The following is a 144,179-nucleotide window of genomic DNA, read 5'->3' as shown; positions in this document are numbered from 1 at the left end:
ATCTTCAATAAACAATGTATTAGGTAACCAGTGTCCTTCTCAGGTCTCCTCATCACAATTTGTTGGGAGGGCATTTAGATCGAAATTCATGGCCATGTTGTTCAATGTCTCTGCAATGTTACCATCAACAAGATGATTGGCACCAATATCGGCAGCGGGCCAATGATCCATATGTCGCGGAGGGTCGTCACGAATATGATGCAACTGATGTTCTAGTTCTATCCTTGCTTTATTGTGTGCCTTCGCTTGTGCGCTCCCAATGACTTTGTTGTAGCAAATATTCGATAGAACATTGGATAAGGGTGTGGAAGCTTTACCTCGGGAATTCTCATTTTGGCCATGATCAGTGGATGATATAACAATTCAACATTTCTTTAATTAAAAAAAAAAAAAGAAAAGGAGAAAAAAAGAATACAACTAATAATAATAATAATAATAATAAGTTAGTATGTATGTATTATAAGAAAGAACAAGAGACTAGTATTATAAAATATTGAGGTGTTCATAGAAATTGATTAAATTCTTTTAACCCATTACACATTATAGTTTAAAAAAACTGAGGACTTGTTTGGATGTATTTGTAAAACTTTATTTCCATTGTATGCTTATTGTTTATAGTAACCTATATTTCATTTCCTCTAATAAGTATGAACTTTATAGTTTGTTTGGTTTTGATTTAAAATTGTGAGTTTTTGGTTCAAATAGTATTTTGATATTATATTTTGTGAGCTCAATAATATATTTTTATTAAAATCGTATAGACTGAACAGTGAAATTTCTGATTTGAAATGAAAATCAAATACACTCATAGATTAAGTTTTCAACACTAATAAGTTGTACGTTGTCTTACTACAATGGATTCCTCCAATCCCACGGAGTCGAGAGCGAAGGAATAAAAAACCGGAGACCCAAATTCATGGGACAAAAGCGAAGAAGAGAGGATTGAGTGTTTAGATGGATAAAGGAGGTGTGTGTCTAGAGAAAGGGAGATTTTAGAACGGTAAATAAGGGTATTTATATTACTTCATCTGTCATTTAAAATTATACTCATTTGATTGGAACAAGTTTTTTAAAAAAGAAGTGAATAAAATAGAATTTTTATTTTTTTTAGTAATGAAAAAAAAGTAGAAAATTTGATATTTTTTTATAAAAAAAAAATGAGAATAATTTTAGATGACAGTAAAAAATATATAACGACGTTGTTGATTCGATCTCACATAGTAATGGGTCGAGTTATATTAATTTTAATTTGGTGTTGGATTTTGGCCTCAAACACGCATTATCACATACACAAATTTGTGTCTAACTAATACATTTACCATATATTATTAATATTTTAAAATATTAACATTGGATTTAATTTATCATCACCAAATATCATTTAAAATCAAACCCTTGTATAGCAATTAAATACAAGACCACTTTGGCACATTGTTTTCATATTGTAAAAAAATTGCTACTATATAAAATGCAATCAAATTTAAGTAGTGGTCACTAAAAAAAAATAAGTACCTCCCCTAATTCTTTCATCATTATAATTAAGGTTATTATATATTGAAATGAAATGTGAAACATAGGTAAAATTAAAGTATTGGTGTAAAGAGGTTGTTTGTGTGTTGAATAAAATTTTTAAGAATAGTTTTGACAAGGTCTTTAATATTAACTGACAATACATACACTACAAAAAAAAAAAAAAAAAAATAGTATATTTGTAATGGACTGGAATTTCATCCTTAAAGTTCACGTAGCTAACGCAATTTCATATCTAATCGCGTCTTTAATATCATTAGTAACGGAAAAAATAGATTTAGGAACGAAAAAATTTCGTTACAAAAATGATATTTTCTTGTAGCGATAGTATATGTATAAATTAATAAAAAAATAGTTTTGTTAATGTAATATAAATACAATATATATATATATAAACTGACAATATGTGATAATAATTCATGCAACACATACTATCATTCTGAAATATATGGCGTATAAAAGCAACACCCATAAAATGTAAACTTCCAATAATTGCATGATTATATTCAAACTTTTAAATTACTCAACTAATTTAAATCCATGTATAAATTAATTTAAATCCATGTATAAATTACTGCCTCCAAATGAGCCCCGTGAGATTTTATATTATATTAAAAAATAATAGTATGTTATTGGTTACTGAAAATGTGTAAGAAGTTATAATATTTTTGTCCTTTTGACTCTATGTATAAAATAATTGTATATGTAACGATATGTTTGTAATTTAAATAAAAAAATTAAAAGTATTTTAGTATCAATATACTATTACTTTTACTAAAATAAAAAAGAGATATTTTGGAGTTAGATCGACAAAAATGATAAAAATATTACGTTGAGGGGGACGAATAAAATATTTAGAGCAACATTAAAATGGGTTACCACATTAAATTTTAAAAATATTAATGCAATATTTAATATATAATAAATTCATGAACTTAAGCATTTATAGAAAGAATTTTAAGTACTAACCAAACAAAGGAATATATACTCTATAAATTTTTATAGTAACTAAATAAGAATATACTAAAAAGATCTTTACAGCACTTCCTGAGTTTTGATTGGCCAAAAGCAAACTATAAATAGGCTCTTATTTAAATTTGTATATGTAATTAATATAAAATTAAATTTTTTTAATTATTTATTTTTTTTAGTTTGTTTGATATTGTTATTAATAAAAATGTAATACTTCCTTCGTCCCAAACAAGATGCAACATTTACTTTCGAGATGGATTTTTAGGTGGGTAGTATTAAGTAGGATAATTTAGAAATTAGGTGATTTAATGGAGAGAGAAATAAATATTTTATTTTTTTATTTGGATGATGTGAGAGGATAAAGTGTGGGGTAGAGATTAAGTATAATTAATTATTTCATATTTTGAAAATGTTGCAGGGTGTTTGGGACATACCAAAAAGAAAATGTTGCAGGGTGTTTGGGACGAAGGGAGTATTACATTTTTCATAAAATATCATTAAAATAATATTAAATATAAAAATTCAAATTTAAATATAACTAAATAAATTTTAAGATATATATAATTTTTATATTATAAATATATTTTAAATTTTATATATAAATATATTTTTTTTAAAAGAAATTGACCTTTAAAGAAACCCAAAATTTTGAACTCTGGCTATGGGCCTAGGGCTAGCACTGAATTTTTATAGTAACCAATCATAAATAACTCGCTAAATTCACTCTTATAGTAACTAAATATAAAAATTAAAAAAAAAATAAAAAAATATATCATAAAAGCTTTTATACCAACAAAGTAAATGAATAACTCTATAAACTTTTATAGTAACTAAATAAAAACAAATACCAAATAAATTCTTATAGTAACTAAATATAAAGAACCTACTATATAAACTTTTATTGTAGCAAAATACAATAATGGTAACCAACAATAGGAACATACCATATAAGCTTTCATTACATGCATTGATATGTTTATAAATATATATGTATCTAAACACAAGATACAAATGTATTTTAAATATATATATATATATATATAAAGGCGAATTGGATTCAATTTTATTAAACGATTATATCACATGCTCGACCCTTGTCGTCCATGGCTGCCTATTGGCACCAACGTTGGTAGCAGGGACATGATCCATCTGCTGCGGAGGGTCTTCATGAATACGATGTTAATAAAGTAAGTTTGTAAAAAAAGTTTATTTTAATATTATTACAATATGATTTTTTCTGGTTAACCATCATCTTCCTCAGGCTTCTTCGTTACTCTCTGATGGGAAAGCATTTAGATCAAAACTCGTGGCCATGTTGTTCGACGTTTGTGCGACGTTGCCATCAATGGCAACAGGCACAGGATCTATCTGCTGTAGAGGGTCTTCATGAACATGATCCGGCTGATTTTCTTGTTCTTTTCTTGCCTGTATTGTGTTTCCTCGCTTATGCGATCCTAATGACTTTTTTGTAGCAAATCTTTGATAGCAAATGTTATGAAAATAGGGGAAAAGAAAATGAAAAGTGTACAGGAATGCACGCCCAAGAAGATGAAAATTTGTTAATCATATTCGATCAGAATAATCTACGTCTAGAGGTGGTTAAACCAAGTATTTTCACTAATGTATTTTTTTTTTGTCGATCACTGAGAATATGTTTCAAATATTTATAGATGTCAAAAGTAAAACTTTAGACAAACCATAGAAAATGCGATCCAAACATTGTACGAACTTACACAAAATATTTCTTTGAGCTCCAGCTTAAATCATGTGCAATGCACAATACCATGCCATGTCATACTAAGAACCCAACAAGAATTTACCTAATTTTTTACTCACATTGTATAACTGAGTTTTATGTTGTTCAATTTTTTTTTATTCCACGTCAATAAAATTATTATTTTATTTAATACAAATTTATATAATATATTTTATAATATCTATTTAATCAAATAATTTAATAATATATTATTTAATTATATATGTTTTATGCTTATTTTATTACCTATGCAATATTTTAATTTATTTCTAATTAATATAGTATTTTATGCATATATTTTTTATTAAATATAATTATTTGATAAAAATCAAATGGATAAATATAAATTTATTATAATTATTATTAAAAAAATTTATATTTTTAATAATACAATATTTAAAATTATAAAAAATTATATTAATTATTTTATAAAATTAAATAAAAATTATATAATTTTATACTTCATTCGTCCGACTGCAAGTGTTACATTTACTTTTCACATATTGATATTTGAATAATAATTATTACATCAAAAATGTAGTACAAAGAATAGAAAATAGCAAAAATACTTATTTAGTGTTTTATAATACTAATATAATAACATTTGTATAAAAAATTAAATAAATATAAAAATTATTTTTAGTGTTGAATATAATAGCACAAAATATAAATATAACTTTTGCAGACAAGCAGAGAAAATAAATTATTTTTAATATTTTATATTTAATTATAAATATAATCATAATTTATATACTATAATACTAATTATATTATAAATATATATACATTATCGCTCTCCTTCTGACTGTTCCAACCATTTCTGTTTTTATATAGTACTTCCTCCGTCCCGGCTATCGTGTCTCATTTACTGTAGGCATAGAAATTTAAGAGGGATATAATTAGTAAATAATTATAAATGTATTAGTAAAACTAACTATCGTATAATAAAAATAATTTTTGATTAAGATTAAAATAACCAATTAGTCTAATTAAAATTTAAAAAAAAAAAATTAAAAATAAAAAATTTAATATGTAATTAAAGTGTATAATTTTTTTAAAAAAATAAAATAATAGAATAAGTGGGACAGACGAAAGTAGAAATGTGGACACAGTAAGTGAGACGGATAGAGTATTTTTTTTGTGGCAATGCCAGTTTGTTTGTTTTGTGAAGTGGTTGGAAATGAAATTTTTTACGTGAAGTATACGAAATTGTGTAGATAATATAAAAATAATAGAGGTACGTAAGAAGAACACAGTCGTAACATTCAATGCTCAAGAACTTTGTGTTCCATTTTGCTCTGAGACTTTACCGCACAATGTGTATATATATATAAACTCTTCGTCCTCGCATCTCTGCGGACACTACAAAAAAAATAAAATAAAATTGCAAATTACTTTAGAAAAATTATATCACAATTTATAAAATTTTTGTAACAATTTTCAATTACAACAAAATTTACGTTCCAGTGAGACTTATAGTAAATCTTATTATAGTAATCCGAAATAACAATTAAAATTTTTCGTTACAGAAAATTGCAAAGAAACTAGTGACCCTCATTTCCATCGCAATGTTTTGAGACAAATATGGAATAATAACTTGCGAAATAATATAACTATTATTAATTTTGTTATAATTTTTGTAGTAGATTGTCTATTCAATTTTTATTTTTGTTTTTTTGCTTGTTTTTTTGCCGATCTATATAACAAATATTAATTCAAATATTCATAATCAATTCAATTTAATGATTCGATTAATATCTCTCGTCAAATATACGAGAATTAATTGAAATCATATAAAATTTTTAAATTTAAATAGTGTCTAATAAATTACAAATACAATATATTTAGAATACTGACGCATAAAGCATAAATATATTAGATTATATAATTGTTTTATAGATATATTTAATTAAAGATATTTATGTATAGATATTTTTTTATGTATTTTACAATTTTAAAAAATCAGATAAAATTAATTAATAATTAAATTTAAATATAATAATTTCGTAAATAGCAGCCGTTTAACGCTAATATTATACTACTATTAAATATAATTATATGTGCCCTGTTTGTTTTAAATTAATTTAAATTAATAATTATGTTAATATTTTTATGTTTTTGTATTATATAGAATTTTTTCAACAAAATGATATAGATGATATTTACAAAATTAAATTAAATTTATTATTTATAAATGTATTAAATTAATATTCTATTTTCACATCATTTATTATATAATACTCCAGAAATATATTTAAACTTTATATCCAAACAAATTTCAAACTTTAATACTATATTTTCAATTAAAAGAAATTCAAATCCAAAATCACCAAACCAAAATATAATTTCCAAAAATCATGTCTAAAGTATTATATATTTTCAAGTATAGATAGGTGTATATATAATGTAAAATTAGTTAATTAATGCTTTAATTTCACTTCAACCAGTATTTTCATAGAATTTTATTAATTTTAACTCGTTTTGACTTTTCTTATTTTTAATAAAATACAGGGTAAACTGTTTTTTAATTTCGTCGCTGGATTCCTTTATTATTTTAGTCTCGTAAATGAAACCTGTCATAAACTAGTCTCATAAGTGAAAATTTTTCTCTGTTTTAGTCCTCCGGTGTCGGTGGCTCGCCGGAGGCCACGTGTCTGCCAGGTCAGCGACATCTGGCGGATACGTGATTTTATTTTTTAAATTTTTTTATTTTTAAATTTTTTTTAAAATTTATTTTTAATTTTTTTATTTGGTCCAATTAAAAAAATAAAAAATAAATAAAATTCACGTGTCCGCCAGGTGTCGCTGACTTAGCGGGACACTTGGCGGACACGTGGCTTCCGGCGAACCACGCAAGCGTCTCCGGCACCGGAGGACTAAAACAACAAAAAATTTTCACTTATGGGACTAGTTTGCAACATATTTCACTTACGGGACTAAAATGATAAGGGGTTCAGCTACGGAACTAAAAGATAGTTTCCCCTAAAATATATACATATATATTATATTTAAATATGATATTTTGTTTGATTTGCTACACTAATGCAGCATATCAAATTAATATTATCCGAATAAAATGATTGTAGTTAGCACAATGTTACAAATTTTTGGAAAAAATAATAAAATAATCTATGGATAAGATCAAATTTAAATATAAATTTTATTAAATTTATAACCGAAGATTTAAAATATCTCAACATCTCTTCAAATTCAAATGGTATTACAGAAACTAGACGTAACGCAAATAAAAATAACAGGTGACTCCCGATCAGGACCAAATAACAGTTGACTCTTCACCGGGACCAAATAATAGTTGACTCTTCACCAGAGCCGAAAACGAGATGACTCTCCACCGGAGTCGAAAACGACATAATTCTCTACCAGAGCCAAAAACGACATGACTCTTCAACGGAGCCGAAAACGACATGCTTCTCCATCGGAGCCAAAAGCAGTTGACTCTTTACCGGAAGTTGACTCTCCACCGGAGTCGAAAACAACATGACTCTCTACCGGAGCCGAAATAAATAGATCGCAAACACCAAACAAATCGCACACAGACAATAGACAACCAGCGGAAAAATGACAGATCGCAGACATATTTCAAGCAACGGACAAGCAAACGGACATATGACATAGCACCTACAAATTTCAGATCGTACCCAGGCAACTGACAGATGGCAAATAGCATATTTCAGATACAGAATTGCAAGAAGAAAAACTTACAAATGCATGATCTCAAAATTACAAGACCTCAGAGTACAATTCAGGTCAAATGTAGCCAAAAAAATACGGGTAATATAACTCTCAAAATTACAAGACCTCCAAATAAAATGATTGTAGTTAGATCATGTGCAGTAATATAACTCTCAGATGGCCATTTATTCTGTTAGGAGGCTTTTTTATGATAAAATATTAAAAAATTATGTGTTACATGAAACAAACAAAATCAAGTAATTTTATGTATATACTATATTCTTAGAAGTGCCAATTTTCAACAAGATTCAAAATTAAAAATTGGGTCTATTTGGTTGATTTGGAACTTATAATATTTCATTTCTACATTTATTTTCTACAAATAAATATATATTACATTTAAAGTTTTTTCATTTTTCATTTTTTTTGTTTTGAAATTGAATTATATTAAATATGTATGACTAAATATATGTTTTTTCTATTTGTATTATATAAATTTTGTTAAAATATATACTCTCTTTCTCCCATAACAAAGTATCCATTTTTTCATTTTGGTCTTTCCCGTAACAAAGTATTTATTTCCTTCTTTTTTATACTATCTGCCTAATATTACAAATACCCTTACAACTTCCAATATATTATATAAATATCATTACCTTTATATCACACAATACTAATAAGGTCATTATAGGCATTTCTACTTTATTTCTACTATATCCTAATATAATACTAATATTTTTAAAACTCCTTGTAGAAAGCAAATGGATACAATAGTTATGGAAAGCATAGAGTATATATTTATATTATTGAAATTTAATTTTTAATATACATATTTAAATTTATTTTTAACTATATATGATATTATATTATAGATAAATATCATCCAACTAAACTTGCAACCACAAATCCAAATAGTTGAAAACTAGGTGTGATTCTTTAGTTTAGATTGATAGAATTTTGATTTTGATTTTATATTTAAATAATTCTTGACGTGATATTATATAAAATTAGAAAATATAATAATTTTTTTGTGTGATTCTTTTAGTTTATATTGAAAAAATTTTGGTTTTGATTTTATATTTAAATAATTCTTGACGTGATATTATATAAAATTAGAAAATATAGTAATTTTTTTGGTGCAACTCTCGTAATGTTAATTTGACTTGATCAATATATATTTTTACATAATACAATATATATATATATTGTATTATAACATATCATATATATTATAAATATGATGTGATATATACCATAAATATTGTTCATCTTTACGACACTCTGGTCAAATCAACATGATGTCATATTAGCATGGATTAGCATGTGATTCATGCCTTGACATTTTCATTTTTTTTCTTTTTTTTTTATAGAAATCCAAAGAGTAAAATTAATGAAAAGAAAAACCGAAAAGAAACACACTCAAGTTGTGGTTTAGATATTTTGCACTTTAGTAAAAGCTAGGCTTTGATTTACCTATATAGTTGAATGAATATATTGTAATATAATATTTTAAATAAAATTAATATCTAAGTAATAAACAATACAAATATAAATAAGCATAGTGGAGGTGGAGGTGAAGTCATGATTTCAAACCCGACGACTATTATCAACTATTCTCATACAAATCAACTCAAAATAAGGAACAAGGGGAAACATATAACAAAACAAGCCTCTCATGTATATCATGTAGTATAAGGAATGTTTTGTTATCAATCAATCAATCAATATACACCACACTATATATGAGCCTTTTGTATATATCATTCCCCAAACTAAACAAATTTGTATCTGCTTGTAATACGTACAATTCACATTTGCGCTCTACTTTTCGACCCTTATAAATCGGATGGAACAAATACACATCTGGATGATAGAAGCCGGCATCACAAATATGGCCGTGCTGTCCTATTATTGACAGTGTTTCTTTCTCTGCATCACAAACTTACAATTTCATGCACATGAGTGTCAGCTGATCTTTGGACGCATCCGATGAAGCTGCCTCCACCACCTGAGTAATAATATATGTACTCGTAAGATAAATCAAACAACGGTTTTTACTTATGTGCACCAAATCAAGAGCACGAGTTTTTCGTCACTCAAAATTACTCTATTAGATCAGAAGGGGTTTTAACATAATAGAAGTTGTATTTAGAAGAGTAAGAAGCGGGAATTCGAGAATTATGAGGTTGTAAAAGCAGAGATCACCAATTAACTGATGATATAAAGCTTAAAGAAAATAACCTGGAAGCCAACTTTTGTGTACAGATCCTCAGCAGGTTTGTTGTTGGGATCTACGTGGACAAAGATCTGATTCATCCCTGTTGCACAGCAGATAGAGAAGAAAGAAATATTCATTTTAGACGTATTTTATGAATTAGAGGATAAAGATGGGGGCATATGGAAAAATTGAAGGATATTCTTCTGAGTAGCTAATCTTGAAATTGGGATGGGATACCTGTAGTCCTGGCTACATCAGTAGCCAAGTATAACATGTTTGAAGCAATACCCTGGCGACGAGCATATTTTGCAACGCATACATTAGCAATGTAGGCGTATTTATGTGTATCAAAGGGTTCTTTGCTAGCCATAACAGCCGATAGTCTCTTTGCTTCCTGCAAGAAAAACAATAATTTGTATAATAAGCATCCTCAGCTTTAGGGGAAAAAGCAGACATGATCTTTTTTCAAGCTGCTCGTATTAAGCTTCAACCAAAATTACATGGCAAAGAAAGAATCCACCAGGCTACACCCAAAATATTTCCAAGAAAAAACTAAATATTGGAAATAACAAAAATTTTGAACATGCAAAAATGCAGACACAATTAGCATCCAAGGATATTTAGTTGCACACATGAAATCTTTAATCATTGGCAACTAAGTAGAATGACAGATCATATTATATCCACAATTAATATAAGTACCCGAGGATGTGTTTCGCCATGGACAAATTGCCTTATGCTCAAGTCCAAAGTTCCCACTATGCTATTCAGTACAGTTCTTTTACCATTTTTATCATCCTTTTTAACCTGCAAAGTGAAGAAAAGTAAATAAATCAATAAATAATAATAATAATAATAATAATGCCGCAAAGAACTGTAACCATCACGGTTCCCGACTGAAATTAAAGGTCAAAAATGTACTAATAAAATGTATGTTCAGCCACACAACCAAATGGAAAAAGCTTGTAAGGATCATCAACAAGAGAGACTTATTGCCCAGAGATGAACAGAATAAAATCTAGCCAATGACATATGGAACATTATAGCAATAAGGAAAAAGGATTGTCAGCTTTAAGGGGGAAGTAGAGAGTGCATATCTCAATTCTTCAGCAGACGTACGTAAGCAAGGCAAGAAGATTAATGAAATTGTTTAAAGGTTAATTGACTTACTGCAACGAAACAGAAGCAGTTCAGTGAATTTCCTTCCTGCCCATGACATCTTCGTCTCAATGCATAAAACTCCTGTAAATATATGCCAATGCCAAATCAAGTTGAGGTAAAAGGACACTTAAGAGCTAAAAAAAGCTGGTCATCAAGTTAAATCACATTAAAGAGCTAAAAACAAAACAAACAAATTCATACTTTCGATAACAATGTGATGACGTATATAGAGCAAGCATATTCAATACGGAGCAATATGATGATAAATCATTAACCAACATTCTCCGGATAAATTATGAGTATGAGAGAGAGTACGAGAGAGAGAGAGGTCATAAAAAATTGGTTGGGTGGCAACTGTGGCATTAAAGAAACAGGAAGGAAAAAGCAAGATGAAAAAACACAACAAATTGGAGGTAGTCTATCTATACAATTTCAAGACAATACGATCTAAAATCTAAAGGTTCTTATTCGAGCTAACTGAACAGATTAGTCAGATTCCATTTATTACTACCAGACAGGATGAGGAATCTGATCTTAGCTAGTTTCCAAGTCAACTGCAATAAATTAAAAGTTGGATCCTGTAAAGATCATCACTTGTAAACCCATAATTCGGTTGCAACTCACCTCTTCAGCATATTTTCTTTTGTAACTGTCAACATGCCTGAAATATGAAGCAAATCAAAATCAAGTATGGCACTTATAGGTTGTTGAATAGAACAAATTTAATAAATACTTGACGCAATAGAAGGTTTCATTACAATGAATGGATATAAGATATCAACTAATGTATGACCTCATATATGAGAAGGATTCCCAATGGGCTTCTGCTCGGAGCCATGCTGCCGTCTGCCATTGTTAGTCAGACATGGAGACAAGAAATCTGAAGTTCTTTCAGAAAATAATATGTGAAATAAAATTTATACAAGGCACACAAAATAAGTTCTTATATGTGCAAGTTCATATGAGGATGCACATGGATTTTGTCAGGTGCTTTTCATGCAATTAATTAGACAGAGACAGGACGATCATATCTAACCCAATACTCTTCATCCAGAATAGCTTCACGAGCAACAAAACGACCAAAGTTCCAGTTTTTCAGTCCAGCACATTCTTCATCAGTAAGTTGCTTTCGGTCAAATGAGAGTTCAGGCAGCTTTGAGCTTTCTTTCTTAGAAAGAGGCAAGCGCTGGATGCTTTGATCATTGTTGCAATGAACCTCTAGATTCTTCCATCTATAGTAATGAGCAGGAAATGTCTCTCTGCGGGATTTTGATGTACAAAAGGTGGGTCAAAAAGAATGTTAAAAATGATCTAGAGGGATGTTAGAAAGTGTATTTTCTAGTTCTTGAAACCGGTGGAAATAACTTATTACCTAGTCCACATCTGGAATGTTTAGTAAAATATTATGCAATTGCAATATAAAGTGGTTATGATCATTCAGTAAAATTTGAAGAAGTAATAACTGAAGGTTCGGATATTAATGAGACGTAATAGCAAACAATATCATGATAGCAGATAACACATCAAAATCAGAAAATGCAAGTTTTATCTTATCTCATGTCATTAACATCATTGAATAAGTCGCTCAAATTTGAAATTCAAATAGTTGAGACTATAGCTTTGTTACAGTTCTTTTCCCGGCCGTCTCAAGAGTAAACTATCTTCACCTCAGATCGGAACATAGTCATTGCAAGGCAAGGCACATAATTTCATAGGTATGTTTGTTAATAGTTGAAACATCTTACAGACAGCACATATATCCCATGTGCTTGGATTGTATCTAATACATGTGCTAAACTGCTAATACATTTAATTTATTTCTCCATAGGCTACGTGCTACCAAATTTAACAAAGCTGAATGTGAAAGACAAGACAGTTTTATTATATTTTTCTACACTCTCGTCTCCCACTAAACACCATACATATATATTACACGCCACAAGAAGACAGAATGTTGATAGTAAACAAGAAGGCAAATACCCAAAGTGCACTCAACATATCAAGAACAACTGCATGTTGTAGAAGTATATGACAGAAAAAAGTGGAAACCGATAAAAGAAGCTAGCTCCTTCACAGCTTCCCCTAAATTTAAAGGTTATCATCCTTAAACTTAAAGTGTTTCATCCTCATGGTCAGCTCTCATATTTGCAAAAATGGTTCACTTGATAACCACAGCTTCATAATTCTACACAATCCAAACAAACATATTCAAATACCTGCAAGTTTAATGATACCCCCACAAAAGGCAATTTCATATACTTAACACCTAGAACACAAACAAGCATACCTAAACAAACAAGAAGATCTGAAAGCAGGAATTTATGCAGCACATTCAAGATAATATTACATGGGAGAACAACATCAAAGAATCAAGGAAATCAAATAAATCAAATGGCAATCATATCAGTATTACCCGTGCTTAATTTTATTTATTCTCTCCATCCATTCTACAAAGAACAATGATACCATACCAGCCTAGTCTTCCCCCTTCCAATTTCCAATTTAGAGCTACAAAAATTCTTGCTGCAAACCGTTACACAAAACAGGAAGAAATACAGAACAACGAATAACCGCTAACTAACAGTAACTTATACCAAGCATCGAAACACCATTATTCTATAAATTAACCATGCAAATCACAAAACACTTATAGCAAAATCAAACACTAGCGAGCTCAGGCAGCATCCAGACTCCAATAATAAACAAAATAATCTTTGGAAAAATGCCAAATTCGTGATTACCTAGTAAACATTCCCACGACGAGTAGCGATTTGCGTTTGTTTGGGAGAATCAACGCCAACTGAGTTTCCCTAACCTTGAATTGCTGCAAGAAATTCCCCTTCAGCTCCATCCGTTTCCACTCTTCCTCCACGCCCAGTTTGCAGCAGCCGGATAACGATCAAATATTCAATGGCCCTAATTCGTAACCGTCGAGCATATATTCAACAAATTTAGAGGCGGGCTTCAAGAAAAGGCAAGTGAAAACCGAAATTGTGAGGCGGAAACACGTTTGGTGAAGAAATTGAATGAAAATCGTGGAAAACCTCCAGCGGATAAAACTGCATAACCGCAAAAGGAAAGAAAGGCACGGTGAACGCCGGTCAACACCGACTTTGTTATATCCGCATTTTGGCAACTCCGTGGGTCCGCAGAATGGAATAGCGACTTTGCCTCAAAAACGGGTTTTGGGATAGCGATTCTTGAACTAAAGTCGCATTTTTTAAAATTGTTATGCCGATGGATTTAATCCTGGCCGTTGATTACTTGATTTTGACTAGAGTTGCATTTATGGCTAAGTACCTGGTAGTTATAAACTGTCGTAACAGTTTTGTTGTCGCTCAAATTAATTTTCGACGGCTATCGAGTCAAGTCAATCGGAAATCGGATGGATTCTCTAGAGAATCCCATTAATTTTTTATCAACTCGGCTTAATAAGTTTTCAAAAAAGAATTCGAACAACAATCGAGAATTTCGCAAAAAATAAATCCGAAAATATTAGTGACAATGTACAAAGATTGAAGTATTTTTGGGTAATTTGATAATTTTATATGAAACAATATGATATTTTAATTTTTTATTATAAGATTCAAATGTTTGTTTATTATTTCTGAGTTTCTTAAATAGTAAAATATATCTGATTTATTAAGAAAATAAGTAATGTTTTCATTTAATACTCTTCGTTAACTTTCAAAATTTACATTTGTTTTTTTTTTTTAATTGATTTTTTAATATTAATAATTATATTAAAATATAGTACAAATAAAATGAAAATGATAAAATATTTCTATTAATATTTTATAATATAAATATAAAAATAATTTTAATGTTAAATATAATAACGCAAAAAAATAAATATCAAATATAAAGCCACTCAAATTGCTATGCATGTGTCCAATTTATATGTCACAAATTTTTGTGATTAGCTATTCGACTTTGGCAATAGATCATGTGTTTATTCACATATTAATTCAACGTGATATGAAATTAATATGATCTCTTAATCAATATCTAACAATTTTATTTAAATTAGATAATATCTAAATAAATAATTAAAATTTAATTCAGCGATACAGAAATTTTAAAATCGGCGTATAATACTTGCGTAAAATTTTATAATCTTGACTTTTACAAATACAATGATTATAAGTTCATTCTTTTCGTAGTTCAATTTAATTTCTTTGTCGAAATAGCAGTTAGATACGATACAATACATTAAAACAACAATTCATAAATAAGATTAGTAAATTATTTGCCCGTTTTGGATACGTATGCAAGAGAAAACGCAGGCAACATCGGTGGCGCCGCAGCCTTGGTAGCACGAGATGGCTCCCGACTCGGCCCCGGCGCAGCCCACCATGCATGTCGCCATCTCGTTGGCACACCCGGCCACGCATTGCCGCAAATCGGACTGTGATTGCAATCCCCGTTGTCCATCGGCGTCGACATGTAGCAACACTACATGCAATACTGTGACGATAACGGCGACGGCGGCGGCTATCGGCACCACAAGCTTGCTTAGGCTCCTACACATTGGAGGATTTTTCATACACCTAGCTTGATGGGTTTTAGAAATTTGTAACCTTTCTAGTATATATATAGAAAAAATAAAATAAAATAAAATAAAAAACCAATATATGCATGAAATTATGGGTATTGTAAATATCTATGGGATCCTCTGAGTGAGATGAGAACTCGTAATCGTTACCAAAAGTATAAATTAAGTCCAAAAAAATAAGTCACATTAGGTGAATATGGACAAAAGTCACGAAAGCATGTAAGGGTAGGGGCAAGTGACCCCAGCCCCCAAAATTTATTTTTTGTTTAGTTTGAAAAATAAAATAAGGATGTATTTATAATAATTTTTCCCGTTCCCCCAAATTTGCTATAATATTTATTTATTTTTAGTAAAAAATAATAAAATTTGCTATATAATTATGTTCATTTTTTTCGATTCCATTATTTTTGTCTGACTTTTTCTTTTTTTTAATTTTTCCTTCTCTTTTACGTAGTTGCACCCCTCAAAATTCAAAGGTCAGTTCGGTCAGTGTAGACGAACTATGTGTGACAGGATATGGAACCTTCAAACAAGTGGATAAAGTTTGTTTTGGGACACATGATCTTAGTATGATGATGATGCGATGGTTTGTTTGATTTGTTAGGGTTGTATGTGCATTTATATTATTTACTTATATGTGCGTATGTATGCACATTGGATACGGTTTCTAGTTTTTTTAAATTTATTATTATTTTAATTTTAATTTAAAATATTTTTTATCATTTAAGTCATTAATATTTCAAAGTATCTATTTTTTATTTAAAAATAATAATTATATACTAATACTAAAATATTTTTAATTTTTATTTATATTACAAATATATATATACAAGCAAAAATATAAAAGCTCTTCGACACTTTCATACTGACTAATAAAATATTATTAATTTCTAATTTACTATAAATTTTGAAAAAGTTTTTTTGAGTTGAAACGAAAAAAATAATTTTATTTATAAAAATAATATTTTAATATTTTTTATCCCGATTTAATTCTGTTATTTTGTTTGAATACAAAAATTAAAATAATAAGAGTATTTTAATATAAAAGTGAAGTAGGTAAAATATAAAATTAAAATATTATAGAAAATTTGTTAAAAAGTTGATGAAAAATATAATACGATAAGTAAAAAAATATAGCGGTTATTATTATTTGTCAAAATAAATGTAATAAAATTATGATTAAATAAAATAATTTATTAATATGCATAAACTGACAATTAAAAAGCTTGATATAATTATAGGGGATAGAGAGAGTCTAATATTTGGTGGAAAATAAAAATCAACCGTTTATTAAAATTGTTATAAATGTATAGTAAAAAAATTAAAAATATTCGTGAAAATTATGCTTACTTTTCTTTTATATTTATTATTATTATTATTATATATTCGTCATCATCCATCCTTATCATTATTATTATTATTATTATTATTATTATTATATTATTATTATATATATTATATTTTATATTTGTATTTATCCGTTTAACAGTTTTTTCAATCATAATCAATATATAAAATAGGAATAAAATTTATTTCAAAGTATTAATTTTTTTATTCCAAAATATTATAAAAATATTTATTTGCTATAATAATATTATTTTATACACTCCAAAATCGGGGTATTACAATATATATCAATAATGTATGACATTAATGAATCATTGATGGTTTTTATACAGAAATTCGAGTAATATACAGTTTTGTCAAACTAAGAATATGCTCCTATTTGGAGTCATCATTGTGCAGTACAAAAAAAAATAAAAATCTCTGCTACACGTTCAAGCTTGGACACCTTGAATCCAGGTCATAAATTAGGTTTTTTTAATAAAGGCCCATTGCACATGCTCTTATACGACCATTTCATCAGTGACCTTAGCATAATTAGCAACGGACCGGCATCGGCGCTTTTCAGTCCCGGCCGCAGCACAAAGGGGATTCCAACAGCACCTTATAGCTACTCGACAGAGCGGCATCTGCGTGTACAGCAGCGATTTCAGCAGCAGCTCACAGCTAGTGACAGAATCAACGTGAAATCTTGGAGATGAGACAAAATATCGATTTATTTTTATTGATTCAATATTTTTTTTTTCATTTCTACCAATGCAGCCAGATAAAGAACAAGAAAAAAGAAAATAAGAAGAATTAAATATTTAGAATAAAATTAAACAAAATTATATAAAATTTAGAGTGTGTTTCTTCGAACAAGATTTGGGATTTTTTACTATTATGGTATTGTAGAATCAGCCTCGGGTACAGACAACATCTGCAACTATGGGTTAGATTTTGTCGTGTTTGACTTTTTCCTTTCTTTTTTTTTTTTTTTTAAATTTTAACCATCATAATTTATTATTAATAAATAATTTTTAATTTTTTTAATAATAATAATTTGATAAAATATATATATTATTTTGTAGACAATAAAATTTTATATAATATAATTAAATAAAAATGTAAATATTTAGTTATAATTAACAAAAATTAATATTCAAATTACACTATTACTATTTTCATAAATTTAATTTATTCATATCTTATATTATTATTCTTTTTATCTACCAAATCTATACAAATCAAAACCTTCAAATTCAAATCAAATCTATAAATCAAAAGAAACATATCATTTCAAACCCAACCTAAAATTCAAATTTAATCCAAATTCAAACATAATTTTCTCAAACTTAACCAAAAGAAACACATCCTGAATATTTTTACTAAAATTAAATAAATATTAAAACCTAGAAGTACAAATTAACAAAAATATAGAATTATTATTAATTTTTATGTAATAAAATAAAAAATTGGAGGTGCAAATGATCATAAAAAATATATAATTTAATTATTTTTTATAATTTAATTATTTTTTTAACACAACCCAAGCTATTACTTAATCTACACTACTCATTTATTTGTCATTTGAAATACTTTCGATGCTTGGAATTGATTATTTCAAATTTAGAACTTTCAGATAAAATGAAGTAACATTTCAATTAAAAGCATACAAGTGTTAGTAATATTATTAAAGGATTAGCCAATAGAAATATTTATTATTTCTACCGCTAACCACTATTTTAATATATTGTATATAATATATATATATAATAGATAAGTAAATATATATATGTAGATGTGTGTAAGTGAGTGTGTATATTATAATATATAATATAGATGTATAGTATATATATATATGCAAAGGTTTATATGTATAATAACGAGAGAGAAATAACGAGAGAGACGGGGAAAGAGACAAGTAATTGAATGTAGTTATTGTCATTCATTTAGGTTACATCAAGCACCTATATTTATAGGTGAAAATTGAACCTCACGCAGAAGGAAAAAGCATACATGGTTACAACGTAGCACCTTCATAGGTGCTACGTATACAACACTCTCCCTTGGATGTTTTTATACAAAAAATGTGTCTCGTTAAAACCTTACTAGGAAAAAAAAAAATTCTCTGGGACAAAAAATCCTAGTGAAGGAAAAAGAGTACATCATTCTTGTATTGATTCTCCCCTTGATCTGAGCATTATTGGAGATCCCTGAACCGACGCATTCCAATTTTCTTTACCAATTTTTCAAATTTTGCCGTCGGCAATGCCTTGGTTAATATATCCGCCAAATTATTATCTGATCGAATTTGTTGCACATCAATTTCACCATTATGCTGAAGGTCATGAGTGAAAAAGAATTTTGGTGAAATATGTTTCGATCTATCTCCTTTAATGTAACCCCCCTTCAATTGGGCTATACAAGCCGTATTATCTTCATACAATGTAGTTGGGGGAATTTTATCGTCAGGTATTAACCCGCAATTTTTCAGAGTATGTTGAGTCATTGACCTCAACCAAACACATTCTCGACTAGCTTCATGTATTGTCAATATTTCAGCATGATTTGAAGAAGTGGCAGTTAAATTTTGTTTCATTGATCTCCAAGAGATCACAGTTTCGCCACAAGTAAATATATAGCCAGTTTGTGACTTGGCTTTATGAGGATCCGATAAATATCCTGCATCGGCAAATCCAATTAATTCATGTCGAGAATCTTTCGAGTAAAATAACCCGAGATCAATTGTTCCTTGGAGATAGCGAAAAATGTGCTTAATTCCATTCTAATGTCGTCGAGTAGGCGATGAGCTGAATCTTGCCAATAAGTTTACAGCAAATGATATATCAGGTCAGGTGCTGTTAGCAAGATACATCAATGCGCCTATAGCACTCATATATGGCACTTCTAGGCCAAGTGTTTCTTCATTTTCCTCTTTTGGTCCAAATGGATCATTTGCTGGATCGAGTGCTCTGACGATCATTGGGGTACTTAGCGGATGTGATTTATCCATCAGGAACTGTTTTAGTACCCTTTTGGTATAATTTGATTAGTGGATAAGGATTCCACTTTCCAAATGCTCAATTTGCAGACCAAGGCAAAACTTAGTTTTTCCAAAATCTTTGATCTCAAACTCCTTTTTCAGATATTCAACAGCTTTTTGGATTTCATTAGGAGTTCCAATTAAATTGAGATCATCGACATATACAGCGATGATTACGAATCCTGACCCATTTTTCTTTATGAAAACACATGGACAGATAGGGTCATTTATGTAACCTTCTTTGGTTAAGCTTTCGCTGAGACGATTGTACCACATTCGGCCTGATTGCTTGAGCCCATACAAAGATTTTTACAATTTGATGGAATATGATTCTTTTGGCTTTGATTTAAATGATTCAGGTATATATTGATCTCTTCTGGGATTTTCATATAGACGTCATTGTCTAAAGAGCCGTAAAGATAGGCAGTAACCACATCCATTAATCGCATATCAAGATTATTGTGTAATGCTAGACTCACTAGATACTTGAATGTTATTCCATCCATGACCGGAGAATATGTTTCTTCAAAATCAATACCCGGTCTCTGGGAAAAACCCTGGGCTACAAGCCTTGCTTTATATCTTGTGATATCATTATTTTCATTTCTTTTTTTCACAAACACCCATCTGTAACCAACAGGTTTCACATTTTCCGGTGTTTGGACTATAGAGCCGAATACTTGCCGTTTTTTCAATGAGTCCAGTTCAGACTTAATTGCGTCTTTCCATTTTGCCCAATCATCTCTTTGCCGACATTCATCAACTGATTTTGGTTCATAATCCTCATCATCTTTCATTATATCGAGTGCTCCAGAATATGCAAATGCATTATCAATATTTTTTTTCTTTCTGTTCCAATTTTTTCCACTAGTGGTATAGTTAACAGAAGTTTCAATAACTTCTTCATCACTTTCATCAGAATTTTTGGTATCAATCTCTTCAGGGGTTGTATTGACCTTTTCGGGTATCTGATCATTGTTGATCTCTTCACCAGTATTTACAATTTTCTTCTTTCATGGATTCTTGTCTTTGGAACCCAACTGTCTGCCACGTTTTACGCGGACAGTATGCTCATTAGCACTCGGCACTTTCCCTTCTAGGATATTTATTTTGGCTGGTGCATTTGCTGTTGCAATATATGATTTCGTAACTCTGGCAGCATCACTAAAAGCATCAGGCAATTGATTTGCAATTTTCTGCAAATGCACAATTCTTTGAACTTTAAGTTCACTATGTTTCGTACGAGGATCAAATTCAAGTGGTATTTTCCACGAAATTTCTTTTTTCAGTTGATTACTGTCTCCCCCTAATGTCGGGAAATGAGATTCATCAAAATGACAGTCTGCAAACCTTGCAGTAAATAAATCACCCGTTGTTGGTTCAAGATATTTTGCGATCGAGGGTGATTCATACCCGACATATATACGCAACCTTCTTTGAGGTCCCATTTTCGTGTGTTGAGGTGGCGCAATTGGAACATAATCAGCACACCGAAATATTCGCAGGTGAGATATATTTGGTATTTTTCCAGAAACCAATTGAGTGGGGGAATAACAGTGATAACTGGTCGGCCTTATTTTCACGAGGGCTGCTGCATGCAATATAGCATGTCCCCAACATGATACAGGAAGTTTAGACCTCATCAATAATGGTCTAGCAATTAATTGCAATCTTTTGATAAGGGATTCAGCCAGGCCATTTTGCGTATGCACATGGGGAACAGGATGTTCCACAGTAATCCCAATTGACATGCAATAATCATCAAATGTATGTGATGAATACTCTCCAGCATTATCTAGACGTATTTTCTTTATCGGGTGATATGGAAATTGTGCTCGCAATTTAATTATTTGTGCAAGTAGTCTAGAAAAAGCTAGATTGCGAGTAGATAACAGACATACGTGTGACCATCGCGTTGACGCGTCAATTAGTACCATAAAATACTTGAAGGGTCCACATGGTGGATCTATTGGTCCACAAATATCACCCTAAATTCTTTCCAGAAAAGCTGGGGATTCAAATCCAACCTTTGTTGGAGATGGCCTAATTATTAACTTCCCTTGAGAACAGGCAGCACAAGCAAATTTATTCGGACTCAAAATATTTTTCTTTTTCAATGAGTGGCCATTTGAATTTTCAACAATTCGCCTCAGCATTACATTGCCAGGATACCCAAGTCGATCGTGTCAAGTTTTAAATTTGCTAGTAGCCATTTGGTCTACTAGGTGATATGTTTCAATGGCACTGATTTTTTAGTAATATAAGCCGGAAGAAAATGATGACAATTTTTATTTCACAATTCTTTTGCCATTCACAACCTGAGTTATCAGAAAATATTCATTTTCTGCCTTATTCAATGTTTCAATGTGATACCCATTTTTCCGAATATCACTAAAGCTCAGTAAATTCCTTCGAGCTTTGCTTGAGAACAAGGCATTTTCAATTGCCATTTTTGTCCCTTTTGGGAGATATACAATAGCTTTTCCTGAGCCTTCAATCATTTTCGATGCACCACTGATAGTAACAATTGTGGTCTTTCCCATATCAAGATGGGAGAAATAACTTTTGTTTTTCAGAATGCTGTGAGTCGTAGCACTGTCGATAAGGCAGATGTTGTCATCGGCTCCAAAATATTTGGCATCCATATCTTTGCAAGAAGGTAAAAATAATAAAAGACATGTATTAGTAACATAATCAAAATAGACTTATATTATAGGGGGTAATACAAAAAAAGGGGGCAGCAAACATCAAAATAACAAAAGAGATACAACATCATTTTATCATTTAACATCATCAGCTATATCAAGCAGATCATCGGCATCCAGGAGCGTGATATTTTCATTTATCACATCGTCAAATGTGTCATCATGGACAGCGTGATTTGTTTCGAGGGCAATTATTCCATGTCTTTCTTTTGAGGCCGATACAGTTCAGCCAAGTGACTGGCTGTGCGACAAACATGGGCCCAATGGCCTTTGATTCCACACCGGGTGCATTCCTCGTCATTATTTATGTTTCTCCCGGTGTTGATCCTCTGTTGAGGCTTGTACGGCCTTCTATCATTGTAACGCCGATTTGGCACATATCGGTGTCTATTTTGATAATTATTGTGACTGTATGCGTTTGCCCGGCCCCGTCCGCGATTCTGATTTCGATCGCGATCAATTCTTTGATTTCTAACCTGCCCACGGCCACGCATCGGATTTGCCGGTTGTATCGCATTTGCCTCTGGAAATGGATTTGCACCTGTCGGCCGAGATTCGTGGTTCTTTAACAGCAATTCATTATTTTGTTCGGCCAGCAAAAGACAGGTGATCAACTCAAAATATTTCTGGAAGCCTCTTTTGCGATACTGCTGCTGCAAAACCATGTTAGAGGCATGAAAAGTGGAGAAAGTTTTCTCCATCATATCATATTCAGATATATTTTCGCCACAGTGGCGTAGCTGTGATGTTATTTTAAACATTGCAGAATTATATTATTGGACTGTTTTAAAGTCCTGAAGCCGTAGGCTTTGCCATTCGCTTCGTGCCCTTGGCAATAATGTCAGCCTCAAATGATCATATCTTTCTTTCAATATCTCCCACAATTCGAGTGGGGATTCCAGCGTGACATACTGCATTTTCAGTGCCTCATCGATATGATGACACAAAAAGATCATAGCCTTTGCACGATCTTGGCTCGGGGAGTTTTTATCCTGGGCAATGGTATTTTCCAAGCCCATTGATGCCAGATGCATTTTAACATCGCGAGCCCATGCCATATAATTTTTGCCAGAAACGAGGAGATGGAGAAATTCCTGTTTGGCAATGCTAGTCATAATAAACAGATAAATTATGAAATATTACCTTGCGGAAATTAAAATATATAATCGTGCTGATAACGTGTTGTAATATTATTATAGGATTAGCCAATAGAAATATTAATTATTTCTGCCGCTAACCACTATTTTAATATATTGTATATAATATATATATAATAGATAAGGAAATATATATATGTAGATGTGTGTGCGTGAGTGTATATATTATAATATATAATATAGATGTATAGTATATATATATGTATATATGCAAAGGTTTATATATATAATAACGAGAGAGATAGGGAAATAGACAAGTAATTGAATGTAATTATTGTCATTCATTTAGGTTGCGTCAAGCACCTATATTTATAGGTGAAAATTAAACCTCACGCAGAAGGAAAAAACATCCATGGTTACAACGTAGCACCTTCGTAGGTGCTACGTGTACAACAACAAGAACGTTTTAATATCAATGTCTTTTTATTATTTGTTTTTAATGTGATTTAATAAATTGTTACTATAATGATGTATTCCTCATTATTTTTTCTTAATAAATAAATATGAATAAAAATAACAATTATAAAATTCAATTAGCAAAATTGTACAAAATTTATATATTGTTTTATGAAATTACGTCAAATTCTTTATATTTTTAAAATTATGTCAAATTGAAATTAATTGAAATTGATTATAGTGAACTAAAATTAATGAGTTTTATTATTATTATTATTATTATTATTGGATCAAATTCATATATTTAGTTATATTGGAACTACTATTAATTTTTTTCCCAAAATATATTAAGTTCTTACATAAAATATCGCATAAAATTATTATTTAAACAAAATACAAATTAACATTTTATTTCAAATTAGATTTAAATTACAATCAAACATTTTTTTAAAAAAAATAATACTCCTTCTATCCCAACTCAAAATATCATTTTTACAATTTTCATTCGTCTCACTTCAAAGTATTCTTTTTCCTATTTTAGTAAAAGTAATCATATACTATACTAAAATACTCGTAACTTTTACCTAAATTACAAATATATCATCATACATACAATTATTTTATACATAAAGTCAAAGGGCAAAAATGTCAAAACCTTTTACACACTTCTATTAACCAATTACATACTATTATTTTTTAATCTACAACAAAATTCCAAAAGATCCATTTGAAGTGGGACGGAGGAATTAGTTTGAATGTGAGTTTTGTGATAAAAATATATATATATATATTAATACTGTCATAGAAAATAAGTAGTTATATAATAAATAATATTTTTTCTATCTTGTAACGATGTATTCATTTATTTTTTGGACATTAAACTTTAAATATTAATATTATATTCATATGTAATACAAATTAAAAGAAAAAAATAATAAAATATCTTTATTAGAAGTATAAAATAGTATATAATTATAAAAAATATTTTAATATAAAAATATAATGACGTAAAAGACAAGAATATCTATATATATATATATAATTATAGATATATATATATTTTGTGCTTGTTGTTTTAATAATATATGTATGACATGTTATATTATATATATAAATATTGGATAAGTGTGAAGCAATTGCAATTCATTATTCATATTTACAAATATATAGGCATTATCGGTCATCTAAAATCATTCACCTCTCGCCTACACAACATCTAAGAATATAAGTGTGTTTACTTGTAAGATTTTAATTTTGGAACTTGATTTTAAATAGTAAAATTTTGAAATAAAATAGTTATTTGATGTGATATAAATATGTATTGATGTGATGTTTTGAATGTAAAATAAACTTTTTGTATAATATAATAAATAAATAAAAGTGTTTAATTTAATGTTTTTTTGAGAAAAAAATAGTTGAAATAGTAAAATTACGGTATAAAAACCCTACAAGTAAACAGACCAATGTGTATCATTACAAGTAGTTGCGTAGTGCATATGTGTATAACACTACCCTTATAACACTACCCTTTGAATATTTATATAGAAAAAATGTGTCTCGATAAAACCTTATTAGAAAAAAAAAATCATTCGTGGAAAAAAATCATAGTGAATGAAAAATAGTACAACATTCTTGTATTAATGTGCTCTCCTATTTTGGACTTTATTTGATGTCTTTCATCCGACGCATTCCAATTCTTTATACGAATTTGTTGAATGTTGCAGTCGGTAGCGTATTCGCAAATAAATCTGCAAAATCTTTAGACAATCGAATTTGTTTCATATCAGTTTCGCCACTCTTTTGAAGATCATGAGTGAAAAACAATTTTGGAGATATATGTTTTGTTTGATCGCCTTTAATATACCCTTCATTTAATTGAGCCATACAAGTTGCATATCTTCAAATAATATTGTAAGAAATAACACATCATCAGAAATTAAGTTCCAATTTTTCTGAATATAGTAAGTCATAGACTTCAACCAAAGGCATTCATGACTGGCTTCGTGAATTGCTAAAACTCAAAATGGTTTGAATAAGTTGTTGTTATCATATGTTTATGAGATCACCAAGAGATTGTTGTTCCACCATAAATAAATAAATAGTCAATTTGATATTTTGTTTTATGTGGATCAGACAAATAACTAGCCGAGATTCATTTGAATAAAATAGACTGAAGTCATGAGTTCCCTAACATAACAAAAAATATGTTTGATACCATTTCAATGGCGCTTTGTCGGGGATGCGCTAAACATGTCCAGTAAATTTACTCAAAAAGATATGTTTGGTCTGATACAATTGGCAAGGTACATTAATGCGCAAATAACATTGAGATATGATACATCGAGGTCAAGTATTTTCTCTTTTTTTTTTTCTATTGGCCTAAATGGAGTTTTGTTGAGATCAAGGGATTTGACCACCATTGGTGTACTCAGAGAGTGAGATTTATCCATATAAATTTGTTTTAATACCTTTTGAGTATATGTGGAGTAATGGATAAACATTCCATTATTAATATGATCCACTTGTAATCCCAGATAATATTTTATCTTTTCAAAATTCTTGATCTCAAATTCTTTCTTTAGATATTCAATTCCAATTTGAATTTCATCATGAGTTTCAATTAAATTGAGATAATTGACATATATTGCAATAATGACAAAACTTTAATCAATTTTTCTGTATAATAACGCATTACTGGATCATTATTATAACCTTCTTGTATTAAATATTCACTGAAACAGTTATACCACATTCGCCATAATTGTTTAATTCCGTATAATAACTTTTTCAATTTGATGAAATATGATTCATTTGAGTTTAAAGTTTATGCTTCAAGCATATTGAATTCCTCATAAACTTTCATATAAATATTAGTATCTAATAAGCCATAAAAATATACAGTAACTACGTCTAAAAGACGCATGTCGAGCTTCTATCGCACTGCCAGGTTCACAAGATATCTAAATGTTATTCCATCAACAATCGAATAGTATGTTTTTATTGAAATCTACTCAAAGTCTTTGTGAGAATTCCAGAGCTACAAGACGAGGTTTATATCTCATGATGTCATTAAGCTCATTTATTTTTTGTACAAACACTCATTTGTATCCCACTAGTTTTATATTATCTAGTGTTTGAGCAACTGATCTGAAGATCTCTCTTTTGTTTAATGAGTCAAACTCTGATTGAATCGTATTTTTCCATTTTGGTCAGTTATTCTTTAGCCAACATCCATAAACTGATTTTGGCTCTAAATCTTCATTTTCTTCCATTATATCAAGTGTTAAACTGTATGAGAGTGTATTATCCATAATTGTCTCTTTACGGTTCCACATTTCCTTGAAGTAGCATAGTTAATTGAGTTTTAAATAATCTCATCATATTCTTCAAGATTGTACTCTTCCGAGGCAATTATTTCATGGTTGACTTCCTTATTAGATTGAGGTTTATCAATGTCAATCTTGATATTTTCATAATTATCATCGTTCATTCCTTTTTTCTTTTGAGAATATTTGTCTTTGGAATCGAGTGGTCTAATACATTTTAAGTGTATTGTTGATTCATTAACACTTGCAATTTGTCCATCGGGACAGTTATTTTAACCTAAGCATTGGCAGCTTGAATATATAATTGTGTGACTTTACTCGAGTCATTGAATGCATCCGGTAATTTGATTTGCAATATTTTGCAAATGTATAATGTGTTGAACTTCTAGTTCACATTGTTTTGTACGATGATCACAAAAATTCAATGGAATTTTCCAACTAATATCTATTTTCGGTTCATTTTTATCTTTCCCTAATGTTGGAAAATATGATTCGTCAAATGAAAAGCTGCAAATCTTGCACTTAATAAATCACCCATAGGTTCAAGATATTTTATAATTGACGGCGATTCATATCCAGCGTAAATGCTTAATTTACGTTGATGAGCCGTTTTTTACGTTTGGGAGGGGGGTTGAAATAGGAACATAAGAAGCACACTTAAAGCTACGTAGATAAGATATTATAATTTTCATCACCGCGAGGAGAAATATAATGGTTTCTCCAGAGTTTTCAATTAATTTTGCACTGCCACTTATTATATTGACATTTATCTTTTTCTTTTTCAAATGGAAAAAATATTTTATGTGTTTTAATATAGTATGTGTCGTTGCACTGTTGATAACTCTTGATTTTTTCATATTTTATATCTTATTTTTATTTAATTAATTATTATATATGTCGAGTTTTGTATAATTTATGTTAATTTATTCCAATAATTATATTTATTTCATTTTGTGGTTATTTTTGTTGCTGTGCGGAATTCAAAAGACGGTTGGGCGGCTGCTGTGCGGAATTCAAGCAACGGCTGGGAGGCTGTTGTCCGAAATTCAAACGACGGCTGGGCGGCTGCTGTACGGAATTCAAGTGACAGCTGGGCGGCTGCTGTGCGGAATTCAAGCGATGGCTGGGCGGCTGCGTTAAATCCGCCAAAAATAAGTAGTTATTAGTAAGTTATTAAGTAGTTATTAGTAGCTATTTTTATAAGTAGTTATTTATGGTTATTTTTAGATGTTATTTGTAGTTATGCTTATAGATAGTTATTTATGGGCGGTTGTAACCGCCAAACTTCTAGAAGCTTCCTTCCCCTATATATATCTCTTCTCATTGTATTTTAGAAACAACCATATACATAACCATACACTATTCATCGTTTCATACACTCTATTTTCCTCATTTCTTCTCCTCCATATTTTTATCTAGTTTAATAATATGAGATTTTCGATTTTGTGTCGCGAGAAAACTAATTTTCTCCTCATTTTTCTTTTAATTCCAGCATATTATTTTAGCTAATGAAATTCCTATCATATTTCTCAACCCACTTTCACCTAAAAATTCTATGTTCGATTTGAGTTGTTCAAACTAGATTTCAACAAGGTTGCGGAAAGGCGGCAGAAGGGTTAACTATCCATGCCTTTGATCGCGTCGTATTCATTAATAGAGATTATGCGGTTCGTAGAAACTAAGTACGCCGAAGCCTTTTCGACCTGCGTAGTTTTTGTTCGGAATTTAACTCCGATTAAATAGAGGTATCAGAGGGTTAGAGCCACTAGCAGAACGGTTGGAAAAATAATTTATAGAGCATAAGTGTTGGTCTATTGGGTCACAGATATGTCCGGTGACAGCAGCTTTTCTAGTAAATAATGTTCTTTGTCGGGTGTCGCTGAAGCCTCGTTGTAAATCCCTTAAGTCAAGTATCAACCAAGTCGAGAAATCGGCTTAAGTGAGCAAATGCAATCACGCTCCTTCCTCCGAGCCGTCCTGCAATTTTACATATATTTTTCGCTATCACACCTTCGTCATCTTGCTCATTTCATCCATGAAAACTTAATCATTAAGAAATGCAAAAGTCACACACAAACGTCTCGCTCCATCCTCTTCGAGATACGTATATTTTATTGTTGTTTTTTTAGTTAGATTTAATTTCTTCAATTTATTTTTTCAGTTCTTCGATTACATAAACTTATTGCACTTTTTCTAATTAAATATAGGATACTCACATATTATTTGAGTTCAACCCGGATACTCAAGGTTAAATAGATTTTTTTATTTTTGACGAAGTTTTTTTTTAGAGGTATTACACGAACACGCACATCACTATTTTTATTTTATACATATATTGTTTTTTGTATCTTAAAAGATATTTTTAAATATCTCAAAACCCTTCGATCAAATTTTGGCATTGTTGCCGGCGAATACACCTTGTATCTTCGTTTTGATTGAAAAATTGAATATAATGCTAATTTATTTTTATTTCAGCATTTTTTTAATTTTATTTTGAATATCTAATTCATCGGTGGTATGCTTCGTAAGTTTCAGGAGTGTAATATCCACCAAGGATCAATCCTGCGCGGCAATTTATCGTTTGACAGAAAATCAGAAAATTTATAATTCGGATCCGCTGCCTCTGTTCTGTTCCATTTCCTATTCAGTTATATATAATAATAATAATAATAATAATAATAATAATAACCGTAATAATAATTATTATTATGTTACAAATAAATATATATAATAATACGTAAATAAGTAAATAAATAAATAATAGTAATAATTAATTTTCCTTGTTCATTCAGAACTTTCAGCGGCCGGTTTGTTCGTGGATGAATTTTGAAGCCCAATAAAGCCGACGTATGTTATTGTGAACCGAATTGTGCCCGCTTGCTCGTTGATCAAAATTACGCCCGCTGCAGTAATGATTGTCAAGGTCAGTCTCTCAGCGGAGCCTTTCTGACAAACAGTGTCGATATGCCCGAACGGGAGGAAAGGTCTACCCTGTCTACTCAATCTAACAAATAAAATTATGACATGTCTATGTATGTATTATTATTATTATTTTAAATCACAAATTACAATTTAAATTGTAATTCCTCCTCGAGCCAATACATATCTCCCAGCAATTAGATCATCGCCCTAACCTGTGACAGTCGACGCCGCCACCACCGATCGACGCCGACACTAAAATCAGCAGGTTTATTTTATTCAATTTATATCAACCAAATCTTCGCCAGAATTTTTGTCCGCTCTAGCCAAATTCATCCCCCGACCCCGAAGAAATCACCGCCGTTGTCGCCGCCGAAATCAGCGTGTGTTTTGTATTTTTTACTTCATAATTTTTAATTATCTCTTTTAAATCATAATTTACACTCAAATTCAGATCTGATTCATTCCATCCCGTCGGGTGAATGCACATCGTAGCTCTTCCCAAATTTGCCCTCTCTCTAGTTGCTCGTTGCCGACGCTACAGCCACCAATGCTGCCAACGCGCTTCAACAATATTTCTCCTCTCTGTAAAATTCATCGCAATCAATAATTTTCCCCAAAGTTTGACCCGACCGAGAGTCCGGTCCTTCCTATCGATGTCGCCGAAGAAGAAAGTGAACTAACTGAAAGAGAAAATGGAGATGGAAGTGAACGAAAAGAAAGTGAAGCCACAAAGAAAATTGTTCGTATTATGGGTGGTTATTTTTGTTGTTGGTGGACGTGGTTTTAATGGTATGTAGATTATGTGTATTTAGGCACGACTGCGATAATTTTTTCTCATGAAAATTCAATCCAATTTGGTTTTCAATGCTCTCTAGTTATAGAATGTGTTAGCATATGGATTTTGGGATGTTTGATTTGAAATGAGTTTTATTTGCTTTGGTGTTTGTAAATTATATTGATCAGATGGTGTCACTGCTACCTTTATAATATTTTTTAAGATTATCAAGTTGATTTCATTCGAATGGTTTCATGTGCAGTTTAAGCCATTACTTAATTGAATTACATGTTTGTTTCATTCAAATAATTATTGATATTGTTTTCTTATTAGAAGCTTTCTGCTGAAAATTTAAAGTGATTATGAATTATTTAAATTATCTTTGTTTTCTAAAATAATTTTGCTAGTTCTATTTTACTTTAACACTAATATATAAATATGAGACTAATAACAAATTATTAGATGGTATATTGATGTTGATTCTTGCCTATTTATAAAATAATTAAATAATTTAATTAAAATTATAAAATTTAAAATATTATTCAAATATATAATTACTCGATATATAAAAAAATGAATAAATTACATGAAAAGCCAAAAATGAAAAATAGACATAAGAAGTATATATTTATCGATATCATAATTATTTTTATTAATATATTTTTAAATTATTTACTCTCATGTCCCAGTTAAAATGTTTATGTTACTGTAACACTTAGATAAAATATAATTAGCAAATAATTAAAATTATATAATAAAAATAATTATAAATTCAAATAATTTAATTAAATTTAAAAAATTATAAATTATAAAAATTAAAATATATAATTATATTTTTTTAAAAATAAATAAATTATATGATATCGATGAAAAAAATAAATATTTTATATAGGACCAATGAAATATTAATTATATAGTTCTTATAATTTTATACTCCCCTCCGTCCCATAAAGAAATATCAATTTGCTTTTTGAACATAGTTTTATATAGTAGGAATAAAGTAGAAATAATTAAAATAACCTTATTAGTATGTGTGATATAAATATAATGGTATTTATGTAATATATTGTAAGTTGTAAGGATATTTATAATGTTATGTAAATAGTACAATTATTTTAAAAAAAAATATTTTATTACAGAACAAACTAAAATTAAAAAAAATGAATATTTTGTTATAACATAGTATATAATCCTAACATACCATCCATCATACATGACACGTGACGACAACTATCTTTTTAACAAAATATTTAATTCAAACAAGAAAACAAAACTTATCTTAAAAAAAAAACACGTGTTAAAAATATCCAAACCTGTCAATAGAGTATATCTTCATAGAATAATTCACATAATAATTACTTCTGCCATTCCACGCTTTTTTATTCATTTTAAAAAATAATTATATATTGTTTATCCCTTAATAATTTATTTATTTTTATATTTTAATCTATTACATAATAAGTATTTTTCTTAATAATTATATTATTTATTTAACATTACAAATATCTTTCTAATTTATCATATATTATACAAATATCATTACTTTTATATTATATGATTAATTTAATCTTTTTATTTTTATTTCTAATTTATCCTAATATAATATTAATATTTCTAAAACTTTATATAAAAAATAAATGAATATATAGATAGAGCAGTATTTTATTACTTTTTCAGCATAAGCTACAAGTCCTAGACATAAATTTAAAAAAAAATAATTAATAAATAATTAAAAATATATTATTAAAAATAATTATCTTATAATAAAAATAATTTTAAATTAACTAATTAGTAAAATTAAAATTGAAAAATTATAATTTTTAATTTTAATAAAAATGAATAATAATTATTAATTTTTCCTATTATAGTAAAAAATAGTACAAAAAAAAATAATTTTGTATTTAAACATAATAAAATATTTTTCGATGATAAACCAAAAAAACAAATGAGCCTCCGAATAATAATTTTTAAAATTTAAACAACTAAAATTGAAAGAAAGATACTCATTTGTCCCACTTAAGGTGTCCTTTTTTTTTAAAATATAATTATAAATTTTAAAATATTTTAAAATTTACAATTTATATATTTTTTAATTTTAATTAAATTATTTAACTATTTTAATATTAATTTATAATTATTTTTATTATATAATAATTATATTTATTAATATATAACTACACTGTACACGGATGGAGTAATATAAATATAGAGGAGAGACGACAGTGACGACGAGACACAGTGGACAGAAGAGGTCGCCATCAGTAGTAACGCCTTCACTGTTCTGTACAGACTGACGTTAACAGAAGCAGCAGTTGCTTTTGATTCTGCTTCTTTTTCTTTTTCTGCACTCAAATTATTTTGCTCGACACCGCGTACGCCCCGTGTCCTGTGGTGTACATCCATCCCATCTCCTCACTCATTATTGCATTTGCGCTCAGAAATCGTGTGGCTGATTGTCCATGGCGGATAGGGGAATTACTGCCATCCAGGAATTATTAATACCAGGATTCATTTGCCCTACCCTAGCCTAGCCTAGCCTAGCGTTCTTATCCGCGACGCAACCTTCTTGGCAGTTTCCCCCAATTGAGTCACCACTCCATCCACCATCCTATTTATTCCCTCCGCCATTGAAAACCAATTATTGTTGATACTTTTTTCCATTTGACTGCGCCTTATGGCCTCTACTGACTTCGGCCTGCAGAGAGAGGTTTGTTCGGCTCTTCTCTGTCTTGTTTCAATTTGTTTCGAATCGTTGCCCAGTTACTTGCTTTAGGATGGAATTTGATGAATTTGGTAGGGAAATTGAGTGTTTATAGCTAGCTGTTTCTATGCTTCAATTTATAAAATGATTCATGATGTCTATGTCCATGGAAACTTTCGAACTGCCTTTGAAAATTCATTGCACCTATTACGTTCGCTCGTATGGTTGAGGTATAATTCATTTTTCGGTTTTGGACTAAGTTTAATTTGTCTGGATGATAATCACTTAGAATGTCTAGTCCTTCAAAGGTCTAACAATGGCGGCCAAACTTGTTGTGCAGAAAGTTCTTATGAAAACCGCTGCTAATCAGTCGCGAATGAATCAAGCCAGCATTAAGCGCAGAGTCGGGAAGTATGAGATTGGTCGGACCCTCGGCGAAGGAGCATTTGCCAAAGTTAAATTTGCAAGAAATTTAGAGACTGGTGAGCCCGTTGCTCTCAAAATTCTTGACAAGGAAAAGGTCGTGAAACACAAGATGGCCGAGCAGGTATCCTCAGAGTTCTGATATCATATTCGATTCGATGTTAAATTCTTGCAGTAACATTCGGATGTTTTGTTTAGATTAAACGGGAGATTGCGACAATGAAGCTGATCAAGCATCCCAACGTAGTTCGCTTATATGAGGTCTCAGATTCTCCCAAGCAGATGAACACATTCTTCGTTTTAGTTTACATTAGAGATAATATTTTCCTGGAATTCTGCAGGTGATGGCGAGCAAGACGAAGATATTTATTGCAATGGAGTATGTCACCGGCGGCGAACTCTTCGACAAAATAGTGAGGAGACAACTTCAATTCCCATTCCGAACGATACTAACATTAATTCTATTGTCCCTATGAACTCATAATGGAATGTTTGTTCTGTAAAGGTAAAGAATGGAAGGATGCGCGAAGATGAAGCTAGAAAATATTTCCAGCAACTCATTAACGCTGTCGATTATTGCCATAGTCGGGGGGTTTTCCATCGCGATTTGAAGGTAATCCCGGATTCGAAAGCATGCCATTAGAAAGGATTGGGGAGATTGTAGTTAGTTAAATTGGATGAAAATTTGAGCTTACGATGTAGCTTTGTTTCCTTAATGATGCAGCCGGAAAACTTACTGCTCGACGCTGCTGGAAACCTTAAAGTATCCGACTTTGGACTAAGCGCCCTGTCCCAGCAAGTCAGGGTACGAGATCTATGATTTCACTGCTTTAAATTTTGTACCAGATTCGAATCATAACGTAAATGTAAAAGATATCAATGTGTGTGTTCAGGATGATGGTTTGCTTCATACTACATGTGGAACTCCAAATTACGTCGCTCCTGAGGTGCGCTCATTAGCTAAATACAGATCCCTTTTTCGGTGTTCATGAGTTTATAGCTTCCCCCCGATATGTTGTCCGGTTGATGAGTTTAGAATCTGGACAGGCCCTCCACGATCGAGGCTATAATGGAGCAACTGCAGACCTGTGGTCGTGTGGAGTCATACTCTTTGTCCTGCTCGCCGGTTACTTGCCTTTTGATGATTCGAATCTTCTGAATCTATACAAAAAAGTGAGCATCGAATGAGTTTCTGTTGTTATATATGCCGGTGATCTTTTCCATTTCGATGAGTCTGATGGCTCTTATTGTTAACTTGTCCAGATATCGTGTGCGGCGTTTACTTGCCCACGTTGGTTCTCATTCGGCGCCGTAAAATTGATTACTCGAATCCTGTATCCGAATCCTAACAAAGTAAGAATGCTATGTGATGTATGCACATATATATAAGCGTTTACTTTTGTGATATAATTTTTTGAGTACATTCTCTTTTGTTGCAGCGTATTACCGTTGCTGAATTGCTGGAAAACGAATGGTTTAAAAAGGATTATGAACCTCCAATATTCGACGAGAGAGAAGATACAAATCTCGACGATGTGGAAGCTGCATTCAGAGATTCCGAGGTGTGTTTCAATGGCATATGCTTATGTATTTTTATGGTTTATCGTTTTTGCGCCACAAAAATTCACTCGGCTATTTTCTATGAGCAGGAACATCTTGTGAGGGAGAGAACTGAGCAGCCGACTGCAATGAACGCCTTTGAGCTAATTTCAATGTCGAAAGGTCTCAATCTCGGGAATCTATTCGATGTCGAACAGGTCTGAGCAATAAATGATTCGATAGAACAACAAGACAACTCGAACCATTTGAGAATTTTCGATGAGAAGTCTCGGGTTCTTACGTGCATTTGACATATTGTGTCTTGCAGGGATTCAAGAGAGAGACGAGGTTCACATCTAAATCTTCGGCTATCGACATCATTAATAAAATCGAAGCAGCGGCGAAACCCCTCGGATTCAATGTCGACAAGAAGAACTATAAGGTAGTACATTCGCAAAGCTTCCCGGCTAGTCGTTGAGGTATACATTTCGATCTCAAGAAGCTTCTTTTCTTTTTTCCAGATGAGGCTTCAAAACTTGAAAGCTGGAAGAAAAGGCAATCTTAATGTTGCCACAGAGGTACGTATACTTACTAAAAGAAAGAAATGTAGTCGAGGAGGGTGTCCCGAATAATACATTGAGGTGCATTGTGCATTTAATCATCTATTATTTTAATAGATTATATAATTATTCAATATTTACTATAACTAACTATTGTACTACTATAAGATTATTAAATTTATCTAAAATACTTTTAATTAAATGATAAAATTAATAGTAAGTTAGGTATTACTCATAGATACAATAGTTTTTTTTGCATAAATTATATTTTAGTATTATTTAGTACTCCCTCCTTCCCATGAATATAGTTTTAATTGGGTTGGGTACGAGATTTAAGAAATATTGATATTATATCGGTAGTTGGTAAAAAGTATGGATAAAAGACTTTTTTGCCTTGTAAGTGTATTAGTGTAAAAAATAGTGACAATTGTGTAATAAAAATGAAAAAGTATAGGTAGTTTTACGGTGATATGGTTATTTATGAAAATAAGACTATTGTTTTGGGGCGGACAAAAATGGTAAATAAGACTATTATATTGGAACAGGAGTACTATTGATAGGAGAAGAATTGATAATCTTGATTATAGTATTATTACAGCAGACTTTACTTAATCTAATAAATTAGACTGGATTCCCTGTCCTATTAACACCTTATCCTTCGTGCTCATATACAGTGTATATACATAGTGTGTATACATACACAGGTTTATAACAACATACACACGTGTGTATGTATATATATTATGTGTGTGGGGATAGGGGAATAAAATTTATTTTTGGGATAGACGATCCTAGGCTAGTAAACACATAATAAACACATGATTAGGTTGGATAAAAATTGGTTTATGTTTCTTTAGCTGAGATTTTTCAAATTCTACTATTTGAACTCTGCGTTTTCCAAAAAAAAAATACATTTTTTTTCTTTCACAGAACATCCTATCAAACATTATTTTCATACCAAATACAAATCGATTTTTTTTAAACTCATCAAAAGAAACACACCAATATTTGCTTTCAATTCGTGCAGGTCTTTCAAGTCGCGCCATGCTTGCATATGGTGAAGGTTCGGAAGGCGAAAGGTGACACCTTGGAGTTCTACAAGGTATATATGTGCAACATTAACAACTTCCATCAATCAAGTGCTTCTTTCTATTCGATTTGCAAAATTTATCGTCGGTTGGTATGGTTTTGGATGCAGTTCTATAAAAACCTTTCGACCTGCCTAGACGATGTGGTCTGGAAAACAGAAGACGACATGCCGGGCCCAAAGCAGGGGTGAGCTTGCAGTCCAGTCCAGTCCAGTCGAGTACTCGGTCCGATGGGTTTTTTTGTGTCCCCCAATGGACCTGCAGGTTAGCTTGAAAAATGATAATTGCTGCATTTCAGCAGATTTCTGGCTCTGTGAAATTCAACAGACGTTGCAGAAGTATATGAAACATGCAGGCCATTACATTACAAATTGGTCTGAAAACAAGAGTTATGCATGGATGGATGGATGAATGAATGAATAATGTTGATCAAAATGTTAGATGCGTCAAGATTATGTTAACATTTAGACTATGCATATGCAAGGAGGAGTGATGGCCACGGAGTTTTGCACTCGTACCACACCCATGCCATGCTATTACAAAAAACATTATATTATTGTCCCGGAAGGGATAATCTGGTGGTGTAGGGATCGGATTTGTGACCGTGAGATAATGGGTTCAAACCAACGATGCCTCAAGTCACCTACCACACATGGTTCGTCTAGTGTGACTTTTCTGTCGGGTCTGGTTTGCAAGGTATTAGGCTTGACCGGGGGTTTATCTAGTGCATACTTTCGGGTAGCGGCTGCGGGTTTTTATGTAGGGATGGCATACCGTACTGTACCGAAAATATCAGTCGATACCGATATTGTACCGAACTTTTTGGTATGACTAAAATACATATCGGTACTGTATCGAAAGTTTTAATATATCGAATTTCGATATACCGAAATTTTTTGTACGGTACCGGTATATACCATTTATACCGAAAATTTCAATTTCGATATGATATTGGTATATATCGCTTATACCGAAAATTTTGATTTCCGTAGATATAGGTATATACAGATTATATCGAAAATTTAAAATTAAATTTCAAAATAATTAAAAAATTAATAAATATCACTGTTCTCTATTCTCCAGCACAAAAATATTATAAAAAAATCAATAAATTTTTAATAATTTACATTTTTTTTGTTATAATTTTAAAAAAATATATTAATAATTATTATTTATATTAATAATTAAATTATTTAATAAAAATATTTAAAATATCGTACGGTATCGTACCGAAATACCAAATTTTCCAAAAAATCATACCAATATCGTACCGAAACTTTCAGTATACCGAAATTTTTGATATTTTCGGCACGATACGGTACGATAAGTCGGTATTTCAGTATGTTCGGTAAATTTATCCATCCCTATTCTCATGTCATAAAAAAATATATATATTATTATGTCGTTTTAGTTATCGTGTTGACTAGATCAAACTAATATTATGTTGATTTGATTTGATTTGATTTGAATCAATTAGCAAATGTTTATAAATAAAATAAAAAATTAAACAAATATCGATATAATATATATTCCTTCCGTTCCAATACAATAGTCTTGTTTATTATTTTTGTCCGTCCCAATATAATAGTCTTGTTTACTATTTTTGTTCGTCCCAAAACAATAGTCTCATTTCTATAAATAATCATATCACCATAAAATTATCCATATATTTTCATTATTATTACACAATTGTCACTACTTTTTACACTAATATAGTCACAAGGACAAAAATATAATTTAAACTTACTTTCTACCGATTACCAATATAATATCAATATTTTTTAAATCTCTTGTCAATTATGTACTTAAATATTTGGACACAAGTTTTAACATAAACGTGCAATAATTGTTAATTTTTTCTATTTATAATAATAAAAAAACGTTTTTTAGTAAGAAAGAAATGAAAATACTTTTTTTAACAATTTAAAAATAAAAATAGTCATAAATTTAAATGATGAAGAAAATATATTTATTTTAATACATAAGATATGTTCATACAATATATACTCTAAATAAAATTGTTAATACATAATTTAAACTAATACAATATATAATGTATTAATTGAAACTATATATTGGGGATTTTGATAATAAACACTATATTAATTTCCTCTTATCAACACATTAAGTTATTAACATTTTTTAATGAATTAGATTATTTCCATCTTCATTAATTTTAGTTTTTTGGGCCAACTTCATTGTCATAAAATGTTTCATAGACAACTTTTGTACCACAATAACTAGTTCTTCATTTTGACTCAAATTTTAATTTACACCAAGCATGTTTATAAATAAATGTTTTTTTTACAATCTACAAAATATATTTAATGTGTCTTATTTAAGATATCATCAATAGATTCTTCGTTCATTTTTTGTTGGTTAACTTGTTAAAAGTACCCAACGAATTTTGAAACAGCTTAATTTATCTTTTGTCGATGATTCTTACATTGGTTTATATTTCTTGAAATCACTCTTCAAATTTACTATCATTAAAATATTGAGATTTTTTTTTTTTTTTAGAAAATAGTACTCTTTTTTTTATCAGTGTTTATTAGTTTATCTTTCATTCTGTTAAGTCATCCACTAATAAGAAGTAAAGTTTTATGAGTTTACTTTCTTTTGATCTTTGTCGTTGGAGCAATAATTTTTACATCATCTTCATCTTGTTGATTGACTTATGTGCAAAATTTAGGAATATTTTTCATTCGTGTATTTTGCAAAAAAGCCATCGATGATGGAGGATAAAATAAACTTTGAAATGATTGAAAATTTTGAGGATTAAAAGAACCTCCAAATGATTAAAAGTTTTGAGGATATGATGAATCTCCAAAAAATTAAAAATTTCGAGGATAATAGTAGTATAGAGGAATAGAAATTTATGAAGACACGTAGAATTTGGGACAAGGGTTTTAAAATTTTGCGAGACATTAGGGTTGAAAGAGTTTTGTGAACATTATTGATTTCCAAGCATGTTCGTAAAACTTGGAAATGAAATAGGCTTTTATGAATTTGAAGATTCTTGAGAATTTGGCTTCATTTTTAAAACTTATCGTAGTAGTGAGAGAAAATACCGTGGCTTAGAAAAATAAAAATCTTTGAAAAAATGGTGTGTTTTCATTGTGAAGTACAAATATATTTATAGAAAAATTCACATACTCTATAAGTTATATATATTATGTATTGATAAATCAAATCAATTTAATTTTATCATTGTTAAATTTTTTTAAATGCATTTTTGTATTACATCACAATATTTTTTTTATCATTGTAGTAGTGATCTACATTTCTATATTTGTCTTATTGAACGTTATTTGTAGTGGTAAATCATATAAATTTAATTATGTGTCATTGTAGTAGTGATCAATCATTTCAATTTTGTCTTATTGAACTTTATCGATTGTATTATTATATCACATCATAATTTAGCATTGTAATAGATAGTTTTGAACACACTTGCATTATTAAATCACATCATAATTTATCATTGTATTAGACAACTTTAAACATACTTGTATTGGTAGATCACATCATAATTATCATTGTACTATACTGAACACACTTACATTGTTATATCCATCGCTATTATTATGTATCATCAAATTTATTTTCAGTTGTTTTATTATTGGACTACTTATTTACATATTTTTAAATATATTTTATAATTATTTCATATAATTATTATTATCATATTATTTATTTCATATAATATAAACTAAAAATACTCTATATTGGCAAAAGCTCTACGTTACACTTCACTTCAAAAAATATTTGTAACAAATAATTTTGTTACAAAATAAAATATCAAATTCATCTCAAATTATTTCGAATTCAGACTCTGATGAGGTGGATCTAATTTATTTCAATTTGTGGATGCATTTTCAACATCAAGATGTTATCACTAACCATGAAGAGGAAAATCAATCTCGCCGAAAGACATACATTAAGAGAATTTGTGAAGGTCATAATCGTTTGTTCAACGATTATTTTTATGAAAATTATATATATGCAGATTATTAATTTCATCGTAGATTTCAAGTGAGAAGGCATGTGTTTCTTTGTATTGCATATCTTCTCAGAAAGTGAGTTCTTCCAACAATATCGAGATGCAACGAAAAGGTTTGGTCTATCGCCATTACAAAAATACACGGATGCTTTGCGTGTGTTGTCTTTTGGTGTAGTTGATGATATTGTAGATAACTATATTCGTATTGAAGAGAGTAAAAATAGAATGTGCTTAAAAATTTTGTTGAAGGATTCATTTCAACAAAATGCAACATAACTACAACAATTGTTGTATCTTGTAGAAAAACGTGGTTTTTAAAAAATGATGAGAAATATTGATTGCATGCACTGGGAGTGAAAAAATTATACAGCTGCTTGAAAAGGTCAATTTTCACGTGGAGACCATGACAAATCAACTATTGTATTAGAAGCCGTTGAATAATATGATCTATGGATTTGATATTCTTTTTTCGGAGTACCAAGTACATGCAATGTACTTGATTAATCTCCGATTTTTAATGACCTATTGAATGATAGAAGTCCAAAAGTATAAGTTTCATTGTCAATAATCACCAATAGTATGGGGTATTATCTAATGAATGGAATTTATCCTCCATGAACGATATTTATCTAATCTACTTGCTGCCTCAAGGACTTGAGATACAATTATTTGCACAACATCAAGAAACTGCTCGAAAGGATGTAGAACGTACTTTTGGTGTTTTGCAAGCTTGATTTGCTATTATTTGATGTCCGTTACACATTTGGGATATTGATTTTATTGGTAAGATAATGAAAACATGTATCATTTTGCATTATCATCCTTGATGATGAAAGAGATACTTATCTACGTTATTATGATGTCTCTCATTTCGAACAAATGGGGAAGAGAATTTTAGTGGTTCAAGTCAGTCATATGATAAGATAAACATTCCGAAATGATTGAGTTTCTAAGAAATAGAATGCGACTTCGAGACAGATGAGTACAACATCAACTCTAAGCAGATTTTGTTGAAGATATATGACAAAATTTTGGTTCGATGAGTAATTAAGTTATTTGATTTATTTTAATTATAATATTTCTTTTATATTGTAATGTAATATAATATAATGTAGTATTTTCTTCAAAACGTTTAGTTATTATTTTTATATTTTATTTTATCAATTAATCAATAATAATTATAATAATAATATAATATAAAAATAATTTGATATTGAAATTAAAAATTAAAAATAAATTAAAACTCAACTTAATTAAATAATAAATAAGTACTCCTACCGTTCCATGTAATATGGGTGTATTACTGTAGACACATAAATTTAAATAAAGTACAATTAGTAAGTAATTAAGAAGTCTATTAGTAAAAATAATTATTATTTAGTAAAAATAATTATAAATTAAGATTAAAATAAGTAAATAGTTTAATTAAAATTTAAAAAAATTATAAAATTTAAAATTTAAAATGCGATTAAAGTGCATAATTATATTTCCAAGAATAGAAAGTACAAGTTATGTGGGACGGACAAAAATAAAAAATAGGGACAAATTATATAGGACGGAGGGAGTATAACTTTTTGTTTCCATAAAGTTTTAATAAATCAAAATATTAGCAAATAATAATAATAATAATAATAATAATAATAATAATAATAATAATAATAACAATAATTAAAAATAAAAAATATAATTAAAAATTAATATATATATATATGTATTATATGAGAATAAAAATTAATTACAAAATTAGAATGTGTTTTTTTTTTTTCATGTATAAAAATTGAAGAGACTACTTTGTTGATGTGATAGAGAGAAGTTACCGTGAAGTAAAAAAGTAGCAGAGATACAAAAAAAAAGGATCATATTGTGATATTATTATAGAATTAGCCAATAGAAATATTAATTATTTCTACCGCTAACCACTATTTTATATATTGTATATAATATATTATATGATAATATATATGAATGTAATAACTTGCATGTATATTATAATATATATATGTATAGTATATATATGTATGTATATGGATATATATATATAAAGGCGAGAGAGATGGAAGTGAATTGATTGTGATGAAAAGGCAATCCAAATTGAGTATTCCATACACATATTTATAGGCATGAAAACCCTGTACCGAAGGAAATATAAAAGCATACAAGATGGCTACGTAGCTACACGTTTATGATACGTGTATAATACTCCCCCTTGGATGCTTTTATACAAAGAATGTGCCTCGTTAAAACCTTACTAGGAAAAAACCCTGTGGGAAAAAAAATCCTAGTGAAGGAAAAAGAGTACAGCATTCTTGTATCGATTCTCTCTCCCTGATCTGAGCATTATTTGAGATCCCTTAACCGACGCATCCCAATTTTCTTCACCAGTTTTTCAAATGTTGTCGTCGGCAATGCCTTGGTAAATATATCCGCCAAATTATTATCTGATCGAATTTGTTGCACATTAATTTCACCATTTTGTTGCAGATCATGAGTAAAAAAGAATTTTTGTGAAATATGTTTCGTTCTATCTCCTTTAATGTAACCCCCCTTTAATTGCGCTATACAAGCTGTATTATCTTCATACAATGTAGTTGGGGGAATTTTATCGTCAGGTATTAACCCGCAATTTTTCAGAATATGTTGAGTCATTGACCTCAACCAAACACATTCTCGACTAGCTTCATGTATTGCTAATATTTCAGCATGATTTGAAGAAGTGGCAGTTAAAGTTTCTTTCATTGATCTCCAAGAGATCACTGTTTCACCACAAGTAAATATATAGTCAGTTTGCGACTTGGCTTTATGAGGATCCGATAAATATCCTGCATCGGCAAATCCAATCAATTCATGTAGAAAACCTTTCGAGTAAAATAACCCGAGATCAATTGTTCCTTGGAGATAGCGAAAAATGTGCTTAATCCCGTTCCAATGTCGTCGAGTAGGCGATGAACTGAATCTTGCCAATAAATTTACAACAAATGATATATCAGGTCGGGTGCTGTTAGCAAGATACATTAATGCGCCTATAGCACTCATATAAGGCACTTCTGGGCCAAGTGTTTTTTCATTTTCCTCTTTTGGTCTAAATGGATCCTTTGTTGGATCGAGTGCTCTGACGATCATTGGAGTACTTAGCGGATGTGATTTATCCATCAGGAACTGTTTTAGTACCCTTTTGGTATAATTTGATTGGTGGATAAAGATTCCACTTTCCAAATGCTCAATTTGCAGACAAGGCAAAACTTAGTTTTTCCAAAATCTTTGATCTCAAACTTCTTTTTCAGATATTCAACAGCTTTCTGGATTTCATCAGGAGTTCCAATTAAATTGAGATCATCGACATATACAGCGATGATTACGAATCCTGACCCATTTTTCTTTATGAAAACACATGGACAAATAGGGTCATTTATGTAACCTTCTTTTGTCAAGCTTTCGCTGAGACGATTGTACCACATTCGGCCTGATCGCTTTAGCCCATACAATGATTTTTGCAATTTGATAGAATATAATTCTTTTGGCTTTGATTTAAATGATTCAGGTATGTTGATCCCTTCTGGGATTTTCATATAGACGTCCTTGTCTAAAGAGCCGTAAAGATAGGCAGTAACCACATCCATTAATCGCATATCAAGATTATTGCGTACTGCCAGGCTCACCAGATACCTGAATGTTATTCCATCCATGACCGGCGAATATGTTTCTTCAAAATCAATACCCGGTCTTTGGGAAAAACCCTGGGCTACAAGCCTTGCTTTATATCTTGTAATATCATTATTTTCATTTCTTTTTCTCACAAACACCCATCTGTAACCAACAGGTTTCACATTTTCCGGTGTTTGGACTATAGAGCCGAATACTTGCCGTTTTTTCAATGAGTCCAGTTCAGACTTAATTGCGTCTTTCCATTTTGCCCAATCATCTCTTTGCCGACATTCATCAACTGATTTTGGTTCATAATTCTCGTCACCTTTCATTATATCGAGTGCTACAGAATATGCAAATGCATTATCAATATTTGTTTTCTTTCTGTTACAATATTTTCCACTGGTGGTATAGTTAACAGAAGTTTCAATAACTTCATCATCACTTTCATCAGAATTTTTAGTATCAACCTCTTCAGGGGTTGTACTAACCTTTACAGGTATCTGATCATTGTTGATCTCTTCACCAGTATTTACAATTTTCTTTTTTCGTGGATTCTTGTCCTTGGAACCCAACGGTCTGCCACGTTTTATGCGGACAGTGTGCTCATTAGCACTCGGCACTTTCCCTTCTGGGATATTTATTTTAGCCAGTGCATTTGCTGCTGCAATATATGATTTCGTAACTCTAGCAGCATCATTAAAAGCATCAGGCAATTGATTTGCAATTTTCTGTAAATGCACAATTCTTTGAACTTCAAATTCACTATGTTTCGTACAAGGATCAAATTCAAGCGGTGTTTTCCACGAAATTTCGTTTTTCAGTTGATTACTGTCTCCCCCTAATGTCGGGAAATGAGATTCATCAAAATGACAGTCTGCAAACTTTGCAGTAAATAAATCACCCGTTGTTGGTTCAAGATATTTTGCGATCGAGGGTGATTCATACCCGACATATATACCCAACCTTCTTTGAGGTCCCATTTTCGTGCGTTGAGGTGGCGCAATTGGAACATAAACCGCACACCCAAATGTTCGCAGGTGAGATATATTTGGTATTTTTCCATAAACCAATTGAGTAGGGGAATAACAGTGATAATTTGTCGGCCTTATTTTCACGAGGGCTGTTGCATGCAATATAGCATGTCCCCAACATGATACAGGAAGTTTAGACCTCATCAATAATGGTCTAGCAATTAATTGCAATCTTTTGATAAGGGATTCAGCCAGGCCATTTTGCGTATGTACATGGGGAACAGGATGTTCCACAGTAATCCCAATTGACATGCAGTAATCATCAAATGTATGTGATGAATACTCTCCAGCATTATCTAGACGTATTTTCTTTATCGGATGATCTGGGAATTGTGCTCGCAATTTAATTATTTGTGCAAGTAGTCTAGCGAAAGCTAGATTGCGAGTAGATAACAGGCATACGTGTGACCATCGCGTTGACGCGTCGATTAGTACCATAAAGTACTTGAAAGGTCCACACGGTAGATCTATTTGTCCACAAATATCACCCTGAATTCTTTCCAAAAAAGCTGGGGATTCAAATCCAACCTTTGTTGGAGATGGCCTGATTATTAACTTCCCTTGGGAACAGGCAGCACAAGCAAATTCATTCGGACTCAAAATATTTTTCTTTTTCAATGAGTGGCCATTTGAATTTTCAACAATTCGCCTCAGCATTACATTGCCAGGATGCCCAAGTCGATCGTGCCAAGTTTTAAATTCGCTAGTAGCCATTTGGTCTACTAGGTGATATGTTTCAATGGCACTGATTTTTTAGTAATATAAGCTGGAAGAAAATGATGGCAATTTTTCTTTCACAATTCTTTTGTCATTCACAATCTGAGTAATCAGAATATATTCATTTTCTGCCTCATTCAATGTTTCAATGTGATACCCATTTTTCCGAATATCACTGAAGCTCAGTAAATTTCTTCGAGCTTTGCTCGAGAACAAGGCATTTTCAATTGCCATTTTTGTCCCTTTTGGGAGATATACAATAGCTTTTCCTAAGCCTTCAATCATTTTCGATGCACCACTGATAGTAACAATTGTGGTCTTTCCCATATTAAGATGGGAGAAATAGCTTTTGTTTTTCAGAATGCTGTGAGTCGTAGCACTGTCGATAAGGCAGATGTTGTCATCGGCTCCAAAATATTTGGCATCCATATCTTTGCAAGAAGGTAAAAATAATAAAAGACATGTATTAGTAACATAATCAAAATAGACTTATATTATAGGGGGTAATACAAAAAGGGAGGCCAAAAAGCATCAAAATAACAAAATAGATACAACATCATTTTATCATTTAACATCGTCAGCTATGTCAAGCAGATCATCGGCATCCAGGTGCGTGATATTTTCATTCATCACATCGTCAAATGTGTCATTGTGGGCAGCGTGATTTGTTTCGGGTGCAATCCTTCCCTGTCTTTCTTTTGAGGCCCGATACAATTCAGCCAAGTGACTGGCCGTGCGACAAACATGGGCCCAATGGCCTTTGATTCCACACCGGGTGCATTCCTCGTCATTATTTCTATTTCTCCCGGTGTTGATCCTCTGTTGAGGTCTGTACGGCCTTCTGTCATTATAACGCCGATTTGGCACATATCGAGGCCTATTTTGATAATTATTGTGACTGTATGCGTTTGCCCGGCCCCGTCCGCGATTCTGATTTTGATCGCGATCAATTCGCTGATTTCTGACTTGCCCACGACCACGCACCGGATTTTCCGGTTGTATCGCATTTGCTTCTGGAAATGGATTTGCACCTGTCGGCCGAGATTTGTGATTTTTCAACAACAATTCATTATTTTGTTCGGCCAACAAAAGACAGGTGATCAGCTCATAATATTTCTGGAAGCCTCTCTCATGGTACTGCTGCTGCAAAACCATATTAGAGGCATGAAAAGTGGAGAAAGTTTTCTCCATCATATCAGATACATTTTCGCCACAGTGGCGCAGCTGTGATGTTATTTTAAAAATGGTAGAATTATATTCTTGGACTGTTTTAAAGTCCTGAAGCCGTAGGCTTTGCCATTCGCTTCGTGCCCTTGGCAACAATGTCAGCCTCAAATGATCATATCTTTCTTTCAATCTTTCCCACAATTCGAGTGGGGATTCCAGCGTGACATACTGCATTTTCAGTGCCTCATCGATGTGATGGCACAAAAAAAAGATCATGGCCTTTGCACGATCTTGGCACGGGGAGTTTTTATCCCGAGCAATGGCATTTTCCAAGCCCATTGATGCCAGGTGCATTTTAACATCGCGGGCCCATGCCATATAATTTTGGCCAGAAACGAGGAGAGGGAGAAATTCCTGTTTGGCAAGGTTAGTCATAATAAACAGATAAAATATGAAATATTACATTGCGGAAAGTAAAATATATAATCGTGCTGATAACGTGTTGTGATATTATTATAGGATTAGCCAATAGAAATATTAATTATTCCTACAGCTAACCACTATTTTATATATTGTATATAATATATTATATGATAATATATATGAATGTAATAACTTGCATGTATATTATAATATATATATGTATAGTATATATATGTATGTATGTGGATATATATATATATATAAAGGCGAGAGAGATGGAAGTGAATTGATTGTGATGAAAAGGCAATCCAAATTGAGTATTGCATACACATATTTATAGGCATAAAAACCCTGTACCGAAGGAAATATAAAAGTATACAATATGGCTACGTAGTTACACGTTTATGATACTTGTATAATAGATCACAAATAAAAATACAGAACAACACAGAGTAAGTCACATTCAGTGATCTTCTCAACGGAATTTAAAAGAGTAGGGTTTAGCCGATTACCAATTTTGAGTTTTTCACACACTTGTAAAAAATAAACACTTAAATTATGTTTCAACTAACCTGTAACACAAACAAATTATGTTAGATAAACACAAATTATTGTGTTCTTTTTTATTCACCCAAAACAGCTTTCGATTCACAAATTTGGACCCTCGTAAAGACAAGTACAGGAGGAGCCAAGAAGAAGAATGGAGACCATAAGGAAGACGATGAAACTCTTATTATAAAAAAAAAATTATTTAAAAGAATAATTATTGAGATTGAGCCATGTGGCATAATCTGAGCATCCGAAACACATATTCCCGTGCAGGATCGAAATAACCCTACTACATGTGGAGGAGAAAGAAGATATAATTTCTTTTTTTAAAAAAAATTGTATATATTATATTTAATATTATAATTATAGTTTAAGTTTTTTATTTTTAAAATTAGTAGTATATTAAAAAAATAATACTAATTTAATAATATTATTTATTAAATTATTAATTAATTAATTTCAAAAAATATTTCTATATTTATTAAAAAGAATATAAAATAATTTAAATATAATATATAATATTTATTAATATTTTTTTTTATGAAATACAAAAGGTGTGTTTGTTTTGAAAATTTTTTTTAATATAAAATATAGAAAATTATATAGATAATATAAAAATAGTAGTGTATATAGTATATTAATTTTTTTAAAAAAAATGTATTAGAAAATTGTATCAAAGGAAACAAATTCAAAGTAGTATGATATATAAAAGATATAGATTTTTAAATATATTTATATAAATTTTATATTAAATAAAATAATAAATTTATTGATGTAATAGAAAAAAAAATTAAAAAATAATTCTACATTAGAGCAAAGAACAAAGTGAGTTTTTATCACGTCCTTAAAATGATGTAGCATGACATAGCAGAAAGAAAAAATATAAAAACAATAATCAGATTACTTATAAATAAAAAAAAAATTATTTATTTATTATCTTACCACAAATTAATTTTATAAAAAAGTTAAAAATTTTAAAAGTAAATAAAAATATCTGTTAATTAAAAATAAATAATTTTAACTTAAAAATATATTTGTCTATTTCAAAAGCTATTTGTAAAATAGTTTTAAAAAACCTCCCGATGTGTTCTTTTATGAAATTTTCTCCAATATCTATTATTATATCAAAAGATTTTTGGCAAAAAAATATCTAATCAAATATATATTTTTTATTTTTTATATTATAGTAAATATTAATTTTACATTCAAAACATAATATCAACATCTATTTATACTACAATTATTTCAATTCAAAATTTTTACTATTCAAATTCCAAATAAACCATCAAACACAAACACACACAAAACACATCCTAAAAGTAAAAGTAAAAAAGCTGGCCTCAATCCAAACCGACATGCCAGGGAACATCGACACAAACAATCAACCAAAACAAAACAAAACCAAATTCAAGAACATGCAGGCAGGCAGGCAGCAGCGTATGAAGCATACCTCCATTTGAAGCGATATGGCCATATCCAAAATCCTGATGAACCTTGGCATTGAGAAGACGAAGACCAAGACCAAGACTTTGTGATCAAAACCAAACACACTGCCAATGTATATGTAAATCCACATCAACAACCAGTTACCAATACCAAATCCAAATCCAAAGCCTTTGGCAGATCCTCCAAGAAACATCAGTCACCTCACCAAACTGCCTTCCAGAAACATTAACCTGAGAAAAGATTAATCCAGGCTTTTCCATCAAGACACTACTGTTTGATTGAAATTCCCAAACCATAAATAAATCCAACTCCCATGCCATGCCATCTTTCTCGGCACCTCTCAAAGCCAGACCAACAAAATTCTGCCAACTCCTTACCTGGGATATGAAAAAGGCACACGCCATACTACCGAGGACCATCAACCAATCAGAACCCAGAGACAGAACCCATCCGATTAACAGCAACACTCCACCTGCCACACTCCCCACCAAATCCACAGATCAACACGACAGAGCAATCAACCTTGGGAAATTGCATCATTGCAACTAGCAGGAGGTGATCAAACACTGCGCCAGCCAAATCAACCAGCCTGCTTGATCGAAAGAAAAACTCCCAGAAAAACAGTGTAAAGCTCAATCAGAATTCAAATATCAATCAAGTTCCATACAAAACACTCCAGCAGCCAAAAATACAAAATCACATGCCAAAAGAAAAAATCAAAACCTCCCAGGTCCCCAAGCACACACACACACACACACACTACAGGCTGACCCTGCATCAGTTCTGATTTTTTGTTTAGACACACTACGAGTGCGATGCCGATAGACAGGAGGGAATTTGGCCTTGGCGAATGGAGGCTTTTGATTTGAAGGTGTTGACGCAGAGCTAAGAGATTGAGATTTGGCCGGAGTATTGAGGGAGCTGGAGTTGGAAGGAATTATATCTGGAATTATGTTATGATTACAAGGTTCAGAGGTAGGGGGCTGGGAGGGCCAGAGGGTAACACTGCAGCAGAAAGGTTACTAGTATCCTCTTCTTCAAAAAGAGCCAAGATATTGACAACTGCAGCAAGACTAGATTCCTTAAGAAATTCCGAGATGGACTGAGTTTCTTTCTTTTGCGAAATAATATCTTCCTTACTAATTTTTTGGATCTTCTTGCGAATTGTCTTGGTCTTCTTAGCTTTAACCTCCTTAATTAATTCAGAGTCTGAAACCACCTGAGGAGGCTTTTCACGGTTTGAGATAAGGGAGGTAGCTGAATTCGAGAGGTAGCATGGTGGGGAAATTTTGTGCCTTCCAAGCTGCTCAATGCAAGAGGATTACTAGACAAAAAAACCTCATCCAGCTTGGAAGCAATAGAATAGTCCCAATTTGAGGAAATAGGATTGGAGTTCAATTTAGAACGCATTGGAGGAGGAGAACCTTCATCAAGAACAGGGAACGGTGAGTCTCCCAGAAAGTTAATTCTTTAGCACAAATCAATTTCAGTCTACATATTTAGCAGACGAAGCCTAAAACAAATAACAACAACAAAATTCTTTTCCTTATACATACCTTCTCAAGCAATGCATGCACTTGGCTTCAAAACTAAGAGAGACACACACAAAATAAAATAAAATACTCCCCGAGTCCCAACTAAAAGTGTTTCTTTTACAAATTTTGCGTGTCCTACTCAAAATAATTATTTCCTATGATAGTAAAAGTAATCACATTAATACTAAATTACAACACACTAATACTAAAATACCATAAATTTTTACAGAAATTGCAAACTAACTATTATACATACAAATAATTTATATATAAAGTACAAAAGGAAAAAAGGTCAATCTTTAACACTTTCACTAACCAATAAAATACTATTATATCTTAATCTACTATAAAAATCCAAAATAGTACTTTGGAGTGGGATGGAAGGAGTAAAATAGAAACATAAAAAAGCTTGCACTTTCGATTGGAATTATGATCTCTTATGAATTTTAGCAACTAGACATAGTTAAGGGAGCAGTATTAACATAATTATTGATATATAAGAAAATTGCTTCATTATTCAGCAAGTTATAAATAGCAAGTCACATAAAAAGATTAATACTAACATGTATAACCACAGCAAGCTTACCATATTTCTTCTTCATGAGCTCCTGACATAGACAATATTCAACTTTAGCAACTTGTCTCTGGGAGCACCCATAGAAGACATTGTGCTTCAAATAGAATTCGAGGCTATACTGCGAGAAATAAGGTTTAAAAACTAACGTTGAGAACTATGCACATGATCGAACATGCTACACACTTTTTCTTGCCTTCTTTCAGGTAAAGTTCTGGAGTGCGTTTTCAATCCTTTTATCATATCATCCACCAATAACCTAGTCCGAGGTTCCGGTACCATCCCTTTTGACATCATCTCATTGAAATACTCCAAAGCTTCCCCTACAATCCCTTTATCATAAAGTCCATGAATAACAATTGTGTAAGATTGTTGATCCGGTCCGAATCCACTTCTTTCCATCTCATCCCATATAAACTTCATTCGATCTTCATCTCCCCATTTCACGAACAATCTCAAAACCAAATTGTAAGTATCCACTTCCATTTCGCACCTTCCTTTCATCCTCTTCAAAATGTCATCAACTTCTTTGGGTTTGCTCGACATTCTCAACAAAAAACCGTAAGTCAAAGCATTTGGAGAACAACTATCTCCATTCTCTTCCATCTCATTAACCAACTTGTAAACTTCATCCACTCTCCGATTATTGCAGAACTGTTTGATGAGCGAATTGTAAGTCACAACATTCGGTGGACAATTCCGCCGCTTCATATCACCAACGATCTTCAAAGCTTCCGGAATCCTCTTCTTGAAACACAATCCATCTATTACAGTGTTGCAAATTGCCACATCGGGACTGCACCCTTCCTCCAACATTTTGCTAAGCAAATTCATCGCAGTCATTATTTTCCCCGTCTTGCACAACGAATTGATGAAAATCCCATAGCTGAATTTGTCGGGTTTGACTTTTGATCTCACAATGTCTTTCCATAATCTCTTGGCATCACGTAAACTTCGCAATAAACACCATCCATTGAGGATGATGTTCCACGTCTTGATATCGTTGGGAAACTCATTTACGTTGTTTCGAAACAATAGCTCTGCTTCCTCCACATGTTTGTACCTGCAAAGGGACAATAGAATCGTCTGAAATGCAGCCAAGTTGCGTTCAAGACCATAATCTTTCATCCTGTTGAAAACACCAATTGCTTCTTCGACATTGTGTGCTGCAGACAATCTACCCACCAAAATTGCATATGTCCGCATGTTTACCAAATTTTTCCTCCCCATTTCATCGAGCACTTGGTAGACTTCTTCGAAACGCTTCATTCTACCAAGAATATCCAGAATCTCGTTATAGACCAATACGTCTACCCCATTTGAGTTCTTAGTTTTGCAAACCAAGTTGAAGAATACCTTTGCGATCTTATAATTGGAACGGTTCCGCGTAAGGACATTCATAATCACGTCCTGTGACAAGGAAAAGTAGCATTTTCTAAGGCAGTCCTCGATTTCTTCAATGGGACGGTGGGAATGTATCTTCAGAAGGGATTGAACCTTGAGAGCTTCATCATCAAATGAGCTACAATGGTAGGGAAAATTACCCGAGCTAAACTGATGGTAATGCTGGAGAACTGGAAAGCCAAATCTTGCGGATGTCAATAGATTGGATATGATAAATCTCGATGAATTAGTTATTTGTAGTTGGACTCTAGAAAGCATATCGACTATTGCTGCCACCACAATCCAACCAGAACTGTTTGTAAGATGGTGAATAAGAAAACTATTTGTCCTCAACAATTAAAATCGATCCTTGTAGCAATATTCTTGCATTGTATTCACGATAAGCATCATCTACAAAAATAGTTAAAAAAATAATTTTAATAACAAAGTTCAAACAATTCAATATGTCAAAACAATCAAAATTTACATCTAATTCCTCAAAATTAATCAACATAAGCATAATGCATTTCTAAAAGCCTCTCATTTGCAACATTTAAATGCTCAAACACGATATTTTCAAAATTAAAATTAATTGATAATACCATCCCGAAATAATTGCAAAGACCACAATGCAACAAGTGGAGAAATACGAATTGCCAGTCCCATAAAACCGTTTAAAACAACCTTATACAAATAAAGCAGAGAGTGCCTATGGACATCAAACAACTAAAATGATCAATGGGAAGCAGCATCAAAGCAACCACAGCCTCGCCTAAGAAACGGCGGCAGTCAACCTCCACCATTAATTATGATAAACTATATTTTCATTATAACTAATCATTGTAAGAGTGTGCAGTAAGCCTTATTCATGAAAAGTGAAATTCAGGGGGACGGTTAGGGTAAATATTTTATAAAACTATAACATACAAAAAATTGATTACTTAAAAACTCAAAATTAACAAAGAAATTTAGACAACCTGATCTGAGTCTTGGACAGAGACAACCACTGCGTCGTCGGCAATTTTGGACGAAGAAGATGACAGACAGACGCGTCGCCAAGATTTGATGGAGTAGACGACGGGCGGGGATGTATCTGAACGAAAACAGACGAAGGGAGAAAGATGGCACAGGAAGACGGCTGAAGATGGCGAAGACGGCAGCGGAGACGGCGACGGGCGCGAGAAACTTAACAGGTAGGTTCGGGTGTTCGGTTTGAGTCTGGGTTGGTGTGGGAGTTTATTTTGAATTCTAAGTTCAGTGGCTTGTAATGATTTTGGGCCAACCTAACTTCATTTCTAGCTCCGGAAATGAAGGCTTTGGGTGATTTTGACGATTAGCTGATACTTTTTTAGAACTAACACTTTTTTAGCTATTAGTTCGCTGATTTAATTAGCTGATTTAATTCGTGGTTTGTATTAAAGTGTTTTATATTATTATTTATACATAAAATTAATTATTAAGGATATTAGTATGTTATTTTTTTAAATATTTAATTTTGTTTATTTTGATTTGAAATTTATGAGAAATTTTGTTATTAATTATTAAAAATTATAAAAATATTGTAAAATATTTATTATTATTTTTAGTATTTAAAGTTGATAATGTGGTTAACTCGCGGATGGTGTAATTTTATTTTTTGTATAATTTTATATTATGAAATATGATATTTAATTTTTTTAAAATATCTATTTTTTTAATTTTTTTGAAGTGATATATATATTTTTTTTTAAGAAAAAAAAAAGATAAGATGTAATTTAATTTTTTGTAAATGATGTGTAATTTTTTGTTTTGAAAAAAATTATTTAAAATATTTTTTATAGAATTCGGGTGATAGTGCAAAAATAAACTAAAATGTGGTATAATTAATAAATATAAAATAATAATAAAAAAAGAAATATATAAATAATATACTTTTTTTAGAGTAAAAAAAATAAAATTTATAGTTGAAATAAAATTACTGTAAATTTGCTACAAAAATAAAATAATTGGTTGAAAATAAGTAATGGGTTCAAAGTGACCTAAGTTAGAGGTTTGTTTGCCAAGATTTTATTTAGGATACGATTTCAATATATGTATATATATACTCCTTTGGTCGGTTCATTTGGAGTTATATTGTGTTTGTTTGGAGGTTTGGATTTTGAGTTCGGATTTTAATAGTAAAAATTTTGATTTTGAATAGTTGTATGATATGATATAAATAGGTGTTGATGTGATGTTTTGAATGTAAAATTGATTTTTAGTACTACCTCCGTCCCACATACCGTGTTTGCTGCACTGTACACACAGCATTTTAGGAGGGGTGTAATTAATAGATAATTAAGAATGTATTAGTGAAAATAATTATCCTATAATATAAATAATTATAAATTAAGATTAAGATAACTAATTAGTTTAATTAAAACTTTAAAAAAAATTAAAAACCTTAAAATGAGATTAAAGTGTGTAATCATTTTCCAAAAAATGAAAGTGACATGGTACGCGGGATGGACAGAAACGACAACGTAAATATGGTATGTGGGACGGATGGAGTAATATAAGTAATATTTTATTGGTGAATGGAATTGTAAAATTTTTGATATTTTTATCCTCTAATTTTGATTTTAGTATAAAATAATTAAATGTGTAATTATATATTTATAATTTAAATAAAAATTAAAGTATCATGATATTAGTGTATAATTACTCAAACTAAATTTTTGAGTGAAACAGACTAAAATAGTTAAAAATGTATTTTTAGTTGGGACCCAACAAATTTATGGAGTATTTTTTATTCTAAACAAAAATTGATATTAAATAGTATACAAAAATTATTCTTTATATTATCAATACTATTTCTATATTTGACATGAAAAAAAAAAAAAAATCTTGAAAATCAAAATATTAAACTAACACTGTATATATATATATATTATTTTATTTTATTTACCATTAATTTAATCCATCTACAAATTCACATTAATAAATAATAATAATAAATAAATAAATAATTACTCATAAAATCATTTTATGGTGATCAAAATTATCAAAATGTGCTCAATTATAAGCAATAACAATAATAATTTGCATAAATTTCATTCGTTCTTTAATCCAATAATAACAATATTTTTATTCAATCAAAATAATTAATCATATAATAAAACATATTAAATTTATATGTGTAAATGTCCCTATCAAGAGACATAAAAGAAAAGTTATTTTCAAAATATATGCAATTGTTCCTATCATAAGCAATTTTCCATGAGAAAGTAATATATATTATATATTTTTTTTTAATAAAATAAATAATCCCAAAAAATCTAATATGTACATCTAATCACTATTAAATTACATATATTTTTATAATTAGATTTAAATTTAAATAACATGAAATATAAAATTAATTCCAACACAATATTCACATGATGTACTTAAAAAAAAAAAAAAAACCAAAAAAAGAAAAATCTTCCATTAATAATAATAGCCCATACCATTATTTATCTTCGACGTGGATATTTTCATTACGGGGAATGTTACGGTGCTGATTTGAAAAAATAAGTATCGTGCTGATTTTTCAAATCATCACTCATAAAATATAAAAACAACACAAACAGCATGTGTGGTTTTATAATAATGACATGTGTTATTTGTTTATAATTATATGTGTTGTACCAGTGTATGTCATATGTTGAAATGAACTGCTGCATGTGTTGTATGAGACTATATCACGAGTTGTTAGTTCATGTGTTGCGATAGTTAGAAATCACATGCGTTAAATATTCATATTATACGCGATATTTGATTGATTTTGATTGGTATCTACCTAATTTATATGCGTATTGTTCATTTGCAGTGTGCAGAGAACATATATCAAATTTGACGTAATTGGCAGGAAAAGTAAAGAAAAATTCAGAGTTGCACTACCTTGTTAGTCATGATCATGACTAATTCTACCCTTTTGAAATCGGAATTTAATTGAAAGTTCAAAAGTCCAACTACTAAAAAAAATTAAGGCAAAATTAAAAGAGAAATGCAGGGAGTTACAAACGGAGAGAGAGAGAACAGTCAGAAGCAACGCAGAAGCAGGAAAGTGACAGATTCATAGATCGCATATGAGCAAATCAATAGAAAAGATTTCCCTTCAAACTATGATTTTATCTTTCTTTATTGAGTTTTGCTATTTAATTATGGAATAGATACTTTTCAGTTTGAGAGATGATAATATTTTGGTTTTGTATTTTGAAGATTATTGACTTTCTTTATAATTTTTTTTTATTATTATTATCAATATTTTTCTATTCTTGAGAATAATGTTTGTGATTGTGAGATTGGTTGAATATTTTGGTACTGATATTTAAATTGGTCTAATAATTTAAAATCAATTCAGGTAGAATATCCATAATTGTATTATTACTTGAATAGGTGACAACCAGGTGTATACTTCCTTTCCGGGGGTTAGATAATTGCTTCTCTTAGGTAGTAATTGTGTATATTTCTTACAGACGTACCTAGGTTTATTAGCTTAATTATGGATAATTAACGGTCCTATTTTGATATTAATTTTTTTTAATGAAAAATAAAAAATAAAAATAATCAAACTACACAAACCCCAAACCAAGCACACCCCTCGTATTTTGATATTAAAAGTTTTTTAATGAAAAATATGGCTCCATTCACATGGTATGTAGTGTACGTATGAGAAATTGTGTGAAAAATATAAACATATTATTTTAAGTTGAATATTTGACTTTTTGTAATGAATATATGAAATGTTCTTTTACTTTTGTAAAAAAAGATATATTGTTTATTTTATTTTATTTTATTTTATTTTTTGGAATCATAACTGAGAATTAGCGTTGAGATAATAGAGTTGAATGAATGCGTTTGTTTAGCATTTTCGTTTAAATTACTTTTTATGTAAAATATAAATATATATATATCCAAAATATCTTTAAAATTTCTATAAATATATTTCAACTTAAATACAATTTTTTTTTTCAATTAAAAAAATTTTAAATCAAATTCTTCCATAACTCCAAGACTAAAAGAAATGTCGGTAACGAAGCCTAAATATTACTTACATTTTAAATACAAAGTAAACTAATTAAATATATATTATGTTGTACGAATTAAAATACTATCATAAACAAACAAAATCAAAGTTAATAAATAGTTGTTCAATTTTGTACGGTCGACCATCAACATCACGAATAGACCCTAACACCGCCAAAATGCATATTAATTTATCCTTGATATTTTTGGAAATACTATTTAAAATCATACTATAATAAAAAGTACATAAATTACTAAATTTAATTACATCTCTAATAATAATAATAATAATATTTAAAATCATACTATAATAAAAAGTAAATAAATTATTAAATTTAATTACATCTCTAATAATAATAATAGCAAAAAATTAGGAATGTAAAACTAGGGGTGGGCACGGTGAATATTTGCAAATATGCAGGTATTTGATATCCGAATCGAATCGAACAAATACTCGAAATCGTGAATCGTATTTGAACCGAAAATATTTGCAATATTTGCAAATAATTCGAACTGAACTGAAATTAAAAAATAATTAAAATTCTAATTTAATCAAAATATTTGCAAATATTTCAAATATCCGAACCGAAACTGAACTGTAACCGAACCGAAACTGAATCGAATATAATTATTAATATAAATTTTAAATAATAATAACATAAATATATTCGAAACCGAACTGAAAAAAATACCAAAAACCGAAACCGAACCGAACCGAGCAAATATCAAATATAGAGTATTTGCATTTGAACCGAATTTTCTCGGTTAACCAAAAATTCGATTCGATTCAGTTCGGTTCCACGGTTCGGCGGTTCGGTTCGATTTTTTTTACCACCCTGTGTCCTGTGTGAAACAATACTATAGGTACCTGGAAGTCAGAAGTAACTAGCTAGCTAGCGAAGGAATAGAAGCAATAATTGAATTCTCCCAACACTTAAAAAAGAAAATGATTTGTATTTTCTTAATATTTTAAATAAAAATTAATATTATGGGAAAAAATTATTTTTGTCTCAGTATAGCCAAAATTCATCAATTTTGGTTCTAATATAAAAATCTTATCAATTTTGGTTCAAATATAACCAAAACTCATCATTTTTTATCCTAATATAACAAAAATTCATCATTTTTGGTCCAAATATAAAAATTTTATCAATTTTAGTCCCAATATAACCAAAACTTATTATTTTTTGTCCCAATATAATCAAATATTATCTTTTTTGATCACATCGTCAACGAACCGACGAAAAAGGAGATGACATGCAACTCTCATTTGGAGAGGAACCAGACGATGCTGATTCTACATCCTGCATTTCTCCATGCACTTTGACAACAGAGATTTCAGTGTAATCTTTTAAAAACATTTTTCCCGCTGAGATGCAATGAATTCTCTGGCATCTGTCCTCCAAAGTTTCTTTATTTATTTTCATTTTGTGTCTCTTCCCAACATTGGTATGAATCTCCTGTATTAGAGTACGGACAAGTTTTGAACATCATTTGGGATGCATTACTGCAAGAAAATTTTTCACTAAAGTATGGAGCTCTAGGAAAATGATCTCCCGAAATGCTCCTACTTTGTCCTCTTCTGTTATCAATATTTTTCGTAGGTTTGTTGACGGTGAAAAAAAAAAAGTTTGATTATATTAGAACAAAAAATGATAAGTTTTGGTTATATTGGGACTAAAATTGATAAAAATTTTATATTTGAACAAAAAATGATGAGTTTTGGTTATATTGAGACCAAAATTGATAAAGTTTTTACATTGCAACCAAAATTGATGAATTTTGGTTATATTGGACCAAAATTTTTTTTTTCTCTAATATTATTTATTGATACAATTTTTAATAAAAATATATTATTATTTTTAAAAAAAACAATACATTATAGTGGGTGTGTTTCTTCAACTCCAAATTTGGGGTTGTCCAGCGGGCAACCGGCAGGTTTTACCTTTTTTTTAAAAAAAAAATTAAATAAAAATATAATTGAATATTTATTACCATAGGGGAAAAAATATATAGTTATTTTTGTAAATAATAAAATTTTCTATAATATAAATAAATAAAAATTTAAATTGGGTATAATGCAAATTTATAATCAAATCATATAATATAAATTTTATCAATTAAATTTAATACATATTTACACTATTTTATTAATTATCCATCAAATCAATATACATCAAAACTCCCTGAACCCCAACAAAATATAAACAGAAAAGAAATAACAAAATTCAAAATACATTTTTTTTTCTCACAAAACATCCAATTATATATTATTTTAATACCAAATTCAAACCAAGTTTTTTTCAAACTCATCTAAAGAAACATAAATAAAAACCAAACTCTAACTCAAACCCAAACCCAAAATTTCCCAAACCCCTTTTAAATAAACACACTCAATAATACTCTTTCTGTCTCAAAAGAGTTGTCTTATTTTTTTTATTTTCGTCCTCCCAAAACAATTGTCATGTTTTCTTATTTAGTAACTGTGGTCCCCATTTTATAATAAAATTATTCCTACTTTTTCAAATTATCCATAATTATTACTCTAACTTACTTTTTAAAATAATTCAAAAGGTAAAACATTTTAGTATTTTACATTCTACTTTATACAAACTCTCAATTAAATACTACTATTTATTAATTTTCCTGCCAACACCCAATAAGACGCTCTTTTGGAACCAACGGAGTATAAAAAAGTCAAATCAATTAATTATTTCAAATTAATTTTAACTTGTAACCAAATAAATATAGACAACAACCAAAGCTGTATTATTCAAAAAAAAAAAAAAAAAACCTAAAAGCAAAAGCTGTATCATTCAATATATATACATACACTTAGCTGGAATATATTCATCACATGTCACTCTATATATACATATATATATATATATATAGAGAGAGAGAGAGAGAGAGAGAGTTTATCTCTTATTATAAATGATTGGGCGAGAAACAGAGCATAGTACTGATCATCAGTTACTTGAAACAACAAAAGAAGAGATCAAAAGAGATAGAGATATACATATATATTTATATATATAGAGAGAGAGAGAGAGAGAAGGAGAGAGAGAGAATGGGAGGAGACAAGACAATAGTTGCAGTGGTAGGTTTGTGTGTAATTTTGGGGATGAGCGTGGCGGAAGGGTACAGGAATTACACGGTGGGAGACGACTTTGGGTGGTCCGAAAACCCTAAACTCGATTATCAGACATGGGCGGCCAACTACACCTTCTCCCTCGGCGATTTCCTCAGTAATTCTTTCTTAATTAACCTCCTCTCTCTCTCTCTCTCTCTCTCTCACTCTGATATGCTTCATGATATTGGTTCGATCCAGGAATTAGTTAATTAGTAGCTAGCTTATGATGTCTGAGCATTCAATTCTTCCTACGGATGATATATGTCTGATTAATTCATCCTTAATTGATTTCATCAGTATTTCTTGCATTCCATTGCTGTCCGAGATCTGATACTAGTATTATATATATATATATATAATGAAAATGTTGGTTTGAATTTGATATTAAAATAATATTTGATATCATATTTTGCGAAAAAATATATATATATATTTTTTATATTAAAATAATAAAATTTGAAAAAATTTGTCATAAAAAACGTACCCAAATCTTTCTTTATTTCTCTCTCCTTTTCGTACAGTTAGTTATCTACTACTTCAGTTTACAACCGCCTGGTATTGGTGATTAAATTTTCTAGTCTTAGACACACCTCTTTCTTTCTGTACTCACACAGCCTTCCTTTTTTTGTCAAAATTTATGTTTCTTTGTGTAAAAGAATACTTCCTCCGTCCAAATAATAAGTATATATTTACTTTAGGAGTGGAGTTTAAGAAATAATAGTATTATTATTATAGTAGGTAGATAAAAGTAGTGTAATGACATTTTTACCTTTTACTTTTTGGTATAAAAGTAACGATGCAATGTAAAGTAAGGGTATTGGTAGAAAAACTAGAGTATTTAATGAAATTGTTACTTTGTAATTCGACGTCTCAAAATAGAAATATGTATAGACAGAGGGAGTATCATCTTTCTACTATTTAAATTTTGCATTTTCGAAAAAATATATAATTTTTTCTCTAATAAAATATCTCATTATATATTATTTTCATATGAAATTTAAACCAAAATTGTTACTCCCTCCGTCCCAATACAATAGTTTTGTTTACTATTTTGGTCCGTCCCAAAACAATAGTCTCATTTCCATAAATAACCATATCATTATAAAACTACTTTTACTTTTTCATTATTATTACACAATTGTCACTACTTTTTACACTAAGGGTGTGTTTGTTTGGGGGATTGGATTGGATTTACACTATTCATCCCATTTTTTTCCCTAAAAAATATTAAATCAAACACCTATTTTTTATTTTTTATATTATACTAAAAATTAATTTTACATTCAAAATATCACATCAACACCTATTTATATCACATCATACAACTATTCAAATTCAAAATTTTTACTATTCAAATCCCAACTCAAAATCCAAACCCCCAAACAAACACACCCTAATATACTCACAAAGGTAAAAAAAAAAAAATTACCATTTATTTTTTATCCACTACCAATATAATATAAAGAACAGAACCACGACTATAGTTCTAAAACAGAGGGAGTATTAAAAAACATAAATAAAATAGGGATTAGATGCCAATGATTGTCTAATGATATAATGATGATCAAGAACAGAACAGAACAGCCCATTTGATCAATTCATTCATCTTTATTTATTCATTTAATTAATTAATTAATTAGTTAATTATCTAATAAAATAATCCTCAAATACTACAAATGGATTTTGACTGCCACCACAACTTATTTAATTTATTATAATATAATTATAAAAAAATGAGTATTTAGTTTTCCGACATGTTCATGTTCTATCACCTGTTGTCTTTCCATATGTCTGCTTAATTTCCTTTTCTCATCATATGATCCCTATCTTCCTGCCCCAGCAACCTCACATTCCTTAAAGCTTAGTCTCGATTTATTTAAGTTTTCTAAAACTTTAGAACTAATAATAATAAATAAATAATGTATTTAATATGATATGTTGTGAAATAAAACAAAATTATTGGATCTAATTTTTTTTTTTTTAAAAAAAAAGTTACTAGTAATTAACAAATAGTGTCAAAATCTAAAAAAAAAAAATATTTTTAATATATTCTGTAAAAAGATATATATATATATATATTATTAAAATATATGAATAGATCGAAGATAACTAGAATTGCATAATAGCAAAAATCTCAATATAAATAAAATTTAATATAAGGAATTATGATGAATAATACTCCATTAAATAAACACAATATTGAGGTTTTAATTTAATATTTTAAATATAAAATAAATATTACTCTCTCAATTTTGTAAGTAAAAATGTGTTTACTTTTGGATTTTGAATTGGGATTTGAATAGTAAAAATTTTGAATTTGAATAGTTGTATGATGTGATATAAATAGGGTTTGATGTGATGTTTTGAATGTAAAATTGATTTTTAGTATAATATAAAAAATGAAAAATAGATGTTTGATTTGATATTTTTGGGGGGAAAAAATTGGATGAATAGTGGAAATCCACCAAAATCCTTCAAACAAACACACTAAAAAAATGTTTATACCATATTAAATAAGAAAGTACAATTTTCTTCAAATTTATACCAATTATTTTTCCATCTAATACATAAATGTCACTAAAGGATCTCACGTATTTTTTATGCGCATTTTACTTTATTCTAAAATTTATATTACTAACTCTATAAAATTTTAATTATACTCTAACAAAAAAAATACACAAATAATATTAAAATATTATTATTTTTAATCTTCGTGACCAAAACATCTACTCTTTTTTTCTAAAGTATTGTGTGCATATTGTCATTTTCGTCTATCGCACATCTTATTTCACTTTTTTTCAAAAAAGTTTACACTTTAATTTCATTTAAAATTTTTTAATTTTTTATTTTTGAATGGAGAGAGTAAATAAATAGAACCTTTATTTATTTATTTATTTATTCTTTTTGAGTTGGCTCTGAGTAAATCTCCTATCGAAACTAATTGTTTACAAACTAGATCCGATAAGATAAATCATACTAGATGAACTGTGTGTCACATCCTCATTAGTCATTGCATCTTTTATATTTTCTTTTAAAAACAAAAAATTATTTATTTATTGTCTCACCTACCATTTAAATTTGGGTAAACTGCTTTTTCAGTCCCGTAACTAGACCCCTTATCATTTTAGTCTCGTGAGTGGAGTCTGTCGCAAACTAGTCTCATAAGTGAAAAATTTTCGTTGTTTTAGTCCTCCGACGCCGGAGACGCCCGCGTGGCTCACCGGAAGCCACGTGTCCGCCAGGTATCTCGCCAGATCAGCTACACACGTGGATTTTTATTTATTTTTTTCATTTTTTCATTTTTTAATTTATTTTCAACTGGACAAAATAAAAAAATATAAAAAGGTAAATAAAATTAAAAATAAATTTTAAAAAAAATTTAAAAAATAAACAAAATAAAAAAAAATAAAAAATAAAATCAAGCTATACCTGCGGACACGTAGCCTCCGGCGAGCCACACGGGCGTCTCCAGCGCCGGAGGACTAAAACAACGAAAATTTTTACTTATGGGACTAGTTTGCGACAAGTTCCAATTACGAGATTAAAATGATAAGAGATTCCGGGACTAAAAATAACAGTTTATCCTTTAAATTTCGTTATTACTAATTTTTATTTTTCTCGTCAGTCTTTAACACAGACAACAATCATTCAGTCGTCCAGACCTACAACTCCACCATATACAAACTTTGCGACGACGCCGACGCAGCCGACAACGACACCATCGAGTGGTCGTCCGCCGACCCTTCCTCAACGGCGCCACACCCGGTGTCAGTGCCGGTGCAGCTTCGCAAAGTCGGGACCACGTACTTCTTCTCCGGCGACTACGACGGGGAGCAATGCCGGAGCGGGCAGAGGATGATGATCAATGTGACATACGGGCAGGGCCTGCCGTGGAGCCCCGACGATTCGCCGGCACCCGTCGGAGCACAGTCCGGCGACGATGCGGCGCCGGAGACTATAGTGCCGTACAATTTCGATCATCCTCGGGACATAGGGGACGATGATGATGAAAATGTGGCATCTAATTCTGTGGTTTTTTGGCCATGTTTTGCAGCTCATTTGAATTTATTGTTGTTATTTGTGGTGGGATTTCTTTTTTACTTCTAAGTATTGGTTGTTACGAAATGAAATTTATTATTTATTATTACTCCCTCCGTTCGCCTGGAGGTCATGTTTAATATTAAAAATATCTTTATATTTATATAATTTTTTTAGAATAAAAATTATTTTTGTACCATTTAATATCATAATTATGAATTTTAGTCCTATTGATTTTTTTTTATTTTTATCAATTTTGGTTTCGCTCAAATGAAAATTTATCAATTTTAATCTCATGATGGTTGATTGGGACTAAACACGGCCGTGTTTTCTTAAATACGGTTGTGTTGGATGAGTTAGAAGGGTGATTGGGCGTCCCGGACAACCAACACGGCCGTGTTGGGCTCAACGTGGCCGTGTTGAATGACCGTGTTCATGCTCTTGTTCACGGCTATATTCTAAACACGTCCCGTGTTCTCAAAACAACTATGTTCCTGTGAATGTTCATAACCCTGTTTCAACTCAGCTATGTTCATGACCTGTTCTTAACACAACCATATTTTAGACATGTTTTCAATATAGTCATATATTGTAGGTCATATTGATTAATATTATTTTCACTTCTTTGTTAAAATTATTTAATAGGAGTATATATTTATAATTCAACAAAAATATTTTGTACAATTATTTCATAATATAAAAGATAATCATGTTTTAATATTTTAAAAAATAATTGTAAAAGAAATTATAAAAATAACAATATATTAATATATAAAAATTATTTTTGGTCATAATATAATCAAAATTCATCAATTTTGGCCCCAATATAAAAATTTTATCAATTTTGGTCCCAATATAACCAAAACTCATCATTTTTTGTCCAAATATAAATTTTTTTATCAATTTTAGTCCCAATACAGCCAAAACTCATTATTTTTTGTCCCAATATAATCAAACTTTTTTTTTTGTCCCAATATAATCAAACTTTATTTTTTTTTTGTCACAATATAATCAAACATTATATTTTTTTTGTCACACACTGTCAATAAACTAACGGAAAATGCTGACTGTTGAGATATTTTAGATATTCGATTTTAAATTCAATAGATTTATATTTAAATTTGATTTTATTCATAGATTATATTACTTAGATTTGAGTCTATCGAGTCTGTTTTGTATGACCTATATATAGGCTCTTTATTTTGATGATCAATAAGACAATCTCATTATTTCCCCCCAAAATTTGTAACATGGTATCAGAGTCTATTTTCCTCACGCCGTAGATATAGCCTACCAACCCGTGTTTCTCCGGGTACATTCAACCTGATTGTACCCGGAGATCTTGTGATTTTGAGATCATGCCTTTGCAAGTTATCTTTTTGCAAATCTGTCCGCTGCTTGTCTGTTGCCTGTGTGCAATCTGAAATCTTCGCTGCTTGTCTGTTGCCTGCGAGCGATTTGAAACGATCTGCCATATGTCCTTTGTCTGTCTGTTGCTGCGTGCGATCTGTCATTTGTCGTTGCATGTCTGTTGATGCGTGCGATCTTCCATTTGTCGTTGCCTGTCTGTTGCCTGCGTAAGATATGTCATCTTTCGTTGCTTATTTGTTTTCGAAAATCTGTCTACGATCTGTCATCTGTCCGTTGTTTGTCTGTTGCTTGCGTGAGATCTGATATGTCCGATGTTTGCGATTTGTCTGTTTTCGGCTCTGGTGGTCATATGGTTTTCGACTCCGGTGGAGAGCCATCTCGTTTTCGACTCCGGTGGAGTCATCTCGTTTTCGGCTCCGGTGGAGTCATCTCGTTTTCGGCTGAAGTGGAGTCGTGTCATTTTCGGCTCCGGTGGAGTCATGTTGTTTTCGGCTCCAGTGGAGTCATGTCGTTTTCGGCTCCGGTTGAGTCATCTCGTTTTCTGCTCTGGTGGAGTCATCTCGTTTTCTGCTCCAGTTGAGTCATCTCGTTTTTTGCTCCGGTGGAGTCATGTGGTTTTCGGCTCCGGTGGAGTCATATGATTTTCGGCTCCGGTAGAGTCATGTCATTTTCGACTTCAGTGGAGCCATGTCGTTTTAGGCTCCAGTAGAGTCATCTCGTTTTTTTGGCTCCGGTGGAGTCATCTTATTTTCGGCAATGGTGGAGTCATCTTGTTTTCGGCTCCGGTGGAGTCATCTCGTTTTTTGCTCATGTGGAGAGTCATCTCGCTCCGGTGGAGAGTCATCTCATTTTCGTTTCCGGTGGAGTCATCTCATTTTCGACTCTGGTGGAGTCATCTCATTTTCGGCTCTGGTAGAGTCATCTCGTTTTTTGCTCCGGGTGGAAAGTTATCTCGTTTCCGGTTCTAATGGAAAGTGAACTATTATTTTTATTTATTTTTTTTTTTTTTGCGTTTATATTCAAATTTTTTTATCAAATTCAAGTTGGTTTATGTTATACCACTTGAGTTTGAGGGGGATGTTGAGATATTTTAGATATTCGATTTTAGATTTAGTAGATTTAGATTTAGATTTGATTTTATTCATAAATTAGATTACTTAGATTTGAGTCTATCGAGTCTCTTCTGTAGACAATCTCGTTATTTTCCCCCAAAATTTCTAACACTGACGTGAAAAGAAATCAAACCTTATATTTATATTTGAAGAAATTGCACAATCTTGCAGCATTTTCCGTCGGTTTGTTGACGGTGGCACCAAAAAAGATAAAATTTAATTATATTGAGACAAAAAATGATGAGTTTTGGTTATATTGGGACTAAAATTGATAAAAATTTTATATTGGGACAAAAAATGGTAGTTTTGGTTATATTGAGACCAAAATTGATAAGATTTTTATATTGAGACAAAAATTGATAAATTTTGGTTATATTGAGATAAAAATGATTTTTTCCCTTTTAATATTCATAATTACATATATTTTTAAAAATTTATAGTAAAAATTTTAAAATATTATTTTGAATTAATTATTTTATATATTATATTTCTAAATTAATAAATTAAATTTATTTTAAAATTTTTCAAAAAATTATGGAAAATATATATAGTTATGATTATTGAACAAATTTATAAATATATTATTATTTTTATAATTTTTTTACAATTATTTTATAATATAAAAAATAATTAATTTTTAATATTTTAAAAATAATTATACAAAATATTTTGTTAAATTATAAATATATATCAAATTATTTAAAAAAAGAATAAAAATAATACTAATGAATATGACCTGCAATATAATATAATTATATTGAAAACATAGGGAACATGACTAAAATATGACTATGTTCATAACAGAATTGTGAACATAGATATACTGAGAATATGATGATGAAAATAGACAATTGATAAATTTTTATTTAAGCAAGATTAAAATTAATATAAAAATTTCAAAATAAATAAATTTAATAATTATGATATTGAATGTTAAAAAAAAAAAAAAATAAAAAAAAGGAAATTTGCTCTAATTTTTAATATAATAAATACTGTAATGTTACCTCCGTGCGAAATGTCAAACAAACCCAACCCCTGAAACTATAAAAGGAATCGTCTTGATAGAGTTCTTGGAAATCCATCTATTCTTTCTTCTCAAGAAACCCGACATTGCCTGAACATTGAACAACATACGACGTTGGGAAATGGCGGAGTCCTCGGTGCCTGCTGCGTGGTCGGCGTTACTCTCCGGTAAGTCCGATGAAGAAAAGGAGGAACTTCTGGACAGAATGCTGACGCGATTGGCACTTTGCGACGACTCCAAGCTCCAAGACTTGCTCACCAGGGTCCTTCCTCTTGCCATCGCTGCACTCGCCTCTGCATCTACCTCTCTTCGGAATAAAGTAATTCGACATATTCTTATTTAATTTAGCTATTTTCTTGGCGCTGTTAACGTATAGACTTTGGGAGAATTTCTGGAACTTGAATCGAAGTTGAGGCAGGCTTTGGATTCTACTTTGAATTGTTTGATACGAACTCTCACTTAAGTTTTCGTGTTGTGTTCGAACAGCATTTCGGTGTCGAAAATTTTGTCATTTTTCTTAATTGTGTTAAAGTATCTCTGGGAATCGCCGGACAGAGATTGTATTGAGTGGTCTTTTGGAATTGAAAAGTGGGTACAAGAAGGATTGCTGCCGATTCTCTAAATTAGCTGGAGCAATTGGTTTCTATTAAAATTTTTTAGGGTAAATATGTATCGGAGGTTGATAGAAAGTAAAGAGGCTCTTATGTCTTTCCTCAAGATTTTCGACTAATTTTGGTCCTGCCACATAGAAATTTTCTTTTGAGGTGAAGTTTTTTACTGGTATTTGAGGATGTTACTGCTCTTTCTCGACTATGTAGCCAACGTGCTACAAAGAGCCCCATTTTGGCATCTTGTTATAAATAGTATTTACTTTTCCTTCGGTAGAAGTTTATGTGAATTTGGGGTTGAGAGGACCTTTATAGTTGTTCAGATTCTAGTCGTTTTTCAATATTTATAATTATACATCTTGAATAATTTCCGCTTGTGTAGGTGATGGATGTAACTTTTTTATTAATATGCTAGGTTCTTGAACTCTTGAGCCATGTGAACAAGAGAGTGAAGCACCAGCCCGAGATCGGTCTACCGTTGTCTGATCTGTGGAAGTTGTATGTCGAATCTAGTTCTGATCCTATGGTCAGAAACTTTTGCATCATTTACATTGAGATGGCAATTGATCGTTTGCATAAGGAGGTGGGTGTTTGTTATTATTAAATTTATGGATATGCCAAGAAAGGCCTAGAAGGATGATGGAAGTATTTGGTTCAACTATTTGTTCTTCACTTAGGGAAAAATAAATGAAAGGTGTATAATATTTTCTATAGTAATTTGAAGCTACAAAAACTATGCATATATATATATTGAATACTAGAACTAGAAAGAACTGAGGGAAACAATCCAAATGCAATCCGACCATATAAAATATATCATGAAAATCAATTACAATGCTATTGTAATATTGTGATTTGGGGAACTGTTGATGCACTTCAATTCTCAATTGTATAGAAGTTGCATTTTTAGGTAATTATAGATATTTTTATCTTCATTCATCATTGGTTGACGTGCAGGAAAGACAATTGATGGCTCCTGTACTTTTAGTCAACATTTCAAAGCTGTCTCTGCAGCATCAGGACATATTACTTGGAATAGTAGGGAAGGTATTCTTTAAATTTTCAGTTGGAGATACTCGTTCTTTTGAGTTTTGAGTTGTTACTATATCACTCTCTATGATATTTGCAATCATGTACTGAGATTCAAAAGATAGGGTAGAGCCGCTTGATGGTTGTTGACCATCAATACATGCTGTTATTAATTTAAATGTATTTACATTTTTTCAAAAGTCATGAGAACAGATTATGCATCTTTGGCTCAAGTACTTCCAATAAATGTAAGAAGAATAGCCTCAGTTACAATCTTTGTAAAATATAAGTTGAAACAGATCAATGTAGCCTTCATGTAACAGATTCTGTGCTTACCACTAGGGGTGTGTTTGTTTGGGGGTTTGCCTTTTGGTTTGGGATTTGAATAGTAAAATTTTTTAATTTGAATAGTTGTATTGTACGATATAAATAGCTATTGATGCAATGTTTTGAATGTAAAATTTATTTTTAGTATAATATAAAAAATGAAAAATAGGTACTTAATATGATGTTTTGGGGGAAAATTTTTTATGAATAGTAGAAATTTAGTAAAGTTTGATAAAAGAACACACCCTAGGTGTTCCCTGCATCTTTAACATCATATCAACCTAGGACAACCATGAGCACGTGATGTGTAAACTAATTTGAATGATATATTCTTTTTTTGTTATTATTATAATTATTATTTTCTCAATTGCCTGAGGCTTGCTAAGATCTTAAAGAGAATTTACTTCAACAAGAGATTGGAACAATATAGCTAATTAGGGTGTTATTTCTTGAGATATTGTAAACTAGTTTATGGGAGTGACTGAATTACAAATTTCATGTTTCACTGGGTGCTTTTCAACGTTGCTAGAGATGTATTTTGTGGGGCAAATTTGGATACATTTTCTTACTAACCTTAATAGAGTTCTATCTCCCAAGAAACCCTTGAGATTGATTGTGCATAAATTCTGTTTATCAGGGAATTAATGAGTTTATTTTGACAAAGAGCCTTTGGCTTTGTTTTTAACATCTCAGTATATATGTATATATTTTTACTATGATTCCTCTCCAAAAACATTACATCTAACGCAATAACACCGATTTTCAATACAAAAAATCATATCCAACTTATATTTCAAAACTCCCCAAAATCCCATAACACAAAAAGAACAAACACTTTTTGTTTCATTTATTGTATTTATTTATGTTTAGCCTAAAATTCCTTCTAGTGGAATACATATTATGTAATGTGCCGAAAAAAGATAAAAGAGGATTTGTGGCCATGGAGAAAGAGAGGTTGTTTAGTTGGGACCAGGCATCGAACTCTTTAGGTACAGCTTTCCTGGAGGTTGTAATAATTATTATTAACTTAGGTTCATACACGAGCTTGTGATTATATTTGTTAAATCCATTGTTCATTTGAGTGATCTTCATACTTCATGATATGGCGATTGATTCATTTAACAAAAAAGAAAAAAGAATGATATGCTGTTGATTTTTTAATTATTTTTATTATTAATAGATTAATCCATCAACAAGGAATTTTTAAAACTAGAATGCATTAATGGTTTTTACTTTTTTTTTTCCTGAAAACACCATGTCCCAGAAGGTTTTTTAGGTCATTGATACTAGTTGCCTTTAATTTTGTGTTTTTGTTTACTGACTTGTGTGGCTGTCTTGGTTTTAGGTAATTGGAGAGTGCCATACATCACATGTCAGTGATGATGTGATGGAAAAATATAAGATATTAGTTGGTTCTAAGGACTGTGAGGTATTTCTTGAATTTTGTCTTCACACAATTTTGTACCAGCCATCCTCTCAAAGGTTAGATTATGATCAGATGTATATTGCTAAGTGCATGTTCATATAATAATTGAAGCAACAAATAAATATTCAGCTTAAAAACTAAGGATGAATTCTGCTTTGCAGTGGAGGACAAGTGGGTGGGCTTTCAGCTGTGCAAGTCAAACGTGTTATTGGAAAACAGCCACTGAAAAGTGATATGCTACGGGATAGAAAGGTAATATAGATTGATTCAAACTATTGTTTTATTTACATTGCTGAATATTAGAATGCGCATGCCTATTAACAGGAACATATCTTGCTAATGTCTCATCTAGACAGGGATGTTGAACATCATTGAAGGCTTGGAGCTTCCTTCTGAACTTGTTTATCCTATCTATATTGCTGCCTGTGCAGATAGGTATAGATTTGATTAGGCTCTATGAACTATTAACTCCAAATGAATCTTTTAGCTTCTTTTATGTTGATGGTGTATGTTGGGTTTTCTGCTGTGCCAGTCATGAATCTGTAATAAAAAAGGGGGAGGAGCTCTTGAAGAAGAACACTTCTGGTGTGAACTTAGAGGATCCAAATTTGATTCTCAGACTGTTTCTATTATTTAATGGTATGAAAAGTGCAAGCTGATTCTATTGGATGGCGAACATTCAAGTTTCTGATTTGGAAAAATCAAGTTCGAAGTGTAACTAACCTTCTTGTGGAGAAAATATTGAGCGGCATATTTGAATGTTCTGTTTCATTTGGTCTATACTTGATATTGCAATGTAAAATTAATTTATAGTTGTGGCTTTGTTTCATGACATACAGGAACATCTGCATCCGAAAATGTTCCTCTGGAATCCAAAGTCAATCCAGGGAATCTAGCTCTTAGAGTGAGACTGATGTCTACTTTTCTCCGGTCAATTGCAGCAGCTAACAGTTTCCCATCAACATTACAGTGCATTTTTGGATGCATATTTGGTTAGTTGAAAACTCTTTGATTTCAGTAAATATTGTGATGGTTTTTCTTGCATTAAAGTAGTAACAGTTCTCTATGTATATCAGCAAGAATAATCTGATTTTTGTGTTCACCTCCTTCATGGATGAAGGTTCCACTTCTTGAGTATTAAATGTGTAATTGAGTTTGGGTGCATTTTCTTAAGTTTCTACTGATCTCAATGATTTGTATACAACGGATTTTTGTGTATTTTTAATAATCCAATATTATCTTTTATTGCTGTTTATTTGTTTATTTTTATTTTAAAATATGTTGGACTTTGTGATATGTTCTGAATATTCTCTTCACTTGACAACTGAAATGGATTTTTGAGCTCTTGAATGGAATAAGGTGATGCTTTTCTTATTTAACCCCTCTCTCCTCTACCTCTTCCTTTACTAAAATTGTATTTAAAAACCATAAACTTCCTAGTGCTTCCTAGGGTTTTAAGAAGATGAGATTGCTGGGTTAATCTGATTGAAGCATGAATATGGCAGCAAGAAAGAGGGCATTCCAGTGTGATTTTATATCTTTATTAAATAATTTTTGCATGTTTAATCTCTAGGCTAACTCAGAGAGTTCTGGTGCTGGTTCAGTGCATTGTCATCTTTTATATGCAAACAGACTTATATGCTTTTGTGATGTTCTTTTTGTATATTTATTGACAAATCTTGGTGCAACATGCCTTAATGGTGATTTGATATATTCAGCCTATATGTGATGTTATTTGTCTAAACCTAGAGAGTTCTGGTTCCTGCTTAACGTGTTATCATCTTTAAATAACTCTAGGTACTGTTGAGACTTGAGATGCTGTATATTTTGGTTCCATTATGTTTCTCTATGGTATATCAACTAGAAAGTTGATAATAATATTAGTATCCTTTGTTTTGAAATTTTTCTTGAAGAGTACAATCTTAAAATACAATGACATAATGCGATTTGGGTGGGCTCCTTTTTACATGTGTACGTGTTAATATCTTGCTTCTTGTTATTTGTTGAAGTGGCTGGAAGTTGGAAATTTCACTTTTGTTGTTATACATTGAGGAAGAAGTTCCTTTCCTGGATAGTTTGATATTGATTATAAAGATCATTTAGGGTGTGTTTCCTTGTAAAATTTTAGTTTTTGGTTTTGGTTTTAAATAGTAAAATTTTGAATTGAAATAGTTGTTTGATGTGATATAAATATGCATTGATGTGATGTTTTGAATGTACAATTAATTATTAGTCTAATATAATACATAAAAAAATAGGTATTTAATTTGATGTTTTTGGAGTAAAAAAAAAGTTGAAATAGTAAAATCAGGTGGAAAGTTGTACAAGTAAACACACCCTTAGTGCTTTTTAAAACTAAATAACAAGTTGCATTCCTTGTGTGTGTTTATATAGTATTCATTTTATGCAACTATAACTGGGGATATGCAAAGGGAGGTGAGTCTGCCTGGCCTCACCTATCTGCTGACCTGAACCTCTAGAAATAATATGGGCAATTTTGTGTAAACACAAATATATATGTAAATACAAACAGAGTATTATACACTTTCTAATATTTTGGCAAATAATTATTCCAAGTTGAAGTGCAAATAGCCTTTTTTTGTATTTCATATGTCATCAAATTAATACATTGAAATGGTGGGTCTGTTACACTGCTTATTTTGTGTTTTTTATCAAAAACTTCACTATTCAATCTCTCAATTTCCCTCAAAAAATACACCCAACTATATTGCCTAGCCATGTTGATACTTGTTATATTGCTTTATCCAGGAAATGATGCCTCAGCTAGGTTGAAGCAGTTGGGAATGGAGTTTGCAGTTTGGGTCTTCAAACATGTAATTTGATTTAATTTATTGTGCTAAATGCAATTTTCCTCATATAAATATATAATATTTAATGCTTCGAGGTATGGGATATTGGGTTTGCAGCTACACAAATTTGCCTGTGATGTAGCAATGCTGTTAACTTAATGAATCATAGCATTAATTCGTGTCTTGCGGGCTCGAAAGAAACTATGTCGTGTTGTTTGTTGATTCATTCAATCTCTCAACAATTCTACTATATTCAGATTTTGTCTGTTTGTAAATCCTCAAATTTGATTTCTGACATGTGAAGTCTTGCATGTATAATATAAGACACTTTTGAGTTAGCATTGTCATATTAGTATTATGTTATTGTTATATTTTCTGTTTCTGTTCTGATTATTAACTAAACAAAGGTATTTTTAAAGCGAAGTAGTTGTTGGGATTGATTGTTTATTAGTACAAAGTATTAGCAAAAATGTCAAGTAAAGATCTTACTTCTTAGTTTATAATTTAATTATGCCATCATACAGTCATACTTCCAACGTTGGTGGATTCTCCTTACTTTTCACCTTTAGTACCTGTGAGCAGGATATGATTATGAGTCAGCTAGGGTTTCTTCTTGTACTGATTAATTTCATTCTCTGAATTTTCAAGAAGCCATGTTGTACATCCATGACTACATAATTCATGATTCCATGATAAAGTGGGTGTATTTCTGAGAACTTATTCTACAATGTTTATTTTATTTTCTGTGTAGGCTAGGATGGATCAGTTGAAGCTTATGGCCCCTATTATACTAACGGGAATTCTGAGAATGCTAGATAATTTTTCATTGGGTTCGGGTAAGTTTGTCTTGTTGTCCCAGTGATGGCATCTTCAATAGGTGTTTCTTTGTTAATCATTTTCATTCCGTACAACCTGATTCACATCATCTCATTGATCCAGATACTGTAGCTCGGGCAACTAGAAGTTTTTGTTTTCAAGCGATTGGATTACTTGCTCAACGTATGCCTCAACTCTTCAGGTAACATTCTTATGACTCATGTGCTATATTGCTTATTCAGCCTTTTTGTTAATTTAGTGATGTGTATTGGCCTGCATCTTTCTAGGGATAAAATTGATGTTGCTGTTCGACTCTTTGATGCTCTGAAGTTTGAGGAACAGTATATCCGCCCAACTATTCAGGAGGCCACAAATTCTCTTGCTGTTGCATACAAGGTATCCACTCGTTTGTTTCACCTAACAGTTCTCTTCATTTCAACAGCTCATTTGATTATGGTTGCTCTGGGTCTCAGGATGCACCGTCAGAGGTGTTAAAGAATGTGGAGTTGTTACTATTGCAAAATTCTCAAGTGGTATGATTATGCTCACTTGTCTTATCTATATTATCTTCCTTTTAGTTGGTTTTGTCTATGTGGTTGAATTGGATATGATGGATCATTGTGCCCTGAACTTGCTTAAATTTTGAAAGCATAACATTGTACTTATCCTCTTGCTTACAAGGAACAAAGTGAAGTACGCTTCTGTGCTGTGAGATGGGCTACTATATTATTTAGTTTGAAGCATTGTCCAAGCAGGTTTATTTGTATGCTTGGAGCTGCAGATTCTAAATTGGACATAAGGTTAGCTAAAACAATCCATCCTTGAACTGTTGACTATATTATAAACGAGGATTTAGGGTGGTTAAGATATTAGCTCTGGCTTTAGTTAGAGGGCTCGAAGCTTCTTTTTGTTTGGCTCTCTCGGCATTTATTTTCTTTTGTCTCATTTCCTTTCTTCTCTCGTACTCTACGGTTATGTTATTTTTATAATAAATTCTTTCATTCTTCTAAAGAAAATAAATGAGGCTTGAACACAAGCCTATCAACCAGTGTAAGTGTTATGATAATTTTAAGAGAAATACTTTAATTGGCATCAATACAAAAAAAATGGGCAATTTTCTTTTTAGCTATTAATTGCTGAACATTTGATGCGAAATATTCATAGGATGCATTTTTCCTGTGTTCTGTGCATCTATCTTCAAAATCTTAACAACCAGAATGATATCTATCGACATTATTGGCGTTCTCCTGTTCACTATACTTTCTGTTCTTGTTTCCCCGAGTTGGGTATTCCTATAGAAATGAAGCCTGAAATTCACCAAGCAGTTTTTTTTTTTATTTTTTATTTTTTTATTTTTTTATTTTTTATAATCCAAATGCAAGAAGAAGCTGCTTCACATGAGTGCTAGCAAGCATGCTTATAAGAAGAGCTTTAGACACTTCTGCTATGTGAAGGTCCAGATGATCTATTACACAATTACAGCTTTGTTTATATGCAGAGAGATGGCACTGGAAGGTTTATTTCCTGGTGAGGCGCAGAGGAAGACTGTGCTGCAAAGTATTTCTACAGATTACCCAAGACTATCTGAGATGCTGGCTTATATTTTAGAGCAGCAACCAGCCCTCTTAGATTCTATTGGGACAGGAGATGTGAAACTACTTTTTCCATCTAATACATATGTGGCTATGATTAAGTTTTTGATGAAGTGCTTGGCAGCTGATGCTGCACAGATTAATTTAGCTGAAGACTCCGGAGTTTTACACACTGTGGAACGGTTGTGTTTGCTGTTGGAAAATGCCATGACACATGAAGGTTCTATTCAGTTGCATGCCTCAGCTTCCAAGGCACTAATAACTTTGGGATCATATTTTCCTCAGGTAGATTTAATGCTGCCTGTGGAAGAGAAGCATATTGTTTGTCTTTCAATACATCTTTATCCTCTTGGGGGGATTGGATTTCATAGAAAGCTAGAATTGTGTTCTCTGATTATTTCCATCTTTTGTCCTGTATATAGGTTTTAGCCTCTCGCTATTCTGAAAAAGTTCAATGGCTCAAACAATATCTGAGTCACTTGGACTATGATACAAGGGAATCTATGGCACGTTTGCTTGGAATTGCTTCATCAGCACTTCCCATCACTTCTTCATCTGAACTTATTGGGGAAATAGTATCTTCAACTAGTGGAGCACAAAAATTGAGGTTCTAGAGTTGTTCCTAACATGTGATTTTCCTATTAGCTATTTAGTTATTTCAACACTATCTGATTGAATGACTGATTTTTTGTTCTTAGGTTTGAAATGCAGCATGGGCTGCTATGTGCTTTAGGATATGTCACAGCGAATTGTGTGTTGACAACTCCTTCTGTAAGTTGTTCCTTACTGATAAAGAGTGATTAGAGAGGTGGTTAATAATGAGACACAGATAGCAGCTAACCCAATCCAATTAATATGAATTTTCTCATCACAAATCCTGCAATTTATCACTTTTATAAGTTAAAGATATATAAATTATTGACAATCACCATTGGCGAGCACAAGAAAATGTAGTTTCCACTTTCCATCTTCAATTCTAAATTTTGTATCATCGTCGTCATCTTGTGTTTATATCTATTCTCAAGTTCAGTGTTTATGGACACTGTCAATCTTTTCCTTCTGGAAATTTGAACTACAAGAAATAGATTCATATGCGACAGATTTCCAATGAGTGACAATTTTCATGTGGAAGTTATTTGGTTTGGTTTTGTCTCTTAATTTATGTTCAAGTCTAAATCTATAGACTACATGAAGAATTAAGTGGCTGAGCTGTTATATTGTGTTCTCTACTTATGCCTCTATCCTTACCTACAGATCTCAGAGTCAGTACTTCAAAGTGTTCTTAAATGTTTGGTCAATGTCGTTAATATAGAGACCGCAGCACTAGCTTCGGTGGCAGTGCAAGCCTTGGGTCACATTGGAATCTGCATCCCGCTGCCTCCGCTTCTCATGGACTCTACTGCAGGTGAATGTTGCACAAAGTTCACTTCTAACATTTCATGTGAATACTTGCTTCTTCTGTAGTGATGCAAAGTTGTGTGAACCAAATATATATAACACATATATACATACATATATCTTCAGCTTCCATCTGGACCATCTTGGATGATAAATTCAAGAAGCTTCTCTCTAGTGAGGACATTAAAGCTGTCCAAAAAACTGTGATTGCATTGGGTCACATGTGTGTGAAAGAAACATCTTCTTCACATCTAAATACTGCTCTTGAGCTGGTCTTCAGCCTTTCCAGGTCAAAGGTGGGTGATCTGTAGTTAATTAGGGGAAAGATGATTAGGATGAAATTTTTTTTGGAAAATGGATTTGATTTTTCCATTTTGAAACAGGTTGAAGATATCTTATTTGCTGCTGGAGAAGCTCTTTCATTTTTATGGGGAGGTGTTCCCGTCACTGCTGAGCTGATTCTCAGAACTAATTATTCCTCCCTATCTATGAGTTCAAACTTTTTAATGGGAGACACATCCTCTTCTCTTCAAAGTCTTCCCTCAATGGACTTCCAAAACGTTGAGGGTTACCATGTGACTGTTAGAGATGCTATTAATCGAAAGCTCTTTGATGAACTTTTATATAGTAACAGAAAAGAGGAGCGTTGCTCAGGAACTGTCTGGTTGCTATCCCTCACAATATATTGTGGTCGTCATGCAAGCATCCAGAAATTGCTCCCAGACATTCAGGTTTGTGTTTGTGTGATTGTCTGATGGTGTGAAAAACATTGATTTGCATATCACGGTTTTTTGAGCTCTTGATGGAAAACATACATTAACTTGATTGAATTAGAAAATCAAACTCAGTTATGTTAGCTTCAATGCAGTTTGTAAAATCTTATAAATTTCAGTCTGTGTAATTTCAAGTATTTGGTATTATATCCTCTTTTTTTTAATAATAATTACTTGAATTTTGTCTCTTTCAGTTTCTGTTGTTGTAGAATTTGCATTTCTTCGTTTTCTGGTATTCAAATGATATGCTTCTTTAAGTGCTTTAGTGTTTTTGGCTTTTTGCTATATTCATAAGTAGAACTGATGTTCTGGTTCTTAATTGTTTTATTATGGACAGCTTCTTATTTGCTTTGTTCTTCTTTTAATAGATTTGAAAGTAACTTCTTTCAATAGTTATAGAGCTGCATTGATCTTTTTTTCTGGGACATGTTGGTTAATCAGACATCTTTGCTGGCAAATACATATTCTCTTGGATTAGAACCAAACAAGAACTTTTGTCATGTTTTGGCTTGGGATATGGAAGGCTGAACAAGAATTTCTGTGAGGAACTCCATTTATAACTTAAGTTTCTAAAATATCTGTCTTCTGCTAATGTACAGGAAGCATTCTCACACCTTATTGGTGAGCAAAATGAACTTACACAAGAGTTAGCATCTCAGGGCCTTAGTATTGTTTATGAACTTGGTGATGAGGGTATGAAAAAAGGCTTGGTTAATGCACTTGTCGGAACTCTAACTGGCTCAGGGAAGAGGAAAAGGGCTGTTAAGGTCAGGTTTACTTTTATGCTACTAATCGACTTTCTACATTTTCCTCTTCCGTGTTTTGGCTTACTCTGTTTTGTATGTAATCTTAGTTGGTTGAGGACTCTGAAGTGTTTCGAGAGGGTGAATTTGGTGAGAGCCCTAGTGGAGGGAAACTGAGCACTTACAAGGAACTTTGTGGCCTCGCTAATGAGATGGGGCAACCTGACTTAATCTACAAATTTATGGATTTAGCCAATTATCAGGCTTCCCTCAATTCAAAAAGAGGGGCTGCCTTTGGATTTTCAAAAATAGCAAAGCATGCAGGGGATGCCCTACAACCTTATCTGCAGGCCTTGATTCCAAGACTTCTTCGCTATCAGTATGATCCCGATAAAAATGTACAGGTATAAAATTTCTTCTGTGCTTCAGAATATAATGTTTGGTTTTTCAATCTTCTACTTGAATATATGATTGTCTGGCATTTCTCCAGAAATTTTTTGAGCTTACTTTTTTATTTTGGTCCATTTATGTAAATCAATTGAATTTCCCTATCCATTCAGTTACATTGATTTTGTGCATTTTATTAGGATGCAATGTCCCACATCTGGAAATCATTAATAGCTGATTCAAAGAAGGCCATTGATGAAAATTTGGACAACATATTTGATGATCTCTTGACACAATGTGGGTCTAGGCTTTGGCGGTCCAGGGAGGCTTCTTGCCTTGCGCTAGCAGACATACTTCAAGGGCGTAAATATAATCAGGTGATCGTCTTGAGATACACTTGAACTACTATCAACTTATAGCTTCAATGTTTTTGGTTATGGTGGGCACATACTTTTAAACTCCATTTATTGAATTCCTTGTTGTTTAGTTCATCACAGTTTCTTCTGCTTTGACTTCTTTCCCCTCTCCTCTCAAATCCCTTCCTTCTCTGGTGGAGATTATCAAGTTCTATATTCTGCCAGCAGGACTTTCTATAAGTTTTATTTCTCATTTAGTTCTCGCATCTCGCAAAACAGATGCACCTCATGGAGGACTCTAAGAAATGAGCTTACAGCTATGCAATTCCAGAGACGGATATGCTGTCAAACATTTGTATTATATAGACACTATTAAGAATCATCAACCTTTATTTATTGCATATTTGGTGTAAGATAATAGTGAGTGCATACATTTGGAACCATTGTGTTCGTAAAATGTTCACATTTTATAGCATATTTGTGTGTGTACTCTATTTACCTGGAAAAAAATTCTTGTAAATTCAAGCATGTATATGCAACTTAACATAGTAATCATAGCCTAACTTCTTGTTCGTCTATCATCTCTGGACTGTCCCATGTTGGAAAGGAAATCTTGTGATGATGACTCTCATTGACTTATTTCTGCTGCTCTGTATTAGGTTGAGAAGCATTTAGTAAGAATATGGACAGCTGCTTTTCGGGCTATGGATGACATAAAGGAAACCGTTCGAAATGCGGGTGATCGGCTATGTCGAGCTGTTGGATCATTAACCGTGAGGCTTTGTGATGTCTCTCTTACACCAGTTCCAGAGGCAAGAGAGACAATGGCTATTGTTTTACCCTTGCTGCTGACAGATGGTATAATGAGTAAAGTCGAAAATATTCGAAAGGCATCTATTGGCATGGTCACCAAACTTGCTAAGGTATATTCTGGGAAGATTTCAGGAGCAAGACAATAAACGTAAAACATTTACAATAATTGCCAGCTCATAGTTAACTGAATCCGTTTGACATCATTTACATGTTTTACGGATCAACTCCTTTATTTAAGAATTCCAAGCATGTCTTTATTTAAACAACCTGATCATCCTTGTCTCCCTAATTTAGTGCTTCCAACATATTTTTATGATGTCTAGATATCTCCCTTTTAGGCCACAATGAATTTTGTTGACATAATTGTATTGATCAAGTTTCAGATATTTTCCTTTCTACAACTGTCTTGATATTCTTTTCATCCATATTTGTAGGGTGCTGGGGTTGCTATTCGTCCATACTTAAGTGATCTTGTCTGTTGCATGCTGGAAAGTCTTTCAAGCCTTGAAGACCAAGGAATGAATTATGTTGAGGTCTGATGACCTTTAACGTTGTGACTATATGAACTAAATTACTATCTCCATTATTTTTAATGTTCTGTCCTTTAGATGATTGCAGTTGTATTCTAGGTAGCATTAAATTGTGTCAATTTACTAAGTTTCTGTACCAGTATGTTTTCATGATGGGGTTGTTTCTTCTGTCAACTAGTTGCATGCGGAGAATGTGGGAATACAAACTGAAAAGCTTGAGAACTTGCGAATTTCAATTGCTAAAGGATCTCCAATGTGGGAAACACTTGAACTGTGCATAGATGCTGTTGACTCTCATTCTCTAGATGTTTTGGTTCCTCGTCTCACCCAGTTGGTGAGATCAGGCATTGGATTGAACACCAGGTATCCTACTAACTATTAATTCTTAAAACTCATTCGTTTAAGTTTCCAGAACCTGGTATTCAGTTTTTGCTCATTCACTTGAACTTTTCTCTGTGTATCATGCTTCCTCTTACTGCAATTGGAATGAATGAAACAATTTTCAGTGGTTCCCGTTTCTTCATTTAGAATTTAATGTGTGTGCATTATTTATTTATTTTTTGGGGGGTGGGGATGAGAACTAGATTTTATATCGACAGTGTTTAATAGAAAATAGAGCTACAGCCAAATAGATAACTCAACATTTCTTTATCACCGCGCTTAGCATAGTTGGAATTCCATGTGCCCTCTGGGGAATGAAGAGGCAAAGCTTGTTTATCTCTGAGTTCAACATCCATGGGGGCTTTGTATTTGTGAGTTTTATGTTCATATGCATTGGACATTCCAAACCTCATAGTTATTATTGTCAGATTGTCCTAAGATTGACAATTGTCCTAACATTGTCAGTTATGTTTTATTTTGATGTCTGACTCAATAGTATATTCCATCAGGGACATACTATCACCAGCTATAACTGTCTGCTTGTATTCATTAACTGTCATATGAGAGATTCATATCTACTTATCTAATTTGTAAATTAACATAACAGGGTTGGTGTTGCAAACTTCATCTGTTTGCTTGTACAAAAAGTTGGTGTTGGGATCAAACCATTCACGAATATGCTTTTGAAGCTTTTACTTCCAGTTGTGAAGGATGAAAGAAGTGCTTCATCGAAGCGTGCATTTGCAAATGCATGTGCTATTGTTTTGAAGTATGCCACTCCATCACAGGCCCAGAAATTGATTGAAGATACTGCAAATTTACATTCTGGTGATAGGAATGATCAGATTGCGTGCGCAATTCTATTAAAAAGCTATGCATCCACAGCTCCTGATGTATTAAATGGATACCATGCTATTATAGTTCCAGTTATTTTCATTTCAAGGTATGTCAAGGTGTTACTATGCCCATTTCTACGATAATGTGAATCACTCTTTTTGCAATTGATACCATTAGTTCTTTCTTGCATGTAATTTGACTTTTAGAAATAATGCATCTTTTATTTTTCATTTTGGAGTTCTTTAGAAAGTTATACTACATGGTAAAGATACTTGGAATTTTAGGCAGTGTTAGTATTTTAAAAATAAAACTAAAATACAGAGAACATTGACATTCTTGAAATATCACTTCCATTTTCTGCGCTATGAATTGATACTCCTGTAGTGACAGCATATGGCATGTTTCATTGTTCATTTGTCTTATTTAGAGAGCATACTTAATACAAGACAATCATACTTGCTATTCTGCAGATTTGAAGATGACAAGATGATTTCGAGTCTGTATGAGGAATTATTTGAAGAAAACATGAGCAGTGAACGAATAACTCTTCAACTTTACTTGGAAGAAATTGTTGCTCTTATCAATAATGGAATTGTGTCGTCCTCATGGGCTAGTAAAAAGAAGGCATGTTTAATCATCTGTTACATTTATTTATTTTTTAATATAATATCTCGATATATAATTTTATCTGTTCAGCTAATTTATTGTCATATTATGCTATCTTGTGAAGATCTCGATTTATTTTTAGTTGATCGCAATTGTTGGATTAGCAGCATGGAAACTATCTTCCCCAAAAATAAAAAGTTTCCTTTACTTTCACTTAAGTGTCACTTCTTCTTTGTGAAATCCTTGAATAGTTGAAATGTGATTTTGTCGATCGTGCAGGCATCAAAAGCAATATGTAAGCTTAGCGAAGTCCTCGGCGAGTCACTATCTTCACATCATAGTCTTTTGCTCACTTCTCTTATGAAAGAACTTCCTGGGCGTCTATGGGAGGTAACCATTACGATTTTGTTCTTTTTATATATGTATTTTGCAGTGCTTGATCGGTTGTTGCATCTCACACAAATGATTGTCGTAAATTATCAATTACACAACAAATTATTATCCAAATAAATCTTTACATCCAAAAACACATCTTCTTCCGGGATTGATTCCTACTGCAATGTCAATTTAACCCTACATCCAAATTATTGATTCTTTTGCTTACTATTCATTAAATTTTTTTCCTCCAAAAAATATCCAATTAAATACCTATTTTTCATTTTTTATATTATACTAAAAATTAATTTTACATTCAAAATATCTCATGTAACACCTATTCAACTATTCCAATTCAAAATTTTTACTATTCAAATTGCAACTCAAAATCTAAACCTTTAAACAAACACACCCGAACATGGATTGGTTCCCTCCTTTATGGCATGCTATATCCATTTGTTAGGTCTCATCTGTTTCGACTGATGCCATGTTGCGCTAACAGTTGTCTTTTGTAGTTGTTCTATATCTCCATGAATCTACCAACTTTTGCTTGCATTTTACGACATATAGTTTCATTTAACAAACTAATAGCTTTGATGTATGTGATAGGGGAAGGAAGAGCTACTAAATGCATTGTCTGCCCTTTCTACGTCATGCCATGAGGCGATTTCTGCATCCAATCCCGATGCTCCGAATGCTATATTGAGCCTAATATCTTCTGCGTGCACAAAGAAAGCACAAAAATATCGTGAAACAGCTTTTTCGTGTCTTGAGCAGGTATATTCTGCCTCTCAGTATTTCTTATTGATGTATTCATTCCTAACAGCACTTACTTACGAGTTCTCGGAATGTGATGCTGGTTGGATGTTTATTTCAAAGACATTACCTTACTTAACAATCTTTTCATTACTTTTTTTGATGTATTTACATGGCTGAAACTTTATTGCTCCGGTTTTTAGGTCATTAAAGCATTCAACAAACCGGAGTTCTTTAACACGGTGTTTCCATCTCTGTTGGAGATGGGGAATTCACTCGCCGGCCAAACCAAGTCGGGTCAGAGTGACAAAAAAACAGGTACTCCACAAATCCTTAGCTCGTCGAATCAATCATCCTCTTGTAACGTGCATCGACTTTTCCATTTTGTATGATTTGTTAAATCGTTGCTACTCTGTAAGTTGTGTTGTAATTATAGTTCACAGCCTCCGAAATCGATCTAATGATACTTTCTTTTCACTTACACAGACGAGGAGGAGAGCACACCGGCCGCTTTACAAGAGAAGATATTAAGCTGTGTCACTGCCTGCATCCATGTTGCCCGAATCGATGATGTTCTTCAGCAACGGAAGAGCATCCTCGATTTCTATATACATTCTCTCTCCCCAAGCTTCCCCTGGCACGGTATGCTCACTTCTGATTTCACAATTGTCCCCAATTTACTCGGCTTGGCTCCATAATGACGCCGCATAACTTTCATATTTTGGACAGTTAAAATGGCAGTGTTCTCTTCTGTCAAAGAGCTTTGCTCAAAGTTGCATACAAGCATTACTGACTCGAAAGATAGTCCCTCGGAGACCAACACGATGACTTCTATTCATGAGGTAACATTCGGGAGCACAATTGTTTAGTCGCGCCTTGAATCTCCATTCTGGATTCTGATACTGTGAGTTGTTAATGAATACTCAGCTATTTCTTACACTCTCGCCGGAACTGCTGAAGTCCCTTCGCACAATTAAAATAGGGCAGGTAGGTTGAACTCTCCCGAAAATGTTGCTGCGATGTTTGAGTTATAGTCAATGTGTAACTACAGCTCAGAGTAATTTATTTCTTTTCTTGGATCGGATCGATCTCAGGTTCATGTCGCTGCAGCAGAGTGTCTTCTAGAGTTAACAAATCAGTACAGTGCTGCTCCGCCTTCCAATCCGGCACAACTAGGATTTACAACAGAGCTTCGAGAACTGATCGAAATTGAAAAGAACGAGCAAGCAAAGTCTTTGTTGAGGAAATGCAGCGGCATCCTGGACATGCTCGAAGCGGATATGAAGCCGTGATTGCATCGATGCGCGTAATCATATGAACAAATCAGTTTATTCATCACAGAAATAGGGTAAGTTCAAAAGCTAATGCTCCCTATGTATGATTTCTCCGTGCAATGCTCAGACTGTGACCAAAAACAATGGCTTTCTTGTGACTTATTTAACTTATGAAAAGAAGAGCTTTAATGTTAGCCTTAAAGATTGCAGTGTAAATGTTAATCGACGACATTTTAGAGGAATTCATATGTGCTGTAAGGCGAACACTGCAGAATTGGAGAACAGGCAGATTAAAGCTACAGGAACCACAATTTAATGATCTATTCGCACTTTGCTATCGACATTAGCCCTAATCGACACATCGCAAGACCAGGAATGAATCTCGAACATAAAATAAAAAACAATTAACCTTGTAGAACACATACCGTAGCATTGCGTACAGCAGGAATCAGAGGATTCTCTATTCTTGACCTCCATAAATGCACGAGAAGCAGATCATTACGTCAGCGACAGATTTCGTTTTGAATGTGGAGTCCCATCCCAACCTTCCCGCCATTGCAACTGTTTGTTCCTAGTAAAACTGAAGTGGTCTATATTTATGGATTGGGCCTTAGATTACTTAATGGGCCTGTGACTGAAATTGGGCCTAAGCCCATTTAGTGTTAAAAAGGAAAGTTAAGCAGATTCTGCAAGTTCTGCTGTAGCGTAATTCCACATTTCTTTCCTCTGCTCACTCCAAAACCCTAAGCAATTCTCTCCGGCGGCGTTGCGGCGGCGGTCGTCATCGTAATGGAGGACGTTTGCGAGGGCAAGGATTTCTCATTTCCGGATCAGGAAGAAAAGATCTTGTCGTGGTGGGACAAAGTCGACGCCTTCAAAACTCAGCTAGAACGCACCAAAGATTTACCGGAGTACATCTTCTACGATGGTCCGCCCTTCGCCACTGGCCTGCCTCACTACGGCCATATTTTGGCCGGAACTATCAAAGACATCGTGACACGGTATCAGTCCATGACTGGGCATCACGTGACCCGTAGGTTCGGATGGGATTGCCACGGTTTGCCTGTGGAGCATGAAATTGATCAGAAATTGGGGATTAAGAGCAGAGAGGATGTTCTTAAGATGGGAATTGGGAACTATAACGAAGAGTGTAGGGGAATTGTGCAGAGGTATGTTGGTGAGTGGGAGAAAACTGTGGTAAGAGTGGGAAGGTGGATCGATTTCAAAAACGATTATAAGACCATGGATTTGAATTTCATGGAGAGTGTGTGGTGGGGGTTTGCTCAATTGTATCAAAAGGGTCTTGTTTACAGAGGTTTCAAGGTTTGTATCCTTGTATTTCTAGTGATTAAGTTAAATTTCTAAGTTTTATGCTGATTTTTCATTATACTTGTTGATTGTTAGATACTGGAATTGTTGTTGTGTGCATTTCTGGACATAGGATAGTTTTCTAATGTTCGTTGAGTAAATTTTGAAATTAGGAACATTTTGGTAGCATTTGATGTTCTAAGACGAAAAGGTAAGTTTGAAAAAGAATTGAGTTAAAAACAATTTTCTCTCTGGGAACTTTGATCTGAACAAAGTGTGTTAGAATAGGGACTTAAAGGTTTATCAAATTAATATCTGCAAGTATCGGATGACTGTGCTGAAAATGCCTTCAGTCCATTTTCCCCATGTTGCATGACCTTGATAGCTTTCTTGCAGTAATTTATGTACCCTTCATCTTATGTATATCTGTATTTCTATGGCCATAACAGCTTAACGAGTACTTTAGACAGTTGTGCTAAGTCAACTGGAGAAATTTGATGCCATATCACAAGCTTCTAATGCTCAAATTTTGCCTTTTGAATATATTCTCGTTGTTGTGCATATATATGTTGGGGCAAGGAATTTGAGCAATTGAGCATAGCTTTGAAACTGATTTTACTATTCATGATGGAAGTTATTAGGGAACCTTCATTGTTATCTTTTTCAGTGATATAAGCTCCCATCATTTACATGCTTAATTTCTAATTAGATTTTCCATGCAGGTTATGCCGTACAGTACAGGTTGCAAAACGCCACTATCGAATTTCGAAGCCAATTCAAACTATAAAGAAGTTCCTGACCCGGAAATAATGGTATCTTTTCCTGTAATTGACGATCCAGACGGTGCAAGTTTTGTTGCGTGGACCACAACCCCCTGGACACTGCCTTCCAATCTTGCACTCTGTGTCAATGCCAATTTTGTGTATGTTAAGGTCCGAAACAAGTTCAATGGGAAAGTTTATGTGGTTGCAGAATCACGTTTGGGGGAGCTTCCTGTTGAAAAAGCCAAAAAAAGCTTGCCGGATGGAACTGCTAATGCTTCTGAAAATGCAAAAGCCAAACCCAAGTCCTCTGGCGGAAAATCTAAGAATGTTGAGACATATGAAATACTGGATAAGTTTTCCGGAGCTTCGCTTGTAGGAAAGAAATATGTCCCTTTATTTGATTACTTCAAGGATTTCTCTGAAGTTGCATTTAAAGTTGTTTCAGATAACTACGTCACTGATGACAGTGGTACTGGGATTGTACACTGTGCTCCTGCATTTGGAGAAGACGATTACCGAGTCTGTTTGGAGAATGGGATAATTAATAAGGGGGAAAACCTGGTTGTAGCTGTGGACGACGATGGCTGTTTTACTGAGAGAATTGTCGACTTTAGCAAGCGCTATGTGAAGGATGCAGATAAAGATATAATTCAAGCTGTGAAAGAGAAAGACAGGCTAGTGAAATCTGGAAGCTTTACTCACAGCTACCCCTTTTGCTGGAGATCTGACACGCCACTTATATACCGAGCAGTGCCGAGTTGGTTTGTAGCTGTAGAAAAGATTAAAGATCAGCTGCTAGAAAACAACAAACAGACGTACTGGGTACCCGATTTTGTGAAGGAAAAGCGCTTCCACAATTGGCTTGAGAATGCTCGAGACTGGGCTGTCAGTCGAAGTAGGTTTTGGGGTACTCCGCTTCCTTTATGGATCAGTGAGGACGGTGAGGAGATTGTTGTCATGGATTCTGTTGAGAAACTGGAAAAGCTTTCAGGTGCCAAGGTGACTGACTTACATCGTCATAAAATCGATCATATCACAATCCCCTCAAGTCGAGGTCCAGAATTTGGTGTCCTTCGGCGTGTAGAGGATGTGTTCGATTGCTGGTTTGAGAGTGGATCAATGCCTCATGCTTACATCCATTATCCATTCGAAAATGTTGAACTGTTTGAGAAAAACTTCCCGGGACATTTTGTGGCTGAAGGACTAGATCAAACACGAGGATGGTTCTATACGCTCATGGTTCTCTCGACTGCGCTCTTCGGTAAACCAGCTTTCAGAAATCTCATTTGCAATGGACTCGTATTGGCGGAAGATGGGAAGAAGATGAGCAAGAGATTGAGGAATTATCCACCGCCTTCCGAAGTTATAAACGAGTACGGAGCTGATGCATTGCGGTTGTACATTATCAACTCACCAGTTGTTCGTGCGGAGCCTTTGCGGTTTAAGAAAGATGGAGTTTATGGTGTAGTGAAGGATGTCTTCTTGCCATGGTATAATGCTTACAGATTCCTCGTGCAAAATGCCAAAAGGCTTGAAATCGAAGGTCTTGCGGTGTTTACCCCAATCGATCAGAACAGACTCCAGAAGTCTTCGAATGTTTTAGACCAATGGATCAACTCGGCAACTCAGAGTTTAGTCCATTTCGTGCGGCAAGAAATGGATGCTTATCGACTCTACACGGTGGTTCCGTATCTCTTGAAGTTCTTGGACAACTTGACGAATATATACGTGAGATTCAATCGCAAGAGGCTGAAAGGCCGTACCGGAGAGGATGATTGCAGGACTGCTCTTTCGACGCTGTATTATGTGCTTCTAACAGCTTGCAAAGCTATGGCGTCTTTCACCCCATTCTTCACGGAAGTTCTTTATCAGAATCTGAGGAAAGTTAGCGCCGGATCGGAAGAAAGCATTCACTACTGCAGATTCCCCGAAGTGGAAGGCAAGAGGGGAGATCGTATCGAAGAAAGCGTCAACCGAATGATGACGATCATAGATCTCGCAAGGAACATCCGCGAACGTCACAACAAACCGCTTAAAACACCCCTCAAGGAGATGGTGATTGTTCATCCAGACGAGGACTTCCTGAGCGACATTGCCGGAAAACTTAAGGAATATGTGCTGGAGGAGCTCAACGTTAAATCTCTTGTTCCCTGCAGCGATACGTTGAAGTACGCTTCGTTGCGCGCCGAGCCTGATTTCAGCGTGCTGGGGCGAAAACTCGGGAAATCCATGGGAATTGTTGCGAAGGAAGTTAAATCCATGTCGACGGACGACATATTAGCTTTCGAAAAAGCCGGGGAGATTACCATCGCCTCTCACGTCCTGAAGCTAAGCGATATCAAGATAACTCGGGAGTTCCGGCCTCCCAACAACGTGAGCCTCGAAGACATCGACGCGAAAGGAGACGGCGACGTCTTGGTGATATTAGACCTGCGGAGGGACGACTCGTTGCTCGAGGCGGGAATCGCTCGAGAGATCGTAAACCGAATTCAGAAGCTGCGGAAGAAGGCTGCGCTCGAGCCCACCGACGCAGTCGAAGTCTTCTTCAAATCACTGGACAAAGGCGAAACCTTTTCAAAAGAAATTCTCGAATCGCAGGAACAGTACATCAGAGAAGCTCTCGGATCTCCTCTGCTACCGGCGACTTCGCTTCCGCGCCACGCCATCGTCCTCGCCGAAGAGAGCTTCCACGGGATATCGAACATCTCTTTCGCCATTACTCTCACCAGGCCAGCCCTTGTGTTCGACACCGATGCGCTTCTGACACTGAACGGCGGGAACGACAAGTTTGCGAAAGGATTACAGACGTATTTGTTGTCGAGAGATTACCAGAATTTGAAGACAGAATTTCAGCAGGGACAAGGTAAGATGAAGGTGAGCTCCATTGAAGGTCAGCCTGAAGTGAATTTAGTTTTGGGGAAACATGTGTTTCTTACTGCTGCTGATTATTTCACTGCTACCAAAAGGTGTGCTTGATTTTGTTTCTTACAATTTTTTTTTATTTTTTTTTTGTGTGTGTGTCATATTTATATTCCTCTACAGATCTGCATTTTGTATTTTTGCCATTATGTGTGCTTTTCTGCAAAGATGAGCATTGTGTATTGGGACTATAATTGTCTTTTTTGATGATGATCCATCCTACTTGTCACTTTTGATTTGATTTGATTTTTTCTTTTCCAAAACCTTTTATGGCAAAGAATATGATGCAAGAATCTTGTAGAGCATGATCAATAACAGTATTGTAAACAACATATGTTTTTATTACATATTATTTGTTCATAATTATAAAAAAAAGATTGTTCATGTTGAGTACATTTGGTATTGAAATTTAGCACTGTAGCCACAAAATAAGGTAAGGGGGTGGCTTTGTGGAAGCGTGGCAGGATAATCTTGCTTAAACTTGGGCAAAAGCAAAATGTTTTGATCATAAGAAAGCAAGATTAAGCATCAAGTAATGCCTCTCTTATCCAATCAGATCAGACTGTCCCATCAATATCACATTTATTGTATTACAACAAGATTCCACAGAATTAAATTGATCTATAAATACAATTCAAATCCAAAGCCCCTAATTTCTTAGTCAATAATGATCCTTTCTGATGAAACAAATATCCCAAACAAAAGCCACACCCCACTTAGGAAAATGATGCCCACTTTAAACCACTTTTTGGGAGTTTCTTACACACAGACACCAAATGGTATAATAATATAAATCTTTTCTTTCTTTCTTTCTTGAGAGAGGATGTCTGAAATTGTTGCTATATCAAGTCAGATTATTGTATATTTTATATATAAAAGCATACTCAGTCACTTCTTGGCCATCTCCCACTCATTCTTGTTTTCTGCCACTTAAATTAAATAAAATCCCCAAATTCTCTCTTCCCTGCCCAAAATCTTACAATGGATCCTTCTTCTTCCCCTCTGGCCTATGTAACAGCCCCCAACAGCCCCACTGATTTTGAGTTCAAAGCTTTCGACGATCGCGCCATGGATTCCGACGCCGCCGACGATCTCTCCGGCAAGTGGCGCCACCGCGATCGCGGCGATTCCCTGCCGGCCATGGCGTTTGCCGACGAGCTATTCCTCAACGGCCAAGTGATGCCTCTGAAGCTCCCCCCGAGGCTCCTAATTAACGACCCCTCCGAACCCAACAGCTTCCGCCGGAGATCTCCGCCGGCGGCGGGGACCGTCTGCCGGCTGCCATTCCCGCGGCGGATGAGCTCGTGGAACGACGACTTTGATCCGTTCGCCGCCGCTTTGGAGAAGGTCAGAGACGAGCCCCACCGGAAAAGCCAACACCGACGGTCGAGATCGTATTCGCCGTTCAGAGGCCACGTCACGCGATCGCCGGAGCCTAATAGAATTACTCCGGCGACGGCGAGCCATAGCCACAGCGGGCCGTTGGAGTTGAAAGGGTCGGCGTACGCGAGATGGGTTCGTGACCAGACCCGCGAAGGGATAATTAGCCCCGCGATAAGTCCGCGGAGCTCCGTATTCGCGAAAAGGGTTAGGCCCGTTAAGGACGAAAACGACGAGGAAGACGGGTTGGACAACATAGGAAGATCGAAAGCGAATCATAATGGTAATAGTAAAGTGTGGAGGTTTGTGCAGAGGTGGAGGGCGGGAGGGTATCTGGGGAGAGTGGTGAGCTTTAAGTCTAAATCTAAGGGGAAGAAGAAGAAGATGACGACGACGACAATGGCTGTGATGGAATATAAGAAGTCATCGTCATCTTCGTTGATGCTTTGCTTGGGGAGAGGAGAATGAGATGAGATGATATGAGATGAGATCATCATTGCAGATGCAACAATGGTGTTCTGTTCTGTACTGCATATTATATAATAGTATGTCTATTACTATTTCCTCATATATACTTTGGTTTATGTCGTCGTTTACTGTACTACTGCAAATTTGGGGCGTTTAAGGTTGTTGTGAATTAATTGAAACTTCTCTCTCTCTCTCTCTCGTGTTGTCTCTTCGCCACTAAAGAATGATTTTTTCAATGAAAGACATTCAAATTGAGGGAATCCTCGCCCTCGATCGAAAATTTATTCAATATTTTCTTTCGGACAGCGGCTACAGTTAAAAAAAAAAAAAAAAAAAAAGAAATGATGGATAATAACACGACAGAAGAAGTAGATGAGAGAACACTTGTATCTTTGTATTTTCTCAATTATGAAAGATACAATATATAGAAAAGTAACTAATACCCACAAAATAAAGGAATATCTGCACTACAAAACGAAGTTCTATAATATAGCTAAACGTTACAAAGATTTATTCAATCAACAACTTCCCTTAATTCTGATTTGAGAAGACAAAATTTAAGGTCTATTTAGATTGGCTTCTAACAATTGCTTGTGATTTTTTCAAATAATAATAATAAATACCATACGACGTTATATAATAATATAATAATAATGGTAAGTATATATATAAGTACTTGTATATTAGTATATAATATTTATATATTATAATATAGTAGAGATAGATAGACGCCGGGAGAGAGAGTTTTAAGAGGATGAATTGTGTGTTTGTTGTGTTTTCTCATTCTAACAATTAACACCTATTTATAGGTGTAAAAACCTTGTTCCGAAGGAAGAGAAAAGCATACAATAAAAAGGCCACGTAGTCACTACGTACATATTACATAACACATGTGCCTCGTTAAAACCTTACTATGAAAAAACCCTGTGGGAAAAAAATCATAGTGAAGAAAAAAGAGTACATTATTCTTGTATTAATGCGCTCCCCTTATTTTGGACTTTATTTGATGTCTTTCATCTTACACATTCCAATTCCTTGCACCAGTTTGTTGAATGTTGCAGTTGGTAGCGTCTTCGTAAATAAATCTGCAAAATTTTCAGACAATCGAATTTGTTGCACATTTTACCACTTTTCTGAAGATCATGAGTGAAAAAGAACTTCGGAGATATGTGCTTTGTCCGATCGCCTTTAATATATCCTCCATTTAATTGAACTATACAAGTTGCATTATTTTCAAATAATATTGTAGGAGGTAATACATCATCAGAAATCAAGTCACAATTTTTCTGAATATGGTACGTCATAGACCTCAACCAAACACATTCACGACTGGCTTCGTGAATTGCTGAAACCTCAGCATAGTTTGAAGAAGTTGCTGTTATTTTCTGTTTAGTAGATCTCCAAGATATTGCGGTTCCACCACAGGTAAATAAATAGCCAGTTTGATTTTGCTTTGTGTGGATCAGACAGATAACCAGCATCAGTATAACCAATTAATTCATTTTGAGATTCACTTGAATAAAATAAACTGAGGTCATGAGTTCCCTGAAGATAACGAAAAATGTGCTTGATACCATTCCAATGGCGCTTTGTGGGGGATGCGCTAAACCTGGCCAGTAGACTTACTGAAAAAGATATATTTGGTCTGGTACAATTTGCAAGGTACATTAATGCGCCAATAGCGCTGAGATATGGTACCTCGGAGCCAAGTATTTCTTCATTTTCTTCTCTTGGCCTAAATGGATCTTTATTGGGATCAAGGGATCTGACCACCATTGGTGTACTCAGAGAGTGAGATTTATCCATATAAAATTGTTTTAATACCTTCTGGGTATATGTGGATTGATGGATAAATACTCTATTGTTCGCATGATCTACTTGTAAACCCAGACAATATTTTGTCTTTCCAAAATCTTTGATCTTAAATTCTTTCTTTAGATATTCAACTGCAATTTGAATCTTTTCAGGAGTTCCAATTAAATTGAAATCATCAACATATATCGCAATAATGACAAAATTTGATCCATTTTTCATTATAAAGACGCATGGGCATATTGGATCATTAGTATAACCTTCTTTTATTAAGCAGTCACTGAGACGGTTATACCAATTCGCCCTGATTGTTTAAGTCCATACAATAACTTTTTCAATTTGATGGAATATGATTCCCTTGGGTTTAATTTGTATGTTTAGGCATATTGAATCCCTCAGGGACTTTCATATAAATATCAGTATCCAAGGAGCCATAAAGATATGCAGTGACTACGTCTAAAAGACGTATATCGAGCTTTTCTCGCACTGCTAGGCTCACAAGGTATCTAAATGTTATTCCATCAACAACTGGAGAGTACGTTTCATCAAAATCTACTCCAGGCCTTTGTGAGAATCCCTGAGCTACAAGACGGGCTTTATATCTCACAATTTCATTATGCTCATTTCTTTTTCGTATAAACACCCTTTTGCATCCAACTGGTTTTATACCATCTGGTGTTTGAACAATTGGTCCGAAGACCTCTCTTTTGTTTAATGAGTCGAGCTTTGATTGAATCGCATGTTCCCATTTTGGCCAGTCATTTCTTTGCCGACATTTATGAACCGATTTTGGCTCTGGATCCTCGTTTTCTTCCATTATATATCAAGTGCTAAATTGTATGCGAAGGCATTATCAATAATTGCCTCTTTACGGTTCCAACATTTTCTTGAAGTAATATAGTTAATTGAGTTTTCAATAATCTCATCATGTTCTTCAAAATCGTGCTCTTCTGGAGCAATTATTTCAGGGTTGACTTCCTCGTTAGATTGAGGTTTATCAATGTCATTCCTGATATTTTCATGATTATCATCATTAATTCCTCTTTTCTTTCGAGGGTGTTTATCTTTGGAACCGAGTGGTCTACCACGCTTTAAGCATGTCGCTGATTCATTAGCACTTGCACTTTGTCCATCAGGGACAATTATTTTAGCTGGAGCATTAGCAGCTTGGATATATGATCGAGTAACTTTGCTCGAGTCATTGAATGCATCCCGTAACTGATTTGCAATATTTTGCAAATGTATAATGCGTTGAACTCCTAGTTCACACTGCTTTGTACGAGGATCACAAAGATTCAAAGGGATTTTCCAATTAATATCCCTTTTTGGTTCGTTTTTGTCTCCCACTAATGTCGGAAAATATGATTCGTTAAAATGACAATCTGCAAATCTTGCAGTGTATAAATCGCACGTCATAGGTTCAAGATATTTTATAATTGATGGCGATTCATATCTGACATAAATGTCCAATCTACGTTGAGGACCCATTTTTGTACGTTTGGGGGTGGAATAGGAACATAAACAACACACCCAAAAATACGTAGATGAGATATATTTGGTTCGTGACCAAATACTAACTGCATTGGGGAATAGCTATGATAGCTTGTCGGCCTCATTCTTATAAGTGTTCCTGCATGTAAGATTGCATGCCCTGAAACAGGCAACATAGATCTCATCAGTAATGGTCTAGAAATCAATTGCAATATTTTAATAAGTGATTATGTCAAGCCATTTTGTGTATGAACATGAGCAACTGGGTGCTCTACATTAATTCCAATCGACATGCAATAATCATTAAATGCATTTGATATATATTCACCAGCATTATCCACATGTATAGTCTTAATTGGATTATCGGGGAATTGTGCCTGTAATTTAATAATTTGGGCAAGCAATCTTGCGAATGCCATATTGCAAGTAGATAATAAACTAACATATGACCATCTGGTATATACATCAATAAGCACCATAAATATTTAAATGGCCCACACGGTGGGTCTATTGGTCCACATATATCCCCGTGTATTCTTTCCAAAAATGTAGGTGATTCAATACCTACTTTAGCTGGCGATGGCCTGGTTATCAATTTTCTCTGAGTGCAGGCAACACATGTTAACTCATTTGAGTTTAACACTTTTTGACCTTTTAATGAATGGCCATGCAAATTCTCAATTATCCGCCTCATCATTATACTGCCAGGATGTCCAAGGTGATCATGCCATATTTGAAAATCGGTAGTCTTTTGATCTACCGTGAGGTGTGTTTCAACAACACCTAATCTGGCATAATATAAACCAGTAGAGAGTGAGGATAATCTCTCAATGATGCATCTCCTTTTATCAATGATATTGGTGATCAATAAAAATTCACCATCGGTATCACTCATAGTTTCAATGTGATAACCATTTTTCCGAATGTCATGAAAGCTCAGTAGATTTCTTCGAGCTTTAGTGGCCAACAGTGCATACTGTATCACAATTTTTGTCCCCGCGGGGAGAAATATAATGGTTACTTCAGAGCCTTCAATTAATTTCGCACTCCCATTTATTGTATTGGCATTCATTTTTTCCCTTTTCAAATGTGAGAAATATTTTTCGTGTTTCAATATAGTATGTGTTGTTGCACTGTCAATAAAACAGATATTTGCATCATTTTGATTGGCATCCATTTAACCTTCAAATATAAGTAAATGCAGTATTAATAAAGGCAAATATAATTATTACAAAATACATTACAAAAAGGTAATATGCGATAATTTAAATATTACAAAACATAATGTAAAATGACATAATATGTCTATGACTGGGGGTTTTCTGAATCTACGACAAAATCCGCTATATCAAGATGCGTTGTGTCGTAATCCAAAAGATCATCATCGGGGTCGTCATTATCAACGTAATTAATCTCGACCTCTTTCCCATTTTTTTGTAGTGAGACTTGATAAAGATCGGCTAGGTGTTTGGCTGTTCTGCAGGCATTGACCCAAAGGCCTTCAATGCCACACCGATTACAACTTCCGATTTGTCTCTTTCCCTGTTTAGCCTTTTCGGCTATATCCCCATCTTGGGGTTTACTCTGCATCCTGTTAATGTCAAAACTGCGGCGATTGTAAGGGGTATATCGACCACGTTGACTCTCACGACCGCGACCACGTGCACAGCCTCTACCACGTCCTCGGCCTCGTTCAGAAAATGTCACGTTCGCTTCAGGGAACGAACTGGAACCAGTGGGCCAGGACTGATGATTTTTCATCAGTAACTCATTATTTTGCTCAGCTAATAAAAGACATGCAATGAGCTGTGAGTACTTTTGAAAATTTTTCTCGCAATACTGCTGTTGCAACACAACATTAGAAGCATGAAAGGTAGAGATAGTCTTCTCCAATTTATCAGTAACAGTTTCTCCGCAGAGTTTCAACTGAGATGTAATCTGATGGATAGCAGAGTTGTACTCTGTAACAGTTTTAAAATCCTGCAACCGCAGGTTAAGCTAATCATGTCGGGCTTTGGGGAGAGTGATATATTTCAAGTGCCCAAATCTCTCTCTCAATTCATTCCACAAATCCAGTGGTTCTTTCACCGTCAAATATTCAGACTGTAGAGGAATGTCCAAATGATAACGGATGAAAATAATAGTATTAGCCCGATCTTGGCTTGTAGCCGTATTTTCACTAGCAATTGTATGAACAAGGCCCATAGAAACCAGATGCATTTCTACATCCAGGGACCGAGTCAGAAAATTGTTGCCGGTGAGAGATAGAGGTTTAAAAGAAAATTTTGCAAGGTTTTCCATAGTTTAGAAAATAGGTAATAGTATAAAAATAATACTTACCAAAAATAAGATAGGCAAGAGCTTCACGCTGATAACGTGTTATATAATAATATAATAATAATAGTAAGTAGATATATATATATGTATAAGTACTTGTATATTAGTATATAATATTTATATATTATAATATAGTACAGATAGATAAACGCAGCGAGAGAGAGTTTTAAGAGGATGAATTGTGTGTTTGTTGTGTCTCCTCATTCTAACAATTAACACCTATTTATAGGTGTAAAAACCTTGTTCCGAAGGAAGAGAAAAACATACAATAAAAAGGCCACGTAGTCACTACGTACATATTACATAACATACTATAATATATTATAAAAATAATTAATTTATATATTAATTTTTTTAAAAAAATAAAAAATAAAATTATATTATTATTTTTAATTTATATATTAAACTTGAATTAAAATTTAAAATTATAATTGAGATACCAAATTTAAAAGTAATATATAATTTTTTTAATTATGCTAAAATTATTAGATATAAGTTATAAAATTTTAAAATAAATTGGAAATACAAATAATTTAATACTCCTATTATATTGTAATTTTATTTTAAATTTATATATTTTCTTTAAATTAAATTTCAAAATATAAATAATTAAATTTTAAAAATAGATTTTCTATACTTTTAATAAAATATTTAAAAATAATTAAAAAAATTATAAAAAATATATATAATTTTTATAAAAGAATACAATTATATTAATAGCATGTCCTTTTTAGTAATTTTACATCCAAACAATTTTTTTTTTCATGAAAAGTTGCTTTTAAAATAATACATCCAAACAGTTTATTATGAAAAATACTTTTAAAATAAATTACAATCATCTCAAATGAAATGTTTGAAATTAAAATAAATTACAATCGTCTCAAATGGAAGCTTGGAATTGAGAATAAATTACAATCATCTCAAATGAAAGTTTTGAAATTAGAATAAATTACGACCACTTCAAAAAGAAAGTTTGAAATAATAATAAATTACATCGGTAATTAAGATCGTAACTATAATCGTAATTGATCTACTGTCATATTGGCTGATTGGAGACGCATATAAAAGGTTTTCCCCCTTCATTCAAAACACACAAAAAATATCCTCCTCTCATTTTCTCATCACTTCTAACTTTTCGGAAACCTCCCAACTCAATTCTTCACTCGTTTTGTTCGTCGGAACTTCGAAGATCTGAGGTGTTACTTTTATCAGAGACATAAACTATTTTTTTTAAGGTTAGAACACCAGCCACCGGAGGCACTACCGAGACGTATCTAATTTTAGGAAAAAAGATTCATCATTGATTCGGTTTCACGATATATTTATTTCTCGCAATACCCATTTACTAACAAGTTTAAGAAAAGCTTCAATCTTTAATGGCTTGGTGATTATTTCAGCAACTTGCTCTTCGGACTAGCAATACTCCAATGTGATTCTTTTTATTTCAACTTGGTCTCTCTGGAAATGATAGCGTGACTCATATGTTAGGCTTGCAAATATGTTGATTATCGTCGTTTCCTTCTAGGTCTTTTTGTTTTAGTAAGTTCATATGTTAGGCTTTTAGTTTCAATTAATTATGCATTCGGGGCTTCAGTTGCATTTATGTTATTATTTGAAAATCTAGGATCCACATCCAAGTTGCAAATATCTCATTTAATTGAACCAATATTTGTCTCAGAATTCTAATTCCATGTTTTATTTTCAGCAAAGACCATATCTCGATTCACGGTTACTTTCTTTGTGATGGGGTTGAACAACTTGTATCCACCTTGTTTGTAACCAATATAAAACTATTAATCATCTAATTTTGTTCTTGTCACTACTGGAACATGAGCATAGGCCAGTGATCCAAACACTCTAAGGTTGTTCACACTTTGTTTGAATCCACTCCAAGCTTCAGAAGATGTCATAGAATGATGACTTCTTGTAAGTGACATGTTTAGCAACTGAATTGAACATGCTACAGCTCACCTAAAAAAAATTAGGCATACCTTTAGTCTTTAGCATACTTCGTGTCATATCTAATATCGTCTGATTTTTCCTCTTAGCCACTCTATTGTATTTTGAAGTATAGGGAAATGATTTTCGCGGCATATCCTATACTCACACAATAGTGGTTGAACTCAATGGATGTGTATTCTCCTCTACCATCACTCCCAACACCTTAAGATTGGATACACTTTGCCTCCGACAAGAAACTTGAATTTTTTAAAATAATCGAAGACTTTAGATTTCTTCTCCAAGAGGTATACCCAACCTGGTATAGTCATCAATGAATGTAAAAAAAAAAATTATTTCCACCAATCGACAATGTGTTCACTGCTCCGCAAACATTTGTGTGAATCAATTCTAATGGATGCTTTGCACACCCTGATTCTCTAGAAAATGAGGACATATGACTCTTTCCAATAACACAAGTTTCAAAAAGCTGATTAGGATGATTAATATCAGAAAGTCCCTGCACCAGACTCTCCCTAAAGAGCTATTTCATATTCTAAAAATTCAAGAGTCCAAAACAAAGGCGCCAAAGCCATGATTCATCATTCGAAACAGTGTTAAGACATTTATAGTTGTCTTTAGCATAAAACATACGATTTTTGGACAATGGAGACAGTGCTAAGACATTTATAGTTTCCTTTAGCATAAAACATGCAATTTTGATTATTTTGGATTGTTATGGCATATCCTTTCTTGATCAATCGTCATATGCTCGACATGTTGGTCTTCATATGTGGAACATAGAATACATCTGTGATGTAGCTATGTTATCCCATTGTCAATAAGATAATAATTTGACATTTTCCCGTCACCAACATTGATTGACCATTACTAAACCTCACATTAGTGCGAAATGATTTATTGAGTTCGTTGAACATATCTTTCTCACCACACATATGAATTGTGCATCCCGAATTCAAGAACCAATGTGTGAAGTTGGTGCCTTATTTGTAGCAGTAAACATTAAGAGTGCATGTCCACTCTCTTTTTATTCATTATTAGTATCACATTCTTGAGTGCAATGGGCTACTTGATTGTTATTTTCGTACCTACACTTGTTTGTAAAGTGGCAACGCTTGTGACAATTGTAACACTCCACATTAGATTTATCATACCTCTCTTTAGAGTGACCATGAGGAGGAATTGTCAGTCATATTACTGCAATAACCTCTTCCTTGGCCTCGTCCTCGACCAAATTGATTACTACCTCGTACTTTTCCTCTTCCTCCACCTATGAGATTTTCATCCTTTCGATTAGTTTACCACGAATGGAAATGTGTACTTGAAAAGCTTGCTCCATCAGCACAACTATTTTATTTTCATTCATCCGTTGCTTGTGAGCTCATAAGGATCTTGACAATAGTTGGACTATCATTGTTGACATATCCTTGCCTCATTCGATTATGTTTCAATATGCTCGAAGCTAGAGGTTAAGGGTTTCAGAATTTTCTCCACCTTATTTTGTTCCGGAAAAGTTTCTTCATGTGTCTTCACATTATTTGTCATGGCCGAGACTCGAGCAATGTAAGTTTCAATTGTCTCCAAAGGTTCTATTTGAAGTTCATATTTTCGTCTAAGAGTTTTAAGTCTCACCTTCTTCATCTTGTCATTACAGAAAAAAAAAAAAAAAAAATTAATGAAAGACAAAGATGGAAACTTATTTCTAAAGTTCTACTTATTTTTAAATTTATACAATATTTTGTTAAATGAAAATAGTCATTTTTACTATATTTTACTTGTGTTGTAATATATGTTATATACACATATATGCGATGTGGATGCATGTAAGTTAACTACGTATTCTTTGTAACTAGAGAAACAATTGGCCAACTTCCTGCCATTCACTTAAGGCGATTTAAGTCGGCTAATTGATCCTATAAATAAGAGAGTAAATGAAATAAGACACCACACTTTCCTTCATCAATTCTCTTTCTCGTCTGCATCTCTGTAAACATATATACATAGATACTTCCATACATACATTCATATCTATTACATACATATAATAATATATTACATATAATCATTGCACACTACAAAGATATATCTATATATATATCCGTTTTCCCAAGGCTGGTTTGGGGGAAAACACTGTCCAAACACTGTGCACAGTATTTTTCCCCCAAACCAGCCCGATTCCCCTTTGCAGGACAAATGCTGCAAATGCAGCTTTTGCCACATTTTTTTTAAAAAATATATAATATATATGTCATTTTGTAGAGAATACATTTTTCTATAATACAAAAAAAAAATTAAATATATATTGGGTATAATATAACTTCATAATCAAATCATACAATATTAATTTTATCAATTAAATTTAATATACATTTATATTATTTTATTCATTATCCATCAAATTAATACATATCAAAACTCTCAAAACTCCAACCAAATCCAAACCAAAAAACAAACAACAAAATTCAAACTCATCCCAAAATTCAAATAAAAATCAAATCCAAACTCAAATCCCCCAAACCCGTCTAAAGAAACACATCATGTATATTTCATATATACATATATTATATTTATATATCAAATATATATATTTACCAATTACTCCTTCCGTTCTTTAACAATCTATCCATTTTTTTATTTTGGTCCGTCTTATAACAAATTATCAATTTATTTTGTTAGTAATTGTACTATCTACGTAACGTTACAAATACCCTTCAATTTTACAATATATTACACAAATGTCATTACCTTTATATCATACAATACTAATAGAGTTAATTTAGTATTTTTACCTTTATTTCTACTTTATCATAATATAATATTAATATTTTTAACATTGGATATAAAAAATAAATGGATATATAAATATGAAATATTAATAATAACTTATAGTGATATTTATATTTAAAAATTAATTTTCTCTTAATATGTAGATTAATATATTGATATTAATATATAAATTTAAAAATATTTGTAATTACAGCAAAATTATATTTACTAAAACGTATTAATCGAAAATTAACAAAAATAAATATATTTATAATGAATTTACTGAAAATATAAATAAATATATATATTTATATTACTAATATAAATTAATTTTATATAAAAAATAAATAAATAAATAAAAGTCTAACTATAAAAATAGTTATTTGTCCAATAAAACAATAAATAGAGCGGCAGTGCTTTCGTTACGACCATATCTACGACATCAACCGCCGTCGAATCGCCTGCCGGGTTCAACGTGGCGAATAGGTAGTTGATTGTGCTGTATTACCAGCAGGCGAAGATGTCCAAGAAATTTAACCAGAAGGAGGATGAGATTCAGAAAGTTCCGGAGAGGTAGGGTATTGCAACGTAAATTTCAATTTAAAAACCTCTGTGATCAATCGGCTTTACTGATGGATGCTTAGATGTATACTGCTTCTCTTTCATCATTTGGTTCGATAATGATATCTTTAAGCACTATCTGGCTTGAAATTCATGTGCTCCTTGTTCCCATACTACAAATTTGTTCTTAATCATTAACCCTAAGAATGTAAGACTCGGATGGATATATAATTGATGAAACAAAAAGATGAACTGCACAAAGGGAGAATTCGATTAATATATCTATATATACATCGCTGATGTTATACATAAATTGATTTTTTCAAACTATGCAGCCGACGAACCTTGTTAGTTGCTACCCTTCGAGTCACTGCTACTTTGTCACTTTTACCAGAAATAACCAGCCATAGGAACACAGCACATTCTCCCTCTGTTTATCAGCTTTTCGAAGGTATTCTAGTTTAGTGTCTCTTGAGCTTTCAAAAGGCATTGCCCTTTTCCTTTGTGGACGAAACTGAGGCACAAAATTGGGTAGAGGTTTTTAAATCTCCTCATGTTGATTGTTCATAATAACTATGTTGCAAAAACACCATCCCTCCGTCTCTTGGGATTTGGTACCGCCTCTGTATTATTTTTCCGCATCATGGCTGTAAACTCGTCATAGTTTATTCTTCCATCCTGCAGATATGTGGAAGTGACACCACAGTGAGCTTTATGCCGAATAAAATTCATACAAGTTTTGTAGAAAATGAGGCAAAATTGCTTATACTTATAGTTTGGAAAGTTTGTACTCTTGTGTTTTAGAAAAGATTAGAGATTTTGTGCAATGTTTTCTAAAACACGAGGGAATTTCATATAATTTCTAGGGGATTTTTTGGGATATTTTATAAAACACGAGAGTCTGGTACAATTTTTAAATCACAAAGGAGTCAGGAGTTAGTGCAGACTTTTCATATTATGGGGTGGGTTATAAGTGATTTTGTCAAAATGTGATAAATTCGAATGTGTGTTTTTAAGCTTACATTATCAGCATCCACTTCAGTGATGATTTCTTTGATGTCCCTTCCATTATCCATGCCGAACTCTCGGAGAGCTTGCTCGAGTTCTTCCACTGTAATGTACCTGATTAGAACAAATTTCGCAGTATGAGTCTAATATAATTCTACCGTAACATACGCAGACTGTTCTTAATTTTTTCTTGACACTATACCCGCTGTTGTCTTTGTCGAAATACTGGAATGCTGTGTAAAGATGTTCTTCTCTATCCATTCTGTTCATATGCATTGTTGCTGTAATGAATTCTTCGTAGTCTATTGTTCCATTTCCATCAGCATCAGCCTGGTGTTTCCGAAAGATATATGACAGTTATAAATATGAGTTGTTTTTTGTTGATAGTCAATAGATTTATTTGTAGTTTGCTTATCGTATGAAGTTTTATGGAACTTACAGCTTCCATTAACTGCTGCACTTCGTATTCAGATATCTTGGTACCTTTCTTGGCCAATCCTTGCTTGAGCTCTTCAAGAGTTATCGTACCACTGCTGTCGGTATCCATCCCTTTGAACATCTCTTTCAATCCCATGATTTCTTCCTCCGACAGGCATCCGGCGATAACCTGTAAAATTCCCCGACCAGTAACTTCGCCGAAGAATAGGTATGTTTTCTTGTAGCTCTGTATACATATATATATATATATACCCGTAGTGCGACTTTCTTGAATTGATTCATAGCCTTGAATTGTTTCAGCCTATTCAGAACAGCATTGTCTATAGGAGTATCGGGCGCCTCGCCATCCTCCTTGATCCATGGATGATCTTAGAAACACGAAAAACCAAGGTAAGAAGCCATTGCTAAAGTAAGCACATTACATTGGACTGTTTGTTAATCTTGAATACACCATAGGTTTTTATTCGAAAAATCACAGTTTAAAGTCGGTAGTCAAGAAATAAACATACTTAAGACTTCAAAGGCTGTCATTCTCTGTTTTGGATCTGCATTCAACATCTTCTTGATAAGATCTTTTGCCCCGTGTGAAATTGAAGGCCATGGATCACTAGCGAAATCGACATGCCCGCGTAGAATTGCGTTGAATATTCCATTCTCCGTTTCTGTAAAATTACTTACATTTTTTATTTTTTGTTGATCATCCAGAACTCAGCGACGACAAGAAACCATCTTGTCGGAAATTAGATTGTACCTGCCCAGAATGGAGGAACTCCGCTGAGTAAGATGTACAGCATCACGCCGATACTCCAAATATCAACCTCTGGTCCGTACCGTCTCCTCAAGACTTCTGGAGCTATGTAATATGCACTTCCTACAATGTCTTTGAACACTTCTCCTGCATAATGTATATAGATAGATAGCCCATAGATCACATATGCTGTCTGAATTCGAGGATTGTATGAACTATGAACTAACGATCGATGTTTTTTTTTTCAAATTTTTTCAGGCGATCGTTGGAATCGCGAACCTTCTTTGTAGAACACGGAGAGCCCGAAATCTGTGGCCTTGAGAGGCGAATTCTCATCCTTATTGAGCAGCAAGAAATTCTCGGGCTTAAGATCTCTGTGAATGACTCCCATGGAATGACAGGTGTGCACGATCTCGACGATGGTTCTGAGCAGGGACGCGGCGGCGCGTTCCGTGTAATGGCCCTTGGCGATGATCCGGTCGAAGAGCTCCCCTCCGGCGCAGAGCTCCATGACCAAGTGGATCGAATGCTTGTCCTCGTAGGCCCCCTTGAGCTCGACGATGTTCGGCTGGCCCGTCAGGTGGTGCATGATCTGGACCTCGCGTTGGACGTCGTCGATGTCCTCGTCGTGGACGAGCTTCCTCTTGGCGATGGTCTTGCACGCATACTGCTCACCGGATTGCTTGTGGGTGCAGAGGTAGGTGACCCCGAATTGGCCGCGGCCGAGCTCTTTCCCGATGGTGTAGGTGGCGCGCAGGTCCTCCATGGGGCGGCCGAGGACCGGGCCTATTGGGGTCGACTTGGAGTTGCCGGCGGCACTCGGCCGGGGATTCTGAGATGGTTGTGGCGCCGGCGTGGCAGAGGTGGAGGCGGAGTTGGGGTTGGCCGACGCCGATTCGTCTTTCTTGTCGCCGGCGTCGGATTGAGCGTCGGACTTGGAGCAGCATCCACCCATTTGTGTTGAATGGATTTGGACCCCGAAACTCTGGAGGGAAGGGCTTCGAGGAGTTTGAGGAAGAAGGTTGGTTTAGAGTGAGAAGACATGCAAAGGTTGGATGAGAGAGAGAGAGAGAGAGAGGAGGAATTGGAGCAAAGTGGTGTGTATGTGTATGTGTGTGTGTGTTTTGTTTGTGTATTGTTTCAGGGAGAATGAGGAAGAAGAAAGTTTGATTCTTGGGATTTCAGACAACATTGGCTGGGAGGGAATTCCGGTAAGAAATTATTTTTGTATATATAATATTAGGGTATTATTATAATTGATTGGTTTCCCATATTTTCAGTTGAGGATTGGATATTCTCGTCTTGGTTGTAGAAAGTAACCAACATTTTAATTTAATAACTAATGAAATTTGTATTTTGAGTTAGGTAAATTATTGTATCTAAAGAAAAGAAAAATAAATCACTACTTGATATTTTTTAAAAATGTATCCTGTGCTTGGATGAGCTTGTGAAGTTTGGGAGTATTTTTAGTGGTAAATTTTACTATGGAAACTAGTTTCTGAAAAGAATATTTTTTTAAAAAAATAATAAATGATAATGTGTGGTAAAATATTTTATAAATAATTACTTTAACATCTATAAATACAATAATTAGTTATACTGTAAATTAAGCACTAGGCAGCACACAACTAACAAATTATTGAATAGGGACTTGTACATTCTTACCATCCATGGATGTTCTAACTTCATTAGTAAAAGAATCTGCATTCGTACAATGTTATTAAAAAAATTAAAATAAATAACAAAAACAAAAATTATAAGTAAGCTAGGTAAAGGGAAGTAAATCTTGAAATCTGAGTCAGATTCTGAAGCCCTCTCTGCTCGATTCTTACATTTGTTTGCAGATGGCTCGATCAATTTAATTCAATTCTCCAGTATCAATTTCACCACCTGGATCTGGATCTTCATCAATGTCTCTTAATTTCGTCGCCATCGATCAACCAAGGCAAATTAGATTTTATCACATCCAAATTAAATGTATAATGGAATAGAGCAAGTTTATAATAACCTCTTATCTAACTTTCGGAGCTTCAATCTGCAGTTTTGCTCATTAATCACCATTGTCTTGATGATTGCATGCGCCAATAAAATGAACAGCAATCCCAACAGAAGAATTGAGCACCGGATCAGGGGTGACGTCAGAGCCATTGGCAGGAAACACTACATCAATTTGGTGAGGCTTTACAGCTTCTGCTACGATCCGTTCATGACTGTCCTCATTTATGAGTTCATGGAGAATGGGCCACTTGAGTTCAGAAAGGATCGGCAGCTTGGGAGAAACTGCACGAGATTGCAGTTGGTACAGCAAGGAGCATCGCCTACCTGCACGAGAGTGTCAGCATAGAAACATTCAGTGTGACATTAAACTGAGAAATGTGGTTCTTGATGAGAATTTCTGCCATAGGGTTGCAGATTTCAGGCTGTTGAAGCTCTGTAATCGACACAAAAGTCATGTGACACTCGCAGGGTTCAAGAACTTCCCATAACTTATAAATGTGACACCTACAGCTTCAGAATATTGCTGTTTGAGATAGTTGGGAGGCAGGGAAATGCCAGTCTGGTGGCAGAAATGAGAGTCTCAACAGGTTCCGATGAAATTGAGGGAGGAGTCCGATATAGTGTCACAGCCCAATAGTTTTCAGTTGAGATTTGAGAACTGATGTGATAAAGCCACAGGTTGGGTAGGAGAGTGGCTCAGAAAATACACTACAAGTGAAAGCAGAAAGCCCCGATTCATATGGGCATAAGACGGCCATGCCTACCGTAGCTAAGTACGAGATAAATGTGGCTACAATACATTGTAAAGGCACTACAAAAGATTATCATCCTAAGTGACTTCTATTTGCTGTACCACGAAAAACGTAAGTGACTTTAATAAACTACGAATGCCGTATTCCATTATTTCCCAAGAACTTTCTCATACTCTTCTGCTCATATATCACACGCTCGATCATCCTAATGGTGAGCCGTTTTTTATGAAATGGTAAACAACACTGCGGTTTTAAAACATGCAATTTATAAATAGAAGAATGTCCGTAACTCCGTATCATAGTAGCAGTACTATGTAGTAAAAATTATGGTTTTAACTAGTGCCTACATTTTCTTCAGAAAATATAAAGCAACATGCATACTTATTCTTCAAGACAAAATTCGAATTCCATTAAAATACAACAAAAGACAGAAAGGGTTTAGCTTCAACAACACAGCTTTACCAACACATGGAACAAAAAATAAAACCATATTTATAAGAACAACTGGTCTTCATTAAAAGTACAGTATTTATATTGATAATAACTACAATGCAGCAAAGACGCATATTCTTCAGAATCTTGGTACCATGTATGACAGTTTCGGCTTTCTAATAGTGCACTAATGCAACCACAAACATTTTCTAGCATTTAACAATGCTCGGGATGGGTTGTAATGATCGCACCAAAACACAGAAACCAAAATTTCCATGCATCTCTCTATTAACCAAAACAATGCCTACCATTATACAACAAAGCCTAATATATTAATCATTCTAAAATGGTAAAAGAGCCATGGTGATTACCTTAGGAACCGAGGAGGTTTCTAAATGATGCTGCTTTAGAGACAAGACGATGACGATTACAGCGACTGTCTCTCTCCCTGATCCACGATGTACAGCTAAAGACATCCTTTGTATAGCTATAGCCACACTGACTAAAGGACAGAGGATTGAAGCATTGGAACAATGTTCTTGAGTCTCACCAACAATTCATCAGAAGTAGTACTCCTTCTGTTTGACTTCTCTTGGGAAAAATACGGTAAAAGCTCTGCAACTTTTTCACCTTCGGGTAAATCACAAAGACATGCTAATATAGTGGAATTAACTGCAGCATCAAGGGGAACACTATCGGCTGCCATTTTCTGAAGCAAATTGATCACTTCTACCGTATTTCCTTCAGCTTTAAATCCCTTAAGCAAAGCATTGTAAATATAGGCATCTGGTTGGAGGGAAAAAGATTTGAATCTTTCAAATATGCTTTTAGCTTCTTCCATCATTCCTAATTTTGAAAACCAACTAATAAGTAATCCAAAGGTCACAATATCAGGTGGCAAACCTCTGCGCTGCATATCCACCAGTAATTTGTTGCCTAACTGAAAGTCCCCGGATTTCATGGTAGATTCAATCATGATGTTGTACGAGAAAACATCAGGTTCGCAACAGCCACCACACATATCTCTAAATAAAGCTCGTACTTGCTCCAAGCTGCCCTCTTTGCATAAGGCTGTCATCAAGAAGTTGTAGTCGCACGTTCTTGGTCGAGGACCACTTGATTGCATTTTCATAAAAATACCTTTCGCAAAGCTGATTAAGTTATTACTGCATAAACCATGTAACATTGAGCCATATAGCCTGGAGTCTGGAATTAGCCCCTGGTTTAGAAACTTGTTCCACAACTTCAGAGCTTTCCTCACTTTTCCAACCTTGAAATAAGCTCCAATTAGGATCGAGTAAGTTGCAGCATTGTGTTCATCCATGTCACGAATAATCTTTTCTGCCTTTCTAAGATGGCCGTTGCTGCACAGACCGTTGAGTAATATATTAACCGTACACGAATCAGGCTCAATGCACTCATCCGACTTCATAAACTCGAAAACTCCCATAGCAAAACCAATTTTACCATGGTTGAACAGCCCTTTCAATAAAGCATTGCAAGTAAAAACATTAGGTTTCTCACCTTTCTTCAACATCATTTCCAGAATTTTAGTAGCATCATCAAGCAATTCTGCCTGGCATAGCCCTTCAATAAGAACATTATACGTTTTATTGGAGGGTTCTTCGCCCTTTTCCAGCATGAAAGCAAACAATTCCACCGCTTTGTTGGCCATCCCTGCTTTAAAAAGCCCGTCAATCATCCCATTAAACAACACAGCATCAGGCCGAATACCATCCTTCAACATATTATTGAACATCTTCTTGGCCTCTTTCAGTTTCCCCTTCTGACAGAGACCTCGCATCAAACACGAATACACCTTCAGATCTGAAGAAATCCCTTTATTCAGCATCTCATGGAAAAGTTTCTTTGCTTCATCAACATCCCCTTGATTACAATATCCATTCATAAGTGTGCTGTAAAACCTACCATCTGCCTCCAACCCTCTCGTCGACATCTCTTCCAACAGCAGCATTGCTTCCTTCACCTGACCTTCATGAAAACAGCAATGGATCAGAATATTATATGTGATTAAATCGGGAGCAATCTCTGCACATTCCATCCTACTCTTCACACTCATGGCTTCATTCAGTTTCCTCTCCTCGCAAAGTCCCTTCAACAAAGTATTAAAACTAACTTTGTCCGGATTAATCGAATTCCTCTCCATTTCACCTAAGAATTCCTCAGCCCTAACAGCTAAGCCATTGCAGCAAAAACCATTCAATATGATATTAGCGACATAGACACCGATTTCAAACCCCCGCTTATACATCAAACCAACTGCTCCCAAAGCAGATTGACACGCACAGAAATACACCAAACAGTCAACCAAACCAGACAACGAGATATACGTCGGCTTCTTACCAGCGCTAGTCATTTCTTCGTAAACCCCAAAAGCCATTTTGTACTCCTTATGCTTCGTGAGACATTGCATGAGAACATTGCAAGTAGACTCCGACAGGACAGCGCCCGAATCCAAAGATCGCTTGAACAGATCGAAAACCTTCTTAGCTTGGACGGGAGAATTGGATTTCCTACACAATGAAGTAATCTGGGAGTCAACCGTTTCTGAATTTTCTGCTGAATTAAAACAGGAAACAAAATCCCCGATTGAAGTGAAGCGGTTGAAAAGTAGGGCATTCGGTTTTGCCAAGTGGAAGCATGGATTCAAACCCAAAGTGTTCCTGATCTTTGTTGATGCCATGCCTGCGCCGTTCTACATCAATCTTACGTTGTCTGTGACGAATTCAACTACAGATAAAAAACGTCCCGAAGCCCCAGGATTCCATAGTGCTCACAGCACAGAAGCGATGCAATGAAATGTCAGAACGACTTTAGGGCAAAGAGCAAAGAAGGAAGCAGAAATAGTAAAAAGTCGTTGTCACACAACAAACACGCTTTCTTAAAATCGCTGTGAGAACAATGCGACATTGAGGTCGTATGGAAATTAGTTTTTGAACCACTTTTAATTTATTTAGGCTGCGTTTGCTAGGGAGGTTTGCCCAAAATTCATTATTTATCCAATTTTTTTTTTAAATACATCAAATCAAATATTTATTTTTTATTTTTATATTATACTAAAAATCAATTTTATATTCAAAATATCAAGTCATAATGATTTGATATGAGAATTTAAAAGAATATGATTAATAAATAAATAAAAATATATTAATAAAATTAATTTTCATATGATATAAATAAATTATAAATTAAAATTAAAATAACTGATTAATTTAATTAATATTTAAAAAAATATAAATTATAAAATTTATATCTGTTGATTGATTTTTTCAATAATAAAAAGTAAAATCCGAAAATAGAAATTATCTTCGAATTTGATAAAATAAATGTTTGAGATTAAGAATCTCTAAACAGCGTACGATACATAAATAAAATAGGAAAAATAACTACTACAGACAGTAAAAGTAAAGGGTGATCCCCAAAAGAAATTCCAGTGAGTTTGATGTCGATGGAAGATGTCTTTGCCAGTTGCGAACCCCCTCTTTAAATATTCCCTAAAGAAACGTTTTAAAACTGTCGTCTGTTCGATTACAGCAACCGCCGTCAACCGCTCACTAAATCCTCTTCCATTGACAAGTGTCTTTAACCGTCTCGCCAACAGCTCCCGCCAATTACAGGACTTAACCGGCTCGACCGACTGACCAATCCAGATACTAACTGGTCACTAGACCAAAAGACTCATTGGTCGCCCAATCAAGCGACTACCATCTGGTCCCGGCTGAACAACTATTTGTCCAGACGATTCATTGGTCGTCCAATCAAGCGACCAACTGGCCGCCCTTTCAAACTACTAAACTACTGTCTGCCCAAGTGACCGGTCAATCGATCACGCGATTAACAGGTCGCCTAATTAAACGACCAATTAATAGACCTTTCCTTTTGTCCGACCTCCGTGTCTGACATCTCATCTTTCTTCGTCCGACATCCTTACCTCCGTATCGGCCGTCTCATCTTTCTTCGCCCGACTTCCTCTTTCGACCGACCTCCGTATCGGCCGTCTCATCCTGCTTCACCCGACTTCCTCTTTCGACCGACCTCCATATCGGCTGTCTCATCATTTTTCGCCCGACTTCCTCTTTCGACCGACCTCCGTAATGAGACGGCCGATACGGAAGTCGGTCAAAAGAGGAAGTTAGGCGAAGAAGGATGAGACGGCCGATACGGAGGTCGGTCGAAAGAGGAAGTCGGGCAACCGATACGGAGGTCGGTCGAAAAAGGAAGTCCAGCGAAGAAAGATGAGACGGCCGATACGGAGGTCGGTCAAAAAAGGAAGTCGGGCGAGGAAGGATGAGACGGCCGATACAGAGGTCGGTCAAAAGGAGGTCGGGCGAAGAAAGATGAGATGACAGACACAGAGGTCGGACAAAAGGAAAGGTCTATTAATTGGTCGTTTAATTAGGCAACCTGTTAATCGCCTGATCGATTGGTCGGTCACTTGGCCAGAAAGTAGTTCAATCGCTTGAAAGGGCGGTCAGTTGGTCGCTTGATTGGACGACCAATGAATCGTCTTAACGAATGGTTGTTCAGCCGATTGAAGGGACCAAATGGTGGTGGACAGGAGGTGGAAACTACCAAGCTGGAGTACGTCCGCCTGATTGGTGTCTAGCGACCAGTTAGCATCTGGATTGGTCGGTCGGTCGAGCCGGTTAAGTCCTGTAATTGGCAGGAGCGGTTGGCGAGACGGTTAAAGACACGTGTCAATGGAGGAGGATTTAGTGGGCGGTTGACGGCTGTTGCTGTAATCGAATAGACGACGGTTCCAAAACGTTTCTTTAGGAAATATTTAAAGAGGGGGTTCGCAACTGACAAAGACATTTTCAATCGACATCAAATTCCCTAGAATTTCTTTAGGGGATCACCATTTACTTTTACAGTCTGTAGTAGTTATTTTTTCTATTTTATTTATGTATCGTACGGTGTCTATAAATTTTTAATCTCAGATATTTATTTTATCAAATTCAAACATAATTTCTATTTTCGAATTTTACTTTCTATTGTTGAAAAAATCAATCAACAATATCTAATTACTTTTTTAAAAGTAACATGAATTAAAATAAAATATATATATATATATATGATATTATATGTATGATAAGGCCTGTAATTATTTTCCTTATACATGTTAATATATTTTTATTTATTATTTAATATTTTTGTATTTTTTTGTAAATTAAGATTTTAATTTTAAATTACAAGTAGTTAAAATAATTTATTATCTTATATACTCTCTCCATCATGAAACAATAGTGATATTTGGGTTTAAAATGATATTTAGAAAATAATAGTATTAAAACGGCGTATAATGTAAATAATAAAATACTAAAATATCTTTAAGAGTGTATTTGTGTAAAAAGTAATAATATTTGTATAATAATAATAAAAAATAAAAATAAAAATAATATTACGATAATATGATTATTTATAAAAATAAAACTACGACGGACGAAAATGAAAAAAAATGAACTATTACTTTGCGACGAAAAAGTATTTTTTGTTTTATTTGTAAAATATATTAAAATATTGACTTAAAAGCATATATAAATATTATTTACTTATTTATATATTTTTTATTATATACATTTTATATTAGAAATAAATAACATAGATTAAATTCATTGAAAGTTGTATAATAAATTAATTACTAATTAACATAATTAAAATATACATATATATTAGAAATTTATTTTTTTATACTTCTAAGTTCCAAAATAGATGACTTATTTGTTTCGGGCATGGTTAGTTATATAGTATAGATTAATAAATTATTAATAATAAATTATGGTATTATTTTATTATTTTTTATATTGAGTAGCGTTGTTATTATTTTAAAAAGACAAAATTGTTATTTATGTAGTATAGATTAATAAATTATGATATTATTTCATTCCCTTTGTCCCATAAGAAGGATATTATATTATATTTTTGTTCGTCTCAAAACACTTGTATAATTTCCTAATTTAATAATTGTACTACCTACCTAATATAATAAATACTCTATCAACTTAAAATATATTGCACAAACATCATTACTTTTATATTATACAATATTAATAGGGGTATTTTTGTCTTTTTTACTAAAAATCAATATAATACTAATATTAAAAAATCTACGTGTAAAAAACAAATTGTGTTCTTTGTTGCGGGAACAGATGGAGTATTATTCTTTATATTAAATAGTGTTATTATTATTTTAAACAAACAAAATAACATAAAATCTCATGTGATTTGCTGAAATGCTAAAAGTCTCTATGGTCCAAAAATTTCATGAAACATACTCGTAATTTTTAAAATATTGCAAAAAATACACTCTCCATTAATATTTCGGAAATTGTAAAACGCACGCCTAACCTGCAAGTGGTATCACAAAATCATATTGAATAGGATATGAAATTACAAAAATAACTCATCGTTTGTAGAAGGTTAAATCGAAGACGAAGAGAAATGAAAAAAAAAAATTATTCATACTGGAAAGGAATTGAACAGAATATAAATAAAGGAAGAAGCGGAAAACACTTTATAAATATAAAAAACACATTTTAACCAATATATTATTCAAGTCCACTTTGTACTGATGTTGCTTCAACATCCCCCATAAGCTAAGCTGAAAAAGCCACAAAGGTTGAGCTTGGAACAATGACGATGGAACAGAGAAGATGACAAATTCTTTGTGAATATATCAGCAACTTAAGAGTCAGAGCTAATGGAGAGAGGATCCAAAAGATGCTTTTGATAAAAATCTCTAAAAAAGTGACAAGTAATATTAATGTGTTTTGTCATGTCATGATGAACTGGATTGACAAGCTTGATAGCAGGCTCATTATCACAATATAATGGTATAAGAGTAGGAAAAAAATCTTCAAAGCTTCCTGAACATAAGTAATCCAAGCAAGTTCAGAGGCTGCAGAGGCTAAGCTCCGATATTTTGTTTTAGTGGAGGACTTGGACACTACATATTATTTCTTTATTTTCCAAGAGATCAAAGCACCACCTAAAAACATGTAGTAACCACTCAGAGATCTTTTGGTATCTGGACAATTTCCCCGATCTGCATCACAAAACCCAGTAAGATGCATAGGGCTGTTTGAAGGGAAGAACAATCCCAAATGAGAATTTTTTTGAAGATATTGCAGTAAATAGAGAACTCCTCTCCAATGATATCCAGTAGGACAATGCATGAACTGACTTAGTTGCTCAACACCAAAGCAAATATCAGGTCTGGAAAATCAAAGATATAATAGTTCACTAACAATTCTCCTAAACAACTTAGGCTGCCCAATATAACCCTTTTTTTCTTTAACTTTGTAGTATGAGGCAATGGAGTATGGGCGTTCTCATTGGAAGGAATGGACAAGTCATCCATAAGATCTTGGATGAATTTAGATTGAGTTACCAAACAGCTCGAGGAAGACATTTGAAGCTCCAGTCCAAGGTAAAAGGATGTCACCCAAAGATCTTTAATGGTGAACTTGTCATGTAAAGCCTTTTTAGTACTGAGAATGAAACCCAAATCATTGCCTGTTAGAAGGATATCATCCACATAAACAATCAAAACTATGGTACCAACATTGGTGAACTTTACAAAAAGACAATGATCATAGGGAGTTCGAGTAAAGCCAAGAGTACAAACAAAATCGGTTAAAGTTTTGTACCATTGTCTAGGCACTTGCTTGAGTTTATATATGGACTTTCGTAATCAGAAAACCTGATTGGAGGAAAAAGACAGACCATGAGGACAATCCATGCAGAGTTCCTTGTCAATATCACTATACAAAAAGGCATTGTTGACATCCAATTGATGTAGATTCCACTTCAATGTTGTTGCAAGAACAATAATTAATCTAACTGTAACATGCTTTGCAATAGGAACAAAAGGTTCATGGAAATCTTCTCCATACTTTTGTGTATAACCTTTCGCTATAAGTCGAGCCTTATATTGGCTTACTGTGCCATCTAGATTGCAACATCTTTGTTTCAGGTCGTCTTCGTTACTGCAATATGAGAAGCGACAGCAGAAACACCGGGGGAGGGATGGGAGGTTTAGGGGATTCGAGAATGGCGGTGGGTGAAGTAATCGGCGGAAGAAGATCGACGACAGAGTTTTTTAAAAGGATTGACAGGGGTGCCGGAGGGGGAAGTCTTGCTCAAATTGATTGCATTATTTTTACATTATTTTAAATACAAGTTTCTTATTATTTTTTAATAAAAATATATTACTTTTTTACAAAATATCTAAAAATAACAAAATAAATATATCAATAATAATTTCACAATTTTCAATAACTAATAATAAAAATTATTAAAAATCTTAAACTTCAAAGAATACAATTGACTATTTTTAAATAAAATATAAATATTTTCCATTGTCATTTTACATATAAACAGTTAATAAAAATATATATATTTACCAAATACTTTAAAACAAAAATTAATTGAATTAGTTAATCAAACCATCTAATTGAATCAACTAATAGCTAACCATTAATTGAATCAGCTAACAGCTATCGACTAATTGTCAAATCATCCATTGTCTAAAACTTAAATTCAATACGTCCCAACTCAATTCAATCATTTTTTTGTTTATAACAGTAGATTTAAAAAATAATATTTTATTAATTAATGAAATATATACTCGCTCCGTCCCTTGAAATAAGACATTTAGAGTTTTGTAGTAGACAAAGAAATAATAATATTTTATTGGTTAGTGAAAGTGTATAAGATATTTCAATATTTTTGCCCTTTGATTTTTTGTATAAAATAATTGTATGTGTAATGGTATATTTGTAATTTAAGTAATAATTAAATATATTTTTGTATTAATGTATGATTACTTTTTCTATTGAATTAAGACGGAAGGAGTAAAATATTTTTATAAAAAATTATGAGTATTTTGATATTTTAAATATAAATTATTAAAAAAAAAATTAATGAGACAAAAATATATATGTATATTGTTGTACACATAACTATTACAAGTATATTACATAGTTTACACGTACGTGTAGTGTAGATGTTTTATAGCCTAATTTTTGAACTTTAGTTACCTATATACATATGGCATTTTGTAAAGATATTCACTACAAGATAATATAATAGAGAACTCCATCCACCTCTCCCTTCTTTGTATATATATATATATATATACAAACTCATATATATATATATAATAACTTACTTATACATATATATTATGTTTGTTTGGGGTTTGGATTTTGAGTTGGGATTTGAATAGTAAAAATTTTGAATTTGAATAGTGGTGTGATGTGATATAAATAGTTGTTGATGTGATGTTTTGAATGTAAAATTGTTTTTTAGTATAATATAAAAAATAAAAAAGAGGTGTTTGATTTGATATTTTTTGGGACAAAAAATTGGATGAATAGTATAAATCTAATCCAATCCCCCAAACAAATACACCCATATATACACTCACAGCTGCACACACATCTACATATATATTTACTTTATATTATATATTATATACAATTATAAAATTGTGGTTAGCGGTAGAATTAATTGATATTTTTATTGGTTAATCCTATACTAATATTACAACACGTTGTCAGCATGATTATATATTTTAATTTCTGCAAGATAATATTCTATATTTTAGCTATTTATTATGTCTAACTTTGTCAAACAAGAATTTTTTCATCTCCTCGTTTCTGACCAAAATCATATGGCCTGGGCTCACGACGTGAAAATGCATTTAGCATCAATGGACTTGAAAAATACCATTGTCCGGGATAAAAATTCCCTGAGACAAGATCGTACAAAGGCCATGATCTTTTTGTGCCATTACATCGATGAGACACTGAAAATGCAATATGTGACATGGGAATCCCCACTTGAATTGTGGGAAAAATTAAAAGAAAGATATGACCACTTAAGACTGACTTTATTGCCAAGGGCACGACGCGAATGGTAAAGCCTACGGCTTCAGGACTTTAAAACAGTCCAGGAATATAACTCTGTCATGTTTAAAATAACATGACAACTGCATCATTGTGGTGAAAATAAATCTGAATCTTATACGATGGAGAAAACTTTCTCCAATTTTCATGCCTCTAACATGATTTTGCAGCAGCAATATCGCGAAAGAGGCTTTCAGAAATATTCTGAGCTGATCACTTATCTTTTGCTGGCTGAACAAAATAACGAATTGTTGTTGAAAATTGCGAATCTCGGCCAACATGTGCAAATCCATTTCCAGAGGCAAATGCAATACAACCGTCAAATCTGGTGCATAGCCGTGGGCAAGTCAGAAATTAACGGATTGATCGCGATCAAAATAAAAATCGCGGACGAGGCCGGACCAACGAATACAATCACAATAATTATCAAAACAGACCCTGATATGTGCCAAATCAGCGATATAATGATAGAAGGCCGTACAGATCTCAACAGAAGTTCAACACCCGAAGAAACATAAACAATGACGATGAATGCACCCGGTGTGGAATCAAAGGCCATTGGGCCCATATTTGTCGCACAACCAATCACTTGGCTAAATTGTATCGGGTCTCAAAAGAAAGACATGAAGAATTGTCCCCAAACAAATCATGTTGCCCATGATGACACATTTGATTATGTGATGAATGAAAATATCACGCACCTAGATGTCGATGATCTGCTTGACATAGCTGATGATGTTAAATGATAAAATGTTGTTATATCTCATTTATTAATTTGATGTTTTCTGCCCCCTTTTTATATTATTACCCCATATAATATAAATCTATTTTGGTTATGTTACTAATACAAGTTTTTTTTATTATTTTTACTTTTTTGCAAAGATATGGATGCCAAATATTTTGTAGCCGATGTCAATATATGTCTTATCGACAATGCTACGACTCACAGCATTATGAAAAATAAAAGTTATTTCTCTCACCTGAATATAAGAAAGACCATTATTGTTACTATTAGTGGTGCATCTAAAATGATTGAAGGCTGAGAAAAAACCACTATATCTCTCCCTAAATGGACAAAACTGGCAATTGAAAATGTCATGTTCTCGAGCAAAGCTCGAAGGGATTTACTGAGCTTCATTGATATTCAGAAAAATGGGTATCACATTGAAACATTGAACTAGGCAGAAAATGAATATCTCATGATAACTCAGATTGTGAATGGAAAAAGAATTGTGAAAGAAAAATTGCCATCATTTTCTTCCGACTTGTATTACTCAAAACTTAGTGCCGTTGAAACATAATACCTAGTAGACCAAATGGCTACTAGCGAATTTAAAACTTGGCACGATCGACTTGGGCATTTGGCAATGTAATGCTAAGGAAAATTGTTGAAAATTCAAATGGTCACTCATTGAAAAAGAAAATTATTTTGAGTCCGAATGAATTTGCTTGTGCTGTCTGTTCCCAAGGGAAGTTAATAATCAGGTCATCTCCAAAAAAGGTTGGATTTGAATCTCCAACTTTTCTAGAAAGAATTCAGGGTGATATTTGTGGACCCTTCAAGTACTTTATAGTACTAATTGACGCGTCAACGCGATGGTCATACGAATACTTGTTATCTACTCGCAATCTAGCTTTTGCTAGACTACTTGCACAAATAATTAAATTGCGAGTACAATCTTCAGATCACCCGATAAAGAAAATATGTATAGATAATGCTGAAGAGTATTCATCACATACATTTGATGATTACTACATGTCAATTGGGATTACTGTGGAACATCATGTTCCCCATGTACATACGCAAAATGCCCTGGCTGAATCCCTTATCAAAATATTGCAATTAATTGCTAGACCATTGTTAATGAGGTCTAAACTTCCCGTATCAGCTTGGGGACATACTATATTGCATGCAGCCGCCCTCGTGAAAATAAGGCCGACAAGTTATCACTGTTATTCCTCTACTCAATTGGTATCTGGAAAAGTACCAAATATATCTCATTTGCGAATTTTTGGGTGTGCTGTTTATGTGCCAATTGCGCCACCCCAACGCACGAAAATGAGACATCAAAGAAGGTTGGGCATATATGTCGAGTATGAATCACCATTAATTGTGAAATATCTTGAAATAACAACGAGTAATCTTTTTACCGCAAGGTTTGTAGATTGTCATTTTGATGAATCTTATTTTTCGACATTAGGGAGAGACAGTAATCAACTAAAAAAGAAAAATTCATGGAAAATACAACTTGAATTTGATCCTCGTACGAAACATAGTGAATTTGAAGTTCAAAGAATTGTGCATTTGCATAAAATTGCAAATCAATTGTTTGATACTTTTAATGATGCTGCAAAAGTTATGAAATCATATATTGCATCAGCAAATGCACCAGCTAAAATAAATATCCCAAAAAGGAAGGTGTCGAGTGCTAATGAACATACTGCTCGCGTAAAACGTGGCAGGCCGTTGGGTCCCAAGGATAAGAATCCACGAAAGAAGAAAATTGTAAATACTGGTGACGAGATCAATAAGGTCATATACCTGAAAAGGTTAGTACATCCCCTGAAGAGGCTAATACTAAAAATTCTAATGAAAGTGATGATGAAGTTATTGAAACTTCTGTTAACTATACCATCAGTGGAAAATATTATAACAGAAAGAAAAAAAAATGTTGATAATGCATTTGCATATTCTGTAGCACTCGACATAATGAAAGATGATAAGAATTATGAACCAAAATCAGTTGATGAATATCGGCAAAGAGATTATTGAGCAAAATGGAAAGACGCAATTCAATCTAAATTGGATTCATTGAATAAACGGCAAGTATTCGGCCCAATAGTCCAAACATCTGTAAATGTAAAACCTGTTGACTACAGGTGAGTGTTTGTGAGGAAAAGAAATAAAAATAATGATATACAAGATATAAAGCAAGACTTGTAGCCCAAGATTTTTCTCAGGGCATCGGTTTTGAAAAAACATATTTGCTGGTCATTGATGGAATAACATTAAGGTATCTGGTGAGCCTAGCAGTTCGCGAAAATCTTTATATGCGATTGATGGATGTAGTTAATGTCTATCTTTACGGCTCTTTAGACAATGATGTCTATATGAAAATCTCAGAAGAGATTAACATACTTGAATCATTCAAATCAAAGCAAAAAAATAAAATAATTCATATTCCATCAAATTGCAAAAATCTTTGTATGGGCTCAAGCAATCGGACCGAATATGGTACAATCGTCTCAGCGAAAGCTTAACAAAAGAAGGTTACATAAATGACCCCATTTTTCCATATATTTTTATAAAGAAAAACGAGTTTGAATTTGTAATCATTGTTGTATATGTCGATAATCTCAATTTAATTGGAACCCCTGATGAAATCCAGAAAGCTGTTGAATATATGAAAAAGAAGTTTGAGATCAAAGATTTTGGAAAAACTAAAATTTGCTTTGGTATGCAAATTGAGCACTTTGAAAGTGGAATATTTATCTACCAATCAAATTATACCAAAAGCGTACTGAAACAATTTCTGATGGATAAGTCACATCTGCTAAGTACTCCAACGAACGTCAGAACACTCAATCCAATAAATGATCCATTTAGACCAAAAGAGAAAAATGAAGAAACACTTGACCCAGAAGTGTCATATATGAGTGCTATAGACGCATTGATGTACCTTGCCAACAACACCCGACCTAATATATCATTTGCTGTAAATTTATTGGAAAGATTTAGCTCATCGCCTACTCGACGACATTAGAATGAGATTAAACACATTTTTCGTTATCTTCAAGGAACAATTGAACTCGAATTACTCAAAACATTATCGACATGAATTGATTGGTTTTGCCAATGCAGGATATTTATCTGATTCTCATAATGCCAAGTCTCAAATTGGCTATATATTCACTTATGACGAAACAATAATTTCCTGAAGATCGATGAAACAAACTTTAACTGCCACTTCTTCAAATCATGCCGAAATATTGGCAATACATGAAGTTAGTCGAAAATGTGTTTGGTTGAGGTCAATTACTCAACATATTCTGAGAGAATTTGTGGGTTAATATCTGACGATAAAATTCCTCCAACTACATTGTATAAAGATAATACGGCTTGTATAGCCCAATTGAAAGCGAGTTACATTAAAGGAGATAGAACGAAACATATTTCACTAAAAAAAATTTTTTACTCATGATCTAAAAGAAAATGGTGAAATTAATGTGCAGCAAATTCGATAAGATAATAATTTACCGGATGTATTAACTAAGACATTATCGACTGCAACATTTGAAAAATGGGTAAAGAAAATTAGAATGCGTCAGTTCAGAAATCTCAAATAATGCTCAGATCATAGGAAAATCAATACAAGAATAGTGTACTTTTTTTTCTTCAATAGAATTTTTGCCCACAAGATTTTTCCTAATAAAGTTTTAACAAAGCACATTCTTTGTATAAAATATTTAAAAGGAGCATTGTACACATAACTATTACAAATATATTATATAGTGTACATGTATGTGGATACTTTGTAGCCTAATGTTTGGACTTGAATTGCCTGTGTATATATATATATATAGCATTATGTACCAAGATAATTTAATAGAGAACTCCATCCACCTCATCCTACTTCTCGACTCTCCATTTTTCTCTCTATCTAATATATATGTACTATATCTATATCATCATCATCATCACACACACCCACACGTTCATACATACACACTCACATATATACACTCATATATATATAATAACTTATACATATATTATATATACACCCACATCTTCACACATTTATATATATATATTTCATTATATATTAGATAAAATATATAAAATATTGATTAGTCTATAAATAATTAATAGAAATAATTAATATTTTTATTTATTTATCCTATATTAATAGTACAATATATATATATATATATAATATTGAATTGGATGGATTTTTTTAATTCAAATTTGATACCCCTCATCTAGATATATTTGTTTAGAGCCTGTTTGGTATAATAAAAATAGAGATAGAGAGATAAAAGTATGTGTTTATTTGTTATTATTATTTATTTTTTCACAATTTAATTTTATAAATTTTTTAAAAATATATTATTGTGATTTCATAAAAATCACTTTTCAATTATTATTCAAAAATCTAGATATAACAATTTTATTTTTATTTTTTTCCTCACGGAGTCTCACTTCACTGAAATCCGGAGTGTGTTTTTTTAACAAGAAATAATATATTTTTTAAAAATATTAATATATCACATATATTCATTATTTTTATATTCCTAATACAATTCCTTGTACTTCACATAAAAAAATTTTCTTTTAAATTATCTTACAAAACAAACACACACCTCTCTTAGTCGATTTATTAATTTTTCTTCATCTATTCATTTTCCATTGGCAATATGTAGTCATTTTTTTAGGGTTTGTTTGGATGTGCTTGTTTATTATTATTATTATTTCAACACAATTTAGATGCACAATTTTTAATAAAATATATTAGTATTTTTTAATATATTAAAATAAATATAGAATTTTATTTAAATAATATTTTGATATAATATTTATAAAAAATAGTAATATATATTTATTAAAAGCAACAAATATAATATATTTCAAATACATCCTTAAATTTTATAATTTTTTTTTATATTTTTACCTTTATTTGAAATAACTTAAATAAAAATTGCATTTTTAATTACAAAATAAAAAACACATAAAATAATATATATATATTTAAATGAAATTTAATTTTTATTAGAAAATATTACTATTTATTATAATAAATTTTAAAATTTTATTATTCAATATTCATAAACTCTATTTAAAATATATACTCCCTTTGTCCCATATAATTTGTTATTTTTTTTTAAAAAAAATATGATTATACACTTTAATCACATTTAAAATTTTAATTTTTATACCTTTTTAAAATTTTAATTAAACTATATAGTTATTCTAATCACATATTACATGAGATGGAGGGATTATTATATATTCTAAATATAAAGATATTTTTAATGTTAGAAACAATGACGCCAAATAAAAATGGATAAATTGGCTATAGACGTAGGTAGTATTTAATTATTATTTCATAAATATATTTGCGAAAAATAAATCAAACACGTTTAATTGTAGATTTTGATATCTATTTATTGTAGCATGTTATATGCACTTTAATCAAAATTCATTTCAATTAGTTTATAAAATTCAAATATTATTATATATAATCCTTCTATATTAAATTTGTTACTTGTAAAATCCATCTTTTTTTTTCTTTTTTTTTTTTTCCTTTTTAATCCATTCATTCAAATATGACCATATAAATTTGAATATATATTTTATATTATTCCAATTTCAATAGTAATTTAATTGTGATAGTTTTTTTTTTTTTTTTACAAACATAAGACAAACAAATTCAGTGTATTTTATAAGGAATGATGAGAATTGAAGAATGTAAAAAATAATTAAAAACATTGCAAAGTAAACACATTTTTTAAAAAATATATCATATTAAATTATTACTTTATTTTAACATATCAAATACACAAAAAAAAAAAAAATAAATAAAAAGAAATACCCAAATTCTTGTTAATATAAAAAAACAAATAATAAGATGGTAAGGTGTGAGCTGGTTGAATATGTACCATGTGCATACTTGGACCACTAATAAAATGCCTCTCACATGAATAGATTTAATACTAATTATTAATTATTATTATTATTGAAAAATAGTAATTCAGGTACAACCCTTCAATGCACCCCGGAGCCTCGCTTTAGAGGATTGTACATTCCTTTTGACGCTGGTCTGTGCCTTTATATCGACTTCCTAATTTTATTTATTAATTCTTCTTTTTTGTTATGTCTAGACTTAGACTAGACCATAAGTATGAATTAAATTAAATTCCAACGACCTAAAAATGAAATTGGGTAGCAACAATAATAAATTCAATTAAAAAAACAGTAACCAAATTATAAAAATGCTATTACAGTAGTAGTTCCAGTTGAGGTGGTCCGTACGGCCTTTTTTTTCCCCCTCGATAAAAATGAATGCAGCAATAAATAGAAAAGGATAGCAATCAAGTGTTAGTGACGTGTTTGGGGACATCAAATCTAGCAGGAGAGAAAATGGCAACCACGGACGATGTTCTGATTAATATTGCATTGATTTCGATATCTGTGGGGATTAGATATTTAGCAAATTCTACAAACATTAGAAAGTGTGTTGAATTGAATTGTTGAGGGCAGTGATTTCGGATTTTTTTAAATTGGGGCAACCAAACGCGGCCCTACTGCTTCCTGCTTGCCTTTGCCTTCTCGTAGATGGCAAGACGAACAGTGGTTGCGATTTAGGGCAGAGAGAGAGAGAGAGAGACAAAAAAACAAATTGGAAAATAAAAATTGAATCTTGGGAGTCAGTCGCGGCCAAAATGGGGTGATAAAGCAGACATTAGACTAATGTTAATGGCCGGGTGTGGAATTATTTAGTATTATAATTACTTTCGCACAACTACTATTACAATAGCTTCCCACCTAATCCGCCATTTCTGCCCACTCGCACGAACACTGGGCGACATACAAGCAAGGGAAAAAGGGGGTCAGGCTTGCGGGGAAAGTTGCTCTAGTTGGTTGCTGCTCGATAGCTCCTCCATCCATCCATCCATCCATCCATCTCCTTTTTAAATTATTACTGTGAATTGTCGAAATGAGAAAGTGGAAAAGGGGAAAGTGAAGAAGCCCTTGCACCTCCGATTATTCATCTCCATTGTGCAGATCTTATCGGATTCTGTGGCCAGAGTTCGATCTCGGTCGACCAGAGAGTGAATCGCAGTTGAAGGATGTTGACTCCGCTCTGAAATCGGGGAGAAGAGCGAAATGTCGGCATCTCTCGCCGCAATTGAGCGCCCTCGTGCTGTGAACTCGAATTCGGTAATGTGCTTGGGCTCCGTATTTGTTGTTCTTCTTTTTTGTTTGCAGATTTCGTGAGGTCGAGCTTCGTCTGGTAGTTGTTTTAGAGCTCAGTGGCCGTTTTTGGGGATGGGCTCTGAAATCACGGAATCAATTTTGTAATTCGTGGAGTTTTTGGAATTAGATTGTTCCTCTTCTGTGGATTGATTGTCTTAGTTTGATAATCGTTTGTTGTTTCGACGATTTGCAGATATTCAAGAGTGGGCATCTGCTTATATCTTCCAAAGGTTTGTGTTCTTGAAGAAACCTGCAATACCTCGTAGTTTGGAGTGTGTCTATGATGTCGGTTTATTGCATTTGAATAAAAGCATCAGCTGATGATTTTGAGATGGTTCTGAATTGCATTGCATCAAAATCTGTGCTTCGTTGCACTCATACTATAGAAACTATCATTATTTACTCAAAGAATGAGGTTGTTTGGTTGTTTTTAATCTAGGATTCATCTAAGGGAAGCTTTAAATTTGAGTACAACTTTCGGCGTAAATGGACAAATGAGATACAAGAATTAGTTTGTAAATGACTTGCATTAGTATACTGATAAACTCGAACAGAATTCAATGTTATTTTTGGTTCTTTCCATACTGAAGTCTGATTCAATTGGAAAGTATAGTTTTGTTACTAATTTGTTGTTCCCGCTCTTGCGACACTGGTGTTTTTGCCAACTGTCAACATTAGAATGTTGGCTCAGGGAGTCAGAATCAGTATTGGGTTTCGAAATACCGTTGCAATGTCATTAGATTGTGTTGATTTTTCATTTAGTAGTTTTTGTTCTTAATTTTATTTTATTTCATTTAGTACTTTTAACTTCTTGCAGGGTTGGGGTGGACATCTTGGAAGAAGCGATGGTTTATCCTTACACGCACCTCATTGGTGTTCTTCAAGAATGATCCTGTTAGTTTTATTCACGTATATAGAATTTTAATTGTTCGTTTTAGAGGCACGCGCTCAGTATTTTTCTGAATTCGTTATGTTTCCAAGCAGTATTGCTGTTATGTAGCACTTTCATGTAATGATAATTTGTTCCAACTTTAATTTTTCATCACTATGGCCATGAATATCAAGAACTTCCTTGTCTTGTAGAGTGCACTTCCGCAACGTGGTGGCGAAGTAAATCTGACTTTAGGTGGCATAGACTTGAACAATTCGGGGAGGTATATTAGATGGTGTATCTTTCCTCTGTTACAATTCATGTCTTTCCTCCTATGTTGATAGTTTTTCGTCCCACTGGCAGTGTTGTAGTTAGAGAAGATAAGAAACTGCTCACTGTTTTGTTTCCTGACGGACGCGATGGACGAGCATTTACTCTTAAGGTACATTGAAGTTCTCGCCGTGTTCCATAATCCATCCACTTTGTCTGCACAATCTTTCTTTAGATTATTGCTGAAGACTGTAGCACATGTTATTTTGCAATTCGGTTTTGAAATTTCAGGCAGAGAATTTGGAGGACTTATATGACTGGAAGACAGCCCTCGAAAATGCTCTTACACAAGCACCAAGTGCTGCGCTTGTGATGGGACATAATGGGATATTCAGAAGTGAAACTAACGATACAATCGAAGGCTCCTTTCATCAATGTTGATACCTACAATTTATATCTTCCTCTTCTTTAATGAAAAATTATTGTAGAGTTTTGAATAGGGATTCCTCGTAATCATTTTCAATCAATCCAGGGAGAGATAGGCGCCCGGTAAAATCTTTGGTTGTTGGACGCCCAATTCTACTTGCTTTAGAGGATATAGATGGAGGGCCATCCTTCTTGGAAAAAGCACTTCGGTTTCTTGAGAAATATGGTAAGATTTTATCCAATCTTGACTTTGGTGTTTGAAGAATAGTGCCCATTTGGTCGGTGGGTTGAATCAACCGAAGGATTAATAGTTGATTTTAGAATTTTGACTTACCTAAAAAGATTGGCTTTTATCACTTGATCTGGGATTGCATAAATACCAGAAAACAGACTTGCAATTATGCATGTCGTATGCAATTATTGCTTGCCTTTATAAGAGTAGTTGTGCTTTGGTATTAATCATTACTCATCCGTGTTTTAGAACTATATGAAGTGTACATTCTATTATTCTAATGATGATCAATATAATTTGGCAGGTATTAAGGTAGAAGGAATTTTGCGGCAATCTGCAGATGTTGAGGAAGTGGAGCGACGAGTCCAAGAATATGAAAAAGGTTTTTGATGCATTCATTTTCTGTTATTGAGTATATTATATTGAGTAGATTATGCCAAGTGTATTCCCTTGGTTATTCAAGCCGTCATTTTTCATAACACAAAATAAACGTAACCATATGTAGCTTGTTTTATATATTATCTTCACAAATCGATGTAGCTCAGCTAGAAAGATGCATAGTTTGACAATTTTACAGTTTATCCTGATGCGAAACTATAGTGTTATTATTACAAGTTTTAGTGTTCCCAAGACGAAGAGAGCAATAAGATCTAGTTAGCTCTTCTTGTCTTTTACCCGATTTGAAAGATGCACTTGCTTGTAGGCAAGACTGAATTCGGTCCCGAGGAGGATGCCCATGTCATTGGCGACTGTGTTAAGGTTTGACAGTTGCTCCTAGTACTTAACCATAGAATTTGGGCTTTATGTATTTGATAATAACTATAATTTTTGCCTCCTTCAGCACGTTCTTCGGGAATTACCTTCATCCCCTGTTCCTGCATCGTGCTGTACTGCTTTGCTTGAAGCCTACAGTATGTTTTCTCTATCATGTTTACTCAGATACCCGTAATGTTCCGTGTTTCATATGAGTAACTTGGTCTCTTTGTCGCTTTGTTGAGAAGAAATGGACCGGAGGGAGGCTCGATTAAATGCACTACACTCTGCAATACGAGAGACATTTCCTGAACCCAATCGACGCCTCCTACAAAGGTACAATGCAACACTTACTATCGAATGGAATTTAGTTTAATATATGTTTTTGTCTTCTATTCCTTGTTTGACTTTCCTTCACTTTCAATAGAATACTTAAGATGATGCATACGATTTCCTCGCATTCTTCTGAGAATCGGATGACTCCATCAGCGGTTGCGGCTTGTATGGCTCCACTACTTCTGCGCCCTCTTTTAGCCGGTGAATGTTCGGAGGATGATTACGATGTTGATGGAGATAGTTCTGCTCAGCTTCTGGCTGCCGCCAATGCAGCCAACAATGCCCAAGCGATTATTACAACGCTCCTGGAGGAGTATGAGAATATATTTGATGTATGCTGTTTGATAGTTTCTACGTTTCCCTGATCTCTAAAGTTTTATTTTACGCTGAATTCGTAATCGAAGTCGTCCACTCTCAGGATGATAATCTTCAGAGATGCTCCATGTCTGCCGATTCTCAGACTGATAGCAGTGGAAGTGAAGATACAAGTGATGACGAGCATCCCGACGTTAAAATCAATGGCTATCACGATGCTGAAAACGAGGTCGACCCTGAGGCAGATTATGACCGTAACCGTGACCGCAGACTCAGCGGGAAGTTAAGTGAAAGCAGCGGCTCTGCTGCCTGTGATCTCTACGAGGTTTCTCTCTCATTCTCCGACACTTTATGCATTCTCTTGATTGGATATTTTACCTTTGAGGTTTTTCCTACCAGGCAATCGAAAATGATGATTCGGACCATGGATTGCCCACGAAGGATCAGACTTCAGCAACAAAATCGAACAAAAGTTTGGACACTACACACCTTGCCGATTCTAATCTTTTAGCTAATGGGCAACCAGACAAACAGAAGGTGGTGTCTGAAAGCACGATCGATGCTTCTGCCGAACATAGCAATGAATCACAGCAGTCTGTTGGAAATATTTCGTCATCTGTGGATCAAGAGCTACGGCAATCCATTCCTGGGCCTGAACTAATGGCTGAAAAGTCATTGCTCAAACTTCCGACTTCTAATTTCAGCACTAAGAAATCAACCTTCTGGGGGCGGAAGAATGTGAGTTTTCTTTACAATTTGGAAACTCAATGTTAATTAAGCGCCGCTTGTTAACTTTCGGATTCTGTATTTGTACTTATTCGTGTAGCGACATTTGCTGATTCTTCTGTTTTTTCTAGGTGAGGAAATCTCCTTCAACAGAATCTGTAGATTCTTCTGGGGAGGAAGAGTAAGATTATTTTCTTCTGGTTGTTCGCCGTTTATATAAATTTGTGCTCTTTTTACGAACATTGTAAAGTTAGGATTATTTGTTGTGAAATTAGGTCGACATTCGACCCGTCATAACTGTTGCTGTGTGGGTATCTTTCGACTTTTTCTTGTCCTTCTGAAACTGACATTCTTTTAATAGGCTTGCCATCCAAAGACTGGAGATTGCGAAGAATGATTTGCGCCACAGGATTGCAAAAGAGGTCGATTATTGACTTTTGACGAGCATTCCCGTTCCTATATTACATTAATTGACAATGTTTGGTAATAACATTCCGATTTTTCATGTTCGATAGGCGAGAGGCAATGCAATTTTGCAAGCTAGCTTGGAGAGAAGAAAGCAAGCTCTGCACGAGCGTCGATTGGCTCTCGAACAAGATGTAAGCATTTCACTGACCACATCGCACGTCTCCAACCACAAACTAGGTTTAATTAATCAAAGCCACTTCTTTTTTTCTTACCGATCTCGTATTCCATTGCTTTACTAGGTTGCAAGACTGCAAGAACAATTGCAAGCTGAGAGGGATTTGCGCGCAGCGCTGGAAGCCGGTCTGAGCATGTCTTCGGGGCAGTATCCTCCCTCGCGGGGCATGGATTCCAAGGTGCGTCGATTCTTTCTGTCTTCACACTTTCCGCCAATCCGATGCGCTGAATTCTTTTTATTATCCGTGAAGACAAGGGCCGAGCTCGAGGAAATAGCGCTGGCCGAGGCGGACGTGGCCAGATTGAAGCAGAAAGTCACCGAACTGCACCAGCAGCTAAATCAGCAACGGCAGCATCACTACGGCTCTCTTCCTGAATCGAGCGACAGATATCAGCAACCCGCCATGCATAATCCCCAGCAGTGAGTTAAAATCGCTCGACAGTTTTGTCGCTGCACTCGTATTTTAAGTTTAACCGAAGTTTTGCGTGAATAATTGTGTGCAGGAAATATTTCCAGCAAGATTTCGACACGACGCTCGCGGTTTGTAACCATGAAAGGAAACAAAGAACCGAGGTGATTATCCGTTCCCTTCCAAGATGTCTTTTTAAGATTTTCGAAATCTCGAGATATATTTTTTGAATTCGATACTGCATTTTGCAGGAGCTGTCGGGAATAGATCCGAGAAACATCAAAACCCAAATGGCGAAGCCGTCTCGGAAGCAGCTATTTGAACCGACCGACTCCAAAAGCAGCGAGGCGTCGACGAGTCTATCCACCGGAAATCTCGACGCTTCTGTCGACTCTGTTTCTGCTTCTCTACCGTCCACTTCTCGGGCAGCCGAGGTGAGCGTTGAATTCATTACATCTGGAAATTTAAGGGTTGTTTCCGTAATCTGATTAGAATCGAAAAAAAAAAAAAAAAAAAACTCGGGATGTGTGCAGATGATGGAGTACCCGCGGCATCAATCATCAGCTGCGTCGTCGACTCTGGTGGAGCTAACGTCGCGGCTTGACTTCTTCAAGGAGCGTCGATCGCAGTTGATGGAACAACTCCACAACCTCGACCTACACTACGGGACGACGCCGCAAGATTTTGTGTACAAGTTGTCGTCTCCTCCATGGAACTGAGCTGAGCTGAACTGATCATGGTAATCTTCTTCTTCTTCTTGTTCTTGGTTATTGGATATCTTCGTTCCCTGAGTGGTTCTTGGTTTGTGTCTGTGACTGTGAGTGGTCGGACAATGTTGTTGTGTGCGTGGTCGATGCGATGGTACATAAATTTCGTGTTTGTATGAGGAAGAAGATGAAGGAATGATGTTGTTTATGTAATTAGGGTTTGTAATTTGTTGGATTCTTTCATTGCAAAAGATATTGCCAATAAGCATGTTGCTTTAATTTGCTGTATATACTAGTTTGAACTATGTGTAGGCGTGTTTGGTTTGTGTTATTATAAGTTTTGGTTGCTGTTTATTCAACAGCGAAACAATGGTATTTTGTATATAGAATTTGTATATTATTATAGTCAACAGAGTTTCTTTATTTGAGATTGTTATATAATAAATATAATATATTGGTAACTGTATATTATAATGCGTCTAGAGATTTAGAAAAAAGAGAGAAATTAGTGTATTTAATTCTAGTCTTGTACACCATTTATATTGAAAGTCAATTAAGTGGCTATAGAAGTGCTAAAAAAAACATTACGCATAATATAGCAAAGCATCCACATTTATGGCATGGCACATAGGGATTACGTCGGTATTATGTATATAACACCCTCCCTCAGATGTTTTATACAAATAATGTATTTCGTTAAAATTTTATTATGAAAAAATTGTGGGAAAAAATTATAGTGACGAAAAAATAGTACATCATTCTTGTATTAATGCGCTCTCTCTATTTTAGACTTTATTTAATATTTTTCATCCGACGCATTCTAATTTCTTGCACCAATTTGTTGAATGTTGCAGTTGGTAGCGCCTTCGTAAATAAATTTGCAAAATTTTCAGACGATCAAATTTGTTGCACACTAATTTCACTATTTTTCTGAAGATTATGAGTGAAAAAGAACTTAAGAGATACGTGCTTTGTCCGATCGCCTTTAATATATCCTCATTTTAATTGAGTTATACAAATTGCATTATCTTCAAACAATATTGTAGGAGGTAATATATCATCGGTAATCAAACCTCAATTTTTTTGAATATGGCAAGTCATAGATCTCAACCAAACGCATTCACGACTAACTTCGTGAATTGCTAAAACCTCAGCGTGGTTTGAAGAAGTTGCTGTTATTGTCTGTTTAGCAAATCTCCAAGAGATTGCGGTTCCACCACAAGTAAATAAATAGCTAGTTTGAGATTTTGCTTTATGTGGATCAGACAGATAAGCAGAATCAGCATAACCCATTAATTCATTTTGAGATCCACTCGAATAAAATAAACCAAGGTCATAAGTCCCTTGAAGATAACGAAAAATGTGTTTGATACCATTCCAATGGCGCTTTGTAGGGGATGCGCTAAATCTGGCCAGTAAATTTACTGAAAAAAATATATCTGGTTTTGTACAATTTGCAAGGTACATTAATGCACCAATAGCGCTGAGATATATTACCTCGGGGCAGAGTATTTCTTCATTTTCTTCTCTTGACCTAAATGGATCTTACTGGGATAAGAGATCTGACCACCATTGGTGTACTCAGAAAGTGAAATTTATCCCTATAGAATTGCTTTAATACCTTTTGGGTATATGTGGATTGATGAATAAATATTCCTTTATTGACACGATTCACTTGTGATCCCAGACAATATTTTGTCTTTCCAAAATCTTTAATCTCAAATTCTTTCTTTAGATATTCAACTGCAATTTAGATCTCTTCAGGAGTTCCAATTAAATTGAGATCATCAACATATATTGCAATAATGAAAAATTTGATCCATTTTCTTTATAAAGACGCATGAGCATATTGGATCATTAGTATAACCTTTTTTTATTAAACAGTCACTGAGACGATTATACCGCATTCGTCCTGATTGTTTAAGTCCATACAATGACTTTTTCAATTTGATGGAATATGATTCCCTTGGGTTTATTTTGTATGCTTCAGGCATATTGAATCCCTCGGGAACTTTCATATAAATATCAATATCCAAGGAGCCATAAAGATATGCAGTAACTACGTCTAAAAGACGCATATCGAGCTTTTCTCGCACAGCTAGGCTTACAAGGTATCTAAATGTTATTCCATCAACAATTGGAGAATATGTTTCATCAAAATCTAATCCAGATATTTGTGAGAATCCCTGAGTTACAATACGAGCTTTATATCTCACAATTTCATTATGTTCATTTTCTTTTTCGTACAAACACCCATTTGTATCCAACTGATTTTATACCATCTGGTGTTTGGACAATTGGTCCGAAGACCTCTATTTTATTTAATGAGTCAAGCTCTGATTGAATCGCGTTTTCCTATTTTGGCCAGTCATTTATTTGCCGATATTCATGAACCGATTTTGGCTCTGGATCCTCATTTTCTTCCATTATATCAAGTGCTAAACTGTATGCGAAGGCATTTTCAATAATTATCTCTTTACGGTTCCAATATTTTCTTGAAATAACATAGTTGATTAAGTTCTCAATAATCTCATCATGTTCTTCAAGATCGTGCTCTTCTTGAGCAATTATTTCAGAGTTGAATAATAGTTAGAAATCGCATGTGTTAAATGTTCATATTATATGCGATATTTGATTGATTTTGACTAGGTTCTACCTAATTTATGTGCGCGTTGTTTATTTCTGACGTGCAGGAGAGAAAAAAAAAATTGGCATAATTGACAGAAAAAGTAAAGAAAAATTCAGATTTGCACCACCTAATTAGTCATGGTCATGACTAACTACACCTTCTTGACATGAGAACTTAATTAAAGGCCCGAAAGCCCAGCTACAAAATAATTAGGGCAAAAATTAAATTAAATAAGGTGGAGTCACACGAAAAAAAAAAGGGAGAACGGCCATAAGCAGATACGAACAAGAGCAGGAGACTGACAGACTCATAGATCGCGCATGAGCAAATCGCCAGAGAAGATTTCCCCTCCTACTATGACTTTATCTTTATCTATTGTTCTTTGTTATTTGATTATGGAATAGATAATTTTCTGGTTTGAGATATGATAATGTTTTGGTTCATGTGTTTTGAAGATTCTTGATTTTCTTTATAAAATTTCTTTTTTATTATCAATATTTGTCAATTCTGAAAATAAAGTTTGCGATTGTTAGATTGATTGGATATTTTGGTACCTATATTTAAATTGGTCTGTCTGATAATCTAAAGTCAATTCAGGTAGGATATCCGTAATTGTATTCGCATTTAAATAGTTGACAACCGGGTTGAATAGTTCATTCCCGGGGGTTAGACATATCCGTAATTGTATTCGCATTTGAATAGGTGACAACCGTGTTGAATAGTTCATACCCGGGGGTTAGACAATCAAACATAATTGCTCATCTTAGGTAGTAATTGTTTTGAATTGGATTTTTCTAGATTAGAATGCGATTAGACAATATTTCCTAGGGACGTACCTAGGTTTGTTAGCTTAATCAAGGATAGTTAACGGTCGTACATTAATTATCTATACTGTAAGAAAAAATTGGTTGTCAGAGCTTGTTGATAACTATAACCAATTTATTGATACTTTAATAAAAATTAACTTTATTGAATTGATGATAAAACACAAGTGTCATAACTGCATCATCCCTTGAGTTAGACATCCCATTGATAGCTAGTTCTTCGTTGATTTAATTGTTTTTTTATTTTGTCTTCATTAGATAATAAAATAAAATCCCCCATTTTATTTACTGCATTAGAATGCGAAAGAGTGAATCACACAATCCCTGTGGAGACGATTCATTCCCCTGTATTACATTAAATTGTGATCACAGAATATGTGAAATATTTGATTGACCGCACGACCGGTCATTGACTTCCTCATTATATTGAGGTTTATCAATGTCATTCTTGATATTTTCATGATTATCATTATTCATCCCTCTTTCCTTTCAAGGATGTTTATCTTTAGAACCGAGTGGTCTATCATGCTTTAAGTGTGTTGCTGATTCATTAGCACTTGCAATTTGTCTATCATGGACAATTATTTTAGCCGGAGCATTAGCAACTTGAATATATGATCAAGTGACTTTGCTCGAGTCATTGAATGCATCTGGTAACTGATTTGCAATATTTTGCAAATGTATAATGCGTTGAACTTCTAGTTCACACTCCTTTGTACGAGGATCACAAAAATTCAATGAGATTTCCCAAGTAATATCCCTTTTCGGTTCATTTACGTCTCCCCTAGTGTTGGAAAATATGATTCGTCAAAATGACAATCTGCAATTCTTGTAGTGAATAAATCACCCATCATAGGTTCAAGATATTTTATAATTGACGGCGATTCATATCTGACATAAATGTCTAATCTACGTTGAGGACCCATTTTTGTACATTTGGGATGGTGGAATAGGAACATAAACAACACACCTAAAAATACGTAGATGGGATATATTTGGTTCGTGACCAAATACTAATTGCATAGGGGAATAACTATGATAGCTTGTCGGTCTCATTCTTATGAGTGTTCCTGCATGTAAGATTGCATGCCCCCAAGTTGAAACGGGCAACATAGACCCCATCAATAATGGTCTAGAAATCAATTGCAATCTTTTAATAAGTGATTCTGCCAGACCATTTTGTGTATGAACATAAGCAACTGGGTGCTCTACATTAATTCCAATCGACATGCAATAATCATCAAATGCATTCAATTTAAATTCACCAACATTATCCAAACGTATCGTTTTGATGGGATTATCGGGGAATTGTGCCCGTAATTTAATAATTTGGGCAAGCAATCTCGCAAATATCATATTTCGAGTAGATAGTAAACAAATATCTGACCATCTAGTAGATGTATCAATAAGCACCATAAAATATTTAAATGGCTCACATAGTGGGTCTATTGGTCCACATATATCCCCGTGTATTCTTTCCAAAAATGTAAGTGATTCAATACCTACTTTAGTTGGCGATGACCTAATTATCAATTTTTCCTGAGTGCAGACAACACTGTTTAACTCATTTGAGTTTAATATTTTTTGACCTTTTAATAAATGGCCATGCGAATTCTCAATTATTCGCCTAATCATTATACTGTCAGGATGCCCAAGGCGATCATGCAATATTTGAAAATCGGTAGTCTTTTGATCTACCGTGAGGTTTGTTTTAACAACACCTAATTTGACATAATATAGACCAATAGAGAGTGAGGGTAATCTCTCAATGATGCATTTCTTTTTATCAATGATATTGGTGATCAATAAAAATTCACCATCAGTATCACTCATAGTTTCAATGTGATAACCAGTTTTCTGAATGTCCTAAAAGCTCAATAAGTTTCTTCGAGCTTTAGTGGCCAACAATGCATACTGTATCATAATTTTCGTCCCCGTGGGGAGAAATATAATGGCTTCTTCAGAGCCTTCAATTAATTTCGTACTGCCACTTATTGTATTGAGATTCATCTTTTTCATTTTCAAATCGGAGAAATATTTTTCGTGTTTCAATATAGTATGTGTCGTTGCACTGTAAATAAAACACATATTTGCATCATTTTGATTGAAATCCATTTAACCTTCAAATATAAATAAACGCGATATTAATAAAGCAAAATATAAATATTACAAAATGCATTACAAAAAAGTGGTATGCGATAATTAAATATTATAAAATATAAAATAGCATAATATAAAATGACATAGTATGTCTGTCACTGGAGATTTGCTGGATCTATAACAAAATCCGTTATATCAAGATGCGTTATGTCGTAATCCAAAAGATCATCATTAGGTTCGTTATCGTTATCAACGTGATTAATCTCGACCTCTTTCCCCTTTTTTCTGCAGTGAGGCTTGATAAAGATCGGCTAAGTATTTGGTTGTTCTGCAGGTATTGACCAAATGGTTTTCAATGCCACACCAATTACAAATGCCAATTTGTCTCTTTCCCTGTTTAGCCTTTTCGGCTATATCCCCATATTGGGGTTTACTCTGCTTCCTGTTAATCTCAAAACCGCGGTGATTGTAAGGGGTATATCAACTGCGTTGACTCTCACGACCTCAACCACGTCCACGACCTCGTTCAGAAAATGTCACGTTCACTTCAGGGGAACAGACTAGAACCAGTGGACCGGGAATGATGATTTTTCATCAGTAACTCATTATTTTGCTCAGCTAATAAAAGACACGCAATGAGCTGCAAGTATATTTGAAAGTTTTTATCATGATACTGCTGTTGCAGACAACATTAGAAACATGGAAGGTAGAGAGAGTCTTTTCCAATTTATCATTCTCAGTAACAATTTCTCTGTAGATTTTCAACTGAGATGTAATATCATGGATAACATAGTTGTACTATGTAATAATTTTAAAATCATGCAACCGTAGGTTAAGCCAATCATGTTGGGATTTCGGGAGAGTGATATATTTCAAATGCTCAAATCTCTCCCTTAATTCATTTCATAAATCAAATGGATCTTTCACCGTCAAATATTCAGACTGTAGAGGAATGTCCAAATGATGACGGATGCAAATAATAGCCTTAGCCTGATCTTGGCTTGTAGTCACATTTTCACTGGCAATTGTATGAACAAGGCCCATAGAAACCAGATGCATTTCAACATCCAGGGACCAGAGATTCAAGAAAAAAGAGAAATTGTAGTGTGTTTAATTCTAGTCTCATACACCAGTTATATAGGAATTTGAAAGCTAATTAAGTGGCTACAGAAGTGCCAACAAAACATTACATATAATATTATAAAGCATCAACATTTATAGCACATAGGGATTACGTTGATATTATATATATAACAGAGATCTTATTTATAGTTTAGGTAAAATAATTATTAAGAAAATATTTTCTATAAAAAAATACTAGTCAAGTGTACTTTTTAAATATGGCTTTGATATTTAAAAAATATCTAATGCTATATTTTAATAAAAAATATATATCGTTGGATTTGACTCATGACCGTTGTTCATGTTTTTAGGTCTTTATATTTTCAAGCCAAATTATTTGAAGCTTTGACTCATACTATTGGCTCGTCTCATTAACTGTTTAACTATATACATTGGATATATGGATTGAGTGTTGACAGCTGCTTCATTATTAAAGAGAGTTGATTTTAATTTTTTAGACATATTAAAATGTGGATCTAAACGAGCAAACTCACACGAACTGCGGGTTGAAATTGATGAGTTAACCCGTAATTGGGCGATCAATCCGTGGGCTAAATAAATATAATTATAATTATATTTTATTTTTATATTTCTAATGAATTTACATATTTTGTCATTTTAATATATCCAAAATTAATCTATTTATTTCTTTTTTAGTAATATTACTTACTACATAATTTTAAAAAATTCTTACAACTTAACATATTATTACAACAAAAATCATCATCATTGTTAAATACTAATAGGGTAAACTGTTTTTTTAGTCCCGTAACTGGACCCCTTTATCATTTTAGTTCCGTAAGTGGAGCATGCCGCAAACTAGTCCCATAAGTAAAAAAATTTCGCTGTTTTAGTCCTCCGGCCCCGGATCACATGAAATCTTTAAATTTCAAAAGAAATGTATATGACAATTGCCTATATTTCAAAAAGGTAGTATACCTATTTTTTGTTTGATCTTTGTTTATGATATGTTGTTAATAAGTCATAGTTTTAAAATAGTAAATCAAATTAATAAATTTTTAAATGATCATTTGATATGAAATTTTTAGGTGATGCTAAAGTGATATTGAAAATACATATTACAAGAGATCGAACATACAAAAAAATATTTTTGGAACATATATTCTATGTTTTTAAATTCTAAAGTTGTTAATGTTTCACTTGCATTTCTTTTCTGTTTCAATAAAAATCATTGTTCTAAAATTGATTTAGACTTTGCTTATATGAAAAATATTCCATGTCAAATGCAATAGGTTTTGTGATGTATCTCATGATTAGTACTATACTAGATATAGCATATTTTGTAAGTTGTTTGAGCATATTCATAGCTAATATAAAGTTGGAACATCGAGTTGTATTAAATCACTTTTACGTTACATGTGTGGTTCAAGTAATTTGGAATTAGTATATAAACAATTTAGTGAAAGCATAGTTTTAAGGGAATAAATGGTTTCAACTATGCTAATGATAGGAACAATGGAATATATACTACTTTTTATGTGTTATTTTACGTAGTTTGTATATAAGTTGAAATTCACAACTGCAACACATAGTTGCACCGTCGACTACCAAATCAGAGTATATAGCAACAACAGAAGCCATAAATGAGACATTATAACTAAACGGTTGCTCACATAAATTGAATACATAAAAAGTGAGGTATAATTATTTTTCGACAACCAATCAAGTATTCAATTATGTAAATATTTTATTTTTCATGGTCGAACTAAACATATAGATGTTGAATTCCATTTATTAAACATAGAGTTGCAAAAGTTTTTATTACTTGAGAAAATATATTCAAAATTTAACCCTATTGATATGAGACAAACCCTTCCACCGTTTTGAAATTTGAATTGTGTTTAAGACTTTTAAATTCTGATACACTTGGTTTTATGTTTTAATACTTACAATTTTGTATGTGAATATTGCATTTTTATTTTGAGTAAATACTAACGACATGTACGAGCATAGGCCACTATGATGATTCCCTTAAGCATCATTTTTATTATGTCAAAAAGATTGAAAGTAATGTGGGGTTTTACTTATGATGTGTATTGAGGATTTTATATTTTTAATCTTAAGATGAAAAATAATGTGAGGTTTAACTTTTTAATCACGGAGATCAAATATGAGCCATTGGATGTAGAGGTTGAGAGTTGGCCATTGGATTGATATAATAGTGTGATATATTGTTATGCGCCGTTGTTCTTATTCATTCATCCCATCACAAGTTTATCTCTCTTGCTCGTTGTCCTCTTCCTCTTGCTTCTATGACAACAGATGTTATATGTTTCTCAAATTCTTTTTGTAGGGATGCATAACTGGCTTTTATGAAAAAAGACGTCCATCATTTCTTCTTGTGCATTGGATATTTTTGCATTATCTATATGAAATATAATTACTTTGTTATACATATTATAATATTTTCGCATATATATTGTGCACATACCTGAGTGCGAAAGTTGTCTAGTAAGCGCCGGAGACAATATGTGTGGTGGGCTCAGAAAATACAGCGTGGATGAATTTTAGAAGTCCCGAGTGTTTATCTGAAAAAAATGTATTTTTTTTTCAATTATATCAACAATTTACGTGAAGAATAACCCTTAACCTCTGGCAAAACTATTTTCAATCTTCATCATTTTCAGCATACACCGTTGTATAGTAACAATATTTTACAAACATTCAATATACAAACACATAGAATAAATTTCAAGGTTCAAAGATGAGTGATCGTAGCAATATCAGACAACGTTAGTATAAAATTACTAAATCTAGGTATACTACATCAAAAAAATTCCTGTGAAAACGCCAATGTGTATTACCAAAAAACTTCACATTTTGACTATACCTAAAAAAGTTCTCCAACTAATCGATCACAAAAAATTTTATATTTACTTATA

General features: G+C 32.9%; 13 protein-coding genes and 1 long non-coding RNA gene across 20 annotated transcripts; 8 read left to right on the top strand and 6 right to left on the bottom strand.

Moving 5' to 3' along the window:
- Positions 1-9,608: 9,608 nt before the first annotated feature.
- On the bottom strand, positions 9,609-14,652 carry LOC127259061 (uncharacterized). Its single transcript, XM_051286209.1, has 9 exons — positions 14,072-14,652; positions 12,367-12,589; positions 12,124-12,176; positions 11,955-11,991; positions 11,340-11,411; positions 10,872-10,976; positions 10,407-10,563; positions 10,193-10,269; positions 9,609-9,959 (listed from the first exon to the last, which is right to left on the bottom strand). The coding sequence occupies exons 1-9, from the start codon at positions 14,179-14,181 to the stop codon at positions 9,894-9,896; spliced, it is 900 nt and encodes a 299-aa protein (XP_051142166.1). The 5' UTR covers positions 14,182-14,652; the 3' UTR covers positions 9,609-9,893.
- An 8,498-nt stretch (positions 14,653-23,150) lies between these two features.
- Positions 23,151-23,978, bottom strand: LOC127259126 (uncharacterized). Its single transcript, XM_051286272.1, has 2 exons — positions 23,787-23,978; positions 23,151-23,699 (listed from the first exon to the last, which is right to left on the bottom strand). The coding sequence occupies exons 1-2, from the start codon at positions 23,976-23,978 to the stop codon at positions 23,151-23,153; spliced, it is 741 nt and encodes a 246-aa protein (XP_051142229.1).
- Positions 23,979-33,989: 10,011 nt separating this feature from the next.
- On the top strand, positions 33,990-38,296 carry LOC127258897 (CBL-interacting serine/threonine-protein kinase 3-like). Of its 2 annotated transcripts, none has more exons than XM_051285958.1 (15): positions 33,990-34,242; positions 34,577-34,783; positions 34,858-34,920; positions 35,001-35,072; positions 35,165-35,272; positions 35,384-35,464; positions 35,553-35,606; positions 35,707-35,832; positions 35,923-36,012; positions 36,099-36,221; positions 36,309-36,416; positions 36,527-36,640; positions 36,720-36,776; positions 37,786-37,860; positions 37,957-38,296. In XM_051285958.1, exons 1-15 carry the CDS (start codon positions 34,210-34,212, stop codon positions 38,035-38,037), a joined length of 1,392 nt encoding a protein of 463 aa, XP_051141915.1. In that variant the 5' UTR covers positions 33,990-34,209; the 3' UTR covers positions 38,038-38,296. The 2 variants fall into 2 exon arrangements, with proteins under 2 accessions (XP_051141915.1, XP_051141916.1); XM_051285959.1 differs by lacking the exon at positions 33,990-34,242 and adding an exon at positions 34,271-34,466.
- A 12,174-nt stretch (positions 38,297-50,470) lies between these two features.
- Positions 50,471-55,571, bottom strand: LOC127258970 (putative pentatricopeptide repeat-containing protein At3g15200). Of its 3 annotated transcripts, XR_007840410.1 has the most exons (4): positions 55,297-55,571; positions 52,949-54,730; positions 51,205-52,251; positions 50,471-51,057 (listed from the first exon to the last, which is right to left on the bottom strand). XR_007840410.1 is itself a non-coding variant. In XM_051286074.1 (2 exons), the coding sequence occupies exon 2, from the start codon at positions 54,596-54,598 to the stop codon at positions 53,081-53,083; it is 1,518 nt and encodes a 505-aa protein (XP_051142031.1). In that variant the 5' UTR covers positions 54,599-54,730; positions 55,297-55,571; the 3' UTR covers positions 52,907-53,080. The 3 variants fall into 3 exon arrangements, 1 of the variants encoding a protein (XP_051142031.1); XR_007840409.1 differs by having other exon boundaries at positions 50,471-52,251; XM_051286074.1 differs by lacking the exons at positions 50,471-51,057; positions 51,205-52,251 and having other exon boundaries at positions 52,907-54,730.
- Positions 55,572-62,255: 6,684 nt separating this feature from the next.
- On the top strand, positions 62,256-66,627 carry LOC127259129 (blue copper protein 1b-like). The gene is made up of 2 exons (XM_051286274.1): positions 62,256-62,595; positions 66,106-66,627. Exons 1-2 carry the CDS (start codon positions 62,418-62,420, stop codon positions 66,585-66,587), a joined length of 660 nt encoding a protein of 219 aa, XP_051142231.1. The 5' UTR covers positions 62,256-62,417; the 3' UTR covers positions 66,588-66,627.
- Positions 66,628-70,067: 3,440 nt separating this feature from the next.
- On the top strand, positions 70,068-88,176 carry LOC127258894 (uncharacterized). 2 transcript variants are annotated; one of them, XM_051285950.1, is made up of 35 exons: positions 70,068-70,344; positions 71,049-71,216; positions 71,591-71,680; positions 73,335-73,471; positions 73,577-73,667; positions 73,768-73,850; positions 73,948-74,054; positions 74,255-74,407; positions 76,185-76,249; positions 76,977-77,061; positions 77,165-77,243; positions 77,329-77,437; positions 77,515-77,574; positions 77,723-77,841; positions 78,540-78,918; positions 79,056-79,240; positions 79,332-79,404; positions 79,888-80,038; positions 80,158-80,327; positions 80,415-80,762; positions 81,404-81,571; positions 81,658-81,951; positions 82,135-82,311; positions 82,950-83,213; positions 83,538-83,636; positions 83,812-83,996; positions 84,622-84,957; positions 85,322-85,475; positions 85,737-85,847; positions 86,442-86,609; positions 86,792-86,906; positions 87,075-87,230; positions 87,318-87,430; positions 87,516-87,575; positions 87,683-88,176. In XM_051285950.1, the coding sequence occupies exons 1-35, from the start codon at positions 70,147-70,149 to the stop codon at positions 87,878-87,880; spliced, it is 5,448 nt and encodes a 1,815-aa protein (XP_051141907.1). In that variant the 5' UTR covers positions 70,068-70,146; the 3' UTR covers positions 87,881-88,176. The 2 variants fall into 2 exon arrangements, with proteins under 2 accessions (XP_051141907.1, XP_051141908.1); XM_051285951.1 differs by lacking the exons at positions 70,068-70,344; positions 71,049-71,216; positions 71,591-71,680 and having other exon boundaries at positions 73,451-73,471; positions 73,772-73,850; positions 87,683-88,175.
- Positions 88,177-88,557: 381 nt separating this feature from the next.
- On the top strand, positions 88,558-93,058 carry LOC127258808 (isoleucine--tRNA ligase, cytoplasmic). Its single transcript, XM_051285810.1, has 2 exons — positions 88,558-89,185; positions 89,893-93,058. The coding sequence occupies exons 1-2, from the start codon at positions 88,652-88,654 to the stop codon at positions 92,908-92,910; spliced, it is 3,552 nt and encodes a 1,183-aa protein (XP_051141767.1). The 5' UTR covers positions 88,558-88,651; the 3' UTR covers positions 92,911-93,058.
- A 119-nt stretch (positions 93,059-93,177) lies between these two features.
- On the top strand, positions 93,178-94,894 carry LOC127258809 (uncharacterized). The gene has a single exon (XM_051285812.1). The coding sequence runs from the start codon at positions 93,835-93,837 to the stop codon at positions 94,699-94,701; it is 867 nt and encodes a 288-aa protein (XP_051141769.1). The 5' UTR covers positions 93,178-93,834; the 3' UTR covers positions 94,702-94,894.
- A 4,415-nt stretch (positions 94,895-99,309) lies between these two features.
- Positions 99,310-100,305, bottom strand: LOC127259125 (uncharacterized). The gene is made up of 3 exons (XM_051286271.1): positions 100,093-100,305; positions 99,821-99,984; positions 99,310-99,730 (listed from the first exon to the last, which is right to left on the bottom strand). The coding sequence occupies exons 1-3, from the start codon at positions 100,303-100,305 to the stop codon at positions 99,310-99,312; spliced, it is 798 nt and encodes a 265-aa protein (XP_051142228.1).
- A 5,180-nt stretch (positions 100,306-105,485) lies between these two features.
- Positions 105,486-108,222, top strand: LOC127258763 (uncharacterized). Its single transcript, XR_007840357.1, has 5 exons — positions 105,486-105,639; positions 107,107-107,281; positions 107,374-107,463; positions 107,779-107,896; positions 108,080-108,222. It is a non-coding gene; the product is annotated as an uncharacterized LOC127258763 (long non-coding RNA).
- On the bottom strand, positions 105,751-108,800 carry LOC127258761 (calcium-dependent protein kinase 17-like). Its single transcript, XM_051285745.1, has 8 exons — positions 108,101-108,800; positions 107,825-107,968; positions 107,583-107,735; positions 107,326-107,441; positions 107,075-107,242; positions 106,838-106,965; positions 106,650-106,749; positions 105,751-106,305 (listed from the first exon to the last, which is right to left on the bottom strand). Exons 1-8 carry the CDS (start codon positions 108,774-108,776, stop codon positions 106,201-106,203), a joined length of 1,590 nt encoding a protein of 529 aa, XP_051141702.1. The 5' UTR covers positions 108,777-108,800; the 3' UTR covers positions 105,751-106,200.
- A 76-nt stretch (positions 108,801-108,876) lies between these two features.
- LOC127258762 (uncharacterized) lies at positions 108,877-110,706 on the top strand. The gene is made up of 2 exons (XM_051285746.1): positions 108,877-109,032; positions 109,863-110,706. Exons 1-2 carry the CDS (start codon positions 108,877-108,879, stop codon positions 110,163-110,165), a joined length of 459 nt encoding a protein of 152 aa, XP_051141703.1. The 3' UTR covers positions 110,166-110,706.
- LOC127258760 (pentatricopeptide repeat-containing protein At4g28010) lies at positions 109,428-113,824 on the bottom strand. Of its 3 annotated transcripts, none has more exons than XM_051285744.1 (3): positions 113,368-113,824; positions 111,375-112,995; positions 109,428-110,143 (listed from the first exon to the last, which is right to left on the bottom strand). In XM_051285744.1, the coding sequence occupies exons 1-2, from the start codon at positions 113,705-113,707 to the stop codon at positions 111,506-111,508; spliced, it is 1,830 nt and encodes a 609-aa protein (XP_051141701.1). In that variant the 5' UTR covers positions 113,708-113,824; the 3' UTR covers positions 109,428-110,143; positions 111,375-111,505. The 3 variants fall into 3 exon arrangements, with proteins under 3 accessions (XP_051141701.1, XP_051141700.1, XP_051141699.1); XM_051285743.1 differs by having other exon boundaries at positions 111,375-113,537; positions 113,677-113,824; XM_051285742.1 differs by having other exon boundaries at positions 111,375-113,824.
- Positions 113,825-128,270: 14,446 nt separating this feature from the next.
- Positions 128,271-135,024, top strand: LOC127258920 (rho GTPase-activating protein 7-like). The gene is made up of 22 exons (XM_051285990.1): positions 128,271-128,877; positions 129,107-129,143; positions 129,731-129,807; positions 129,997-130,067; positions 130,148-130,226; positions 130,346-130,490; positions 130,587-130,706; positions 131,017-131,094; positions 131,416-131,471; positions 131,554-131,623; positions 131,714-131,801; positions 131,893-132,133; positions 132,220-132,441; positions 132,516-132,854; positions 132,974-133,023; positions 133,204-133,264; positions 133,358-133,441; positions 133,550-133,663; positions 133,736-133,905; positions 133,989-134,058; positions 134,146-134,328; positions 134,428-135,024. The coding sequence occupies exons 1-22, from the start codon at positions 128,824-128,826 to the stop codon at positions 134,611-134,613; spliced, it is 2,595 nt and encodes an 864-aa protein (XP_051141947.1). The 5' UTR covers positions 128,271-128,823; the 3' UTR covers positions 134,614-135,024.
- The last annotated feature ends 9,155 nt before the right edge of the window (positions 135,025-144,179 follow it).

The sequence above is a fragment of the Andrographis paniculata genome, unplaced genomic scaffold, assembly GCF_009805555.1.
Source record: "Andrographis paniculata isolate CXL003 unplaced genomic scaffold, ASM980555v1 Contig5END, whole genome shotgun sequence".
NCBI classification, from domain to species: Eukaryota; Viridiplantae; Streptophyta; class Magnoliopsida; order Lamiales; family Acanthaceae; genus Andrographis; species Andrographis paniculata.
The sequence above is the reverse complement of the archived record's forward strand: the minus strand, read 5'-3'. Positions and strand labels throughout refer to the sequence as shown.

Coding starts and splice junctions, on each gene's coding strand:
- LOC127258809 (XM_051285812.1), top strand. CDS start 93,835: ATGGATCCTTCTTCTTCCCCTCTGGCCTATGTAACAGCCCCCAACAGC.
- LOC127258808 (XM_051285810.1), top strand. CDS start 88,652: ATGGAGGACGTTTGCGAGGGCAAGGATTTCTCATTTCCGGATCAGGAA. Junction 89,186..89,892: donor TTGTTTACAGAGGTTTCAAG/GTTTGTATCCTT, acceptor TTTTCCATGCAG/GTTATGCCGTACAGTACAGG.
- LOC127259125 (XM_051286271.1), bottom strand. CDS start 100,305: ATGGAAAACCTTGCAAAATTTTCTTTTAAACCTCTATCTCTCACCGGC. Junction 99,985..100,092: donor TACAGTCTGAATATTTGACG/GTGAAAGAACCA, acceptor CTGCGGTTGCAG/GATTTTAAAACTGTTACAGA. Junction 99,731..99,820: donor TGCGAGAAAAATTTTCAAAA/GTACTCACAGCT, acceptor CACTGGTTCCAG/TTCGTTCCCTGAAGCGAACG.
- LOC127258761 (XM_051285745.1), bottom strand. CDS start 108,776: ATGGGTGGATGCTGCTCCAAGTCCGACGCTCAATCCGACGCCGGCGAC. Junction 107,736..107,824: donor AGTTCCTCCATTCTGGGCAG/GTACAATCTAAT, acceptor GTAATTTTACAG/AAACGGAGAATGGAATATTC. Junction 106,750..106,837: donor TTCGACAAAGACAACAGCGG/GTATAGTGTCAA, acceptor TGTTCTAATCAG/GTACATTACAGTGGAAGAAC.
- LOC127258970 (XM_051286074.1), bottom strand. CDS start 54,598: ATGCTTTCTAGAGTCCAACTACAAATAACTAATTCATCGAGATTTATC.
- LOC127259126 (XM_051286272.1), bottom strand. CDS start 23,978: ATGGGCTTGGAAAATACCATTGCCCAGGATAAAAACTCCCCGAGCCAA. Junction 23,700..23,786: donor GGCTGACATTATTGCCAAGG/GCACGAAGCGAA, acceptor ATAACATCACAG/CTACGCCACTGTGGCGAAAA.
- LOC127259061 (XM_051286209.1), bottom strand. CDS start 14,181: ATGGAGCTGAAGGGGAATTTCTTGCAGCAATTCAAGGTTAGGGAAACT. Junction 12,177..12,366: donor TTCTGGATGAAGAGTATTGG/GTTAGATATGAT, acceptor TAACAATGGCAG/ACGGCAGCATGGCTCCGAGC. Junction 11,992..12,123: donor GAATCCTTCTCATATATGAG/GTCATACATTAG, acceptor TTCATATTTCAG/GCATGTTGACAGTTACAAAA.
- LOC127258897 (XM_051285958.1), top strand. CDS start 34,210: ATGGCCTCTACTGACTTCGGCCTGCAGAGAGAG. Junction 36,417..36,526: donor ATCTATTCGATGTCGAACAG/GTCTGAGCAATA, acceptor TGTGTCTTGCAG/GGATTCAAGAGAGAGACGAG. Junction 36,641..36,719: donor TCGACAAGAAGAACTATAAG/GTAGTACATTCG, acceptor TCTTTTTTCCAG/ATGAGGCTTCAAAACTTGAA.
- LOC127258762 (XM_051285746.1), top strand. CDS start 108,877: ATGAGAGAGAGAGAGAGAGAGAGGAGGAATTGGAGCAAAGTGGTGTGT. Junction 109,033..109,862: donor TTGGCTGGGAGGGAATTCCG/GTAAGAAATTAT, acceptor TTCAATCTGCAG/TTTTGCTCATTAATCACCAT.
- LOC127259129 (XM_051286274.1), top strand. CDS start 62,418: ATGGGAGGAGACAAGACAATAGTTGCAGTGGTAGGTTTGTGTGTAATT. Junction 62,596..66,105: donor CTCCCTCGGCGATTTCCTCA/GTAATTCTTTCT, acceptor TTTTCTCGTCAG/TCTTTAACACAGACAACAAT.
- LOC127258920 (XM_051285990.1), top strand. CDS start 128,824: ATGTCGGCATCTCTCGCCGCAATTGAGCGCCCTCGTGCTGTGAACTCG. Junction 131,624..131,713: donor TGCTTTGCTTGAAGCCTACA/GTATGTTTTCTC, acceptor TTTGTTGAGAAG/AAATGGACCGGAGGGAGGCT. Junction 133,442..133,549: donor GATTGGCTCTCGAACAAGAT/GTAAGCATTTCA, acceptor TTGCTTTACTAG/GTTGCAAGACTGCAAGAACA.
- LOC127258760 (XM_051285742.1), bottom strand. CDS start 113,707: ATGGCATCAACAAAGATCAGGAACACTTTGGGTTTGAATCCATGCTTC.
- LOC127258894 (XM_051285950.1), top strand. CDS start 70,147: ATGGCGGAGTCCTCGGTGCCTGCTGCGTGGTCGGCGTTACTCTCCGGT. Junction 83,637..83,811: donor AAGGAATGAATTATGTTGAG/GTCTGATGACCT, acceptor TCTGTCAACTAG/TTGCATGCGGAGAATGTGGG. Junction 85,476..85,736: donor CATGGGCTAGTAAAAAGAAG/GCATGTTTAATC, acceptor TCGATCGTGCAG/GCATCAAAAGCAATATGTAA.